The 144179-nt window shown below is 48.8% G+C and overlaps 1 long non-coding RNA gene across 1 annotated transcript; it reads right to left on the reverse strand.

The window, feature by feature from the left end:
- Positions 1-54558: 54558 nt before the first annotated feature.
- On the reverse strand, positions 54559-80385 carry LOC140391432 (uncharacterized). The gene is made up of 2 exons (XR_011935064.1): positions 80254-80385; positions 54559-55123 (listed from the first exon to the last, which is right to left on the reverse strand). It is a non-coding gene; the product is annotated as an uncharacterized lncRNA (long non-coding RNA).
- Between the last annotated feature and the right edge of the window lie 63794 nt (positions 80386-144179).

Consider the following 144179-nt stretch of genomic DNA (forward strand, 5'->3'; position numbering starts at 1 on the left):
TGCATTTAACTACATGCCAGAAGTTATTGCCAGATTCTGAGGAGCAATGAGGGGAATGCTGATAGTTTCAAATTATTTATTACCCAAAATCTGGCCCAAGATATTTTTGAAACCTTTTGATTTTGTAATGTAAAAGTTATTGGACATCTAAATATGGATATTGAAAATTTGCATGAATTGGATGACACCATAGGCGGGCACAGTATAATTTATCAAAATAGATCACAGCTCCATGACCTGAGCACTGTGGGTTAACACTCCAATCCGGTACTGATTGGATGTCATCATAATTGAAGTACACTGGCCCACACCAGATAGTAAATGGGTGTTCCATTTGGCCTTTCAGTGATTCAGGCTGTCGCTAACTATTTGTTTACATTATTCAAAAGAAAAACCCAGGGAGCTCTCCCAGTGCCTTATCCAACATCTTGCCCTAACCAAAATAGTTAAGGGCGACATGGTGGCGCAGTGTTAAGGACTGCTGCCTCACGGCGCCGAGGACCCATGCTCGATCCAGGCCCCGGGATCACTGTCCATGTAGAGTTTGCACATTCTCCCCGTAGAGTCTGCATTGGTCTCACCCCCACAGCCCTAAAAGATGTGCAGGATAGGTGAATTGGCCGCGCTAAATTTCCCCTGAATTGGAAAGAAAAAGAATTGGGTACTATAAATTTATTTTAAAATATAACCAATAATGAAAAACACATTAACTGGTCATTCATTTCATCATTGCATGATCTTGTTTTTGCAACATGATTGCTGCACTTTCCTATAGAATAGTGACTGTTCTGCAATAATTTATTTGATGTAAAGCATTGTGAGACATCTCTGGGAGAGCTGGTAAAATGTTTTTTACCCCTTTATGAATAATTTTAAACCAGCTCACAATGGATATGTAGTTTCACAAAATAACTGACGGTAATGAAGCAGAAATTTGCACTTTCACCAAGGTAATGTAGCCTTTAATGTATTGAAAAGTCTCAAGGTTCTTCACAGGAGCATTATAAACATCGAGCCACATAAGGAGATGTTAGGTCAGGTGGTGATAAGCTTGGTCAAAGAGGTAGGTCTTAAGGAATATCTTGAAGGTGGAAAGCAAGGTAGAGAGACAGAGAGGCGTAGGGAGCGAATTCAACAGCTTATGGTCCAGGCAGCTGAAGGCAAAGCTACCAATGGTGAAGCACAAGAGGTCAAAATTAGAGGAGCGCAAATATCTCAGAGGGTTGTGGGGCTGGAGAGAATTGAAAATGAAGATGTTGTTTGCCCAGAAGCTAAAGTGTGTAGCGAGCACAGGGGTGATGTGGGAACGGAACTTGCTGTGAGTTAAGACATGGTCAATAGAATATTGGGTGACCTCCAGTTTACAAAGGGTAGAATGTGGGAGGCCAGCCAGGAGTCGATTGGATTGGTGAGTATAAAAGTAACAAAGGCATGAATGAAAATTTCAGGAGCAGATGAGTTGAGACAAGGACAAAGCCAGGCAATGTTACAGAGGTGCAAATAGGCGGTCTTAGTGATGCACGGATATTAAGTTGGAAATTCATCTCAAGATCAAATGTGGCACCAAGATTGTGCACAGGCTAGCTTAATCATAGACTGTAGGATCAGAGATAGAGCTGGTAACTAGGGAAAACAGTATCTTAATTCTTCCCAATATCTTACTGGAGGAAATTTCTGCTCATCTGGCGCTGGATGTCAGATGCACAGTCTGATAACTAAGCAACAATAAGCATTTGAAAGGGATGGAGGTTCATTCTGCACCTCATCCACACTGTTCCTCATAAAGCATTGCATTGACAGTCACATCCAGTATTATTTTCCATTCCTTGGAACTGGCATTGCTCACTTGAAGACTAAAATCAACCATTCTCAGAAAAAAAAACCTTTAATAATAATAAATGAGCCCCGTCTATATATGGCAAATATTAACTTTCAGGAGAATATCAGAGAAAATAGCCATTGAAATATCTTAAGCAGTGAGAAATAAAGGTAAACAGTGAAATTCCAGCCTTTGTCTTTCAGACCAACCCAGGATTGTAGATATCTCTGCAATCTTACGGATGAACATTTTTTCTTCGATCTCATCGTGGCAAGAAACCAGAAAACTCTGTGAAACAAAGATGAAAACAAAATCATGACAAAGAATGAAGATAATAAGAACACTCTGAAAACCTTTACGTCTGTACTCAAATCAAAGGTAATGCTGAATGATGCTTTCTTTCGTTGTGACTTTGACCCTAAAGCGACAGCCAACCTCGTGAGTCGACATGCTTTGCAAAAGCTAAACCTGCAGCGGGACTTTGCTGATCGGCAAGGACTGATGATAGACTTCGGAACAAGAACTCTGGAGAGCTTTGATGTTTGCAAACTAGTGCTCTCAGTGGCAGGCATGAAGCACACAATACTCTTTCACATTGTAGACATGAATGTGGACTTAGTACTTGGGATAACATCATGTGAATCCCTGAATCTAGTCGAGCGACTAAATATCCTAGAAGACCTTAGCACAGTGAATGACTGCAAGACATTAGTGTGCATGGTGTATGAGGATTTAGAAGAAATCCGAGTGGAGAATGACAAACCTGACAAGGGGACAAACTGCCGATGAACATTCCACAAATCTGGTTAAGTCTTGAAGAACGTGCACAGGCTCAATGGCATGATAGGAGAACATGATGAACCCATATTAAAGCATTTGAGAGATGTGAGTGTTAAATGGACAGAGAATGGAAAGCCGTGGAACTTCACTCTGGAGTTTACATTCGGGCCTAATGTGTATTTCACGACTGAGGTAATCACTAAAGTGTATCAGTTGGACTCACGGCCGCTGAAATCGTTCTTTGCTGAACCACAAATCATCGGCTGCACAGGCTGCACAATCGACTTGAGGGAGGGTAAAAATGTTACAGAAAGAACAATTCGAATGAAACCAAAGTACAAGGGTCGGAACACTCCAAGAACAACAACAAGAACCATATCCAATGAATTGTTCTTCAACTTCTTCAGTCCCACTTAACTTCTACAGTGTGGACTTTTAAGCCAAGTTTTGGCGGCCAAACAAAAGGCTGATTTTGGCACTATATTTCGTAAACAAATATTTCCGTATGCAAAGTTATATTTTTCAGGTGAAAAGACTAATGATGATGCTAAATCCACGGCCGATGATCATGAATATCTGCTTGAAGTTAGCGATAATGATGCAGAAAGTGGTGACATGGAGGGTGAGACAGATGACGAACACTATGAGCTGCTTGCATATCTCTTCTCAGCACAGATGAGGCTCCAGTGGCACAGCTCCGGTGGTCTGCTAGAAATGACGAGGTGGTCACGGGGGCTACCCAGACCACGCTGGACTCTGTGCAGAGTGGAAGTTTGGAGATGGCGCATTGGCCGGCACGGTGGCGCAGTAGTTTGCACTGCTGCCTACGGCACTGAGGACCCGGGTTCAATCCCAGCCCCGGGTTACTGTCTGTGTGGAGTTTGCACATTCTCGCCGTGCCTGCGTGGGTTTCACCCCCACAACCCAAAGATGCGCAGGGTCGGTGAATTGGCCATGCTAAATTGCCACTTAATTGGAAAAAAAAATAATTGGGTACTCTAAATTTATAGAAAAAAAGAGATGGCGAATTAGAAATGGAAGCTGCTGATACAACCGAAGATCAGCTATTGATTGAATCAGAGAGGCAAGAAGTTGCCCCAATCTTGGAAAAACTGGCCTCGGAGGTATGTGGTGGCCCGTTACAAGTCCTTGAAAAGGCTCCGGTAATTTACTCACAAGCCGTCGACGACACTGATGATGAATGGGAGGACATTGATGAAGATGCTGATTACAGCGACGTGGAGATTGCAATAGAAGGCAACTCTGACACTGACTCTGAGGACGACCTAATGACTATCTCATTATGCAGCTCCAGAGACCACTCACACATTTGCGAGTTTGATCAAGAAGATCCAGTGCCTGGATCAGCTCGGTCATAAAGCATAGTCATCTCCAGTGATGAAGAGCAAGTCACCGATGCTGCAGCACGCCAAGAAGAGGGGAACCGCCAACCCCAGTTCCATTCTTCATACCAGCACTAGAAACTGAGGTGATCCAGCATGTCAATGAGGCTGCAGAGGTTGGCGTGGTCACGCCACCCAGAGGTGATGGGATACCTAAACCTCTGCAAACAAGTCAGCACACAACGACAACCAGCCAGGGGCTGCTACAAAGACAAAACCCAAAACCAAGAGACACACCAAATAGAACAAAGAACAAAGAAGAAGAACAAAGAACAAAGAAAATACAGCACAGGAACAGGCCCTTTGGCCCTCCAAGCCTGCGCCAACCATGCTGCCCGTCTAAACTAAAATCTTCTACACTTCCGGGGTAAAGAAAAGAAAAGAAATACATCACAGTGTCCAAAAAATTAAAATAAAAAAGAGGAGAAGACTGGGAGAACTATCTCATCCCACCAACTAACCAGTAACGAAAACAGTCGCAAGTGGCAAGCAACATCATGCAAGAAAGTGGAAGAGAAAGCGACTGGTAACACAATTGTGGCAGTCTTGGAAACAGGCCTTTCAAAGGCACAAGGCGAAGCACAAGAGAAACAAGATGCTGGCAAGTAAACCAGTTTCCGACAAGGTGGGCAACAATTCGAAAGAATGAGAGCTGTACAAAGGAAATGGATACTTGTCAGGCACAGCATGTAAATCGCCACTTTAATAAAACTTGCTCACATTACCAGCTACATGTAATGATTGTATAAAGTTAAATGTTACCTGTAAAAAAAATTATCTCAATGTTTTGTAAGGAAGGGGATGTGGTGATATGCCTATGGGCTATATCATAGTTGGATGGTGTGCGACCTTCAACAAGCAGGTGGCGGTACAGACACACCATGTGGTCTCTAGACCAAGATCATGTGACCTGTGACTCCAATATAAGGGGAGACACATCTGGCCATCTTCAGAAAAGATTGAGAGGGTAATAAGACATACATGTGCTAGGTGCAAGTTCCAGAGGAGTAGTTAGCAGACTCCATGATAATGTGCTTTGTATCAGATTGCTATCTTACCACACAAGACTCCATAAAAGATTCTGGTTTGGACAAGTCATGTATTTGGTGGATTCCTTCGTGAAGTACAAGGGCCCAAACACAACACATCCTCAACATTCAGTGTTCTTCGGATCTCTGTTCTCGCCACAGCCTGAGATCCACACTCAATACCATGTGCTGCCACATACATGCCCTTAACCTTCCACTTCAGAAGCACCAATTCTCTCTATCTAAAAGCTGCCCTGATCTTCAGTTTCATTTCATCGTTCATCGCATCCAGTGCTATATCTAAAACTTTATTTCCTCCTCCCAGGTGTGAAGGATGTTAAAAATGTAAAACAAAATAAGTGATTTCACAGAAACATTTTCACAAACACAACTGTTCTAAAACAGTAAATGTTTGTTCAACGAAAAAGTTAGGAATGTATCCATTAACTATTGAAATGACAGCGTCATTAATGCTTCAACTGCTCCTGAGAAGAGATCTTTCTTTCCCTTCCCTTCACTCAACTCCATTCTCCTTCTAATCTTACCACTTGTTGTGTATTCATAATATCCTTTCACTCTGATCCAGAGCAGTCTGTCCTTAGTAAAGACCTCATCTCCATCCCCTTACATTCCCACCTCAATGAATTTCAAGGCATGATCCTGAGCTATTCGTCTGTCGCATTCCATGCCCACCTCTTTGGCTAGGAGGTCTCCCCCGCAGAGTGGACCCTTTTACCCAGCTACAGTAATATCCATCTGCCAGGACCCCTCCCACTGATCTCTTAGCCACTTTTGATCAACATATATGTAATTGCGCTAGAAAGGGTGCAGAGGAGATTCACCAAGATGTTGCCTGGGCTGGAGTATTTCAGCTATGAAGAGAGGTTTGTTAGGCTGGGGCTGTTTTCTTTGAAGCAGAGAAGGCTGAGGGGGGACCTCATTGATGTGTACAAAACTATGAAGGACATAGGTAGGGTAGATAGGAAGAAACCTTTCTGCTTAGTGGAGGGATCAACAATCAAGGAGCATAGATTTGAGGTAATGATTAAGAGGGGATTTTAGGAAACTCTTTTCCACTCAGAGGGTGGTGGGGATCTGGAACTCACTGCCTGAAAGGGTGGTAGAGGCAGGAACCCTCACAACATTTAAGAAGCATTTAGATGAGCACTTGAAATACCACAGCAGACAAGGCCATGTACCAAGTACTGGAAAATGGGATTAGAATAGTGTTTGATGGTCGGTGCAGACACAATGAGTCAAAGGGCCTCTTTCTGTGCTGTAAAACTCGAAGTCTAAATTTAGAATACCCAATTCATTTTTTTTTCAATTAAGGAGCAATTTAGTGTGGCCAATCCACTTATCCTGCACATCTTTTTTTTGTGTTGTGGGGGCGAAACCCACGCAAACATGGGGAGTATGTGCAAACTCTACACAGACAGTGACCCAGAGCCGGATCGAACCTGGGACCTCGGCGCCGTGAGGCCACAGTGCTAACCAATGCTCCACCGTGATGCTCGTCTAAGTCTCTATTGAGAATAGCTGGCATGACATCCCTCTGAACCTGTTTCAGTCTGCTGTATCAGGTCCAACCTTCACATTGTCATCAAACTTGCTGATAAGAGGTTGGTGGCAGGCAAACCAAACTCCACTTTGCAGAGAGTAAACGTCAACTCACTGATACTTTCTCCTACCTCATCCACGACCCCACCCCTGAACACCAAACCATCATCTCCCTGTCTGTCATTGACCTCATCCACCCTGGAGATTTTCTCTCCATAGTTTTCCAACTTGCACAACCTGCTTCTACCACATTTCAAAGATTCACAAACTGGATGACCATGATTGACCTGATCGATTCAGGTTGTTGCTGCCTCACCAAACTGACTTCTTCCTATCTTGATTCTACTAATTTCTCCCCATGTCGTCTTTCCCACCTCCATCTGTGTCTGATCTGATGCTGTTCATCACTTTAAAATTTCCCAATTTCCATCTCCTTTTTGCCATGGGTGCCCAATATTTCTACATCTCCATCTCCCACCAAGATGGTGTGAGGGATCTCTGCTCCATCCTTGAATAGAGGCCCAATCACTCCCCATCTACCACCATCCTCCTCCGCATGACTGAAATTGTTCTCACATTGAACAATTTCTCCTTTAACTCACTTACTACCTCCAAATAACAGATATTACTACAGGCACCACATGGGTCCTAACAATGTTGGCATTTCTGTAGGATATATGCAACATTCCTCACTCCAGTCTTACCCAGGTTCCCTCTTTCCATTGATGACTGTATCAGTGCAGCTTTTTATTCTCATTATGAATGGGACCATTACATCCACTTTGCTTCTAATTTCCACCCTCTCTCCTTCATATAGTATATCTTCAACCCTCGCATTTCCTTTCTCAACTGCTTTGTCTTCATTTCTGGGATGGGCAACTAACTGATTTTCATTATAAGCTCTCTGTCTCCCATAGCTACCTTGACTATACTTCTTCACCTCAATTTTTCAATCTTTTTTTTATTGTCACAAGTAGGCTTACATTAACACTGCAATGAAGTTACTGTGAAAAGTCCCTAGTCGCCACATTCCAGCGCCTGTTCGGGTTCACAGAGAGATAATTCAGAATGTCCAAATTACCTAACAGCACGTCTTTCGGGACTAGTGGGAGGAAACCGGAGCACCCGGAGGAAATCCATGCAGACACGGGGCGAACGTGCAAACTCCGCACAGACAATGACACAGCCAGGATTTGAACCTGGGACCCTGGCACTGTGCTTCTTGCAAAGACTCTATTCCATTCTCTCAGTTTCTCTATGTGTCCATCATATCTGTTCTGATTATGTAACCTTCATTACCAGGTCTTCTGCTATGTCATCTTTTCCTCAACTGAGGATTTCCCCTCACCATGGTGGACAGGGTCCTCAACCCTGTCATTCTCATTTTCTGCTATTTGCTTTTGCCTTATTCTCCAAGAACCACAATAAGGTTCCTCTTGTCCTCACCTTCTACTCCACCAGCTTCCATATTCAATGGATCATGCTCCACCGTTCCTGCCACCTCCAGCATGATGCCACCTCCAAACACATCTTGCCCTTTCCTCCAAAGGGACCGTTCCATCTTTGAAAACCTGATTCACTCCTCAATCATCCCCAACATCCCTTTGCTTACCTCCTTCCCAGGCAGAGGCAAAAGGTAAACATCTGCTCTTTTACCTCCTCTTTCATCACCATCCAAGGTCCCAAATATTCCTCCCATGCAACACAGTGTAAAACCATATTCATCCGCCATTCACGGTATTGTATTCACTGCTCAAAATGAGATCAACTTTACCTTGGGAGAGCAAACACAGATTGAGTGAATGCTTTGCAGAACACCCCATTCAGCTCACAAATTTGATCCCATGTTTGCGGTCCCCAGTAATTTTGTCTCTCCAACTATCTCTTATGCTGGCCTCTCTGTCTTCAGTTTCCTGTAGAGTTCAAATGAAGCTTAATGTAAGCTGGAGTAACAGCACCTCATACTTTGATAGGGCACTTTTCAGTCTTCCAGACTCAAACTCAGTTCAATAATTTCAGATCATCATCTCTGCTTCCATTTTGTTTCCATTATCTTTACATGTTTCTGTTCTCTGTTTCTTTTTCTCTTGCTTTTGCTTTCGGACAGCAATTGTTCATCATTCTGCCATTCACACCTCCTCTAGACACATCCTTTGTTTCTTCACTTCTCTCTGGCCCTGTACCACTAACTACTTTGTTATTTAATCTCCCCTATCACCCTCCTATCACAGACCTTCCTTTTTGTTCTTTTGCCACCATCCCCATTTTCACTGGCTTAAAACCTATTACCTTTCTAACCTTTTGCAGTTTTGATGAAAGGTCATCAAGCTGAAAAGTTAACACTGTTTCTCTTTCCAGCGCTTTTGCCTGACCAGCATTTACTGTTTTGATTTCAGATTTCCTGCATCCACTGTATTTTTCTTTAATATACATATAAGTAAGATTGTTAGACAGCAACTTTTGCGTTCTGGACGTTCAATCATATGGTGAACTGTTTACCTTTTTTTACTGGGGTTAAGTGTGCATTCATGTGTTGCCCTATTATGGACTTGATTTCAGGGTCTTCAAGGAGTTAATAAACCTTTCTTCCAAAACATGGAAAATATTCCAACAAATTTGTTTTCAGTGAAATAACAATAGTGTCAAACATTCAGAACTGGACCCATTGGACTCAACCCTTCCTTTTCAACCTCTTGGTAAGCTCCTTATTTTCCTCAATTTAATAATAATAATAATCGCTTATTGTCACAAGTAGGCTTCAGTGAAGTTACTGTGAAAATCCCCTAGTCATCACATTCCGGCACCTGTTCGGAGAGGCTTGTACGGGAATTGAACCCATACTGCTGCCTTGTTCTGCATTACAAGCCAGCTGTTTAGTGATATTTCATTAATATTTCATTATTTTCTACTCATTGTTCATCAGGACATTTGATTTGATTTGATTTATTGTCACATTGAAGTACATTGAAAAGTATTTTTCTGCAGCCGAGGAACGTACACAGTATGTACATAGTAGACACAAGAATAATCAACAGGGAACATTGATAAATGGTACATCGACAAAACAGTGATTGGTTACAGTGTGGAACAAGGGGCCAAACAAAGCAAACAAATACATGAGCAAGAGCAGCACAGGTCATCGTGAATAGTGTTCTTACAGGGAACAGATCAGTCCGAAGGGGAGTCGATGAGGAGTCCTGTAGCTGTGGGGAAGAAGCTGTTCCTATGTTTGGATGTGCGAATCTTCAGGCTTCTGTACCTTCTGCCTGATGGAAGGGTCTGGAAGAAGTCAATGCCTGGGTGAGAGGGGTCTCTGGTAATGCTGTCTGCCTTCCTGAGGCAGCGAGAGACAGCGACATTTGTTGCCACCTCCCCTTATTTTATAAATCTCTACAGTACACTGTTGCTTTTAAGTATCCATGTTTATACTGTTCTTTTTTAAAATTATTGAGGAATTGGATACCAGAAGGTCACTTTTCCTAACGCATAGGAGATATATTCCATTCCATACTCACGGTGCCACCTATTGCAGTCGAGGGTTATTTCTTTTTACATCAGCAGTTATCCCGCCTTTCATTCGCCTTCTGAAGGTCATCTAGGGATGGGCAATAAATGGTGGCCTAACCAGCAATGCTCACATCCTGTAAGTGAACTTAAAAACATTATCAACTGCATATTCAGAAGTTGGAGCAGCAATTTGCATCTATTCTTTTTGTACATGGCTTTTTTTAGTTTCAGAGCTTACATATAATAGCAACTTCACTTTATGCTTGAAAGGGATGACCCAAAAAACAGTTGGAAGTTCAATCTTTTCAGACTAACACCATATTTTAAATATTTCTTGTTGCAGGAAGTGAATGCCCAAATCCCAGAAGTACAGGTTGCCCAATCCTCAGAAGCATTCAATATTGAGTCATCAACATGTTGGTTCAATCCGTGGCCTAAAATCTCTAAGGAGACCAAAACAAAGATCAAAATGTCTGTTTTATGCCATTCTTGTCTATATTCCCTTGTTGTCCACTTTTCAGTTTGGTTTGAGAGGTTTTTAGAGGATGTAGCCACAGAGGCAGCTTCATAATCCTCATGTAACTCTCCCAGTTCTGATTTTTCTGAAAAAAGCCTTCGGGATAAACACGGGGAGGCACTGGAACAGGAACAAAAACCTTGGGAGCACCGTCATTTTGATTGACTGCACCCTACCCGCCAGGGACAGCGGCAACGTGTCCCACCTCTTGAACTCCTCCTTCATTTGCTCCACCAGCCTTGTAAAGTTAAGCCTATGCTGGGCCCCCCAGCTCCTGGCCACTTGGACCCCCAAATATCTGAAGCTCCTCTCCGCCCTTTTTAGTGGGAGCTCGCCAGTCCCCCTCTCCTGGTCCCCTAGTTGAACTACGAACAGCTCGCTCTTCCCCATATTGAGCTTGTACCCCGAAAAGTCCCCTAATTCCCTAAGGAACCTCATTACCTCTGGCATTCCTCCCACCGGGTCCGCCAGATACAGCAGCAGGTCGTCCGCATAAAGCGACACCCTATGCTCCTCCCCACCCCGCACCAACCCCCTCCAGTTCCTCGACTCTCTCAGTGCCATAGCCAGGGGTTCAATCGCCAGTGCAAAGAGCAGGGGGGACAGGGGACACCCCGTCTCGTCCCTCGGTGCAACTGAAAGTACTCGGACCTCCTCCTATTTGTGGCCACACTCGCCATCGGGACCTCATACAACAGCCTAACCCACCTGACAAACCCCTCCCCAAGCCTGAACCTCTCCAGAACCTCCCACAGGTACCCCCACTCTACCCTATCGAAGGCTTTCTCAGCGTCCATCCCCACCACTATCTCCACCTCCCCCTCCCTCGCCGGCATCATGAGCCTCCGCACATTCGCGTTCAACTGTCTCCCCTTCACAAACCCCGTCTGGTCTTCATGGATGATCTGCGGCACACAATCCTCAATTCTCGTGGCTAAGACCTTCGCCAGCACCTTGGCATCTACATTTAGCAAGGAAATCGGTCTGTAAGACCCACATTGCAGGGGAGCCTTGTCCCGCTTCAGGATCAAGGAGATCAGTGCCCGGGACATCGTCGAGGGTAAAGCCCCCCCTCCCTTGCCTCATTGAAGGTCCTAACTAACAGCGGGCCCAACAGGTCCATATATTTTTTTATAGAATTCGACCGGGAAACCGTCTGGCCCCGGTGCCTTCCCCGCCTGCATGCTTCCTATCCCTTTGATCAGCTCCTCCAGCCCAATCGGGGCCCCCAGTCCCGCCACCAGTCCCTCTTCCACCTTTGGAAACCTCAATTGGTACAGGAAACGGCCCATCCCTCCCTCCACCCGTGGGGGCTCGGATCGGTACAATTCCTCGTAGAAGTCCCTGAAGACCCCATTGATGCCAACCCCACTCCGCACCACGCTCCCTCCCCTGTCCTTCACTCCCCCGATCTCCCTAGCTGCGTCCCGCTTCCGAAGCTGATGCGCCAGCATCCGGCTTGCCTTTTCCCCATACTCGAAGACCGCCCCCTGGGCCTTCCTCCACTGCACCTCCGCCTTCCTGGTGGTCACCAGGTCGAATTCGGCCTGGAGGCTGCGTCTCTTCCTCAACAATCCTTCCTCAGGTTCTTCCGCATACCTCCTGTCTACCCTCACCATCTCCCCCACCAGCCTCTCCCTCTCCCCCTGCTCCCTCCGCTCCTTGTGGGCCCTGATGGAGATCAGCTCTCGCCTCACCACCACCTTCAGTGCCTCCCATACCATCCCCACTCGGACCTCCCCGTTGTCGTTGGTCTCCAAGTACCTCTCTATACTTCCTCGGACCCGCTCGCTCACCTCCTCGTCCGCCAACAGCCCCACCTCCAAGCGTCACAGCGGGCGCTGGTCCCTCTCCTCCCCCATCTCCAAGTCCACCCAATGCGGGGCGTGGTCCGAAATGGCTATTGCCGAATACTCGGTATCCTCTACTCTCGCTATCAGCGCCCTACTCAAAATGAAAAAGTCGATTCGAGAATAAGCCTTTTGGACATGTGAGAAGAATGAAAATTCCTTAGCCCCCGGCCTTGCAAATCTCGAAGGGTCCACCCCTCCCATTTGGTCCATGAATCCCCTCAACACTCTAGCCGCCGCCGGCTTCCCACCCGTCCTAGACCTGGAGCGATCCAGTGCAGGATCCAACACCGTGTTAAAGTCTTCCCCCATTATCAGGCCCCCCACTTCCAAGTCTGGGATCCGACCCAACATACGCCGCATAAAACCCGCATCGTCCCAGTTCGGAGCATACACATTGACCAGTACCACCCTCTCTCCCTGCAACTTACCACTTACCATTATGTACCTACTGCCATTATCTGCCACAATGCTCGACGCCTCGAATAACACCTTCTTTCCCACCAAGATCGCCACCCCTCGTTTTTTGGCATCTAGCCCCGAGTGAAACACCTGACCTACCCACCCTTTCCTCAGTCTTACCTGGTCTGCCACCTTCAGGTGTGTCTCCTGGAGCCTAACCACATCCGCCTTGAGCCCCTTCAGGTGCGCGAACACGCGGGCCCGCTTAACCGGCCCATTAAGTCCCCTTACATTCCAGGTTATCAGCCGGATCAGGGGGCTACCCGCCCCCCTCCCCCGCCGACTAGCCATGACCCCTCCTCGGCCAGCCACGCGCCCGCACCCCACACCCGGCCCGTTCCCCACAGCGGCATACCCCCGTCTCGAGCCACCCCACTCGCTCCAGCTCCTCCTTGATCTTAGCAGCAGCAACTCGATTCCCCCCCACCCCCCACCCCCCGGCTAGGACCCATCCTAGTTGGTTTACTCCCCCCATTGCACTTCCGCAGGTCAGCTGACTCCTGCTGACCCCGGCCACTCCCGCCTCCCCTTCGACTCCTCCCATTGTGTGGCACACCCTCCTCTCCCGCTCCCCATTCACCAGCTCTCCCCCTCCGTTCTAAGCGCGGGAAACAATCCTCGCTTCCCCGCCCCGGTCCCACCCCCCCAGTCTTCGGCGCGGGAAAAAAATCCCATGCTCTCCACCTACCAGGCCCCGCCACCAACCGAAACAGTGCCCAACCCGCCCCATCCACCCTCCCCAACCCGAAAGAGAAAAACACAGAGAAAAAGAAACCCAAAACAATGCAGAGGCCCCCCCCCCCCGAGCCAAAAATAGGCATAACATATGCACCACAGTCCCCAATCGCCCATCCCGACCCTCAGTCTGTGTCCAGCTTCTCGGCCTGAACAAAGGCCCACGCCTCCTCCGGAGACTCAAAGTAATGGTGCCGGTCCTTGTAGGTAACCCACAGTCGCGCCGGCTGCAACATGCCAAACTTCACCCCCTTCCTGTGCAGCACCGCCTTCGCTTGATTGTACCCGGCCCTCCTCTTCGCCACCTCTGCACTCCAGTCCTGATATATCCGAACCTCCGCGTTCTCCCACCTGCTTCTCCTCTGCTTCTTGGCCCACCTGAGCACACACTCCCGATCGACGAACCAATGGAACCACACCAGCACCGCCCGCGGAGGCTCGTTAGCCTTGGGCCTCCTCGCCAACACTCTATGGGCCCCTTCCAGCTCCAGGGGCCCCTGGAAGGACCCCGCTCCCATCAGCGAGTTTAACATGGTGACCACATAGGCCCCCACGTCCGGCCCCTCCAGCCCATCGGGAGGCCCAGAATCCGCAGATTCTTCCGCCTCGACCGATTCTCCATCTCCTCGAACCGCTCCTGCCATTTCATGTGGAGCGCCTCGTACACCTCCACCTTTACCGCCAGGACTAAGATCTCGTCCTCATTGTCAGAGATCTTTTGTTGTGCCTCTCGGATCGCCACCCCCTGGGCCGTCTGTGTCTCCAGCAGCTTATCAATAGAAGCCTTTGGGGCAGCACGGCAGCATAGTGGTTAGCACAATTGCTTCACAGCTCCAGGGTCCCAGGTTCTATTCCCGGCTTGGGTCACTGTCTGTGCGGAGTCTGCATGTTCTCCCCGTGTTTGCGTGGGTTTCCTCCGGGTGCTCCGGTTTCCTCCCACAGTCCAAAGATGTGCAGGCTCGGTGGATTGGCCATGCTAAATTGCCCTTAGTGTCCAAAATTGCCCTTAGTGTTGGGTGGGGTTACTGTGTTATGGGGATAGGGTGGAGGTGTGGGCTTGGGTAGGGTGCTCTTTCAAAAGAGCTGGTGCAGACTCGATGGGCCGAATGGCCTCCTTCTGCACTGTAAATTCTATGATTCATCGTCTCTAGCAGGTCCGTTTTAATGTCTCTGATGCAGCGCTGGATTCCCTCCTGTTGCTCCTCCGCCCACTGCCTCCACGCTGCCTGGTCTCCACCCGCCGCCATTTTGTCCTTCTTCCCTCCCTTCTTCTGGTCCACCACCACCTTTCTTGTCACCCCGCTTCTAGTTAAAGTCATATACTGACGGGGAGCTATTATTAACTCCTTCCCACACAGGGAAATGTCGAAAAAGTGCCCTTGGGGGCCAGAAAAGAGCCCAAAAGTCCGTTTTTGCGGGAGCCGCCGAATGTGCGACTTAGCTCCGCATAGCCGCAACCGGAAGTCTCGAGAGGGAATCCTTTTGGCAGTGTTCGCTTCACCAATCTACCCCAAAATGTCTGTGGAAACTCCTGAAAAAGGTCTAAGTGTCCGTTCCAGACGGGAGCTGCCGAATGCGAGACCTACTCCTCCATGGCCGCCACCGGAAGCCTCGTCCCTGCTTCTTCAGTGGCTTTGGTGAGATTTTTTCACAGTTGTTCCCTCTGCTGTTAGAACTCAACTTTGATAAAGGCCCTCAGGTCAGTTTGCAGCTTTAAGCTTGCCCTTCCCCCGCCTGCATGCTGGAAGAGGCTCTGTTTATCCTGCACTTACAGCCAAATCGTTTACTGTTTCTGCCGGGTCTGGCAGCCAAAAGACATAAAATTCCTGGGGGACACTGTCAGGGGAATGTTGCAGTCTTCCTGCCACACCGGGAAATGCCAAACAAATGCCGTGGGGGCCCTGTAAAAGAGCCCAAAAGTCCATTCCAAGCGGGAGCTACCGAATATGCGACCTAGCTCTGCATAGCCGCACCCGGAAGTCTCGAGATATCCCCATTCTGATATACATCCAGAAAATCTTCTGAAAAATTAAGTCAGCCTTGTCTATAAATTCTGGAACTACAGATATTGATCTCCTTCTTTACCGTGGCTATTATTATTTTCTCCAAAATTAAGAAAATCCCCAGAGGAGATGAAAGCTTACTTGCAAGCCCACATGCACTAGGCATCCTAATAGGCAGACTGCAAATCACAGCATTATAGTTATTAGTTGCAGGTCAGTGTAATTGCAACTGCAACCCTATTTTAACTCTTTTTGATATACAGATTGTAGAAAGGGATATTGTTTTCTTTAAGCTATGAGAAACTGAAAAAGAAGTTTTGTTCAGTACAAAGACAAACACATGGGGCAGAATGTACCAGCTGTTCACGCTGGTGGGATATTCTGGTCCCCTAATGGCGCACCCCTGCCTCGCTATTCCAGGCAACAAAGGGTGCATTCAACAGGAAATCCTGCGAGACCAGAAAATCTCATTCGCGGGCTGCCTCCACCTTCAAAAACATGTGGCGAGTTGCTCAGTAAATTCAGCCCATGGTTAAGCTGCTAAATTTTGGACAAGTTTCATCCCGATGTTAAAGGAAATGTATTACACCGAACAGGCCCAACGATCACTTTGAATCTTCTTAAATCTTCTATGACAAAGTCGGCAGATCATTTTTATTAATGGCAACATTCTGGAAATGTTTTAATCTATAGGAATCAGACTCTTATCCCCAGCGCCATTGAAGATGAAGGATGGAATTTTCCCATAATTTGTCAAAGTTTCAGACTCTGACTGAAAACCGGGTGCATCTCCCCAGTTGCACAGCCACGTTTTCAGACCAAATCCACTGACAAAATAAATCGAGGGGAGTGGTTTACACCATCAATGTGACGGGACGACTGGGACCACAGAGATTGGGGTGCCGTGTTTAAAGGGCGGCCAGCGGTAACAATAAACTCCCCCCCCCCCCCCCCCAGCACCCAAAGACACGGAGGACCTCCACCCCGCCCCCCCAGAAGCATTGAGGCGATCCCCCTGGACCACAACTACAGTCTCAAGGGCACACTTCCCCCTCTCTCCCCCACCACCGCAGTCCCGGGGCACTCTCCCCCCCCTGTTTCCCATCACCTCAGTCTCAGGTGTACCTCTACCCCCACCCCCACCACTCCCCACCCACGACCACCAACCCAACCTTGGGCCATTCTCCCCCCTCACTAGCATCAGCCCTCCCCAACACACATAAGGGGAATGTCTACCAGTGACTCCCCAGAGGGCCCATCCCTGGCAATGCCCTGGCACAGGTTGGCACTGCCAAATTGGCACTGCTGACCTGTGCCAACCTAGCAGAGTCAACTTGTGCCAGTGCAGTGCCAGGACACATCCTGGGCATGTCCCCCCGGGCTATAATTACCATGGTTCCCCTATTGGGAACCCCTCGACTGTTTCCTGTCTTCACAAATCTGCTGTGAACCACGTTGGTGAAGTTATAATATTCTGTGAGGGGAATGTGGAGGGGAAATTACATCACTGCCAAAGGGCGGGCAAAATCGGGGAAAAATGTCTTGCCGGCAAGAATCCCGTTTCCCAACCCGCGCGAGATTTAGCACCTGTGTCACTGTTCTCGTTGAAGGTGAAGACGTGTGCCAAATCGCCTCCAAAGAAATATTTAATACAAAAAATGTTATCCTCAATCATTTTGCAGCAAAAATCCATTCTAGGCACTTATACAAAAAATGTTGGGAATCTGTTGGGAATTTAACCCGAGAGGGGTCGGGTATGAGCAGGGATTAAATCCCCTGGAATTGTGGTTGGATGTGGATCCCAACATCATGCCACCCTCTTTCGGGTTTCACTGGAGTGGGATTGAAGGTCCGGGAACCTCTGTGCAGGTATCAGGTAAGAAATTAAAATAATCAAATAGCTTATTAAGCACGAAATTTTGGATGTTACATCAAGGGCACCTGTTTCCGAAACTGTCAGCAATTCATCAGGGTCACCAAGTGCACAGTGGAGCTAGGTTCTTCCGTGAAACTGCCAAGCTGAAAATACTTTGATCAGTGAGTCTGAAGAAAGCCATGGCCATCGAAAGGCTACTGCTCGAAACACTCTCTCTCAGACAGTGCTATCGCTGCTTGAAAGATTATTACCAGTTTTTTGGAAGATACTTGACCTGTCTAGCACTTCACCCACCCTGCTGCTTACGCCATTGCCAGCCTTGAAAATAGTGTGGCAGCAGCTTATGCAGCTCCACCTGCCAACTCCACTGAGGGGCAAAAGCAGACCCCCCCCCCCCCCCCCCAAACAGGGCTCATCCAAATGCCCCTTCATGTCGCACAATGGATGGTCACTGAGATTCAGCTAGAAGCGACGATTGGCATTCACGCTGTGTCAGAACACCAGTACCTCAGAGGCTAAGGCTATCATGGCAGTTCACTGCTGACAACCCCGTGGAACAAGTCCTTCTTCCCAATGAAGCAGCAAGGCACACAATGACAATGGCCGTCAAGGTGCATGACACCGGAGCTTCTCCCGACCACGGTATTTCTTACCTTTTCCAAGTTGTATGCTCACTAGTCCTGCAAGGGGAGAAAGCAGAGAAATGTTTGTGTTTGTAATAGATTATGTGGAAAGGAGGGAAGGACACAATTTGTGGAGGGTGACTGTGAGGTATGGTTGGAAGAGGGCAATAGGATTAGGTTTACTCTGTGTATTGACTGTTGAGATGGGGGGGGGGGGGAGGTGCCTGGAGATAGAGGAAGGTCTGGAGCTGAAAGGTCTGTTGCCCTGAGTAGTGCCATGCAAGCGAATCCTGGGAAAATCAGAGTGCATGGATTATCATGGAATTTACAGTGCAGAAGGAGGCTATTCGGCCCATCGAGTCTGCACCGGCTCTTGGAAAGAGCACCCTACCCAAGATCCACACCTCCACCCTATCCCCATAGCCCAGTAACCCTAACCAACACTAAGGTCAATTTAGGACACTAAGGGCAATTTAGCATGGCCAATCCACCTAACCTGCACATCTTTGGACTGTGGGAGGAAACCGGAGCACCCGGAGGAAAGCCACACAGACACGGGGAGGATGTGCAGACTCCGCACAGACAGTGACCCAGCCGGGAATCGAAACTGGAACCCTGGAGCTGTGAAGCAATTGTGCTATCCACAATGCTACCGTGCTGCCCAGTGCAGAGCCTGGCACCTAAATATGCCACTCACCTGCATGCCTTCTGAGGTTTGGATCATCTTGTTTCACTGTTTCCAGGAGTTGGGGGGGGGGGGGGGGGATCACATTCCTACTGTTGACTTCCTCAGCCACTTCCATCCAAACCTGCGTGGTTGAAAAGGCTGTCTTTTTCTTCCTACTCTTGGCAGAGCTCATCTCATTGCAATCCCATAGATCCAGGTAAAAGTGACAGGCCCTGGAGATGGAGAGGTGGGGTGGCTGGGTTGGGGGAAGCCGAGGAGGTTGCAGAAGGGGTAGCCTCCCCTGGTCTCCTCTCCATTTCTGTGATTGCTGCAGCCTCAAAAATCCCAGTGCTTCTGTGCCTTTGCAATCCATGCCATGGTTCCTTTAATTATAAATATTTTCATTTGTGACAATGAACACATCACTTTGTTCAATAGCCTGCTCCTTCACCATTCTGGTTCCTAACCTGCAAATGGTTCAATTGTTCCAGTGGGAAATAAGTTGATTAAATTCCACCTATCAGGTCAAATGATGTTTTGTGCTTTTCTCAAACTTAATTGTCGCACAATTCAGATTTGTTATACAATTGTGGTATTCCCGAACAGCTCTTCACCAGTTGATCTGATTACACTAAGAAAAGAGTTTGCTGGTTGCATTAACCTTCATGACACATAGGTACAGTTACAAACCTTGGGCCATCACTTTATCTATGGTAGCATCAAAGTATATTATCAGCAGAACATAGATTTCCTTCAAAACATTACAAAAATAATCTTTTAACTGTCAGTGATTAATAAAATAAGAATTGGAAAACAGATTTAATTTTGATAGTTAAGAAATAATTGTGTCAATTGACTGACACATTTGCCTACATAACAGTGATTATTATTCAAATAAGAATTCCCTGCTGCAAAGTGCATTGAGATGTCCTGAGAACCTAATAATGTCCTTTCTTTCATTGGTAAGTGAATTAATCCACAAAGAAATTGCTTTATTAAATTTCAAAGTAAATTAGTTTGAAGAGCATGTTTGTTGTTCGCAAGGATTTTTACACAGCAAAATCCTCCAGACAACAATATGATGTTCCTAATTCAGCAGTGTAGGTTAAAGTAGTAATGTTGGTACATATATTGGCTCAGGACACCAGGAAAATTCCCTTTTATAAATAGTACCATGGTATCCTAATCATCCAACTTCATTAGTCGCAAATTAAACATCTCATGAATGGCACTATATATCTCTCTGGCAGTAGAGCATTTTTCAGTCCTTAACTGAGATTTCAACCTAGATCACAGGGTTCTGTATGGGAGTGTGACTTGAAACTTGATGCTTCTGACCCAGAGACAAAAATATACCAACTAAGCCAAGCTAATTCTAGAAAAATTAATTTGTTTCTACTTATTTCAAAAACCCATAGCCCAGACATTTCTGTTAGCAATATTAGCTTCTGTAGACCGACAGTTTTATTCTCAGGAGCTCATTATTTTATTTTACTATTTTGGTGAACAATTTATTATTTTATTATTCCTGTTTTTTGGAAGACTGGCAACCATATCATCACTAGGGTCAGTAGCCAAGGTTTATTGATGGAGTTCTACAACTGGTTAACATAAGAACATAAGAACTAGGAGCAGGAGTAGGCTACCTGGCCCCTCGAACCTCCTACGCCATTCAATAAGATCATGACAGATTCTTGAACGGGGGGTTGGCGGGATGGGCCGAAATCCCGCCCAGAAATTGCCTGTCCCGCCGGCGTAAATCAAACCTGGTATTTACCGGCGGGACCAGGCGGCGTGGGCGGGCTCCAGGGTCCTGGGGGGGGCGCGGGGCGATCTGACCCCGGGGGGTGCCCCCACGGTGGCCTGGCCCGCGATCGGGGCCCACCGATCCGCGGGCGGGCCTGTGCCGTGGGGGCACTCTTTCCCTTCCGCCTCCGCTACGGCCTCCACCATAGCGGAGGCGGAAGAGACTCTCCCCACTGCGCATGCGCGGGAAACTGTCAGCGGCCGCTGACGCTCCCGCGTACGCGCCGCCCCGACATGTCATTTCCGTGCCAGCTGGCGGGGAAACAAACGCCATTTCCCCCAGCTGGCGGGGCGGAAATCCCTCCCGCGTCGGCCTAGCCCCTCAATGTTGGGGCGAGGCCGCCAAAGATGCGGAGCATTCCACACCTTTGGGCCGGCGCGATGCCCGTCTGATTGGCGCCGTGTTTGGCGCCAGTCGGCGGACATCGCGCCGTTGGGGGAGAATTTCGCCCCATAACCCTAAATTCCTTTACTGTTCAAAATCTATCTATCTTTGCCTTAAAAACATGCAACAAGGTAGCCTCAACTGCTTCACTGGGCAGGAAATTCCACAGATTAACAACCCTTTGGGTGAAGAAGTTCCTCCTAAACTCAGTCCTAAATCTGCTCCCACTTATTTTGAGGCCATGCCTCTTATTTCTAGCTTCACCTGACTGTGGAAACATCCTCCCTTCGTCTGTCGTATCTAATCCCTTCATAATTTTATATGTTTCTACAACATTCCTCCTTCATTCTTCTAAATTCCAATGAATATAGTCCCGGTCTACTCAGTCTTTCCGCATAATCCAATCCTCAACTCCAGAATCAAACTAGTGAATCTCCTCTGCACTCCCTCCAGTGCAGTATATCTTTTCTCATGTAAGGAGACCAAAACTGTACACAGTACACCAGGGGTGGCCTCACCAGCACCCTATACAGCTGCAACATAACATCCTTTTCACCAGGGCGGGAATGGCTGTCACAAGAGGACATAATTTTAAGGTGATTGGAGGAAGGTATAGGGGAGATGTCAGATGTAGGTTCTTTACACAGAGAGTGGTGGGTGCATGGAATGCACTGCCAGAAGAGGTGGTGGAGTTAGAATCATTAGGGACTTTTAAACGACTCTTGGACAGGCACATGGACAGCAGTAAATTGAAGGGGTGTAGGTTAGGTTGCTCTTAGATTAGGATAAATGGTCGACACAACATCGTGGGCCGAAGGGCCTGTACTGTGCTGTACTGTTTTATGTTCTATGTTCTATCCGTGTTTTTAATTTCCATACCTCTAGCCATGAAGGAAAAATTACATTTGCCTTCTTAATTATCTGCTGCACCTACAAACCAACTTTTGACAATTCATGCACAAGGCCACCCAGGTCCCTCTACACAACAGGGTGCTGCAATGTTTTACCATTTAAATAATAGTCCATTTTGCTATTATTCCTACCAAAATGGATGAAAATGAAAAATGAAATGAAAATTGCTTATTGTCACAAGTAGGCTTCAAATGAAGTTACTGTGAAAAGCTCCTGGTCGCCACATTCCGGCGCCTGTTCGGGGAGGCTGGTACGGGAATTGAACCGTGCTACTGGCATGCCTTGGTCTGCTTTCAAAGCCAGCGATTTAGCCCTGTGCTAAACCAGATGACCTCACATTTATCAATATCTGCCAGACCCTTGCCCACTCACTTAAACTATCTCTATCCCTCTACAGACTTTCAGTGTCCTCTGCACATTTTGCTCTACCACTCATCTTAGTGCCTTCTGCGAACTTTGACACATTACAATTGGTCCTCAACTCCAAATCATCTATGTAAATTGGAAATAATTGTGGTCCCAACACTGATCCCTGAGGCACACCACTAGCCACTGATTGCCAACCAGAAAAACACCCATTTATCCCCACTCTTTGCTTTCTGTTAGGGTTCAACGACAAAGAAAATTAGGAGAAAAGTTAAGAGGAAATATAACTTAGGAGAGGATACTGATCGAGGTGTTAAGATTCAGAACAGAGGTAAAAAAAGCCAACATAAGTGTACTTTACCTGAATGCTCGTAGTATTCGGAATAAGGTAAATGAGTTGATGGCGCAAATCATCGTGAATGACTATGATTTAGTGGCCATTACTGAAACATGGTTAAAGGATGGTCATGACTGGGAGTTAAATATCAAGGGTATCAAACTATTCAGAAGGACAGAGTGGATTGTAAGGGAGGTGGTTTAGCTCTGTTATTTAAGGATGACATCTGGGCAATAGTAAGGGATGAGATCGGTGCTATGGAGGATAAGGTTGAATCCATTTGGGTGGAAATCAGGAATAGTAAGGCGCAAAAGTCACTGATAGGAGTAGTCTATAGGCCACCAAATAGTAACATTATGGTGGGGCAGGCAATAAACAAAGAAATAACTGATGCATGTAGAAATGGTACAGCAGTTATCATGGGGGATTTTAATCTACATGTCGATTGGTTTAACCAGGTTGGTCAAGGCAGCCTTGAGGAGCAGTTTATAGAATGTATCCGTGATAGTTTCCTAGAACAGTATGTAATGGAACCTACAAGGGAACAAGTGGTCCTAGATCTGGTCCTGTGTAATGAGACAGGATTGATTCAGGATCTCATAGTTGGGGATCCTCTCGGAAGGTGCGATCACAATATGGTGGAATTTAAAATACAGATGGAGGGTGAGAAGGTAAAATCAAACACTAGTGTTTTGTGCTTAAACAAAGGAGATTACAATGGGATGAGAGAAGAACTACTTAAGGTAGACTGGGAGCAAAGACTTTATGGTGAAACAGCTGAGGAACAATGGAGAACCTTCCAAGCGATTTTTCACAGTGCTCAGCAAAGGTTTATACCAACAAAAAGGAAGGACGGTAGAAAGAGGGAAAATCGACCGTGGATATCTAAGGAAATAAGGGAGTGTATCAAATTGAAGGAAAAAGCACACAAAGTAGCAAAGATTAGTGGGAGACTAGAGGACTGGAAAATCTTTAGGGGGCAACAGAAAGCTACTAAAAAAGCTATAAAGAAGAGTAAGATAGATTACGAGAGTAAACTTGCTCAGAATATAAAAACAGATAGTAAAAGTTTCTACAAATACATAAAACAAAAGAGTGGCTAAGGTAAATATTGGTCTGTTAGAGGATGAGAAGGGAGATTTAATAATGGGAGATGAGGAAATGGCTGAGGAACTGAACAGGTTTTTTGGATCGGTCTTCACAGTGGAAGACACAAATAAAATGCCAGTGACTGATGGAAATGAGGCTATGACAGGTGAGGACCTTGATAGGATTGTTATCACTAAGGAGGTAGTGATGGGCAAGCTAATGGGGCTAAAGGTAGACAAGTCTCCTGGCCCTGATGGAATGCATCCCAGAGTGCAAAACGAGATGGCTAGGGAAATTGCAAATGCACGAGTGATAATTTACCAAAATTCACTAGACTCTGGGGTGGTCCTGGCGGATTGGAAATTAGCAAACGTGACACCACTGTTTAAAAAAGGAGGTAGGCAGAAAGCGGGTAATTATAGGCCAGTGAGCTTAACTTCGATAGTAGGGAAGATGCTGGAACCTATCATCAAGGAAGAAATAGCGAGGCCTCTGGATGGAAATTGTCCCATTGGGCAGACGCAGCATGGGTTCATAAAGGGCAGGTCGTGCCTAACTAATTTAGTGTAATTTTTTGAGGACATTACCAGTGCGGTAGATAACGGGGAGCCAATGGATGTGGTATATCTGGATTTCCAGAAAGCCTTTGACAAGGTGCACTCAAAAGGTTGCTGCATAAGATAAAGATGCATGGCATTAAGGGAAAAGTAGTAACATGGATAGAGGATTGGAAAACTTTGAACTAAATGCACGCATATATGTTTTTGCAGAACTACTACGCGTGGTAGTCGGTATTAGAGGTATTACGGTACCCTGTAATGCTGTAAGACCATTGGTGTAGGAGGTACTGTTTTCATTAGTTAAGCCTGCCTGCTGGTTCCACCCAGTAAGGCGGAGTATAAGAGCCCGTGTTTCCCCAGCAGCTGCCTTCTGTACCTGCGCTGCTGGGGGAAACATCTCGTGTAATAAAGCCTTCAATTGTCTCCAATCTCGCTTCTGGAGTTATTGATCGAGCAGCACTACGTCCCTATTTATTTTGCACATTTTTGTATTCTACCTGCTCTATGGTATGTTACAATTAAATTGCAATGTAATGCATTTTGGTGAAAAAGAAGTTTAAATGCATCATATCAGTGCAGGTTTCACTGGAAGCAAGTGTAGCACACTTTGCTGCTATCTGAATGATGATATTTTGTGCAATTCAAGAAGAAAATTAAAATTTTTGCACACACCCTCCAGTGCACAAAGCAGTGAAAACATTAGTCTTTCAAATGTATAGATCATTTGTTGGCTGTTTAGCAGATGAATAAATTATAACTGCACTTGTCAAAATGTTTGAGTTATTTCATTTACTTTCGAGTGGGTGGAACACTGTTTAAAAGTGTTAAATATTTTTATAACACCAGCCTCGCCTATTAACTATCTGAAGTTTTGTAAACAAGGTGGTAACATCTGTCATAATATACACACAGGTATATGATGGTGCACAGACAGGCAGTGATTGACACACAGGATGACCAGTGAACACACAGAACACAGCAGCCAATCATCAGACAGGACACGAACACTATAAAGCCAGAGGGCACTAGTTTTCCCGCTCTCTTGGGATCCAGTCTCTGAGACAGTCAGAGCCCATGAGCAGCAACTAGAACATACACCATGTGGTAGTAAGATAGTCTGGTCAGGTTAGCCTCAGGTCTCCAGTCAAGTCAGCATAGTGTCAACCCACAGTTAAAGTATGTATGATAGTTAAGAGTTCAATAAAATTGAGTTGCAGTTCTTCAAGTGTTGGAAGCCTGTCTCGCTCACTGCTGCAGTAAATGCAGTCCTCGCAGACCCGGCATACCCAACACATCATGGTACCAGTGAGTTATGCTCGTGTTTGACGGACCTACCTTGAGATAGTCTGCCGTTGACCAGCGATCAGCCATCCGGTAACATGAACAGTGTCCGCCCTCCCCCGCAGTTCCGCATCGCCGGCAACCTCGGTGCTAACTGGAAGATTTTCAAGCAGAAGTTCCAGCTGTATCTTGACGCCACCGACCGCAAAACCGCATCAGATGCCAGGAAGATTGTTCTCTTCCTCTCTACAGCCGGGGACCACGCTATCCACATCTTCAACTCCCTCACCTTTGCTGAAGGCGAGGACAAGATAAAGTTTAAAACAGTCTTGCTGAAGTTCGACAGCCACTGTGACATCGAAACTTTGAACGAAATGTGTTCCAGCAGAGGCTGCAGGGTAAGGATGAACCTTTTCAGTCCTTCTTAACCCATCTCCGTATCCTCGCGTAGTCCTGCAACTACGGCTCCACTTCCGACTCCATGGTCCGCGACCAGATCGTTTTCGGGGTCCACTCCGATCCCCTTTGCCAGCAGCTCCTTAAAGCTAAGCAGCTCACCCTTACCATCGCCATCAAAACCTGCGTCCTCCACAAGCACGCTAACAACCGGTCCTCCCATATCAAGGCGGCAGAGATGGCGCGGCAGGCCCCCATGATGCGGAGCGGGTGCAGGCCGTAAAACAGGTCCAGGGCCTGAGTCTGGATCAGGGCGGCCATTTCGTGTGCTTTTCCCGGGAAAAGCACGCAAAATGGCCGCCCTGATCCAGACTCAGGCCCTGGACCTGTTTTACGGCCTGCACCCGCCACAACCAAGGGGACAGCGAGGCCGAAGACCGAACTACGCAGGTGCGCACATCGTTCGACCGCACCGCGCATGCGCGGTGGCGCATGAGCGTCTTGACGTCGGCGCCATGACGTGCAACAACTGTGGCTCCGCCCATTTAAAGCGGCAATGTCCTGCGAAATCTCGACGCTGTCTCCAGTGTGGCAAGCTTGGCCACTGCGCAGCCCTGTGCAGATCTGCTCAACTGCCCAATACACAACGTTCCCAGTAGCAGCGCAGGAACGTCTGGTCAGTACAGTAACCCGTTGCAGACTCTGACTCTGACATGGTTCCAGATTCCGACACCGAGGGCCTCACATCCCCATTCCGGGTGGGCATCATCACCAAGCAGACGATGCTTTCAGCGAAGAAGGTGAAACAACCCCCAGTGATGAGCATTGATCTGGACGACGAGTGGTGTGCCACCCTCACGGTCAACAAGGCTCGCATACGCTTCGGGCTGGACACCGGCGCTTCAGCGAACCTCATTTCAAAGTTTGACCTTGACATCATCCGCGTCAAGCCAAGCATTCTTCCACCAGCCTGCCAGCTCCTCGACTACAATGGCAATGCCATTGCTGCCAGTCGCTCATGCCAGCTTGCGGTATCCCATCGTTCTTCAGAAGCAACCCTGCGTTTTGAAAGTGTAGGAACGAACAGAGCTTCTCTGCTCGGTGCTCGGGCCTGCAAAATCCTTAATCTTGTGCAGTGGGTTCACACCATGTCGTCCGCAGAGGCAACGGCCTCGCCAGATGTCAACTTCCAAGCCTAATTAGATGACATCATAGCACAATACCACAGCGTCTTCGAAGGTACAGGTACACTACCTTACCGATACAAGATACTGCTGAAGCCGAATGCCACACCTGTGGTTCATGCACCGCGTCGGGTGCCAGCACCCCTTAAGGACCGCCTCAAGCAGCAGCTGCAAGACCTCCAGGACCAGGGCGTCATTTCTAAGGTCAGTGAACCCACGGACTGGGTTAGTTCCATGGTCTGTGTCAAAAAACCGTCAGAGGAACTTCGCATTTGCATTGACCCCAAAGATTTGAACCGTAACATCATGAGGGAACACTACCCTATACCTAAACGAAAAGAGCTCACCAGCGGAATGGCTCACGCCAAGCTTTTCACGAAGCTGGATGCCTCCAAGGGGTTTTGGCAAATACAGATGGACGCGTCCAGTCGAAAGTTGTGAACATTTAACACCCCGTTCGGTCGCTACTGTTACAACCGGATGCCCTTTGGCATCATCTCCGCCTCGGAGGTGTTCCACCGCATAATGGAGCAAACGATGGAGGGCATCGAGGGGGTGCGAGTGTCCGTCGATGATATTATTATCTGGTCCACAACTCCTCAGGAGCACATCGATCGCCTCAAGCGAGTGTTGCACAGGATCCATGAGCAAGGCCTCCGACTCAATAGAGCCAAATGCTCGTTCGGTCAAGCAGAAATAAAGTTCCTTGGCGACCATATTTCGCAGTTCGGTGTGCGGCCAGATGCAGACAAGGTGGCGGCGATCAATGCCATGAAGACCCCGGAGGACAAGAAGGCGGTCCTCCACTTCCTAGGGATGGTCAATTTCCTTGGGAAGTTTATCCCCAACCTTGCATCACACACCACAGCTCTCCGCAATCTTGTCAAAAAATCTACGGACTTCCAATGGCTCCCCGCACATGAGCAAGAGTGGCGTGAGCACAGGGCAAAACACACCAAGGCCCCGGTACTGGCATTTTTCGACTCCGGCAAGGAGACTAAGATCTCCACAGACGCGAGCCAGGCTGGCATTGGGGCAGTACTCCTCCAGCAGGACGAGTCCTCCTCCTGGGCCCCAGTCGCATACGCCTCTAGAGCCAAGACGCCTACTGAGCAACGATATGCTCAGATTGAAAAAGAATGCCTGGGCTTCTCACAGGATTGACAAATTCCATGATTACGTGTATGGACTCCCCAAATTCACGGTCGAGACAGACCACAGGCCATTGGTTCACATCATCCAAAAAGACTTCAATGATGTGACGCCACGGCTACAACGTATCCTCCTCAAACTCCGCCGCTACGATTTCGACCTGGTCTACACCGCAGGCAAAGGGCTCATTGTGGCTGACGCACTGTCTAGATCCATCACCGCGCCATGTGAGCAGTCGGACTTTGCCTGTCAGATAGACGCTCAGGTGAAGTTTTGTGCATCCAGCTTTCCGGCCACTGATGAAAGGGTCGTGCAAATTCGTCAGTAGACGGCCAGAGATCCTTTACTCCAGCGGGTAATGCGACATCTCACGGATGGTTGGCAAAAGGGGCAGTGCCCCTAATTTTATAATATAAAGGACGATCTAGCGGTAGTGGGCGGCATATTAATGAAGCTGGACAGGATAGTAATCCCACAGAGCATGCGAGAGCTGGTCCTCGGCCAAATCCACGAGGGTCACCTGGGGGTCGAAAAGTCGCCGTCGAGCCCGAGAGGCAATATATTGGCCAGGCATCAGTCAAGATATCGCCAACACGGTCCTCAATTGCCCAACGTGTCAAAGGTTCCAGCCGGCTCAGCCCAAAGAGACTCTACAGCCGCATGAACTGGTGTCCTCCTCATGGTCCAAAGTTGGTATTGACCTCTTTCATGCAAAGGGCGGAGACTATGTCCTCTTCGTGGACTACTTTTCCAACTACCCTGCTGTGGTCAGACTGACTGACCTCACATCAGCAACGGTCATCAAGGCATGCAAAGAGACTTTTGCCCGTCATGGCATTCCACTTGCAGTTATGACTGATAATGGCCCTTGTTTCTTCAGCCAGGAGTGGACGGATTTTGCCCGGCGGTACAATTTTACGCACGTCACTTCAAGCCCCCACTCCCCCCAGTCGAATGGGAAGGCTGAAATGGGGTCCACATTGTTAAAAGACTGTTGTGCAAAGCTGCTGACTCGGGTTCGGATTTTAACCTGGCGCTGTTCGCCTACAGGGCGACTCCTCTGTCCGCTGGCCTGTCCCCAGCACAGCTGCTAATGAACCGCACACTGCGGACGACGGTGCCGGCTATCCACATCCCGGACCTTGACAATTTTCCGGTCCTGTAGAGAATGAAACAGTCTCGGGCTCAATGCAAGTCGGCGTACGACGCCCACGCCACAGATCTTCCTGCTCTGGCTCCTGCTGACCGAGTTCGTGTTCAGCTACCTGACGGTGGCTGGTCTGCCACGGCTGTGGTGGTTAAGCAAGTGGCCCCGAGATCGTTTCACGTTCGCATGCATGATGGCTCCTTTCTTCGGCGTAATAGGCGGGCACTGCGGTTACTTCCACGCCCGCCACCTGAACGTGATGTCCCGCCTCGCAAGCTTGTTCCTCAGGATGCGCCTTTCCACGAGGCCACCGATCTGCCAGTTCTTTTACCAACCTCCACATTGGAGGCTGTTCCGCCCATTCAAGTGCAGGCAGCCCCTGACCCACCCTTGAGGCGGTCAACCAGAACTAGTCGCCCGCCATAGAGACTGAATTTTCGACTGAATGTTCCATTACCTTGTGATCCGTTTACACATCTGTACGTATTGTTTCTTCCTAATTTGTTATCTGCCCTCTATCTGCACTAGACACCTTCCCATGTGAATATGTTAACATACTTTGTATATAGTCAGGCTCCTGTACACACACACACTCACTATTTATTGACCTACACACATTTTTAATAAGTAAAAAAAAAAGGGGGGGGGAGATGTCATAATATACACACAGGTATATGATGGTGCACAGACAGGCAGTGATTGACACATAGGATGACCAGTGAACACACAGAACACAGCAGCCAATCACCAGACAGGACACGACCACTATAAAGCCAGAGGGCACTAGTTTTCCCGCTCTCTTGGGATCCAGCCTCTGAGACAGTCAGAGCCCATGAGCAGCAACAAGAACATACACCATGTGGTAGTAAGATAGTCTGGTCAGGTTAACCTCGGGTCTCCAGTCAAGTCAGCATAGTGTCAACCCACAGTTTTTAAAAAAATGTTTTTAAAAATGTTTTTATTCTCCATTTTCACATTCTCCTTCAAAATTTGTACCCCACCAACAGGCAACAAACGGTAACAAATACAGAGTCAATACCCTTAACATCAACAACGATCCCATCCTCCACCACCCCACCCAACTGTCAATATATGCCTCAAATAAAACAGGCTACATTTCTCAATTCTGCCACAGTCTTTCTGCCTTCGCAAACTCCTCCGCTGCTTCTGCCATCCCAAAATAAAAGTCCTTGAACTTGTAGGTCACCCTCCGCTTCGCTGGATATACAATGCCGCACTGCACCCTGCTAACGTACAGTGCCCTCTTCACCCGGTTGAAAGCAGCCCGCCTCCTCGCCAGCTCCTGGTATATGCATATACCAGTTCCAGCCCACTGCACCACCCGCTTCTGCTTAGCCCAGCACAGGACCTTCTCCTTTACACCGTACCTATGGAAGCACAGAGTCACTACATTTGACGGCTCACTCGCCTTTGGTACAGGCCTCCACGACCGATGTGCCCGATCCAGCTCATATCGGGAGGGATCCTCCCCCTCCCCCAATAGTTTCGCCAACATCGCGGCAAAATACTCAGTCGGCTTCGGTCCTTCAACCCCTTCAGGCAGCCCCACAATCCTCAAATTCTGTCGCCTGGATCTGTTTTCCAAGTCTTCCATTTTGCCTCACAGATCCTTGTTGATCTCCATCACCTTCCGCATCTCCTTCCCCATCGAGGTAAGTTGACCACTGTGCTGCCATACTGTCTCTTCCACTTCCTTCAGCACATTCCCTTGCTCCCACACCTCCGCCACCGCCGTCCTCACCGGGGTAATCGCCTCCTCCACCAGCACTTTCAAAATCACCCTCATTTCCTTCCTCATTGCCTCCATATGTTTCGTAAACTGCCTTTCAAATTCCACGGCCATCACCTTAGTTATTCAGCCGAAAGCAATGTGGCCTCCCCTAGCGCTCCAGCCTACATTTTCTTTACTGACCCCGCGGTAACCTTTTCACTCCCCGACGGACTTCCAGCTGCTTTTTTCACGGTCGTTTTTTTGCCGGTCTTCGACATTTCCCTTTTTTGTGCTGTTTCCCGACTTTCACTGCCTTCGCTGGCCCTAAGACTGGGCGTTAACCCCCGACAATGTCGTTCCCGAACGGAAGCCCTCCAACGCACAGCTGCCTCCCGCCCGCCGTCACCAGAAGTCCCACAAAGAGGGAATCCTTTTGGCAGTGTTCTCTTCACCAATCTGCCCCAAAAAGTCTGTGGAAACTCCTGAAAAAGGTCTGAGAGTCCGTTCTAGACGGGAGCTGCCGAATGCGCGACCTACTCCTCCATGGCCACCACCGGAAGCCTCGTCCCCGCTTGTTCAATGGCCTTGGTAGATCTTTTCACAGTTGTTCCCTCTGCTGCTAGAATTCACCTTAATAAAGGCCCTCAAGTCAGCTTGAAGCCTTTAAGCTTGCCCTTCCCCCGCCTGCATGCTGGAAGAGGCTTTTGTCTTTACTGCAGCTCCAGCCAAATATTTTACTGTTTCTGCCGGGTCGGGTAACCAAGAGACATACCATTCCTGGGGGAAAGTACCCCTCCAACATTCACCTATGTCTTTTCATCAAAATTCCACCCCGTATTGATTAAAAAAGAGCTCTTTTCTGTAACCTTGGGCAGGAGCTGCCTTGTGTGTGACCACGTACTCCATGGTCCACACCAGAAGTCTATGTGTCAACCCACAGTTAAAGTATGTATGATAGTTAAGAGTTCAATAAATCGAGTTGCATTTCTTCAAGTGTTGGAAGCCTGTCTCTTTCACTGCTGCAGTAAACGCAGTCCTCGCAGACCCGGCATACACAACACATCAACATCCACATTTCTAGCACCACATAAACCTGTCACAAATATATTGTGAAGTGCTGCAAAGTAACATTAAAGTGAAAAAATGGAACAGAAAAAAGTTCCATTAAATATGTTAAATATATTTGAAAATACACCCTTTTGGTTGAAATTGGTGCTTTAAATTTCTGGGCACAGTATCATTACAGTGAAATTAGGCAGTCGTTTTAATGGCCTGTGCCAGGACAATGAATGGTGTTATACTAGTGTTTGCCCATTTAATGCCAACAAATGTTGCTCTGCAAGTTGCTGGCAGTGCACGACTGAAATAGTATGGTGCCCACTACTGGGCCTCTGTGATTTGAGTAAACAGAATGAACATTGGTCCATCTCTATAACCAATCAGATTGAAGCATTCCTGAAAGATTATGAGAAAGAAAGCAATGGGACAAAAAGAAAAAGTTGCAAAAATAAATCTCTAATGATAATTTACACCTGAAGGAATGAAGTTTCACACTTGAAATAAATTTAGTGCCAGAGAGGTTGGCTGGCAATAATTAATACTTATTGGATTGTTAAATTTAGACTTGAGTGACTTGACTTAACTTTCTATGGGCATTTACTTCTTATATACCCACGTAAGTACAGGAACTTCCCGTTGCTCAATGCATTCGAATGGGGAGCCCGAGCGTGAGATGCTGTATCCATGAAGATCACAGCAGATCGTCAGATCTCAAACAGCAGCCTTTCAATTTCTGCATTTAATTGCACATCTACCCTTTCCTGAAGTTACCGTGGAATCTGCACATAAATAAATCCGAGCACTATTAGCCACACTGTTATTTTGACAGAAAAGTTTGGGTCAATAACTTGGTGAGGACAATGACCTTAAAACAATGTAGATTCCAATTACCACTCAATGTATTATATTTTGTTGCCTCAAGCATTTTTATACAGGCTGATCAAAATAATTGACTGCACATGTAAACACACGTGTGCATGTTCTCTCAAACTGCTTCCACAATAACATAATCTATATTGCTACAGCTGTAATTACAGTATATCGCTTTGATTTCCATTCTGTTTAAGAAAGTTGCCGTTGTATGCTTTTCCATTATTTTGTAACCTAATCACTTGGCAACAGTGATAATTACAGATTCTAACCAACTTAATATTTCTGACCATAACCATATTTTTGGGAATTAGCTTTGAAATTTGAGATCGAATACTAAGGAGTGACTAAGAAAGTAATGTTACACAATCATCAGGTAGCATAAGGCAGAATAGAACATTTTATGTCTTATTTTATCTGACCCCCTTCAGGTTTCTAGAATTGATATTAATGCATTTACTAACATTTCTTACCTTATGCGATATATACATAATGTGATGAAGAAATTCAAATATTAAAAATATAATTGCATGCATATTTACTTGAATGAAAGGAATTATCCTCAGGGTATTTATAAGCCATCCTTCGATTAATAAATGTAAGTTATAGGTGATGTGAAGTGTTTTCAGGTTGGTAAGTAAAAGTTATTGTGCTTGGCTGAAGGAATTCCAGCAGATCAGCAGGGTTACTCACTTTACTGCATATATATTACATAATATATGTAGAATTCAAATCAGCATGAGGACTACATAGTCTTACAGCACTATTAACTCAACAGAGGTTCTTTTGTCAGCCAGACATCAAAGTGGAGTTAAATCTACATCCTTATTAAAAGCCATGCCAACAGACAACTGGGAACAATCTAATGCAACACTTCTGAGGACTGTAATTGAATATCTACACCAAAAATAAAATAAAAGCTAAACAGGTCATTCACTATTTAACATTAATTAAACAACATGTTGCCGTTCCATGCATTTCTCTAATTTGACATAGTATTCCGCATTTAAAACTGGAAGAAAGTTATTGCAAAGAAAGTATGAATATTTTAAACTCACAAAGGTTATTCAGTACCCAAGGGTTGATATGGAGTAATGCATGCTTGCATATTTACAAAACAACTTTTAGAGTCAAAGCCTGTAATTACAGGCCAATCACTCAACACAGAGCTCTTGAACCCATTAAAGTTTGGGCATGGTTGGTCAAAGATTTGGGTCAGATGTCAAGGTCACATATTTCAGCAAATCTGGTTCGAGGCATTTTTCGAACTTTTCCAAAGCTAAACTTTGTTTCAAAAATTATAGATACCTGGAAATGATTATAAAGCAGTAATCTAATTGAGGGGTTCAGATGATATCATCAACCATGGAGACTGAAGCTCCAAGAATTTATAATCATCAGGTGAACCCCACGATTGCAACTGTAAAATATGTTGATGGTCTATTTTTATTGTGTTTCTAGTATGTAGGGTTTATTTTCACATGTATATGTGTGTGGTTAGGGGGGGTGGAATTGGCGAGGGGGGTTTGGGTTGCTGGTCGAAGGTAGCTGCTGGTTGGCGGGGGGGGTTGAAGTATCCTGTTTTTGTTCAGATTTTGTACCGCAGCAGCTGTCATTACAGACAGAAATGTTAGTGTGCTGTAGGTCATTGATGCATGATGGTATTCACATAAGAGGATTAGTAATTGTGACATAATTGTTACAGGATTATGTGAAATAATGTGCAAATGATTACTGGGAAACTTCATGCCCAGTGTCTATTGTTGTTATTTTTATTTAAAATGTCTTGGTCTTGAAATTAAACTTTGGTTATTTTACTGGTTAACATTTCTGCTAAAATAGTGAGAAGGGAAATATGTGTTATATATTTTCATACTAGTATTGGACAGCTTAATTTTAGGATCATTGTGTCTTTAATGTTATATATGCTTTGCCTATAGAAATATAGGAATAGACCATTCCACCCCCCAAGCCGGTTCCAGCATTTAATTAGATCTTCACCTCAACTCGATTTATGCCCCTTTGCTCCACATCCCTTGGTAATCCTTCCCTAACAAATATATATCAATCTCAATCTTGACAATTTTCATTGATCCCAGCATCTACACTCTCTTGGAGAGAATGTTCCAGATTTCTACTCTGCTTTCTATGAGAAACTGGTTCCTGATTTCACTGTTAAATTGCCTAGCTCTATTTTAAGATTATGCTGCATTATTTTGGAAATAATTTACTGGAGGAAATAGTTTCTCTGTGTCTGCCCTATCAAATCATTTTATCATTTTAATGATGTCAATTAAATCAGCGCTCCTCCCTCCCCAGCCCCAACAACCTTCTATACACAAGAAATACGAATCGTGTTTATTCAACCTGTCCTCACAATTTAACCCTTAAACCCTGGTATCATTCTAGTGAATCTATATTGTAACCCAATAAAGCTGAGGTACAAAATGAAAGTACATGAGGTCTGACCAAGTCTTTTTAAAACTGAAATATACTTTCTCACTTATTTATTTAATACTTTTGTGTAATAATTCACCAAGGTCAGGCTTCATACAAATTCTTTGTTTATTCGAACAACTAAAAGAAACATGGCTGCAGTGTACAGTGTTTGCATCCCAATTCGGGGACCAAAGAACAAAGAACAGTACAGCACAGGAAAAGGCCCTTCAGCCTTCCAAGCCTGTACCGGTCATGATGCCACCCTTGGCCAAAACCCTCAGCACTTTCTAGTGCCGTATCCCTCTATACACATCCTATCCATGTATTTGTCGAGATGCCTTTTGAACTCCATTGATGTATCTGCTTCCACAACCTCCTCTGGCAGCTCATTCTAGGCACTCATCACCCTCTGTACATCTCCTCTAAACTTTGCACCACGGACCTTAAAACCTATGCCCCCTGGTGACTGACCCCATCACCTTGGGAAAGAATGCCTGCCCATCCACTTTATCCATGCCCCTCATAATCTTGTAGACCTCTATCAGGTTGCCCCTCAACCTCTGTCGTTCTAATGAAAACAGTAGGAGCCTATTGAGCCTCTCCGTACACCCTCTAGACCAGGCAACATCCTGGTAAACCTCCTCTGCACCCTCTCCAAAGCCTCCACATCCTTCTGGTAGTGTGGTGACCAGAATTGTGTGCAATATTACAAATGCGGCCTTACCAAGGTTCTATGCAACTGTAGCATGACTTGCCAGTTTTTATACACAATGCCGTGTCCAATGAAGGCAAGCATTCCGTAAGCTTTCTTGACTACCTTGTCCACTTGTGTTGCCACTTTCAAAGATCTGTGGACCTGCATGCCAGATCTCTCTGACTTTCTATATTCCGAAGAGTTTTGCTATTTACAGAATATTTCTCCTCTATGTTAGATCATCAGGATTGCCTGTCTGGCTGCAGGTTTTAAACACTCATCGAATGGTTCTTATTGGGCGAGCCTCCACCCATTCAATAGGGGAACTCATGTTCCATGAACCACATGGGAAATCAATCGATGATGCCCTGTGTCCTTCATGGTCATCATAACATTTTGTGAGCTTTTAGCATTGCTGATTGTTTGATGTCAAAATATATTTAGCGTGGACCAGTCAGTTCCTAATATTGGTCCATATTAATCATGTAGTACCATGGGTAAACCAAATCCCACATGAATATATAAGGTGGCCATTTTGCACTTTAATTTGTAAGCTTCCTATTTTTAATTAAAATTGTACAGGGAGCTAACATTCTTTGGGTTAATTATCTCTTCGGGGTCTATTGCAGTGGAAAAAGCACTGGAAAAACATTGACAATTTCAAAATGAATACCAATAAACGTCATTCATATATTCATATAGTACCATTCTTCTTGAGTTCTCTTCCCAAAGGCAGGTCCAACCCACAGTGCTGCTACCATAGGTAGGGCAAGAAATAGATCTCAAAATGAGGATCGGACACCATGCAGTTGGTACCAATCTGATTCCCACCAGCCATCTAGACAATTGATCCCCGTAAAGAGCCTGAGGTTGCTGTGGGAACATGCATGGTGCAGCCTGGAGCTATGGATAGTGATGGTAAAGGTTCCAATTTATTTCCATCACACAGCTGACCAGGGATCTCTCCCACTCTTTCCCCTTGCCATTGATGTATGTTGGAAGGATTCACAAGTTGACACTCAACCTGTTTGGGGCCACATTATGAACACATCTTCCTTGGTCATCAAGTACTGGAGTGAGACCTCAACACGGACCTTCTGGTTCAGAGGCAGGGATGCTATCCACTGTGTCTCAAGACTCCCTTTAGCATTTTATTCTTTTATAACTTACCAAGTTACTGCTTTAATCAACAGGCGAGCTGGGCAGCATCTTCTGAACAATTTCAACAAAGTTTTTTATTGATGTTCCTCTAAGGGTATACATTGTGAATGCTTGACTGAGTTTCAAAAGTTACAATTATTTCAACTGGAGATTGTGAATTCACAGTTTGATTGACAACTTAAGGATGCTATGATAGGATTTGGGGCACAAACAGAAGTCTGTTCGTTTTTATTAGCAATTAACCACTTGAGAATTTAAAGATTGGATGTCTTTTAATACAAATTTTTCACTCTCAAGGCAGTATGATGGGATCTATTTTAGATATTTAATATTGTTTCATCTCCACATGGCCCCTGTAGCCTGCCTATGGTGGATACTGGATGAGTTGCATTGCATTGACAAAGGGTGTGTGTGAGGGGCCATGGGGGATGGTTGGTGAATGAAGCGGTGTGAAGGTGAGGACGAGAGAATCTAAAACCTTCTAAAACAACTGGGACCAAGTCCCAGAGAATTATGGCAAGCTTCGAACCAGCCCACCTCAGTTATTGGCCGCCCTATGTCCTCACAGCATCTGCTTCCAGGTTTGACAAGCCTGCCTTCATCCCGCACCAACATCCACTATAGCATTCTTAGAGCAAACTTTAGAACTTTTCTTTTTAGTAATTGCTATAATTAAGGCTCAGTATTGTTATAAATGGAAATTGTACAGGGAGCAAACATTCTTTGGGTTAATTATCTCTTCGGGGTCTATTGCAGTGGAAAAAGCACTGGAAAAATATTGACAATTTCAATATGAATACCAATAAACTTCATTCATATAACACTTTTGGAAACTTCACAGAAGCATTACCAAACTAAATTTGACAACAAGCCACCTAATGGAATATTGGGGAAGATGTGCAAAAGCTTGGTGAAAGAGGTAGATTTACAGAGCAGTTTAAAGGAGGCAAGGGAACGACAAAGGCAGCATTTGCGGGAGCTACTTAAGGGCCTCATTCTGTCTATGTTGCCATTTTACTTGATGCAAAAGAACGTGGAGGCTGGGCTTTCACTGCATGGGCTGATGTTGAAGAGGAGGGGGAGCTGAACCTCCTATGGGGGATCCACTGTGTGATCGGAGGAACATCCCACCCCCTCCCAAGAGCATACCCCTCTTTAACTCCCCCCCTCCCTCTGGCCTCTCAAACATGGTGTTCCTACCCCCCTCCCATATGTACATTCCTTGGTCCTTTGTTGGGGTCTGCCAGCCAGGCCTGTCCATAATCCCAGACTTACCTAGAAGTCCAGGCTTTAATACTTCCTCTTGAGGACTGCCTGTAGTTCCAGCAGTGGCCACTGCTTGAACCTGGTGTAGTTTGGACTGCAGAGCTGCCAGCCAATTGGATTGGCTAACAGCTCTCTAAGGTAGGACATCCTCCCAGATGGGACAGACGTCTCACCCTGAAACAATTAAGGCTTCTCCCAAAGTAAAATGGATGTGGGCAGCCGTTTTTTGGCTGGACATGCTGACGACCGAGTTCTCAGTCGGGGGGGTGAGGGGGGTGTTGGCACATGGAATATATTGCCCTGCAAAATCCAGCCCAGTGTCTGTTGAAATATCAGACAGAAAAAAGTTATTAATTGTCAAATGCCAATATTGCAAATAATTATTTCAGGCTTTTCATTTTAAAAGTTAGGGAAAGGTTTTACTTTTTAAAAAAAATTATTTTTCACACACCTTTCTGATAACTATATTCCCATTTTTCTCCAAAATCTTAAGAATTTATTTTAATCCTACCATCTTGCTGGAAACTGGATGGGCAATTAAAATAGGCAATGTAATTTACCCACACTGATTCACTAGAATATTAACATGCTCTTCTGAAAGCAAGAGGGAACACCCATTAGAGAAAGTGTTCTTCCTTTTAATCCGATTCAGATGACATCATCAGGACCCAGTCCAGCTGTAATATTAATGTTGGAAGCATGGGCCAGATAGAAGCTGCCCTGCTGGGCCATCCTGGTGGCAAAATGAACTTTGGGCAAGAGGCCTAGAAAACTAAGTGGATTCTTTTTAATGTTCTTGGCTCACAAGGAAAGCTTAGGCTTCCCTGCCCTGCCTTTTTCTTGTGATACCCTCTTAACCACTTACATAACCACCAGGGAATATTTATTCAGGTCCCCCAGTGGTGGCCTCCTGGGGCTTGACATCCTGCTTCTGTTTGCTGGTTAACTTCTGATTTCAATTGAGGATTGATTGGTAGAATGAAGCCATCAATGCAGATGATGACTGAGTTAAAATCTCCTGGGTTTAATGTTACAAAGGTCCAGGCACCTTGCTATCTGCCTCGGTCCTACCTACATGATTGCCCAGCACAGCCCCGAATGGTGGCTTATCCCAAGTTAAAATCGGGATTAGTATTTTTGAGGTTTAATCATGACATATTTCTCATTTTAAATTCTTTCAATAATTGCTTAAGGCAATTAATGGCTCTAATCCAACTGAACATATGGAAACAATATACACTTACTATGACAGATATTGGGGAAAGAACTTAATATCTCAAACATTCTAATTGAGTAAACATTTAGAATGTTTTTTAGCGCATATGTGCAGATGAGTATCAGATAATCAGCAATAATATTTTCCTCAGGAGGAATGCATTGGTTTTTGATAATCCATCATTTTCTACACGTAACATCTCTAGTTTCACTATTTTTCTCTGTTAGTGTGTTCATAATCACACTATAAGAGCAGTTACCAGTACAAATATCAGGGCAATAAACTTTCGTGCAAAGTGATCTCTAATTAACCTCAAATTAAATGCAATATGATAAGCTTTGAAACAGGGATTTTGTTGAGCTCTGATTTGAATTATTACTCTATGGTAAAGAACTAGACTTGCTGAATAAAAAATATTTTTAAAAATCTAGCTTTTGGGAAAAATATTTAATGTATCTTGCACTAAAGATAAAGGTATAATTGTGTCCCTTTTTTATGGGTACATCCGAAAATCACTAGCCTTCTAGAAACAAGGGTGTTTCCTAATTCTAAGGCTCTAACGCGTGTTTTAAAGAGTAGCACAGAATAGATCAGTTGTGTTCTGTGTAGAGCATTGTTCCTTGTTGTGGTGCCCCAGCTGAACCACACACCTCGTGTGATCAGCAAAAAGTTCAGATGATCTGATCTGAGGTTTCTCCGAACGCCAATCTTCAGCCTGATGCCAGGATCTGCACAACAGAACTTTGATAACAATTTTATTTTGCTACAGATGGCCAACAGTGGAGCAGGGAATCAAATTGCACTTTGACAGTGCAGTGCAAATATTACTACAAATCCCGATGCCTTTTGCAAAATGCCTCGACAGATTGTGTTTTAAATCAGCCAAAATCTTTGGAAACAATTTAGTGCCTTGAATCACATCACAAGAAAAAGTTTAGTCATCATAAAATACACATTCCTGTAGAAATTGGCCATGTCTTTGGCATTACCCAACAGCACATATCTTTGTAATAAGCCAGGTTCTGTTAAAAACTACTTTCTCTTTCCTCACTCGGTTTGTCTGCTCCTCTTTTGGATATGTTAATCCGGGGTGTGATTTTAATTTTTAAAAAAAAATATACTTTATTGAAATCTTTTTTCACTGAGCAACATTTTTCCCGCTTACAAAACAAGCGAAACGATAACAATAACAAAGCATAAATTTTTTAACTTTTTAACAATAATAATAATAATAATAATATACAAGTAACAAAACCTCATACTCTATTGTCCTATACTCAACTAACCCCCCCCCCTGGGTTGCTGCTGCTGGTCATCTGTCTTCCCTCTAACGTTCCCCTAGGTAGTCGAGAAATGGCTGCCACCGCCTGGTGAACCCTTGAGCCGATCCTCTCAGGGCAAACTTTATCTGCTCCAGTTTAATAAACCCCGCCATATCGTTTACCCAGGCCTCCAGTCCGGGGGGTTTCGCCTCCTTCCACATGAGTAGGATCCTGCGCCGGGCTACGAGGGACGCAAAGGCCACGACATCGGCCTCTTTCGCCTCCTGCACTCCCGGCTCTTCCGCAACTCCAAATAGAGCTAACCCCCAGCCTGGTTTGACCCGGGCCTTCACCACCTGCAAAATCACTCCCTTCCAATACCCTTCCAGTGCCGGGCACGCCCAAAACATATGTGCGTGGTTTGCCGGGCTCCCGCCACACCTCCCACATTTGTCCCCCACTCCAAAGAACCTGCTCAATCTTGCCCCCGTTATGTGTGCTCTATGTAGCACCTTAAATTGAATTAGGCTAAGCCTGGCGCATGAGGAAGAGGAATTTACCCTGCTTAGGGCATCAGCCCACATACCCTCCTCTATCTCCTCCCCTAATTCTTCTTCCCACTTTCTTTTTAGTTCGCCCACCGACTCCTCCCCCTCTTCCCTCATCTCTCTATAAATCTCTGACACCTTGCCCTCTCCGACCCACACCCCTGAAAGCACCCTGTCCTGTATCCCCTGTGTCGGGAGCCGCGGAAATTCCCTCACCTGTTGTCTAGTAAACGCCCTCACCTGCATATATCTCAAGAAATTCCCCCGGGGTAACTTATACTTTTCCTCCAGTGCTCCCAAGCTCGCAAAAGTCCCATCTATGAATAAATCTCCCACCTTCCTAATTCCCAACTGGTACCAGCTCTGAAATCCTCCATCCATTCTTCCTGGGGCGAACCTATGGTTGTTCCTGATAGGGTCCCCACCAGGGCTCCCCGCACCCCTCTCTGTCGCCCCCACTGTCCCTATATGTTCAGTGTTGCCGCCACCACCGGGTTCGTGGTGAGAACGGTAGCGGCACCGTCACCAGCGCCTCTAGACTCATCCCTTTACAGGACCTTCTCTCCAGCCTTTTCCACGCCGCTCCCTCACCCTCCATCATCCATCTACGTATCATTGCCACATTGGCGGCCCAATAATAATCTCCCAAGTTCGGTAGTGCCAGTCCTCCTCTGTCCCTACTGCGCTGAAGGAACCCCCTCCTTACTCTCGGAACTTTCCCTGCCCACACAAAGCTCGTAATGCTCCTATCTATTTTATTAAAAAAGGTCCTGGTGATTAAAATAGGGAGACATTGAAATACAAATAAGAACCTCGGGAGGACCATCATCTTAATTGCTTGCACCCTGCCCGCCAGCGATAAAGGCTGCATGTCCCACCTCTTAAAGTCCTCCTCCATTTGTTCTACCAGCTGTGTCAGATTAAGTCTGTGCAAGGTTCCCCAGCTCCTAGCGATCTGAATCCCCAAGTATCGGAAGTTTCTTTCCACTTTCCTTCGCGGTAAGCCTTCTATCTCTCTACTCTGGTCCCCTGGATGTATCACATATAATTCATTCTTCCCCATGTTTAACCTATACCCCGAAAATTCCCCGAACCTCCTCAAGATTCGCATAACCTCTATCATCCCCCCCGCTGGGTCCGACACGTATAGCAATAGGTCATCCGCGTATAACGAGACTCGGTGTTCTTCTCCCCCTCTAGTCACCCCTCTCCATTTCCTGGAGTCTCTCAGCGCCATGGCCAGAGGTTCAATTGCCAGCGCAAACAACAATGGAGACAGCGGGCATCCCTGTCTTGTTCCCCTATATAATCGGAAATACTCCGATCTATGTCGACCTGTAACTACGCTTGCCGTTGGTGCCCCATAAAGTAGTCTAACCCAGCGAATAAATCCGTTCCCAAACCCAAACCTCCTTAACACTTCCCATAAATACTCCCACTCCACCCTATCAAATGCCTTCTCTGCGTCCATTGCCGCCACTATCTCTGCCTCCCCCTCCACTGAGGGCATCATTATCACCCCTAATAGCCATCGCACGTTAACATTCAAGTGTCTCCCTTTTACGAACCCTGTCTGGTCTTCGTGCACCACCCCTGGGACACAGTCCTCTATCCTCGATGCCAGCTCCTTTGCTAGCAGTTTGGCGTCCACATTCAATAGTGAAATAGGCCTATAGGATCCACACTGCATCGGATCTTTGTCCCTCTTCAAAATTAGCGATACCGTCGCCTCCGACATTGTCGGGGGTAGTGTCCCCCCTTCCCTGGCCTCATTGAACGTCCTCACCACCAACGGGGCCAACAAGTCCACATATTTTCTGTAGAATTCCACCGGGAACCCGTCCGGCCCCGGGGCCTTCCCTGCTTGCATGCTTCCCAGTCCCTTAATAACCTCGTCCACCTCAATCGGCGCCCCCAGGCCTGCCACCGCCTGCTCCTCCACTTTCGGGAACCTCAACTGGTCCAGGAACTGCCGCATCCCCTCCTCTCCCTCTGGGGGCTGAGACCTATACAGTTCTTCATAAAAGGTCTTAAACACCTCATTTATCTTTCCTGCCCTTCGCACAGTGTCTCCCCTTTCATCCCTAATTCCTCCTATCTCCCTCGCTGCTGCCCTCTTTCGCAGTTGGTGCGCCAACAGGCGACCAGCCTTTTCCCCATATTCATACCTCCTCCCCTGTGCCTTCCTCCACAGTACCTCCGCCTTTCTGGTGGTCAGAAGGTCAAACTCAGTCTGGAGTCGTCTCCTCTCCCTGTACAGCTCCTCCTCCGGGGTCTCTGCAAATTCCCTGTCCACCCTTAAAATCTCCCCCAGTAATCTATCCCTTTCCTTAGCCTCTGTTTTCCTTTTGTGGGCCCCAATAGAAATCAGCTCTCCTCTGACCACCGCTTTTAGTGCTTCCCAGACCACTCCCACAGGGACCTCGCCGTCGTCATTGACCTCCAGGTATCTCTCGATACACCCCCTCACTCTTGCACACACTCCCTCATCCGCCATCAGTCCCACATCTAATCGCCAGAGTGTTCTCTGCTCCCTGTCCTCTCCTACTTCCAGGTCCACCCAATGTGGGGCATGATCCGAAACCGCTATGGCTGAGTATTCAACTTCTTCCACCCTAGAGATCAACGACCTTCCCAAAACGAAAAAATCTATCCGGGAGTACACTTTATGGACGTGGAAGAAGAAGGAATACTCCCTTGCCCTGGGTCTAAGAAATCGCCATGGATCCACTCCCCCATTTGGTCCATAAACCCCTTAAGTACCTTGGCCGCTGCTGGCCTTCTTCCAGTCCTTGAGCTGGATCTATCTAGCCCCGGGTCCAGCACCGTATTGAAGTCCGCTCCTAAAATGAAATTTCCTGCCTCCAGGTCCGGAATACGCCCCAGCATCCGTCTCATGAACCCCGCATCGTCCCAATTTGGGGCATACACATTAACCAACACGACCTCCATTCCCTCCAGCCTACCACTCACCATTACATATCTACCTCCACTATCTGCTACGATGTTCTTTGCTTCAAATGCTCCCCGGTTCCCCACCAAAATGGCCACCCCTCTGTTCTTTGCGTCCAGTCCTGAGTGGAACACCTGTCCCACCCATCCTTTCCTTAGCCTAACTTGGTCCGCCACCTTTAGGTGCGTCTCTTGGAGCATAACCACGTCTGCCCTTAGTCCTTTCAAATGCGCGAGCGCTCGGGCCCTTTTTATCGGTCCATTCAGGCCTCTCACGTTCCACGTGATCAGCCTCACGGCGGCCCCCCTCCCGTGTCGACTAGCCATTACCTTCTCTAGGCCAGTCCCATATCCCGCCTCCGCGCTCCCGCTCGCTCCCCCAGCGTCGCACACCGTCCCCGACCACCCACTCTTTAGCCATTTCCTTTTGGATTTCCGCAGCAGCAACCCAGTTGTCCCCCCCCCCACCCCCCCCGCTAGATCCCTATCTAGCTTGATTGCTCCCCCCATATCACTTCCGTAAGTCAGCTGACTTCAACTGACCCCGGCTACTCCTGCTCGCTCCTCGAACCCCCGGTGTGAGGGAACTCCCATCCGCCTTGCGCCTGTTTTCCCGCCTTATTCTTTCTGGCGCGGGAACATCCCTTTACCTGACCCGCCTCTTATGGCGCAGCTCCCTTTCCCCTCCCCCTCTCCTTCCCCATTCTCCGACTATGTCCCGCCTCCCCCCCCCTTCCCTGTTTACTGCTCGATTAACTTTCACCATCCCATTAACAAAAACAATAATAACAACAATAACAGTTCCCTGCAGCATCAGTCCCTCAGTTCCGGTCCAGTTTCTCTTCATTGATGAAGGACCATGCTTCCTCCGCCATCTCGAAATAATAGTGTCTCTCCTGATGCGTGACCCATAGTCTTGCCGGCTGCAGCATCCCAAACTTCACCTTCCTTTTGTGCAAAACCTCTTTGGCTCGGTTGAAGCTCACCCTCCTTCTCGCCACCTCCGCACTCCAATCCTGGTAGATCCTTAGCACCGCATTCTCCCATCTGCTACTCCGCACCTTTTTAGCCCATCTCAGGACCTCTTCTCTGTCCTTAAGGCGGTAGAATCGCACGATTATCGCCCTCGGTGGTTCTCCCGCTTTTGGTCTTCTCGCCGGGATCCGATTTGCCCACTCCACCTCCAGGGGGCCCGCAGGGGCCTCAGCACCCATCAGTGAGCTCAGCATCTTACTTGCGTACGCTCCACAGTCCACTCCTTCCACACCCTCCGGGAGACCTAGTATCCTAAGGTTCTTCCTTCGCGCTCCATTTTCAAGGGCCTCAATCCTGTCAGCACACTTTTTATGAAGTGCCTCGTGCGTCTGAGTCTTGACCGCCAGGCCCAGGACCTCGTCCTCAATACCTGACACCTTCTGCTCCACCACGCGAAGTTCCGTCTCCTGGGTCTTTAAAGTCTCCTTAAGCCCCTCAATTGCCTGTAACAACGGGGTCATTACCTCCTTCTTCAGCAGGTCCACGCACCGTCTCACCACCTCGTCCTGCTCAGGCCCCCATGTCACCTGTGGTTTCTCCGCCGCCATTTTGTTCCACTCCCTCTGACCTTCTGGTTGCCGATTCTTCGGGCTGCAGCCGCCGCCGCCGGTTTTTCCCTCCGTCTTTTGGGGGGGACTCCCTTCCCTCGCGCCTCGCACCGGGTTTTTCGGCCGTCAAAGTCTCCGTTGGGGCTCTTAAAAGAGCCCGAAGCTCCGTCGGAGCTGGAGCCGCCGAAACGTGCCGCTAGCTCATCCCTGCCGCAACCGGAAGTCCGGGGTGTGATTTTAATAATCATGGACATGCTTCCCTACCCTGCCGTGGCAACCATTACACATTTGTGAAGCTTTACAGTGAATTTTAGAAAGCTTCACAGAGAGACATCGTGGAGAATTTCCAAGGGCCGGTGCAGATGCGATGGGCCGACTGGCCTCCTTCTACACAGTTGATTCTATGAATTGCGATCCTGTATCAATTCTGCTCTAGTGTGCATGGCTCAGCTACTCATCTGCAGAGCTTGGTGAAGTTATTAATCTCTATGAACAAGCGTTCTTCAATAATATTACCCATTTCAATATAACAATGGTGTGTGACGTCTCTGCACACATGATGAACGGCAGTTTTATTGTCTGTTCGGCCAAACATTCAAAAACTGCAACTGGTGGAAGTTTGAAGTAAAAGCTGAAAATTCTGGAAATGTTCAGCAGATCAGGCAGCATCTCTGGAGCGAGAAACAGAGTTTGTTAACTGACATAGGGGAGGAAGATCTAGCTATGTATATTCCAAGTGGCCAGTCAGGTTACACTGACACTGTCATGCGTATAGAACTATTGACACAAATTTAAAATATTTAGCCAGTAAATTACTCAGGTCACAAGCATGATAGTTATGCTGGAGCTGTTGGCAATGGTACCATCCAGAACTGACCACAACAGAGTTAGCAGGATCACTGAGGCTGGGGGAATATCCTATTTTCTTGGGGCTAGTGGGAGCTAGGATCTATTACCCAGTGTATCATTGTTTCTGACCCGGTCCATGCCCAGGGGACGCACCCATTCACTTGCTCTTGAAAAAGATGGGAGAATTGCTGACACACACCATCACCCCCCCCCCCCCCCCCAACCCCCCTCCCCCCGCCCCACCCATTCCATGATTTCAAAGCAATCTGGAACAATCGGCAACATATTCAAAATAAATTCTGAGGTTTTTGTTGGCCCCGGGCCATGCTTGGTCTGTACCCTAAACAATGATTCTCAAATATGGGTGTCATCAATGAAGGATGGCAATGAAAATTCTTCACAGTGAAGTTGAATTATAGGATGCAGCAGTGAAATGGATCTTTGCTTATCAATGCTAGAAGGGCATTTAACTGAACACTCTTTAAGGAAAGCAAGCTTGCAGATCTCATGTTGAAATGAGACTCTACTTCGCAGCACTGATGTTGGCCATCATCAGTCATAGTGCTGACAGGACTGATGATAGCCATGAAGTTGCTTATTCAGTGTGATGGAACATCTCATTTCACTGTAATGTTGGGATGTTGTCTCTACCTTATCACTGATTATCTCCTCTTGTGTCCTGAAGTATCTCATATACAGATGAGACAAAATCACCAGATAAATTTACTTACTATAATAAATTGTTAAGTGTATTTGGACTGAAGCAATATCAGTTTTAGTACTTTTTACTTTGTCTTTCTGCAATTTGTCAATGTCCCAAAACACCGATCAATACAGTGAAATTTTAACAATATATCTTATTTTTTAAAAACAGAACTATGAAATGACAGTGGAGAAGGCTAAGATCAGTATTTTCTATTCACCCAATTAATGCATTGGGTGAATTAATGCATTTTGAGCATGTACATACAATACATACACATAGAACATATGGTGCAGAAGGAGGTCATTCGGTCCATTGAGTCTGCATCGACCCACTTTAAGCCCTCACTTCCACCCTATCCCCATAACCCAATGACCCCTCCTAACCTTTTTGGACACTAAGGGCAATTTAGCATGGCCAATCTACCTAATCTGCACGTCTTTGGACTGTGGAAGGAAACCGGAGCACCCGGAGGAAACCCACGCAGACACGGGGAGAATGTGCAGACTCCGCACAGACAGTGACCCAGTGGGGAATCGAACCTGGGACCCTGGCGCTGTGAAGCCACAGTGCACTTGTGCTACCATGCTGCCCCTAAACCACCGATAAACCACCATAATCTTAACAAGTTGCATATTTGTTGCTTACTCATTCTCTCATTGTTTTAGCATAGGGGTGAGTGGAGAGCTGTGTTTGTGTTTTAAGTAAGTGACATATGTTCCTATTAACATGCAGTTAAAGTCGGTGTACAAGGATTGCTGCAGAGGGTGTCACAGAATTACATGGCTTTTTTTGTATGAGAAATACTATACAGTAAGTTGTTATGCAGTTAGCAGCTTCTTTTAGCTATGAAAGTAAATGTTGGAAACAGCATGATAAAACAATCCTGGCAATTTCTGTAGAAACACATAAAGCCAATTGTACATCATTCTGAATGTAACATTTTATGTACCATAGTAATTAATAGCTTCCTTAATGGTCCATGAGTTGAACTTGGCTCAAGTTATCAGATAATTAATGAAATGTACATGTTTCTGATCACAGAAATCCTCTTTGAAGTAACAAAGGCAGATGCATCAATACTAGCAACAAATAACAGATGCTTCAAATATTGCCAAACAAGTATTCTTGGCTTCAATGAACTCTACCTTCATTTGGAGGAGCTTGGAAAAAGAAATTGTATATCGTGAATTTATTGTAAATTATACTGCACCAATAGGCTACGGTCTGGTGCACCATTCATCACGTATTTTATTACCGCAAATAATTAAATGCAATGCTCTTCATAGATACTTGCTTTTAAGTATCATAGTCAAATCAATCAGCAACTACTACTATATCCTAATTTAAGTAGCAACATCCCGTTTAAAAATTCACAGCTTTGGCCTTTGGTTCAAAGATTACGAAAGACTGCTCCTAGAGTTTTGTCAATGTCCAGGATACCTGGAAGGAACTATCAACTGCCATTTTCCAGAAGAAGACAGTACAATTGCTCTCTAGATTGTACCTCTAAGAAAAGGGAAAATATAGCTACAGGTTGTATTGCCATTATTTAATTATATTTCTAATGCAAAATATATGCTTTCAACTGTTCACTGACTCAGTTGGCAGTACTCTTGCCTGAGTCAGCATGTTGTTGGTTCACGCTCCTCACCAAATTTTTGAGCCCAAAATTCAAGATCAACATTCTATTGTGGTACAGAGGAAATGCTGCACCGTTGAGTGTGCTGTCTTTCAAATGAGGCTGAAAAAAAGATCTATGAAACTATTTTGCCGAAGAGTAAGGAAATTACCCTCAGTGTTCTGGTGAATATTTATGCCTCCCCAAAACAGATTATCTGGTTATTATCACATTATTGCTTGTGGGAGCTTGTTGTGTGCAAATGAGTTGCCATATTTCCTATACCACAATAGGGACAATACTTCAAAAATACTCCATTGCTTATAAAGCACTATGGGACATCCTATGGTCATGAAAGGTGCATTTTTTAAAGTAACTGAACTGTTGAGCTATCCAGATGGATTATATAAATTCTCAACTGAAGTTCTGCTGTGACACCGATATTCTGTAGAAAGACAAAACCTTGCAGTGCAAAAGAGCACAGGAATGACAGAAATAGTAGCAAAGTTGCCTGTGGACAGAAAAATGTAGACTGTTCCACCACTTTTAACATTGACCAAACTTTGCCAATTTTTGATGCTCTGCCAGTGTCTAGGAAGACCTTGAGCTAGATTCTCCACACCCCTGCGCCAAAATCACGGTCGGCACAGGGGTGGAGAATCCACTTTCACATCGTAATAGGGCCCGGCACCGGTCCGGCGATTCACCGGTCCCCGTAAATTGGCGTGAACGCGGAGTACACCACGCCACCGGAGGGCCATTGCCAGATGCCCGCCCAGCAATCCTTCGCTCCCGACCGACCGAGTTCCCGACAGCGTGGAACTAACCACCTATTGCCAGTCGGGATGCTGGCGTGGCGACTGCGGACTTAGTCCGTGGCCACCCTGGACGGGGGCGGGGGGATCGGAGGCCATGGGGGGCCTTATAGGCGGCCGGGGATTGAATCTGCGCGGTTTCAGGCTCGGGTGTGCAGCGAGCGGGGGGGGGGGGGGTCTTCTTTCTGTGTGTGGCTCTGCGGTCCGAGTCCGCCATGGAGCTCAGCTCAGCCGCTGGAGGCCGCCGCCGTGCGCATGCGCAGACTCCGAACTGGAGGTGCAGAGGCCCGTATCCACATCTAAAGCTGTGAGATTTACTCCGGGTCCCTGCTAGCCCCCTGCAGGGCATTGAATTGGGTCAACTTTTTAATAGGAATTTCAGGAGTAAAACTCCACCATTTTTACACCGGCGTGGGGATATAGTCTCATTGTGGGAGAATCCAGCCCCTCACCTTTCATCTCCAGTCTGAGGTCGCTGGTCCCATCTGGAATTAGGTGGGACAGTACAATTAGCTTCAGCACCTCGGAGTGAGAGGAGGGAAAAACATGTCCAGGTCCCTGATCCTGATCATTTTTGAGTGATTGCTGCAAACAAGCACCCACATGCATATGGCAGATGAAACCAGGACTGAGCCTGTCTTTGACACCTATCCCTGTGGTTAGGTATGTTAACACTCACTGGCAAGCTCAAATCTGAAGAAGAGGCAATTGAATAAGGTACCAATGAGCAGTTGGTGTTTTTGGATTGGTAACTATAGGTATTGGAGGTTAGAAAATTGGAAGAATAATCAGATTGTAGATACAATGTTCTGATGTTGAACTCCTGATAACAAGGAAAAAATGGCAATGACTTGGCAGTGGATATACCACTTCATCCTTGATATAAAGAACGCCAGTTTCATGTCTTTTGCCTTCTTGTTCCAGGTTGATGAAGAAAAAATCATTGATTATGATCCCATTCTAATTGACGTGGGAAACCTGTACAGCCTGTATTGAGAAAACGGGCAGCACGGTAGCATTGTGGATAGCACAATTGCTTCACAGCTCCAGGGTCCCAGGTTCGATTCCGGCTTGGGTCACTGTCTGTGCGGAGTCTGCACATCCTCCCCGTGTGTGCGTGGGTTTCCTCCGGGTGCTCTGGTTTCCTCCCACAGTCCAAAGATGTGCAGGTTAGGTGGATTGGCCATGGTAAATTGCCCTTAGTGTCCAAAATTGCCCTTAGTGTTGTGTGGGGTTACTGGGTTATGGGGATAGGGTGGCGGTGTGGACCTTGAGTAGGGTGCTCTTTCCAAGAGCCGGTGCAGACTCGATGGGCCGAATGGCCTCCTTCTGCACTGTAAATTCTATGAAATCTATGAAAATAAGCATGCAGGTAAAATGGCCGGGATTCTGCACTGTAAATTCTATGATATGATAGGCCAGGGTTTACCTCTATTTCTTCATCATTGCAACTCTGGAAATATTAAGGGCGGCACAGTAGCACAGTGGGTAGCACTGTTGCTTCACAGCACCAGGGACCCGGGTTTGATTCCCGGCTTGGGTCACTGTCTGTGCGGAGCCTGCAAGTACTCTCCGTGTCTGCGTGGGTTTCCTCCGGGAGCTCCGGTTTCCTCCCGCAAGTCCCGAAAGACGTGCTTGTTAGATGAATTAGACATTTTGAATTCTCCATCAGTGTACCCGACAGGCGCCGTGTGGCAACTCGGGAATTTTCACAGTAACTTCATTGCAGTGTTAATGTAAGCCTACTTGTGACAATAATAAAGATTATTATTAGATCAACTAAATCAAGACAGAAATGCAAGCAGAGTAAGAAAGATGGCTACTCAGCAATATACTCAGAAATGTCTTGATTTACCCACTTAAAGAGTCATGTTAAAGTATATTCCCTATGGATGGTTATGCTAATTAATAATAACCTTGGATTCTGAAACACATTGAAACCACATCTGGTAACTATCTCTATTAAGCTCAGTCAGTTCCCAAGTAAGGAATACCTGTACAGTTTGAGAAATATGCATGAACTTGTCATGTTAAACGTTAATATACCAAAAATCCAAGAGCCACAGTTGCCTCCGAAAAAAACAAATGGCATAAAATACTCATTTTTCATTGTTCACGAACAAAATTGGACCAATAAGTTGTTTTTAAAAAACCCAATTTCTGTAAAGATGAATTTTGTTGGCAAAAATAAACTACTGGGGCGTCATTCTCCGAACCCCCGCCGGGTCGGAGAATCGCCAGGGGCTGGCGTGAATCCCGCCCCTGCCGGTTGCCGAAGTCTCCGGCACCGGAGATTCGGCGGGGGCGGGAATCGCGCTGCGCCGGTTGGGGGGCCCCCCCGCTCGATTCTCCGGCCCGGATGGGCCAAAGTCCCGCCGATAAATTGCCTGTCTCGCCGGCGTGGATTAAACCACCTTTTGAACGGCGGGACAAGGCGGCGTGGGCGGGCTCCGGGGTCCTGGGGGAGGCGTGGGGCGATCTGGCCCCGGGGGGTGCCCCCACAGTGGCCTGGCCCGCGATCGGGGCCCACCGATTCGCGGGCGGGCCTGTGCCGTGGGGGCACTCTTTCCCTTCCGCCTCCGCCACGGTCTCCACCATGGCAGAGGCGGAAGAGACTCCCTCCACTGCGCATGCGTGGGAAACTGTCAGCGGCCGCTGACGCTCCCGCGCATGCGCCGCCCGGGGATGTCATTTCCGCGCCAGCTGGCGGGGCAACAAAGGCCGTTTCCGCCAGCTGGCGGAGCGGAAATTCCTCCAGCGCCGGCCTAGCCCCTCAATGTTGGGGCTCGGCCCCTAAAGATGCGGTGCATTCCGCACCTTTGGGGCGGCGCGATGCCCGTCTGATTGGCGCGTTTTGGGCGCCAGTCGGCGGACATCGTGCCGTTTCAGGAGAATTTCGCTCCTGTTGTGATTTACATGTACCAATGATATTTAATGTTTATGTACTAAAGTCACTTCATCAATACAAATGAAGAAAGATTTGCTATTTCATTTTGTTATGAGCAGGTGAGAAGGAGTGAACTGGCTCTCCTCCTATTCAACTGCCTTGGTTGGTCACAACGAAGGTTTAAATTTCTTTTTTCGCAAGGATATGTCTTTTCCAAATCAGAATGCATTTAATTATTTAAGCTGTGAATAATAAGGAGCCAATAAAACAAATTTTTCTTGAGTCAAAGAAAGAGCAAATTTATTCCTGAAATTTAAACCCAAGAAAAATAATGGCCTGTAACTTCCGACTAGCGGCGGAAAGTCACAGCCCACTGATTCTAAGATAGAAAAATGCCCACTTACCTGACCTGAGAAATCACTGCGCATGTTCCTCTCCCAGATGCATTCTCCAGCGTAACAGTGTGCACAGGCCCCAGCGCGGCGCAGGAGGACTGTAGCCCTGGCCCCTTTTGACGTTTTAATTTAGATTATGGTCACAAAATTTTAAAAGCGTTCAGGCTTTTTGCTGTCACTGTCCTTGTAACATCTGATATTTTTTCATTTATGTTTAGACAATCACAGAATTACTGCAGTTCAGAAGAATACTATTCGGTCCATTGAGTCTGCACTGAAGCTTTGAAAGAGCACCCTACCTAGGCCCACGTCCCCGCCCTATCCCCATAACCCCATCTAACCTTTAGAAACTAAGGGGCAATTTAGCAAGGCTAATTCACCTAACCTGCACATCTTTGGACTGTTGGAAAAAAACGAAGTACCCAGAGGAAATGGTGGTGGCACGGTGTCATAGTTGTTAGCTTCATGGCGCCAGGGGGGCGGGTTCAATTCCGGCCGTGGGTGACTGTCTGTTTGGAGCTTGTACATTCTTTCCGTGCCTGCGTTGATTTCCTCCGGATGCTCCAGTTTCCTCCCACAGTCCAACAATGTGCAGGTTAGGTGGATTGACCATGCCAAATTGCCCCTTAATGTCCAGGGATGTACAGGTTAGGTTCCAGTGGTAGGGCCGGGGAGTGAGCCTAGTAGGGTGCTCTTTCAGAGGGTCAACGAAGATTCGATGGGCCAAAATGCCTCCTTCTGCACTGCAGGAATTCTATGGTTCCAGGAAACCCATGCAGACACAGTGAGAATGTACAAACACCCACACAGTCACCCAAAGTCCAAATTGAACATGGGTCCCTGGTGTTCTGAAGCAGCAGTGCTAACTAATGTACCACTGTGTTACCCGTGTTATTATGTTTCTGCCTTGTTTACTTCAATGATCTTATTCATTTATAATGATCTCATAATTAAATATTGTGCTTTGATGTTTCAGTGAGACATTTGTAGAAGCTTGTAAAGTTTAATGGAAAACATTTATTAACAAAACTAATTTTGAAAATAATGAACTTTGAAACCAGTTAACATTTAATTTAACATTTAACTTTATAAGATAAACAATGACATTTTGTGTAATAGCCTCAACTTTTACAAATTTCTTGCAATAAAATATATTTTCTCTCTTAAACACAACGGTCAATGAAATATATTTTCCCACATAAACACAATGGTTCTGTCTATTTGCACAGGGGAGAGGAGGGAAGGGGAGGGAGGGGGAAGGAAGAGAGGGGAAGGGGGGAAGGGGAGAGAGGGAGCGAGTGAAATGAGGAGAGAGAGAGGGTTCAATTGTTAATATTACAAGCTCAAAGTCCGAAAGCAGCAGCTGCTGAAGTGCAGTATCCTGGCACACATCTCCCCCGGCATCATTGCAGGATGTCCTTTGCCTGTACACCGTTAGGGGTAGGTAATTGATTTGCTTCTTCACCAGGCAGAGATGTAGCATGACTTTTCTCTCAAGGTCCATGTATCTATATCGAAGCTTCAAAATAAGTTCAAGGATTCTAAGAAGCCAAGCTATTACTCTGATGACCCAGCAGAAGTGAAGCATGACTACAGATTTTGAATCTGCACTGGATTCTGCAATACCTGTCAGAAAGATAGTTCACATTAGCTTACAGATGGCTTACATACATCAACTAAGGCATTAAATGTTGTTAAAGCATTTGAAGTAAACACTGAGACTTGTAAGGATGAACATTACATCAGAGAGACTCATTAACTACACAGTTTAAAACACATTGCAAATCCAAATGTACTTTAGCTCTGAATCAACTGGGAGGACAGGCATACTAACATTAGTGCCCTGAAGGAGTCAATAACACAAGTATCGAGGCCATGAACACCCAAAACCAACTCTGCTGGGCTGCCCATATGCTTAGGAAGTCAGAGTGTCGACTGTCAAAGAAAATCCTCTTCACCTTGCTCAAGGAAAAATCCCGAACAAGAGGAGGACAAAGGAAGATCTTCAAAGACAGCTTGAAGGCTTATCTCAAGAAACAGAACATTGACGTCATTGCCTGGGAGATCCTTGCTCCCAAGAGACTTACTTGGAGGAACCTCTTGATTGAAGGGACACAATTCTTTGAGAACACCCGACAGCAAGAGAAGGCCTGGAAAAGAAGCCTGAGAATGGAATACCCACAACATAGTGACGAAGGACTGAGCCCACCTTTTGGAAACCCCTGCCAAGTGAGTGATTAAAGGTGCGGTTCTAGGATCGGGCTCATCAACCACACAAAGACTCACAGAACCCGTGACCAGTAACACGGAGTATCAGGTAGACAATCATACCCGTTACCGAGTGATCACTACATTCTATCCATTATAGTTCCTTTTAAAAAAATATATATTTATTAAAGTTTTTTAACACAATTTTTCTCCCTTACAAACAATACCCCCCCCCCCCCCCGTAACAAAAAAAAAAAACGAGAAATCGCGCAGAGCAAGATATATACATGGCAAAATGATATATTTACACAGCTTTGTACACTGGCCCTCACCCGTACGTGCCAGTTTCCCCAACCCTTCATGTTATCTCTTGCTCATCCACCCTCCCAGGACGTCCCCCCCCCCAAGGTTGCTGCTGCTGCTGACCGGCCTTCCTCCAACGCTCCGCGAGATAGTCTAGGAACAGTTGCCACCGCCTGTAAAACCCCTGCGCAGACCCTCTCAAGGCGAACTTAATCCTCTCCAACTTTATGAACCCAGCCATATCATTTATCCAGGCCTCCAGGCTGGGTGGCTTCGCCTCCTTCCACATTAGCAAGATCCTTCGCCGGGCTACTAGGGACGCAAATGCCAGAATGCCAGCCTCTTTCGCCTCCTGCACTCCTGGTTCGTCCACTACTCCAAATATTGCTAGCCCCCAGCTTGGCTTGACCTGGACTTTCACCACCTGAGATATTGCTCCTGCCACTCCTCTCCAGAACCCCTCCAGTGCCGGGCATGACCAAAACATATGGACATGGTTCGCCAGGCTCCCTGAGCATCTTCCACATCTGTCCTCTACCCCAAAGAACCTGCTCAACCTCGCCCCCGTCAAGTGCGCTCTGTGGACCACCTTAAATTGTATCAGGCTGAGCCTGGCACACAAGGAGGAGGAATTAACCCTACCTAGGGCATCAGCCCACAGACCTTCCTCGATCTCCTCCCCCAGCTCCTCCTCCCATTTACCCTTCAACTCTTCTACCAGCGCTTCCCCCTCTTCTTTCAACTCCTGGTGTATTTCCGACACCTTGCCCTCCCCGACCCATACACCCGAGATCACCCTATCTTGAACTTCTTGTGCCGGATGCAACGGGAATTCCCTCACCTGTCGCCTCACAAAAGCCCTCACCTGCATATATCTAAAGGCATTTCCCGGGGGTAACTCGAACTTCTCCTCCAGTGCCCCTAGGCTCGCAAACGTCCCATCGATGAACAGGTCCCCCATTCTTCCAATCCCCGCCCGATGGCAGCTCGGGAACCCCCCGTCCATCTTCCCCGGGACAAACCGGTGGTTACCCCTGATTGGGGACCACACCGATGCTCCCATTGCACCCCGGTGCCGTCTCCACTGGCCCCAGATCCTTAGCGTTGCCGCCACCACCGGGCTCGTGGTATACTTTGTCGGCGACAGCGGCAGCGGTGCCGTCACCAACGCCCCCAGGCTCGTTCCTTTACAGGACGCCATCTCCATCCTCTTCCATGCCGCCCCCTCTCCCTCCATAACCCACTTGCGGATCATCGCCACATTTGCTGCCCAGTAGTAGCTCCCCAGGTTTGGCAGCGCCAACCCTCCTCGGTCCCTACTGCGTTCCAGGAACCCTCTCCTTACTCTCGGGGTCTTATTCGCCCACACAAACCCCATATTACTCCTGCCTACTCTCTTAAAAAAGGCCTTAGTGATCACGATGGAAAGGCACTGAAACACAAACAGAAACCTCGGAAGGACCACCATTTTGACCGACTGCACTCTACCCGCCAGCGAGAGCGGTAACATGTCCCATCTTTTGAAATCCTCCTCCATTTGCTCCACCAACCTCGTCAGATTCAGTTTATGTAGGGTCCCCCAACTCCTGGCTATCTGGATCCCCAGATATCGAATGCTCCCCTCCGCCCTCCTCAGCGGTAGGTCCCCTATCCCTCTTTCTTGGTCCCCCACCTGTAATACAAAGAGCTCACTCTTCCCTACATTGAGCTTATAGCCCGAAAACTCCCCAAACTCCCTTAGAGTCTGCATGACCTCCACCATCCCCTCCATTGGATCCGCCACGTACAGCAACAGGTCATCCGCATATAGCGACACCCGATGCTCTTCCCCCCTCGGACCACCCCCTTCCATTTATTAGACTCCCTCAATGACATGGCCAATGGTTCGATCGCCAATGCGAACAACAGGGGGGACAGGGGGCACCCCTGCCTCATCCCTCGGTACAGTCGAAAGTACTCCGACCTCCGCCGGTTCATCACTACACTTGCCATCGGGGCTCTGTAAAGGAGCTTAACCCATTTGATAAACCCTACCCCGAACCCAAACCTGCGCAGCACCTCCCAGAGGTACACCCACTCTACTCGGTCAAAGGCCTTCTCCGCGTCCATAGCTGCCACTATCTCCGCCTCTCCCTCCTCCGATGGCATCATTATCACGTTTAAGAGCCGCCGCACATTGGTGTTTAGTTGCCTGCCCTTTACAAATCCCGTCTGGTCCTCGTGGATTACCCCCAGGACACAGTCCTCGATCCTCGTGGCCAGCACTTTTGCCAGCAACTTTGCATCCACATTGAGGAGCGAGATCGGCCTGTACGATCCACATTGCAGTGGGTCCTTGTCCCGCTTTAGGATCAAAGAAATTGTTGCTTCCGACATTGTCGGGGGCAGGGTCCCCTCCTCTCTTGCCTCATTAAAGGTCCTCACCAGTAGCGGGGCCAACAGGTCTGCGTACTTCCTGTAGAACTCCACCGGGAATCCGTCCGGTCCTGGGGCCTTCCCCGCCTGCATGCTCCCCAAACCCTTGCTCAGCTCCTCCAACCCAATTGGTGCCCCCAAACCAGCCACCTGTTGCTCCTCCACCCTCGGGAATCTCAGCTGATCTAGGAATCGTCTCATCCCCTCTTCCCCCGCTGGGGGCTGGGATCTGTACAGCTCTTCATAAAAGGCCTTGAATACCTTGTTTATTTTCGTCGCACTCCGAACCGTGGCTCCCCTTCCATCTTTGACTCCCCTATTTCCCTCGCTGCCATCCTCTTACGGAGCTGGTGTGCCAGCATCCGACTAGCCTTTTCCCCATACTCGTAGGTCGCCCCCTGCGCTTTCCTCCACTGTGCCTCCGCCTTCCCTGTGGTCAACAGGTCAAACTCCGTCTGGAGCCGTCGTCTTTCCCCAAGTAATTTTTCCTCCGGGGCCTCTGCGTATCTCCTGTCCACTCTCAAAATCTTCCCCACTAACCTCTCCCTTTCCATACCCTCTGTCTTCTCCCTATGAGCCCTAATGGAAATGAGCTCTCCCCTGATCACCGCCTTCAACGCCTCCCATACCACCCCCACCCGCACCTCCCCGTTGTCGTTGGCCTCCAAGTACCTTTCGATACACCCCCTCACCTTCCCACACACCACCTCGTCCGCCAGCAGTCCCACATCCAGCCGCCACAACGGGCGTTGGCCCCTCTCCTCTCCCAGCTCCAGTTCCACCCAGTGTGGGGCATGGTCCGAAAGGGCTATAGCCGAATACTCCATCCCCTCCACCCTCGGGATGAGCGCCCTACGCAGAACAAAGAAATCTATCCGGGAGTAGGCTTTGTGTACATGGGAGAAGAAAGAAAATTCCCTGGCCTGTGGCCGTGCAAACCGCCATGGGTCCACTCCCCCCATCTGATCCATAAACCCCCTAAGTACCTTGGCCGCCGCCGGCCTCTTTCCAGTCCTTGATTTGGAGCGGTCTAGTGCTGGATCCAACACTGTATTGAAGTCCCCTCCCATTATCAGGCCTCCTATCTCCAGGTCTGGAATGCGCCCCAACATGCGCTTCATGAATCCTGCATCATCCCAGTTCGGGGCATATACGTTTACCAACACCACCCACATCCCTTGCAGCCTACCGCTCACCATTACATATCGCCCTCCATTGTCCGCTACAATAGTCTTGGCCTCAAATGACACCTGCTTTCCCACCAATATTGCCACCCCTCTATTCTTTGCGTCCAGTCCCGAGTGGAATACCTGTCCTACCCATCCCTTTCTTAGCCTGACCTGGTCCGCCATTTTCAGGTGTGTCTCTTGGAGCATGGCCACGTCCGCCTTCAGTCCCTTTAAGTGCGCGAACACTCGATCCCTCTTCACTGGCCCATTCAGGCCCCTCACATTCCACGTTATCAGCCGGATTGGAGGGGCTCTCACCCCCCCCACGCCCCGCCGACTAGCCATCTCCTTTTCTGGGCCAGTCCCGTGTCCATGCCTCCCTCACCCTCTAGTCCCCCAGAAGGGAGATCCCCGTCCCGACCACCTCTTCTGTGTCCCATTCCCTTTCGGCCAGTGCAGCAGCAACCCTTTTCCCCCCCCTTCCCCCCCCCTCCCCTCCCCCCCGCTAGACCCCTGTCTAGCTTTTTTGCTCCCCCCATGTCACTCCCGTAAGTCAGCTGACGCCTGCTGACCCCGGCTTCCCCCGCTGTCCCATTGACCTCCCCGCGTGGGAGTCTCCCAATCCATATGCATTCCTTCGTTCCCCTTCCCGCCTTTCTTCCCGCGCACGGGAAAACACCCCGCGCTTTCCAAAGCCCGCTCCGCCCCCTCTGGCGCAGCTCCTGTCGCGGCCTTGTCTCTCTCTCCCAGCCCATGTAACATTTCCTGCGCGTGATTGACCCCCTATATACAACAACCATCACACATCAAACCTCAAACATCCCCCCTACCCTCACAAACCCTCAGTTAGAGTCCAACTTTTCGGCTTGTACAAAGGTCCACGCCTCTTCAGGCGTTTCGAAGTAAGAGTGTTGGCCCTTGTATGTGACCCACAGTCGCGCTGGCTGCAGCATTCCGAATTTCACTTCTTTCCGGTACAACGCCGCTTTGGCCCGGTTGAAACCCGCTCTCCGCTCTGCAACCTCCGTGCTCCAGTCCGGGTATATTCGGATCTCTGCATTGTCCCACTTACTGCTCCGCTCCTTCTTGGCCCATCTCAGGACCCACTCTCTGTCCGTGAACCGGTGGAACCTCACCACCATCGCCCTTGGTGGCTCATTTGCCTGGGGCTTCTTCGCCAGCACCCGATGTGCCCCGTCCAACTCCAGCGGCCTCGAAGGAGCCTTCGTGCCCATCATCGCCTCGAGCATCGTGCTCGCGTATGCCCCGGCATCAGCTCCCTCCACTCCCTCAGGGAGACCCAGGATTTGCAGATTCTTTCTCCTCGACCTGTTCTCCAGGTCTTCGAGTCTTCCCGCCCACCTCTTGTGTAGCGCCTCGTTCTGCTCCACTCTCACCGCCAGGCCCACGAGTTTGTCCTCGTTCTGACTGACTCTTTTCTGTACCTCCTGGATCTTAGCTTCGTGGACCTTCTGGGTGATCCCGAGTCCTTCAATTGCCGAAAGCATAGGTGCCAACATCTCCTCGCGCTGCTCCTCGAAGCAGCGCTTGATGAACTCCTGCAGCTCCCCTTTGTCCCTGGCCACCGCCATTTTGTTTTCTTTCCCTCGCTTCTCCCGTTGCTCCAGTGCCGCTCCTTTGCCGTTACACTTCTGGTCCGTTTAAAAAGTCTATGGAAACTCCTGAAAAAGGTCTGAGAGTCAGTTCCAGGCGGGAGCTGCCGAATGCACGACCTACTCCTCCATGGCCGCCACCGGAAGCCTTGTCCCTGCTTCTTCAATGGCCTTGGTAGATCTTTTCACAGTTGTTCCCTCTGCTGCTAGAATTCACCTTTGATAGAGTCAAGTCAGATTGCAGCTTTAAGCTTGCCCTTCCCCCACCTGCATGCTGGAAGAGGCCCTTGTCTAAACCTGCAGCCAAAGCCAAATCCTTTACTGTTTCTGCCGGGTCTGGCAGCCAAAAGACATAACATTCCTGGGGGACACTGTCAGGGGAATGCTGCAGTCTTCTTGCCACACCGGGAAATGTCAAACAAATGCCGTGGGGGCCCTGTAAAAGAGCCCAAAAGTCTGTTCCAAGCGGGAGCTACCGAATATGCGACCTAGCTCTGCATGCCGCACCCGGAAGTCCCATTATAGTTCCTTTAATGGCATTAACATCCTCATGACAAATCAAAGTTTAAAAAAATATTTATATCTTCCTTTCACTTTATTTGCATTTCAAACATAATAAATGCTATACACTAATAATATAAAACATTAACCTACCAAACAAATGGCTCCCAATGTCTCCTGCCTCTGCACAATAATCCTGGACCAAGAACAAAAGGTACAAACAAAAAGGTGCAAATACTTACCTAACATCAGGGCAATTTAGCACTGTCCCTGGATTTTTAATACAGTGGGTCCAGCGCAGCGCCTGAAGTCAAGCCAGTAAAAAAAAGTGGGCCAGGAGTTTAAACGCTGCGCACTTCCAGCGCGCATGCCATGGGTCTGCACTTCCGGGCCACTGTGCATGTACGGCAGACCAGCGACTTAAGTCGGAGATCCGAACGGAAGTTATGGGCCCTCATGAAATCATTCAGGCCCACCCACCTACACATACATACAAAAAAGTATCAGAAATCAAAGGAGTTTGAGTCCAGTGAAAATAAGGTAAAAAGATATATGGTTAATATATAATTTGATTGCTCTTGAGGTGTACATTGTAAACCTTGCAGCCAATTTAGGTTACCTGGTTTCCTGGATGCATTCAGATGTAGAAGATGTTGCAATTATTAGATCTGGCTTCGCCGGCATATTTTTGGCAGAGTTGGCTTTTCAAACCAGGTGGCATGTTTATTCCGAAACTGAGGGAGGGAGAGAGAGCAGCCCTCCGGTTGTTTCCTCTGCCTAAGACTTTCTTGTCACTGCCTGTGTGACTTGCAATCTCTCTCTAATAGTTGGCAGCCATGTCTTGAAGGACTTCAGTCATTGTGTATTTTGAAGAGGTTTTGGGTGTGTCTGTCTGTGGCAGCTTTCAATATCCTGTCCTTTGCGTTTTTAATGTGTCTTCCTCAGTCAGTTACGTGTTTCAATGGGTATCTGAATTATTGGAAATGTCTCTCTCTACACACTCTTCGGAAGGTGATTTGTTAGGTCCTCACCTTCATCTTGGAATATGGCTTTACGTTTTTAAGCAGTTTGTTCTGTCTCAACTCAAATTGCAAAATTTCTCGTTAGTTCAATGTTTAAAAAAAATCATATTTTAAAAAATAAAGCGGTACAGTCTCATAACCAACTTTAGTGTATACACATGTTCTGCTTTGTACAATGGCCAGATCAAGAAAGGTGGTTTATCAATTAGCTCTAGGTATTGAAGTCATTCTTGTTACGGAGAAAATATTTTTCACAGTTTTCTAGTCTGCAAATGGGAGCATATCACTCGAAAAGTGAACTTGAAGAGACTTCGATGAGCCAGCAAGGTGTCTGAAAGTCTGTGCAACTTACAAAAAAGTGCAAATGTTACTACTACACTGCAGTTTTTCCTGTCAAGAAAGTAGAGAGAAATGTGGTGAACATAATAAATTATCATACTTTATAGTTTGTATTTTTGAGATAATGTTATTAAAACCTAGGTTAGAATGCATATCGATAGTATGTCTGCTAGTAATTAAAAGTGAGATAATCAGTGCTTTTTACAGGGGAATTGTTTTGCTAATAGATATTAAAAGGCATTCTACATGGTTAGCAGATAGAGAGCTAATGTAATGTTGCAGCAGTTTGAGCCTGGCTAAACAAATCAAGGCACATATTGTAACAAGGGAAAAAGAATGCTGTGTGCTTTGAGTGCAGCTGTAGTAGCTAATTGGAGGGACTAGGTCTGTCTAGACAAAGGAATTGCGTCCAGGGCTCTGAGCTGAGCAGAAGGTTTCCAGTTTGGTCCGAAAAAAAGATCTCCCTCCAAGGACTCTACCCCAAGGCAAACAAGTAAAACCATTCTTTACTTTCTACGTAAGTGGTACTTGAAATATATGGGTTGCTTAATTGGAATGTAGAGGCAAGTTCCAGGAAGTAAGTTAAAATGTTGTACTGCCAAATGTAAAGCTACTCCTTTGCTGCTAATGTGCTTAATTCTGTGTTCAAGTCAAAGTTTGTTTTAATATAAAGGCTATATAATTTAAAGATAACTGGCCAGTGTTATCATTCCTGTGGTGCAGAAACATTTCCTCACAGTTTTACCAAATGCAAATAGTTGGGTTCTAATCAGGATCTTAACCAAAATTGGTGTTCTGGTCTGGACCCATAACAATTGGGGGCTCTTTGGCGGGATTTAAAGAGTATAATTCCTTGTTTGGTGTGGGGTTATTAAATTTAAAGACAGCGGGTTTGAGGAGTTGTTACTTTCAGGTGTTGGTACTCTATCAGTTTAATATGGAGTGACTTGTAAAATGTCTCTTTCCAAGGCTAACCGTTAACTGTGTGTTGAAGAAATAACTCAGGGTGCTTTACAAAAAGTGGTTCAACCAAAATGTTTGGAATTGTGGGCAAGTTGCAGTCAAATGTATCTGCAGGGGCAAGGACGTTAGAGATAATTGAGGCAATTTCTCAGCATTTAAATTAGGAAAGAATGCCAGAGACACTGCTAAACAGAGAGAGTTAGAATGGTATAGAGAATATTAACGTAAAAGTTTGGAGATAAAGGCAGAAGTTGAGGAAAGTCGAAAGGGAGGTGTAACCCTTCCCATGCAAAATCCTAGTGAGGATATGTTTAAATATGTTCAAGCACTGCCAAGGTTTGATGCGAATGATGCAGAAGCATTTTTATCCCTTTTCAGAAAGTAACTAAATGATTGCATTGGCCAAAAACAATGTGGGTACTGTTGGTTCAATCAAAGTTAATAGGTAGAGCTAGGGAAGTGTTTGTATCATTGTCAGAGTAAGTATCTAGGGATCATGATAAGGTGAGAAAAGCCATTTTAAGTACATATGAACTAGTGCCAGAAGTGACAAAAGTTTAGAAGTATAAAGAAAGACGTATGCAGAATTCAAAAGAATCAAACAAAATCATTTTAATAGGTGGATAAGAGCATTAAAATAGACCAAACTTGTAAATTCTAAGAGAAATGATTATTCTGGAGGAATTTGCTTCCTGTAGTAGTGAGAACTCATGTGTAAGAGCAAAGGGCTAAAACTGATAGACTGGCAGCAGCAATGGCAGATGATTTTGAATTAGTTCATAATTCAAGGTTTGGATTTCAACATAATTTTCAGTCTGTGATGGGTTGAAACTGGGGTAATGAAAAATCCAAGTGGTGAAGGTAATGGAGGTATATTTGGGGATATTAAAAAGATGTTGTGTCTGGTTAAAAAAGAAACTTATAAGAGTGAAAGAGAGATAAGAAAACTCAGATTTTTTCATTACAATAAAGTTGAATAGACAGTCACAATGTTGGTTACATTAAAAAAGTACTGAAAAGACAGGCTCTTTAAAACAGGATTAGCCAGTGGTGTTTATTAATGTGGCAAAATAAACCATGGTTGCAGCTGAAGAGGTGTAAAATTGTGCGGAGCCAGTTCAGAGGTTGGTTAAGAAACAGTTGCATTTTAAAATATTTATTTGTGAAGGTACGGTTTACTCATATAAACATATCCCCACTATGATTTGGACTGTGAAGGGTTACTTCACCCTCTTGACGTTCCTCAACCTCTGCCTTTAACTCTAAACTTTTAAGTTGATAATCTCCATAACTTTCCAACTCCTTCTCTTATACAAGGTGGAGTAAGTATGAGGTTAGAACCTTAAGAAATACAGGATCAAGTCAATCTTTAATGATGAGAGAGAAGAAGGTATACAGTTCAGAAGGAGTATTGTCGAAAAGGTGGTACCATATGTGAACCACGCCGGCGGAACACGGCTGGTCGATCAGGGATAATTGCCGCGGGGGCCTCTTTCAACGGCCCCTGACCGGCGCTGCGTCGACCGCATAAACGCGACTGGTACCGATTCTCTGGTCATCGGAGAATCGCTTCCCGGCATCCGAGCAGCGTGGCGGCAGGTTTTGGCATCAACGTCGATTCTCGGACCCGGCGCGGGCTCGGAGAATCTGACCAAGGTGTTGTGGGTTGGGCACAAGTTCAAATAGTGGGACATTTAGGAGTAAGGAAATCTCAGGCGAAAATACAAAAATATTTTTATTGGCCTGGACTGCGTAAGGATGTAATTCACTTTTGTTGTACATGTCACACGTGTCAGTTGATAGGAAAATGTCAAACAGTAATCAAACCAACACCCTTAAAGCATTCTGACATTTGAAGAATCTTTTACTCGTGTTCTAATTAATTGCACGGGACCCCTTCCTTAGATGAAAAGTGGAAATCCGTATTATTTTAAAAATGTATTATTAAGGGTTTTTCACATTACAGAGCAAAGATAAGCATAAACGTAGACTGAAAAAGTATACATACATTGTGTGCATCGGTTGTCTTTTGTTATTTGCACCTGTTACAGTATCTTGGGCTGGATTCTCCGCTCCGCGACGCCGTAATTGCATTATGCTACGTAGCGGAGAATCTGTTTTGACGCCAAAACCATGAGCGGTGCCGGTTTTTGAGTTCTCTGCCCCCTAAAAAACGGCATACTTTAAGTTTATCATCCGCCTCAGGCCATTGAATTCCCAACACATGGGTTACGTGTGCTCACACCGTCTGGGAAGCTCACGTGGCGGCTCAGTACTCTGTCTGGGCTCGCCACAATCAGGGGAGGGCCGATCAGCGGGCAGGGGAGGCTTCATTCAGAGCTGGGGGCACTGTTGAAGGGCGGTCTGGGGTGCGGGAGCGGCCGATGGGGGGACTACTTTGGGGGTCCAGGTCCGGGGGCTGACTTCACCATGGAGCACGGCGCTGCTGCTACAGGCCACCGCATGCGCATGCACAGCCTCTGAACCGTAAGTGCTGGGGGCCGGATAGGCAGCAAGAGCTGCGAGCTCTATGCCGGCTCCCTGATAGCCCTCAGCAAAACGGGGAATGGGTGACCTTTTGACGCCAGTTTTCCTGGCGTAAAAGACCACCGTTCGCACGCCAGCGTGGGGTCTTAGTCTCCAAAATGGGGAATCCAGATCCTTGTTTCTCATTTTCCAGTAGGCGTTTAGTTCCAGTTGGATCCCCTGCTTCCCTTTTCCTCTTTATTCCTGACCCTCCTCCCCCTTCTAGTCTTCCCTCACTGGTTCTTTTATCCTGTTCCTTTTGGGAAAGCGTGACGCCATGTATCTTGTACTGTGTTGGGCATGGTTGGGCTCCATGCCTCTTTATTCTCCCCCACTCTCCTCCTTCCCCCCTCTCTTTTTGTTTGTGTCCATTGTTTTACTGCAGCTTCCCCCTCCCTCCCTCTGACTTATTGGCTGTTGGCTACAAAGAGGTCTTGGAACAACTGGTGAATGGCTCCCACATTTTGCAGAACCCCTCTTCCAACCCCGAATGGTAAATTCAATTTTCTCTATCCGGAGAAATTCTGATAGGTTGTACAGCCAGTCTGCAGCTTTAGGTGGTGCTGCTGATCGCCAGCCGAGCATTCAGGGAGGCAAAGGCATGGGCGCGCCCCCCCCCCCCCCCTCCCCATGAAAAGATCTGACTGTTCTGATACCCCGAAGACTGCCACTGTCGGGCATGGCTCCATCCTCACCCCCACCACTTTGGACATTGCCTCGAAGAAGGTTGTCCAGGACCCAACTAGTCTGGGGCAAGACCAGAACATGTGGACGTGGTTGGCCTTGGCACTGTTCGCATTTGTCCTCCACCTCTGGGAAGAACCTGCTCATTCGGGTTCTAGTTAAGTGAGCGCTGTGTACCACTTTCAGCTGCATTAGGCATATCATTGCACATGTGGAGGTGGGGTTGACCCTGTGCAGTGCTTCGCTCTAATATCCCCACCCTATTTCAAACCCTAGGTCTACCTCCCACTTTTCCCTTGTCTCTTCCAGTGGTGTGTGTTCCCTTCCCAGTAGTCACCCATACAGGTCGCCGCAGTTCCCCCTCCCTAAGATGTCTGCAACCAGTAGGTTCTCTAACAGCGATTGGTCGTGGATATGTTTCCGTACGTAAGAGATTTTTGACCTGCATGTATCTTAACTCATTCCACCCTGTCAGCTAGAACTTCACTGTTAGGTCCTCCAATGTTGTCAATCTGCTGGCTGTGCAGAAGTCCCTAACTGTTAAAGTCCCCCCGTTCTGTCTCCACCTTTTGAAGGTGGCATCCATTATGGCTGGCGCGAGCATGTGGTTGTTGCAGATGGGGGCGTTAACGGATATTTTGGTTAATCAGAAGTGCTATCGTAGTTGGTTCCATAAATGGAATGTGGCTATCACCACTGGGCTCGTTGAGCATTTGGTCGGTGTGGATGGCAGCGCTGCTATGGCCATGGCCTGGAGAGAGGCCCCCATGCAGGAGCCCTCCTCCATTCTCACCCATTCGGCTTCCGGTTCCTTTATCCACCCCTTTACCCTTTCCACTGTTGCTGCCCAGTGGTAATATTGCGAGTTTGGAAGGGCTTGGCTCACCATGTATCTCATTCTCTGCAGGGCTTTTTGGGGGTTCCGGGTGTCCCGTCCCCCCCCCCCCCCCCCCCCTCCCCAACCACACACACCCCACCCCACCCCCACACAAATGCCATGATCTGTTTTTCTACTGAGTTGAAGAAGGCCTTCGGGATGTAGATTGGGAAATCAGTATTTCTTGACTGTGGTGGATATGTCTCCTAGATTTCCGGAGGCCATTCCATTATGAAGTATTACATCTAAGAAGGTTGTCAAGGATTTATTTTTGTTTTGTTTTATAAATTTAGAGTACCCAATTCATTTTTTCCAATTAAGAGGCAATTTCGCATGGCCAATCCACCTACCCTGCACATCTTTGGGTTGTGGGAGCAAAACCCACGCAAACACGGGGAGAATGTGCAAACTCCACACGGACAGTGACCCAATGCCGGGATCGAACCTGGGACCTCGGCGCTGTGAGGCAGCAGGGCTAACCCACTGCGCCAACGTGTTTCCCCTTGGGTTGTAGAGGAATTAATCAATTTTTTTTACCAGATACGGACTCCCAAGAGAAATCCAACCATATCAAATTTTATGACAAAGTTATTCAGGGAAGTAATGGATGCTTAGGATAAAACAATTTAAATCAACCTCATATCATTCAGAATCGAAAGGAACATTGGAAAGGTGCACCAAACGCTAAAGACCAAAGACCATGGGTGAGATTCTCTGTTTCACTAGCCCCTTTTCCCAGAGCGGAGCATCCCCGCAGGCAGCGGGATTCTCCGTTCCTGCAGCCAGCCAATGGGGTTTTCCATTGTGGCCACCCCACGCCGTAGGTGCGCTGCCGACGAAGCGGAGGAACCCACCGATGGAGAATCCCGCCCCATGTTTAGGCCAACAGTCAAGATTATCCAGGGGAATGGGATAAAAAAATTACATTGGTGCTATTTGAAATTAGGGATGCACCTAATTAATTAACTAAATTCAGTCTGTTCAAATTAATTTTCAGTTATGAGGTAAAAGGACCACTTAACTTAATTGAGGAAAAATTGGTGAGTCAGAATTCTGAGACTACATTTTTGGAGTATTTGTCAGTCTTTAGGGAGAGATTAAATAGGGCTGGTGAGTTGGCGAGAAAGTGTTTAAAAGTGTCACAGCATGTAATGAGAAAGAGAGGGACAAGAAATCAAAAACCTATAGTTTTGTTAGTGGGGAGAAAGTATTAGTTTTATTACTAGTGGTAGCCTTAAAAGCAAGATTTAGTGGGCCTTATCAAATTGAAAGGAAATTGAGTTAGGTGAATATGTGGTTCGAATGTCAGATAGAAGGAAAACTCAGAGGGCTGGATTCTCCGATTCTGAGACTAAGTGCAGATGCAGGCGTGTGAACGGTGGCGTTTTACGACCGGAAAAACGGCCACAGATCCCCCATCTGATGGGGGGCTAGCAGGCACGCAGTGTAGAGCACCCAGCTCTAGCTGCGGATATGGCCGGAGAATTGCCGGGTCCGTGACTGTGCATGCACACGGCGGTGGCCTGCAACTGCCGCTCCATGCAATATGGCATCGGCCGCGCGTGGACCTGGCCTGCCAACTCGTGACCCCCTTTGGCTAGGCTCGCCACCCCCGGACCACCTCCCACCAGTGCTCCAAGCCCCCGCCAAAGCCCCCCCTGTGGCAGCGCTGGACTTAGTCCGCAGCTGCCACATGAAGTTCCCGAAAATAAATACCACACGCGACCAACGCCGTTTGGGAACTCGGCCCGTCGGAGGTGGAGCATCGCGGGGAGAGCCTCAGGTAATGTTCTGAGGCCGTCCATATGGTGTGCGGCGTACTGCTAGAGTACGCCATTTTGGAAGAGGTGGAGCATCACAAAAGCGACGCCGTCCCCGATTTCAGCGCCAACAGGGATTCTCCGGCCGATCGCCGAACCAGGGGCGAAATTCTCCGTTATCGGCGGAAACTCCGCCGATCGGCGCAAAACACGGCCCAAATCCCACTTGCGTCACGTCATAAAAATGGGCCGATAGTCTGCGGCCCGAAATGGGCTAGCAGCGACGTAACGGGATCCGCGCTTGCGCAGTGGTTCACGCCGTGCAGCGTCATACGCGCTGCACGGCGTGACGGCTCATAAGGCCGCGCAGCTCCCCCCCACCCGACCGGAACAGCCGACCGCAACACCCGACTTGATGGCTGGCCGTCGCTCAGCCCCGAGGTTCGAGTCACGCGATGTGGAGGCGCTCCTGGATGCGGTGGAGCAGAGGAGGGACGCCCTGTATCCCGGGCACGGCCGCAGAGTTGCCCCACGCCACAGCCGGCGTCTGTGGAGGGAGGTGGCAGAGGCCGTCACCGCTGTGGCCCTGACACCACGGACAGGCACCCAGTGCCACAAGAAGGTGAACGACCTCGTCAGAGCAGGCAGGGTGAGCGTCCCCCATATCCCCCATATCCCCTCTCCCCCAAATCCCCCCCTCCCCCATATCCCCCCTCCCCCATATCCCCCCCTCCCCCATATCCCCCATATCCCCCCTCCCCCATATCCCCCCCTCCCCCATATCCCCCCTCCCCCATATCCCCCCTCCCCCATATTCCCCCCTCCCCCATATCCCCCATATCCCCCCTCCCCCATATCCCCCCCTCCCCATATCCCCCCTCCCACATATCCCCCCTCCCCCATATCCCCCATATCCCCCCTCCCCCATATCCCCCCTCCCCCATATCCCCCCCTCCCCCATATCCCCCATATCCCCCCTCCCCCATATCCCCCATATTCCCCCCTCCCCCATATCCCCCATATCCCCCCTCCCCCATATCCCCCCTCCCCCATATCCCCCCCTCCCACATATCCCCCCTCCCCCATATCCCCCATATCCCCCCTCCCCCATATCCCCCCCTCCCCCATATCCCCCATATCCCCCCTCCCCCATATCCCCCCTCCCCCATATCCCCCATATCCCCCCTCCCCCATATTCCCCATATCCCCCCTCCCCCATATCCCCCCTCCCCATATCCCCCCTCCCCCATATCCCCCATATCCCCCCTCCCCCATATCCCCCCTCCCACATATCCCCCATATTCCCCCCTCCCCCATATCCCCCATATCCCCCCTCCCCCATATCCCCCATATCCCCCCTCCCCATATCCCCCATATCCCCCTCCCCCATATCCCCCATATCCCCCCTCCCCCATATCCCCCCTCCCCCATATCCCCCCTCCCCCATATCCCCAAGTGAATCCAGCCCTAACCTTAACCTCTGCAATGCACGCGCAACCGATGGCGTGCATTCATATACCTGCCTAACACTGTTGCCTTTTACCCCTGCCACCACCCCCCCCCCCCCCCCCAGGAGAAGCGCGCACACAACAATAGGGAGCATGTGAGGACTGGAGGAGGGCCCGCTGATGAGAGGCCACTGACCGTACACGAGGAAAGGGCCCTGGAACTGGCTGGCGGACCTGACGACCGGGAGGTTGCTGATGCAGAGGTCGGGGCCCCACGAGCAAGTGAGCCACCAACAGCCCGTCCCCATATCCCCCCTCCCCTATATCCCCCTCTCCCGTATCACCTGATCACTGCCTGATGTCTAACCATGCATGCTTCATTGTGTATCGCAGGACCAAACGTCCAGGCACCCATCCCCGCAGATGCAGACCGCCCGCAGGATGCCCCTCCGAGACCACGGGAGACGGAGAGACCCGCACCCTCCAGCATGCGACGCCCGCAGGATGCCCCTCGGAGACCACGGGAGACGGAGAGACCCGCACCCTCCAGCATGCGACGCCCGCAGGATGCCCCTCGGAGACCACGGGAGACGGAGAGACCCGAACCCTCCAGCATGCGACGCCCGCAGGATGCCCCTCGGAGACCACGGGAGACGGAGAGACCCGAACCCTCCAGCATGCGACGCCCGCAGGATGCCCCTCGGAGACCACGGGAGACGGAGAGACCCGAACCCTCCAGCATGCGACGCCCGCAGGATGCCCCTCGGAGACCACGGGAGACGGAGAGACCCGAACCCTCCAGCATGCGACGCCCGCAGGATGCCCCTCGGAGACCACGGGAGACGGAGAGACCCGAACCCTCCAGCATGCGACGCCCGCAGGATGCCCCTCGGAGACCACGGGAGACGGAGAGACCCGAACCCTCCAGCATGCGACGCCCGCAGGATGCCCCTCGGAGACCACGGGAGACGGAGAGACCTGGAGCAACAGGGAGACGACACCCCCGTCACGTGCGGGAGCGACCACCCAGCGATGAGGGGGGCAGCCACAGGCCCCCGTCACATCCGAGCCAGGACACCACTACCCAGGACACCACTATCCAGGACACCCCTACCCGGGACACCACTACCCAGGACACCCCTACCCGGGACAGCACTACCCGGGACAGCACTACCCAGGACACCCCTACCCGGGAAGACGAAATACCGGACAGTGACTCAGAGTGGATGGGTGGAGACGAACCCCCACCCCAAAGTGCCATGGACTCAGAGTGGGACGAAGAGCACGACACAACGCCACTGCTGTCACCAACACCCTCCACCATCGCAGAAACACTCACCACGGTTGGGCACTTTAGTGATGAGGCGTCTGGTACACTCACTGGTGCGCACAACACAGCCGTCCCGGTACAGCAGGTGGAGGTAGGAGCAGCAGAGGGACCGGGCGGTCGGAGGGCAGCCCAGGCCAAGCGAACATCTGCCGCCCAGATGGATCCCGGGTTCCTGCAGTTACCACACCCACACATAGATCCGATGCAACCACCGACACGGAGACGAGCGAATAGGGTGACGGGTGGCTTGCGGCGGCTGCGGTCGCAGGTGGAGGAGTCCACCCGCGTCCAGGAGCTGGGAGTGGTCCCGGTCATGCGTGCCATCCAGGCTGACACCGCACGGGTGGCGTCCGCGGTGGAGGCAATGGGTGCGACGGTGTCAGACATGGGGAACGGTTTGCGAGGCCTGGGGCCTTCCGTGCAGGCGGCGTCTGTGGCCCAGGAAATGGCTGCCCTCTCACAGGAGGCCATGAGCCAGTGCCAGCGCCAGATGGCAGAGGCGCTCAACGCCATAGCCCAGTCTCAGCAGGCCATGGCCCAGTCTCAGCAGGCCATAGCCCAGTCTCTGCAGGCCATGGCCCAGTCTCTGCAGGCCATGGCCCAGTCTCAGCAGGCCATCGCTGAGGGCACCGGCGCCAGTGGCCATGTGCGAGCTGGCGTCGCACTGTCGCAGACAGGGTTCGACAACCCCCTGGGCTCCATGGCTGCAAACCTGCAGACCCCTGTCGATACCAGCACGGGCCTCCAGGACTGGCAGCGCCAGATGTCGGGGGCGCGTCGGATGGCCAGTCCGTTCGCATCCCCCACCCATGTAGAGGCCTGGGGGCCATCGGGCACCCCGAGGGAGGAGGAGGTGGTGTGGTCCGTCCCGGCTCCCTCTGTAGGGGAGGTCCCGGTACACCGCGACACCTCGGACTCCCCCCCTTCCGTCCCAGGTGCATCGGGTGGGCAACGGGCAGGACAGGCTGGCAGCTCGCCATCCCAGTCGCCCGGGCCGCAGCCTGGCCCATCTAGGCCAGGACGCCCCAGGAAACGGCCGCCAAAGGGATCCAGTGTCAGAGGGCAGGAATCACAGGAGTCCACCTCCAGTTCTGCTGTACCGTCTGGGGAACCACGTAGACGTAGTCAAAGGGCCCGTAAGGCCAAACAATTAGACACTGAGTAAGTTGGCACGGGTGCAGGGCACAGATGAGTTTTAGGCGCTAGGGCACGTGCATGAACTCCTTTGGTTATTAAAGTCAATGTTACACCTACCGAAGCTGCCTTTGTGCTCTGTCCAAAGTGTGCGGGGGTGTCATGTACGTTGAGCGCAAGTGTGTGTGTGAGGGGTGGTCTTACCTCAGCCCCAGGTGAGTCTGCCCCCTTCCCCCTGGGCCGCCATCAACATCCCCCGGGCAGAGGACGGGACCGTGCGCTGCAGTGTCACAGCCGCATGCAGGGATGGTCCGGGTGGATGGTGGTACTGTGGCCATGGGTCAGACATAGTCCAACGATGTAGAGCCAGGAGCTCATCGGAGGCGGGCTGTCATCATTCTCCATGGCCTGCGATAGACACGCGTCCACCCGCAACTGGGTGAGCCCGGCCCGTTGTGCCGCCGGTGGATCGGCAATTGGGAGTGGGGGGGTGGTGTGCATGCGGGTGGGGTGTGTGGGGTTGGGGAGGGGGGTGATGGTGCTGGGTGGATGGATGGGTGGGGGGTGTGGGTGGTCGGCTGTTGTCATGGTGTGCGGTCTGTGGCCATACTACCCGATTCCCACGCCCATCTAGTCAGTGAAGCGGGCGTCTATCAGTCTGTCCCGTGCCCGCTGGGCCAGCCGGTAACGGTGGACAGCCACCCGTCTGTGTCTACCCCGTCTGCCCTGACCATTGCCCCCATCCCCCTCATCTGGGGAGGACTGGGCCTCTTCCTGCTGCTCCTCCACTCCGCCCTCCTCTGCCTGCGGCACATCGCCCCTCTGCTGGGCTATGTTGTGCAGGACGCAGCACACCACAATGATGCGGCCGACCCTATCTGACCGATACTGGAGGGCGCCCCCAGAGAGGTCCAGGCACCTGAAACGCATCTTCAGCACGCCAAAGCACCTCTCGATCACTCCCCTTGTCGCTACATGGGCATCATTGTAGCGGTTCTCCGCCTCATTGCGTGGCCTCCGTATAGGCGTCATCAGCCACGATCGCAATGGGTAGCCCCTGTCGCCCAGCAACCAGCCCCTCAGCCGGGGATGGCGTCCCTCGTACATGCCGGGGATGGATGACCGCGACAACACGAATGAGTCGTGTACACTGCCTGGGTAACGGGCGCAGACGTGCAGGATCATCATGCGGTGGTCGCAGACCACCTGTACGTTCATCGAATAGGTCCCCTTCCTATTAGTGAACACGGCCCTGTTATCTGCAGGTGGCCGCACGGCGATGTGCATCCCATCGATCGCGCCCTGGACCATGGGGAACCCGGCAATGGCAGAGAAGCCCACGGCCCGGGCATCTTGGCTGGCCCGGTTCACGGGGAAGCGGATGTAGCGGTGCGCCATGGCATAAAGGGCATCTGTCACTGCCCGGATGCACCGATGTCTGCGATATGCCGGACAGGTCCCCACTCGGTGCCTGGAATGACCCCGTTGCATAAAAGTTCAGGGCCACCGTAACCTTGACGGACACGGGGAGAGGGTGTCCCCCGCCAGTGCCACGCGGTGACAGGTGTGCCAGCAGGTGGCAGATGTGTGCCACGGTTTCCCGGCTCATCCGGAGTCTCCTCCTGCATTCCCGGTCCGTGAGGTCCTGGTATGACTGCCGGGGCCGGTACACACGGGGCGCCCTCGGGTGCCTCCGTTGCCGTGGGGCCGCGACGTCCTCCTCCCCCTCCTCGTCCTGTCGGTCAGGTGTCCCTCCAGCCTGGGCGGCTGCCGCCTGCCCCTCTGCGGCAGCCTGCGCCGCCTCTCTGGCACGCTCCTCCTCCTCCTCCTCCTCCTCATCCAGGGCAACATAGACATGAGCGGCTGCCACCACGGCGGCCAACATCGCTGGATGATCTGAAAACATGACGACCTGGTGGGGGGGAGGGGAACGACGACATGTCATCATTGCCCATATCCCCTCCTCCCCCCAGCCAGGTGGCATGGACCGCATGGGTCCAACTGTTGGAGGCTGGCACCTGGCCAGGTGGACCAACTCATTTGCCCTCCCATCACCCACCCCGGCACGGACCCCCCCCGCCCCAACCTCCACCCCAGCACGGACCCCCCCCCCCAACCTCCACCCCGGCACGGACCCCCTCCACAACCCCCAACCTCCACCCCGGCACGGACCCCCTCCCCAACCCCCAACCTCCACCCCAGCACGGACCCCCCCCAACCTCCACCCCGGCACGGAACCCCTCCCCAACCCCCAACCTCCACCCCAGCACGGACCCCCCCCCCCCCAACCTCCACCCCGGCACGGACCCCCTCCACAACCCCCAACCTCCACCCCGGCACGGACCCCCTCCCCAACCCCCAACCTCCACCCCGGCACGGACCCCCTCCCCAACCCCCAACCTCCACCCCGGCACGGACCCCCTCCCCAACCCCCAACCTCCACCCCGGCACGGACCCCCTCCACAACCCCCAACCTCCACCCCGGCACGGACCCCCTCCCGGCACTCCCCCGGAGCCCAGCCTACTCTAACCACCCCCCCCCGCCGCACACACACACAAGCCGAGACACACCTCTCCTCAGGCAATCAGTCTGCGGCCACGCCATTTCCTGCCCAGAGCCAACCCCCCAGGCCGTCACTCACCTCCTCGGTGGTCGGCGTGAGCCTGGAGCACCGGGACACGCCGATGAAAAGGAGGTTTGATTGACGTCGACGTGAACGGTCATCACGTCGACGGGACTTCGGCCCATCCGGAAGGGAGAATATCGGCAGGCCGAAAATCGGCTGCCTTGCGCAGGCCCGTGACATTCTCCGCGGCAGCGGCGCCATTAACGCCCCGCCGACTTTTCTCCCTTCGGAGACTTCGGCGGGGGCGGGGGCGGGATTCACGGTGGCCAACGGCCATTCTCCGACCCGGCGGGGGGTCGGAGAATGACGCCCGTGATTTCGGCATCAGAGACCGGAGAATCCCGCCCAGAGTGTTCCATGTAAATATGCTCAGAATGTATTTTGATAGGAAAGGAAAGAGGAGGATGTGTTAGTAGTCATAACTCAGGGAGAAAAGATAAATCTAGAGGATCCTGAATTGGACATTCCTCAAATTAGATTGGACAATGAGGAAGTAGTAGGAAATTGGGATAAAGTATCGAGTTACCTTCTGGAGAAAAATCAGAGTGACCTGAAATAACTAATTAAATCACATAGAGCTATATGTGGGAACAGACTAGGAAGTACAAGGACGATTATACATGATGTAGATGTAAGAAGTTCTGTTCCAATTAAGCAACATCCATATAGACTGAATCCACTCAAGTTGGCACAGGTTCAAAGGAGATTGAATGCATGCTTAAGAATGATATAATTGAAGTAAGTTGCAGTGGTTGGAGCTCACCTATTGTGATGGTTCCAAAACCAGATGGAACACAATCATTCTGTGTAGATTATCGAAAAGTCAATGCAGTAACAAAGTCAGATTCATATCCAATTCCTCGTTTGGAAGACTGTATTGAAAAGGTGAGAAAGCAAATTTCATTACTAAAATTGATCTACTAAAAGAATATTGGCAAGTATCTTTATTGGAAAGGATGAAAGAAGTTTCAATTTTTGTAATGCCAAATGGCCTGCACCAGTTTAAACTCATGCTGTTTTGGATGAAATAGGCACCAGCAAAATTCCAATGGCTAACCAATAAGGTAATTTCTGGACTAAAGAATTGTGCCATGTACATAGATGATCTGATCGTGTTCAGTCAAACATGTAAGGAGCATTTGGAACATTTCAAGGAATTATTCGATCTCAAGAAACTGGTTTGGAGGTAAATTTGACCAAAAGTGAGTTTGCGAAAGCCCAAGTTGCATTCAAAGGATCATAGATTCATAGAATCTTTACAGTGTAGAAGGAGGCCATTCGGCCCACTGAGTTTACACTGACTCTCAGAAAAACCACCCTACCTAGGCCAATTCCCCTGTCCTTTCCCTGAAACCCGAGAACCCCACCTAACCTTTGGGCAATTTAGTCAAACTTTGGACACTATGGGGCAATTTAGCATGGCCAATCCACCTAACCTGCACATCTTTGGATTGTGGGAGGAAACTGGAGCACCCGGAGGAAACCCACGCAGACACGTGGAGAACGTGCAGACTCCGCACAGACAGTAACACGAGGTTGGAATGGAACCCAGGTCCCTGGCGCTGTGAGGCAGCAGTGCCATCTGCCATGCCACCGTGTCGTCCGCTAATTCTTAGGCTACACTGTTGGATATGGTCAGATGGCCCCAGGGAACATGAAAACCAAAGCTATAAGAAAAGAGGTTTTGAGGTTTTGGGGCATGAGTGGCTCCTATAGAAATGTTTGTGCCAAATTTTAGCAGACTGGTCGCTCCACTGACTGAATTATCCCTCGCCAAAAGAAAGAACCAGATTCCAGTCCAGAGAATATTCCCTCAGGAATAGAGATTAGCCTCGAATTTACTTCTGCATGTGTCTATTTCTCCAAAGAGAAAGGTCAGTTTAAACAGCAGCTTCTTCTTATGGCCTAAACATGCTCCAAACTATCCATAAAAAGTGCCACAGGACCCAGCTAGTGTATACGCACTGCAATGTATGTAAGAACAATACAGTTCTCAAAATCAATAAGTATGCTCATGTAGTTATATTCTTCTATTTTTATGGAGCACAAGGAGCACTATTTTCTACAATGCTACCCGAAGAGCATATCTCCCACTTTAAACAACTATAACTTCTGTTTTCTACCTGTCTGTTCACTGATGCTCAGTTTGGGTTCCACCACGACTCTTCAGCTCCTGACCCCATTAAAGCTTTGGTCCAAATATGGACAAAACATGGGTGGCTTGGTAGCACAGTGGTTTGCACTGTTGCTTCACAGCACCAGGGTCCCATGTTCGATTCCCATCTTGGGTCACTGTCTGTGTAGAGTCTGCATGTTCTCCCGTGTCTGCATGGGTTTTCTCCGGGTGCTCTGGTTTCCTCCCACAGTCCAAAGATGTGCAGGTTAGATGGATTGGCCATTCTAAATTGCCCTTAATGTCCAAAATGGTTATGTGGGGTTACTGGGTTACGGGGATAGGGTGGTGTGAGTTTGGGTAGGGTGTTCTTTCCAAGGGCTGGTGTAGACTCAATGGGCCGAATGGCCTCCTTCTGCACTGTAAATTCTATGTAAATAACTCCAGAGGTGAGGTGAGTGTGACTGCCCTTGACATTAAGGCAGCATTTGAGCGAGTGTGGAAGCACGGAGCCCTGGCAAAACTGGAGTCAATGGGAATAAGGGGAGAAACTCTCCGTTGGTTGGAGGCACACCTAGCATAAAGGAAAATGATTGTTGGAAGCCACGCTTCTCAAATCCAGGATATCACTGCAGGAGTTCCTCAGGGGTGTGTCCGAGGCCCAAGCAACTTCAAATGGTTAATTAATGACCTTCCCATCATCATAAGGTCAGAAGTGGTGTGTTTGGTGATGATTGTAGTGTTCAGCAACACTCTTAACTTTTCAGATACTGAAGCATTCCATGCCCATATGCAGCAAGACCTGGACAATAGTTAGGCTTGGGCTGATAAGTGGCAAGTAACATTTTCATCATACAAGAGCCAGGTACTGTTCATCTACACCCTTGACATTCAATAGCATTACCATTCCTGAATCCCCCATAGTCAACATCCTGGGGTTATCATTGATCAGATACTGAACTGGCCCAGCCATATAAATAATACTGTTACAAGAGCAGGCCAGAGGCTGGGAATTCTGTGCTGAGTAACTCACCTCCTGACTTCCCAAAGTCTGACCATCATCTACAAAGCATGAGTGGGATACTCTGCACTTGCCTTGAAGAGTGCATCTCCAACAACACTCCAGAAGCTTGACACCATTCAGAGGAAGTCAGCCTGCTGATTGGCTCCCCCAGTCACCACCTTCACCATTCATTCCTTCCATTACCGAAGCACAGTGACAGCAGTGTGTACCATTGACAAAATGCACGTTGACAGCACCTTCCAAACTCACAACCTCTGCCACCTAAAGGACAAGGGCATCAGGTGCATGGGAACACCACCACCTTCAAGTTTCCCTCCAAACCTCTGACAAACCCGAGTTGGTACTTGCTATTCCTTCACTGTCATGGGTCTAAAACCTGCACCTCCCATTGCAACAGCACGGTGGTTGTACCTACACCACATGGACTGCAGCGGTTCAAGCAAGCAGCTTCCCGCCACCTTCTCAAGGGCAATTAGGGATGAAACTCACTGCCCATGAGGGTAACAGAAGCAGAGATAATCAATAATTTGGTGAGGTGAATAAAGCCATAAGATTCCATGGATTTAAACTAACAGAATGACCTTTACTATACAAAGTCAGAAAAGTAAAACAATTTACAATATCTAACTTACACTCTAACATTCAGACTTAACATGAGATAAATATGAATTAACAAGCAAACTGTGGCCAAATATACTACCTTGTACATTAAATGGAAGATTTGACCAAGGCATATCCCAAGGATCTCTCAGCAACCCTCCCAGATGTCAGTGACCACTGTGAGCTATAAAATATTGTTAAAACGCTGGCTCCCTCACGAGGAGATTCACATTTTCACTTTCAAAGATCTTGGGCTGGGTTCTCCACTGACGGGATTCTCAGTTGCGCCGACAGCGCACCCATACCTGGGGATTTCCCGACCACGTGGGGCTACCCACAATGAGAAACTCCATTAGCTGGCTGGTGGGATGGAGAATCCCGCCCCGTGCCTCTGAATTCCATCTAAAGCCACTCTGATTCAGACTACCTCAACAAATGCTCACTTCCCGATGATTCAATTTCTTCTCCTAAGTCTGTGTTCCACAGGATTCAAAAAGCTGTAATGCTGCCTCCAATTACTGGCACAATTCCAACTCTTTTGCGAGCACTGCCTCCTGGGTTTCTTCAAACTCCGATCTCCCAACTGCACTGAGCTATAAATGGCTCCCAGGACCTTTCTGATCCCAAGGCACACAGAACATCCACCACCTTCTCAGCTCCTCAGGAATTCTGAGCCCTAACTGCCTGGAGCTAGCTAATCACTCCCAGAGTTGATCCGTGAGCTGCAAAAAACATGAGGTCTAAACGGCAACGAACACCTGCATAGAACAGCTCCCAGGCTTCTCTGAGTGCTAACTGTGTGGAGCCTGCTAGCAGCAATATCCTTTCAGTATATTCTCTTCCCTTACTGCAGAACACTCATGTAAATTAAAACCAGAGAACCTTAAGCTCCACCCATTTTTATGATGATGTCACCTGCTCTAGTTTATTCTCAAACTAACCTCCAAGCCAATTATCCCTCATTTACAATTTCTCCAGCGAAGTAACCCCACCTGCTGTTTTATGGCTCCATCTCTTATATTCGGACTCTATTAAACCAACACAGGTAACCTTCTGAACTGTCATTTTCTTTTAGGTATTGTGGGAATCTCTAAAGCCCAGCATTTTAGTTATCTTACCTTCACAACAACAATCTTCCAAGAACTAAATATGACCTCTAAAATATTAACCTGAACCATGAACTAAATATTCATCATCACATATTTGGCTGAAGAGCCTACACTACTGATACTTCCATTCTCATGACAATTTAAGTCAATTTTGTTTCCATGCCCTTGGCTAAAAGATGGCACAATTTATCCAGTCTGGATTTTTTAATCAAGAATGATAATGCTGACTTCTGATAGTTTCTCTAGTCTTTTAATATCAGCAGGTATAATTTGTAGATTGAGAAGAAATGATCTGTCACAATGCTTTTTTACACTCGGGTTATATATTTCCTTGGCTTCTTTAAAACCAAATTTTGCTTTGCCATCAGGGTGTTGACTTTTTCACGCAGTATTTGGTTCATCCTGTTCAGATTTTACCTTCTGATCTCGATTCTCTTTCAAAAGTACAGGCTCTCTAATATCCAAAACTTTTTTTTTTTAATTCTCAGCTAGCTAACTATCTAAATGCAGGATTCGGACTCTCCTTCAATGCTTTAAAATTCTTGTTGAAATTATGTTCAATGTTCTGATCAAAATTACTGATACTCCTTTCTAATTAGCCCTTGTAGGTTTCTACACTCTTTCTGTTTAATGTCTTCCCATTCATTATGAGCTTTGTCCAATTCCTTCTACACAAGACCCATAGCCTCTTCATTTTGAAGTTTTATTTTCCACTCGAAACCTATAATATGACCCAGTAATTCCACTGCATCGACATTAGCTACAAACTAGTCATTTTGCACCAAGGAACTGCCTTTCACTGTTTGTCCACTATCCCAGAGCACAGTTGGTTTATTCTGTTTGACACCAGTGGCTAAGAATCTTCAAGCAAGTTTAACTAAGGCCGATCTAATTCATTTTCAGTTAACATAGAACATACCGTGCAAAGGAGGCCATTCGGCCCATTGAGTCTGCACCAACCCACTTAAGCCCTCACTTCCACCCTATCCCTGTAACCCAATAACCCCTCCTAACCTTTTTGGACACTAAGGGCAATTTATCATGGCCAATCCACCTAAGCTGCTCGTCTTTGGACTGTGGGAGGAAACCGGAGCATCCGGAGGAAACCCACTCAGACACGGGGAGAACATGCAGACTCCGCACAGACAGTGACCCAGCGGGGAATTGAACATGAGACCCTGGCGCTGTGAAGCCACAGTGCTAGCCACTTGTGCTAGTGTGCTGCCTTAACTTGAACTTTTTCTTGTCAATCTGAAGTTTTAGTGTCTCTACTCTCAGAGGTCTGAGCTTTTGACTCCTTGGGCACATCTTCAGTTGAAACAGTAGTTTCTACAGCAGGGATACAAATAGTCCCTGGTTTCTCTGGCCTATTGCCAATTTCAATGAACTTGCCTACCATCCCTGCGGATGGCAACACTGCAAGGTCATTTCCTAGTATGGAATTAACATTATTAATAAGAAATTTAGTGCCTTTTGGCTCAGATCTGGTATGTCTCTCATGTGGGGACCATGAATTGGATTCAATTTGAATTTGAATTGGTTTTTGGAGCAGGCGGGGAGCTGGATTAGGGGTTCACCCCTGTCCACACTCTGAGCCCTGGCTTTGTAACTCTGAAAAAGTAATTTAAAAAAAAAGTACTCCAACAATAACAGACCCATTAACTAAAGAACAGTTTAAATTCATTCTACACAGTGGAACAGGTAATTTCCACCAATGCCCTATGTCAATATACTTTTATTTAGCAAATTATTGGAGAGAAAGTCACGCATATTGTGAACATGAAGCTTTGAGCTGGCACCATATTCTGAAGGATAACAATCTTTATCAGACAAAGCAGGGGTTACTTCACCTTCAAATGTAAGACTCCCTGAATCTGTTATAGATGAGGAGGGATGTAGGTTGATTTCCCCCCTTTCTCCTGTCTTGGCTAACTGCAAAAAAGATGTAAACTGCAATCGGATGGCCGTGTTACGTTTAAGTGAGAGCGTGACGAGACCGTTAAATCGCAGGGGAGGCCAAAATCGAGAACTGCGTCAGACACCGATCTGTTTGCGATCTTACAGGCCTGCTCCCATTGGCAAAATCAGGATCCCGCCGTACCGTGGCGAGAAACCAATTATCACCACTTAAGTCCAATCTCCATACTATTAATGGAAGCAGTCCCCTATCTAACGGCCTCCCATGTCTAACGGCCATCCCAGCAAGTGGTCACACGAGTGCCAATTAATATTCCTTTTTAAAAACGTGAAGCTGGCGGAAAGGGTGGAGAGATGGGTGTCTCAGAACCTGCGGGTCCACCGTGCCAACCCCTGGACCATGTGGTCCTTTTCCGGGGACAATCCCAGCCCCAGCCCACCTGCCCCACCGCCCACCCATAACTCCCACTGACCGCAGATGCCTCTGGCTACACGGCTGAAGCCTATAACTAATTGAGAATTGGAAATCTTAGTTAAGTGAACACCACCAAGTGGATCCCCATGGGTAGGTGTGCCATGTAGCATGTGGGAGGTATTGGTTAGCATCACAGTCAGACTGTGATGCCTGGACACCGTGCCTGAACATTGTGGGAGGCAACACCTAGGACGCAGTGGCCAACATCCAAACACCCAAGAGCTGGGCTCAAGCACCGGGGCATTTTTGTGACCAAAGAACAAAGAACAAGGAAAAGTACAGCACAGAAACAGGCACTTCTGCCTTCGAAGCCTGTGCCGATCATGATGCCCTAACTAAAAAATAAAACTTCTGCCCTTACTTGGTCTATATCCCTCTATTTCCTCCCTATTCATGTACCCATCCAACTGCCCCTTAAATGTTACTAATGTGCCTGCTTCCACCACATGCTCTGGCAGTGCATTCCAGGCACCCACCACTCTTTGCGTGAAAAACTTAACCCGCACATCTCCCTTAAACATTCTACCTCTCACCTTGAAACTGTGCCCACTTGTAATTGATATTTTCATCCTTGGAAAAAGCCTCTGACTATTGTTGCTCTCTTTGGTTGGCTCTTAATTTGGCTCTGTTTAATTACGTTTGCTCAAGAGTCGCCAGGTATCTTTCGACACCGCCACAAGGTTCAGAACCGAATACTGATCAATGACTCGATACACCAGTTAGTAAGTTCAAAAGCAATGCTCATTTATTTACACACAGCCAAATCTACTCATGCATAAACTCTACAAACTAAACTACCACTATTACTAAAGCTTATATTTAGCTTCGGGTGCCCACTCAGTCAGATGAACAATGGCCGTTGCTCGGTTCTGAGGCTGCTGGGTTGAGCTGTTTACAGGGTAGCAACTAGGAGCGTCTATCTCGTAGCGTGCATTGACTTGGAACTTACTTGGTCTGCTGTGGCTGCTCGGCTGGTCTCTCTCGTCGCTGAGAGCCAAAGCCAAAGGAGGAAGATTCTCCCTTGGGTGATAACTCTTATACTGAAAAGGGCTTTGCGCACTTTTGGGTGGGCCTTGAACTTGACCTCAACTAATTGGGTCTTTCCCAATTAGTCGTATCGATCTTCCTCCAATAGAGGGGTGGTTCCCTGATCGCTGGGCGTGTCCTAGGTGACTGTTGGTCTGCTTTGTATTAGCTTCTTCTGGCGCCGGGGAGTCTGTCCTAACATTGTGTATCTAAATGTTTCCCTTTTGTCCCCGGAGATGGCTCATTAGTATGTAGATTGCTTGGCAGTTTCTGTCCTGTCTGAGAGTTTAAGGTTCTAATCAAAAGAAAGAGCTTGCACCTGCTTGTTTCTTCGTATTGTCCCATTTTCCCTGCATTCTTTGCAAGTGTCCATTTTGTAATCAGGACGTGGCCATCCCAGATGGCTAAAGCCCCTCCTTGTGATCCTCCACGCGAAGCGTGAAGGATCACATTACTATGTCATCTACATCCTCTGACCAACCGGGGCACCCATACTTAGGCTCTACACTGTCCAATCCTTTGCAACACAATTTTACCTAAACCATTTTAAATACATTCATTATCATAAAAACCCTATGGGGTGCTATGACATTAATACATGCATTACAGAAAAATAAAAAAACTGAACCTCTAACTATTCACAATAAGCAATCCTCATTCAAACAATCCAAAAATACAAACAATCCAAAAATAATCTATACGTCTTAAATTGTACAAAATAGCAGCACACAAATTTCTCTGGCCTGGCAGTCAGACACAGAGGTTTAAACCTCTTTATTCCACAGAATACATGAAGAAAATGGATGCTCTTTAATCCGTCCCAATGGGTTCAAGGGTCTGGTGAAATCCGAAAATGGGGAACCTAAACCTGTATACCGGGGTGCGAGAGCGATATGCTCTCTTTTGCCATTTCCTAACTCTAAACGTTTGCACGACACTGCAAAGTATCGCCAGCACTAAGAGTGCTTTGACTACATATGAGAGTGAGTACCAGGTGATAAACCTATCACACCAGGTCGGGGTATTGCTAGCTGTCGCTGGGCTAGTTATCTCGGGGTTCCATGTATTGCAGGGGTGGGAATCATTTATGGTTTGTGTGGTAGGGGTCAGGGGGGTAGCGTCCATGTGCAACGGAAAGGATCCCGCTAAGATCCATGTGAACACGAAGGCAGTCTTCATCTTTGTCGGACTTGTTCTTTGTCTTCCTCTGGGGTTATTATCTTGCTTAAGATCTCGTATGTCTGTCTGTCTGTCCTTTATTGACAATTTCCCTTTATAATTGGTCACCATCTGTGACTCCCTCATTTTTTTTTTAAACCGAATATTGGGACAAGACATCTAAGAAAAATACTGCCATACTGCGAGCCGTCTCGCAGCCTGTGTGATTTACCATCCCAGTGTTTGAGGATGTAAATAGCATAGGGATGCAACCTAAGGGTTGCCAAAACCAAACAAAAGAATTTTGAACGTAACGAGCCAAAATGGGTGCGTATGGGCCGCGGCGGGTAAGAAATGGGTGGAATCCCCGGGTAGGATGGTGATCAATGCCATTTGTGCTCTACCCGAGCGTAGCTGATCAGAGGGGGCTCCTCAGGCAGGGTGGGGACCAATGCCGTTTCTCCACTGCCTGAGCAACCGGCAAGAACGGGTAAGAATGTGGTCGTCGTGGGGGGCTGCCTCTCGAATTAGGAGAGCAACTATGAGTCATGTTCTGTCGACAAACTAGTTCCTCTGACCTATTGTCTGGGGGCAAACTTGTTCCATTAACAAGTTTCTGGGGACAAACTAGTTCCTCTAACAGCCAGGGGGCATCAAAGGAGTGGTGACGTGGGGCCGTGAAAACTCTTGAGTTTACAAACAACACTTAACGTTAACATTAACGAACAAACATGGTGCAGGTTCCATCAGAAAGGACACCGTATCTCTCCATCGGTTCCTTTTTCCTCCATCATCTGGACACCTCACTGCTCAATAGCGAACAGGGTCGCAAAGGGATTCGTTTGGTGGGAGTCAGACTCTAAGTCATCATCTTCTCCCGGCTGCCAAACTCTTGTCTGTAGTAACCGTGCTGAAGCTGTTTGGGGTGAATTGGGGTCCATCTCATCATTCCGGATGAGCCTGAACGAATTGTCTCAGTGCCAGAATCGTGTGTCGAGGTTGGAGCTACTATGCTTCAATCTGTAATCGGCGGGCGGTGGGTCTGGGTCAGGGGCTTTGATATAAGTGATCTCAAATGGGTCAGTAGAATCATGCTCAGATTCGCTGGGAGTGGGGCCTGGTGCAGGGGCATAGTCGTAACGTGGTGTGCTGTGGCTACCGTCATCGTGATCGCTATCACTGTCGCTGTCGCTGCTAGTTGAGGGAAGGGAGAGGCGGAGTCGTGACTCTGGGGGCGGAGTTGAAGTCGTGTTTGAGGGCGGGCTGGACTGGGTGGGGGAGGGTAGGAATACGTCATCTGTGGGTGGGGTGTGCTCATCTGCTGCGGCGAGCAGGATGTGGTGTGTGTGGTTATTCTGCGAGCCGTAAGTCTTGAGCTGGTTTATATGAAACCACGCAGACTTACCATTTGGATAGGTTATTTTGTGTCCTGAGCGGCTGACTTTGTCCGAAATGGAGTACGGTCCGGAAAATTTTGTGGAGAGGAATGAACTGGGGTTGTAAAGGAAAAGCATAATTTGTTGCCCTACTGTAAACTCAGTGGCGTGTACTGTTTTGTCGAAACAAGCCTTGCTCTGTTTCTTCCTGGTTCCAAGTCTCACTGCTGCGGTGAGTTGGGCTGCCTTTATGTTTTGTATCAGTTGTTTAACCGCATTTTCATGCATGAGGCCTGTAACTGCGGGGCTGGCCAAATCCAGTCCTAATAAATACTCAGTGCCTTTCATGGGGCGTACGGTCATGAGGGTGTGGGGGATGTATCCTGTGGACGTGGATACCGTGTTTCTTAAAAACATTAACGCAAATGGGAGAACTGAATCCCAGGTGCTGTTATTCTGCTGTACCATCTTCCTGAGGGTGGCTTTCAATGTCCTATTCATTCGTTCTACAATACCACTTGACTGGGGGTGGTATGCAATATGGAACTTTTGTCTAATGCTGAAAATCGTGAGGACATTTTTCATTACACGTCCTGTGAAGTGGGAGCCTCGATTGACTCTATACTGCGCGGGAGGCCCCATCTTGTAAAGATGTGGGGTGTTAATATTTTAGCCATTTGTCTTGGCCGTCTTAGTTCGTGATGGAAATGCTTCCACCCATTTTGTGAAGGTGTCTATGACCACCAACACATACTTGTAACCATTTCTGCACGGGGGTCGGGGACCTATATAATCTATCTGGAGATTTGTCCAGGGTCCATTAATGGGGCAGGTATGACTAAGTTGAGCCTTTTTAGCATATCTGTCCGGATTGTTCTGGGCACAGATTAAGCAATTCTCAATGTAGTGGGTTACATCAGTTTTTAAATCAGGCAACCAGCAGAGCGGTCTGAGGTGCGCTAGGGTGGGTTCAATTCCTTGGTGTCCATGATTGTCATGGAACTGACAAATGATCTGGTTCCTGTCCTGGCTGGGAACTATATAAATGCCATCCTTTAAAATCACACCGTTGTGTGTGGTGATTGCATTTCTGTATTTATCATACGGGACTGAGAAGGTTCCCTTTACAACTTCCCTGAGTTTCTCGTCCTCTTTCTGTGCCTTCGCTAGATCCTGAATATTGGTCTGTGAGACCTGAACTGCGAATACTGGGGTGCTTTCGGGGGGGTTCCAAAAATAACCATGCCTGGAGCCTGCCTTCGCTAGGGCATCTGCTTTAACATTACCAGGGGGAGAAGAATGGTGATGACTGCAAACCTTGATTATTCCGTATTTCCTATCCTTCGCTGTCTCTAAGATATGGCGGAGTAATGGGGCTGAGGGTAGGGGTTTACCGTCCGTGGAAACAAATCCTCTTGTTTCCCAGAGTGGTAGGAACTCTGACAAACTATTACAGACATACAAGCTGTCCGAATAGATGTCTGCTGGGGCTGGGAACGAGTCTGGGTGGTCTACAATATGTGCAATCGCTGCTAGCTCTGCTGCCTGCAAGCCTAAGTGTCCTGGCAACTTTAATGAAATTTCATCTAGGGCGCGTCCCTGCGCGTCCTCTACATATATACCGCAATCGGTAATTCTCTTTCCATGTAACACTGTGGAGGAGCCATCCACATAAATCTTCAGGGGTGCGCACATGTCTGTGGGCTGGGGTGTGCTACCTGTTTTCCTGGGAGGTGTCTTGGGAATAAATGGGCCTGTGTTCTGTTTCGTGGTGATGATCTCACATTCATGACGGGTGCCTGCATACTGCAAATTATCGGCAAGGAAGGTGTGGGTTTTGGTTCTCTTTACTGTGATGTCCCGTCCCTGTAAAAGAAGGGTCCAACGGGCTGCGCGGATTTGGCTGACTGTGCCATCTTTAAGTCGGCCGTCTAACAATAGCTGTATCGGGGTGTCCTGTGAGGATGGTGATGGGGTTGAGTGATGTAATGTAGGCAAAGTATTGTACTGCCCAAAAACCTGCGAGCAGGTGCCTTTCACAGGCAGAAAATCCTTGCTCTACGGGGTCTAACACACGTGAGGCGTGTGCAACGGGGAGTAATTGGCCGTGGCGTTCCTGGAGGAGCATGGTGAAAAGGGTTCGGTCGGTGCTTGCAACTTCGATTGCGTATGGGGAAAGTGGATCTGGGACCTGTAGTGCTGAGTGCTGTGCTGAGTGCTCTTTTTAAAAAGCCTATGGCATCTGTATGCTGTGGAAGCCATTCCCAAGGTGCCTGCTTCTTGAGAAGGGGCGCTGCTTTAGTGGTGAAACCATCGATGTGGTTTCGGCAGTAGCCAACCAGTCCTAAAAATGACCGGAGGGCTGAGATGTTGTGGGGAAGGGGCAATTTGACGATCGAGTCAATACTCTTGTGCTCGATCTCACATTTACCATGAGTGATCACTGTTCCCAAGTAAATCACTTTCTCTTTCAAAATCTGGGACTTCTTGGGGTTGATTTTACAACCAATTTCTTTTAGGAGTGCTAGGAGTTCGGCGAGAAGCGAAATGTGCTCTCCCTTTGTGTCTGTCTGTAGTCACAAGTCGTCTACGTACTAGACCAGACAATCGGGGCGGGAATATTTTGCTAAACCATTTGCCAGCTGTCGGTGGAAAATGGAAGGGGAGTTGTGGCAGCCTTGTGGAAGGCATGTCCATGAGTATTGTTGCCCTTGGAATGTAAAGGCGAACCTGTACTGGCACGCTTTAGCCAATGGAATGGACCAAAAGCCATTACATATGTCCAAAACCGAAAAACAATTTGACTGGAGTCCCTGTTTGAGCATGGTCACGGGACTCGTGGCTACGGTGGGGGCTGCTGCTGGGGTTACTTTGTTCAGTTCCCGGTAATCAATGGTCAGTCGCCATGATGCATCTGGTTTCCTGACAGGCCAAATCGGTGCGTTGTTTGTGGAGGCTACTGATCTGAGTACGCCTTGATCCAACAAACTCTCTATTACTTTGGAGATTTCTCCCTCTGGTTCCTGGGGAAATCCGGACTGCTTCTGGGGATTAGGGTCGGGACCTGTAATGTTCACAAAGCCAGCCAAATTGCCACAGTGCTTGTGCTGTGCAAATGCTGCTTTATGTTTCTGCAGGACTGCCCTAACCTGTTTGTCTGCACTAATGGCTCGAGGGTCGAACCAGAAGTCTCCTACTGAGCTAATCCTGTTTGCGTACTCTCCTACTGTGAGCGTGGTGGGGGCTCGGCTGCCTTTGCCATTTTCCAAACACACTTGTTCACTGAGTCGAAAGAAAGGTTATGGGAGCTCATGAAATCGATTCCAAGGATATGTTCTGCTGTCTGGGGCAGATCAACTAAAACTATGGGGTGCTTAGTCGTGATGTTCCCTATCTGTATTGCTACAGGGGCTGTGATGTGTCACTGTTGTAAACGGCCTGTAAAACCGCTGAGTGTGATAGTGTCTGTCGTGGGCCACGTGTCTCGCTGGAACATCGTGGAGGAATTGAGTGTGTTGCGGGACCCTCCTGTGTCCCAAAGAAATTCTACGGGTTGTCCCCGGACTTTGCCTGCTACTACCGGTCTACCGGACTTGTCCCAAAGGGAGTCACAGACCCAAGTTAGGGAGCCCGAACACCGTCAGTCCGTGCCGTCTGCAGTCTCTGAACAGGTGCTAACGCTATGGATCAGCTTTGCCCTATTCCTGTCTAGGGTGCCTGTCTGTTGGCTTCTCTGCTACTTCTGGGGCGCGTTGCACACTCGTGCAAAGTGTCCTAGCTGTCCACAGTTGTAACATTCCTGGGCTTTGGGCTGGGGTTGGCTGTTCCTGCCCTCATTTACCCATGCGGGGTTCTGGTGTGCTTTAACTGGGTTCATCTCTGCCTGCTGTTCATCGGGTGTTGAAAATGCGGTTTTGCCTGCAATTGATCGTTCCCAAGCGCGGGACAATCTCTTCAAAACCCATTTTTCATTGTGGGCCTCATCTGAGGGGTCATAAGTTGCACAAGCTTTTCGTCCTGCTTCTGTGGCGTGGGAGACTAAAATTCGGGTCCATTTGGCCATATAATCTGGGGACAAATGGGCACGGGCTAACTCTTCAAAAACTGTGCTGAAGTGAATCCACAAACGTCCAGCAAATACTGTGGGGTCCTCTGTCTTCTTTTGCCTACACTTATTTAGGCCTTCTATGGGGTCTCCTCTGTTAAAGGCGATCGCATCAAGGATCGCTGTGTGCATCTCTTGGAGTGTGCCTCCTCCTACATTCTGTGGGTCGGGAAGGGCTCCTACGACTGAAGAGTCGAAGCTTAAAACTGTGAGCTTCACTTGCTCCTTTTCGTTCAGGCCGTACATGGTCGCCTGTTGTTTGACTTTCGCGAAAAATTGGTGGGGGTCGGATGTGGGAAGGAACGGTGTAATTTGTCCACACGCGTCCCGTAATTGGGTCACGGTTAACGGGGTTGTGTAAAGGAAATCTACTTCTTCTTCTCCTGCGGCCCTGCGGTGTGTGGTTACAGAATTCATGCGGGTGTGCTCTGCCTGTTCGGTTGGGGGTTGGGGCGCTTTCCTTTTCTGGGGTAATTCCTGCATACATGTCCCATGTACGTATCTATGGGCAGTCTCGTTCAATTCCTGCCAATCGGGGCTGTTTTCTTGATCTAATTGGAGTCCGAATGTACTTTGAAATCCATTTTGAACGGAAAGCAGAGATTGCTTCCGGCACTTTGCGTGGTCTACGGAGCTCTGCCTTTGTTCCATTGTGGAAGTATGGAGTGCTCGTAGGGCTGCTTTTAAATCATTGCATTGTTTCTGCAATTTCTCAACTTGCTATTCTGTTTCTTGTCTTACCAAGACCGCACGTTGCGTGTCCTGGTAGGCCTTATCGTATTGCGTCTGAAAACTGTTCAAATGCGCGAGCCAAGACTGATGTGCCCTCTTGGCATCATCCACCTCTCTGTCCCTTGCTGCAAACTGCTCTTTTAAATCTCGATTCTCCTTCTCTACCTCACTCACGTCTACCTCACTACTTCTGTCTCCCTCCTCTATCTCTTTACGGAGCGTCCTAACGACCTCCTCTGTGCCTCACAATTGTGCCAAACAGGAAACGATTGCCATCGGTTTGCGAGCTTTCCCTAAGCTCTTCTTGTGGATCTCTGACAGGTTCTCCCACCAAGTATGTCCTATACTCCCGGGACCTGTTTCCTCATTATCGCAGAATTCACTCCAAAGGGGCCATCTTTTCTCTTTGAGATATTTCCTGATCTCATCTTCCCAAACGGGACACTGTCCTACTCTACTGGTCGCTGCGACCTTGAATTCCTGGGGGTTCATAAAGCGTTCCATTGCCTTCATTGCCATTTTCTCTATCTAGGACCTCTACTGAATTTGGAACAGGGGGTGATAAAGTGGTGATGTAAACACGGGTACGGCTTACGCTAATTTCCGGCCTACAAAACTCCCGACAGTTTTACGCAACAAAATCTCTCAGGTTTACCTTATATCCCTGTTAGTACGCATGCATTAACACACTTCCGAATCTCAGAGGCTTGATCAGTACTGCTCCTACGCTTGTGGTTTTTCTTTCTGTTCCCAATTGGTTTCTCAATTCAAATTTTGGGTTCTCTCGGAGTGGTTAGGCCACTTCTAAGTCGGGTCCCGTCAGATGTCGCCAGTAAATGTTGCTCTCTTTGGTTGGCTCTTAATTTGGCTCTGTTTAATTACGTTTGCTCAAGAGTCGCCAGGTATCTTTCGACACCGCCACAAGGTTCAGAAGCGAATACTGATCAATGACTCGCTACACCAGTTAGTAAGTTCAAACTCAATGCTCATTTATTTACACACAGTCAAATCTACTCATGCATAAACTCTACAAACTAAACTACCACTATTACTAAAGCTTATATTTAGCTTCGGGTGCCCACTCAGTCAGATGAACAATGGCCGTTGCTCGGTTCTGAGGCTGCTGGGTTGAGCTGTTTACAGTGTAGCAAATAGCAGCGTCTATCTCGTAGCGTGCATTGACTTGGGACTTACTTGGTCTGATGCAGCTGCTCGGCTGGTCTCTCTCTTCGCTGAGAGCCAAAGCCAAAGGAGGAAGATTCTCCCTTGGGGAATATCTTTTATACTAAAAAGGGCTTTGCGCACTTTTGGGCGGGCCTTGAACTTGACCTCAACTAATTGGGTCTTTCCCAATCAGTTGTATCGATCTTCCTGCAATAGAGGGGTGGTTCCCTGATCGCTGGGTGTGTCCTAGGTGACTGTTGGTCTGCTTTGTCTTAGTCTCTTCTGGCGCCGGAGAGTCTGCCTTAACATTTTGTATCTAAATGTTTCCCTTTTGTCCCCAGAGATGGCTCATTAGTATGTAGATTGCTTGGCAGTTTCTGTCCTGTCTGAGAGTTTAAGGTTCTAATCAACAGACAGAGCTTGCACCTGCTTGTTTCTTAGTATTGTCCAATTTTCCCTGCATTCTTTGCAAGTGTTTATTTTGTAATCGGGACGTGGCCATCCCAGATGGCTACACTATCCACCCTGTCCATGCCTCTCATAGTTTTGTAGACCTCTATCAGGTCTCCCCTCAGCCTCTATCTTTCCAGTGAAAACAATTTTAGGTTATTCAACCTCTCCTCACAGCCAACACCCCCTTGAGACTATGCAACATCCTGGCGAACCTTCTTTGCACTCTCTCCAAAGCTTCCAAATCCTTCCAATAATGTGGTACCAGAACTGCAAATGCGGCCTAACCAAGGTTTTATATTGCTGCAACGCGATTTCCCAACTCTTGTACTCAATGCCCCGGCTGATGAATGCAAGCATGCCACATGCCTTCTTAACCACTTTGGCCACCTGTGTTGCCACTTCTAGGGAACTGTGTACCTGCACACCCAGGTCCCTCTGTATGTTAATGTTCTGAAGGGTTCTGCCATTTACAGTATAACCTAGATTTGATCCTCCAAAATGTATCACCACGCATTTGTCCGCATTAAACTCCATCTATCTGCGCCCAAGTCTCCAATCTATCTATATCCTGTTGTATCCTCTGACAATCTTCGGCACTATAGCAACTCTGCCAATCTTTGTGTCATCCGCAAACTTACTAATCAGACCACCCACATTTTCCTCCAGATCATTTATATATACTACAAACAAAAGAGGTCCCAGCACTAATCCTTCTCCCATTAGATACCGATATCCATTCAGAAAAACACCCTTCCACCGCTACTCTCTGTCTTCTATAACCAAGCCAGTTCTGTACCCTCTAGCCAGCCCATCCCAAATTCCATGTGATCTTAGATTTTTTTTACCAGTCTGCCATGTGGGACCTTGTCAAACACCTTATTAAAGTCCATATAAATTACATCCACAGTCCTTCCCTCATCAACTTTCTTTGTCACCTCTTCAAAATACTCAATTAAGTTGGTGAAACATGATCTTCCCAATACAAAACCATGCTGCTTGTCACGAATTAGTCCATTTTCCTCCAAATGTGCATATATCCTGTCCTTCAGTATCTTTCCCAAAAGCTTCCCCACCATTGTTGTCAGGCTCACCGGCCAAAGATTTGCTGGATAGTCCCTGCTTTCTTTCTTAAACAAGGGAATAACATTGGCTATTCTCCAGTCCTCTGGAACCTCACCTGTGGTCAGAGAGGATATGAAGATATATGTTAAGGCCTCAGCTATTTCTCCCTTTGCCTCCTGCAGTAGCCTGGGATAGATCCCATCCAGCCCCGGAGACTTGTCTATCTTAATACAATTTAGGATACTCAACATTTCCTCCTTTGATATATTGGCAGAGGATGGGTGTGTGCACTGGGAATGGAACCAGCGTCCGTCCAGATTTCAGCAAGATGGCATCAGAGCTCTCTCACACAGATCCTCTTCTTACATCTCTTATAATCATACAAATCTCCTAAAACTTAATGCTAACACTGACACTATCATTAACCTTTCTCTTTTATGTTCTTTTTGTGATGGCCACAAAGAATCGAACGAGTTTCAAGGATACAAAGAAATAACATTTATTTACAATAACATATATATACACAACAGCAGCAACCTCGCTTACTGCTCACTCCTTCCTGCTGGTTCCAAACTGGCCAGCTTTATTTATACAGGGAGTCTGCTAATGATTTCTCCGCCCCCCCCTCATTGGGGAAGCTCATACTCCCACAGGATTGTGGGATTGTCATTAGTCCCCAGCCAATGGTAAGCAGGCAGGTTATAACATCCCTCCCCCCCAAAGTCCAAGGAATCCACCGAAGACCCTGGCGAAGAAGGGCGTCGGACTCGTTTTGCCGCAGGCCGGACATCATTTGCACGAGGAGCTGGATTGGGCGGCGTGTAACGAGACGCAGACCGGCGCTTCCGTGATGAACGGCGTAACGGTTGTACATCCACGGCCCGTGGGCCCGAGGATTCCCCCTCTGATGCGTCCTGTGACTCCATCTCGGAGTCAGAGTCTGCTGCCTCTGTCATCTCGGCGTCTCTATCTCCGCTCGGTTCTGTGACAACCTGCGCAGGCTTTGAGTGAGGCACCAGAGGAAGATTGTGAGGACTGCTTTCCATTGTCTCTGGTCTCTGTGGTTGTAGAAATTAGCTCCGGGGGTGGGGAATCTTTGGAAGTGATAGTCTTCTGGACCGAACGTACATCTTTGCGCTGGAGACGACCCTGGGCTGGCACCTGTTAAGAGATAGGGCCCGTTTGGTGAAAGATTACTCCAGGGACCCACTGGGCGCCACCAGCAAAATTGCGAACGAACACCGGGCGCAAACTGCCGAATCGGCCGATGCCGAGAAAAACTCTGTCCCTGCCGTTCTTGTGTGCGGCGTACTTTTGCGCCAATGTCCGGGAAAACCATACTAAGGCGGGTGCGAAGTCTCCGGCCCATTAGGAGTTCTGTGGGAGCTACCCAGTCACCGCATGGGTGGTGGTCCTATACAAAAACAAAAAGCGAGCCAGTCTCGTGTCCAATGACCCGGAAGACTGCTTCTTTAGGCCAAGTTTCAATGTCCGCACTGCGCGCTCCGCCAACCCATTTGAAGCTGGGTGGTAAGGGACAGTGCGGATATGGCGTATGCCGTTCATCTTCATGAACCTCGCAAACTCCTCACTGGTGAATGGAGTGCCGTTATCCGTGACCAGCACCTCGGGGAGGCCATGTGTACTAAAAGACAAACGCATCTTCTCAATTGTTGCGCAGGACGTTGTGCCTAGCATCTTATGCACCTCTAGCCATTTAGACTGGGCATCGATTAATAAAAGGAACATGAATCCTGGAAAAGGGCCGGCGAAATCTGCATGCAAGCGCGCCCAAGGCCACCCTGGCCATTCCCAGTGATGTAGGGGCGCGGCCGGCGGAAGCGTCTGATGCTCCTGACAAATGGAGCAGTTTTGGGCCACCTTCTCAATGTCGGCGTCGAGGCCTGGCCACCAAACATAACTCCGGGCCAACATTTTCATTTTGGTCACACCTGGATGCCCATTGTGCAAGTCTCTTAGTATCAGCTCCTGTCCTTTTTCCGAAACAATCACACACGTCCCCCACCGGTCATGGGGGTCGACATGGGGCCGGTCGATAAAGGCAATCGGCTCAGTGCGTCAGCATTCACTATCTGCATTCCTGGTTTGTGCTCCAGAGAATACTCGTATGCAGCGAGCAACAAAGCCCAGTGCTGGATCCGTGCGAAAGCAATGGGCGGTATTGGCTTATCCTCTCTGAAAAGTACCAGCAGAGGCTTATGATCAGTCACGATAGTGAGGTGGCGGCCATACACGTACTGGTGGAAACGTTTCACCGCAAAGACCACTGCCAGGCCCTCCTTCTCGATCTGCGCGTACTTTATTTCCGCTGCAGTCAATGGGCGGGAGGCGAAAGCTATTGGCCCATCTTGTGGGACAGGACGGCCCTAATCCCATACGGGGATGCATCACATGCGACGAACAAAGGCTTTCCAGGATCACAGTGGGTTAGTAACCCAGACGATGACAATTGTTGTTTTACCCGCCGGAAAGCGGTTTCTTGCGGCTGACCCCAAACCCAGGTGTGATTTTTCTTTAGCAGAAGATGCAACGAGGCCAGCGTAGTTGCCAGATTGGGGAGGAACTTCCCGTAATAGTTTACGAGGCCGAGAAAAGAACGAAGATGCAAAGTGTCAGTGGGGGCGGGGGCCTGTTGAATCGCACGCACCTTCTCTGCGACGGGGTGCAAACCTTCGCGGTCCACCCGATAACCCAGGTAGACTACTTCCTTTGCCTGAAAGACGCACTTTGTGCGACGTAAACGGACTCCAGCCTCCGAAAAGCGTCTAAGGACCGCCTCCAGATTTTCCAAATGTTCCTGCTCCGACGTCCCTGTGATCAAAACGTCATCTAAGTAGACAGCGACACGCGGTAAACCTCTCAAAATGCCCTCCATAACGCGTTGAAAAATAACGCAGGCAGAGGATACTCCAAAGGGCAAACGTGTATATTCATACAGGCCCCGGTGTGTATTAATCGTTACATATGGTCGGGAGGCAGGGTCCAGCTCCAACTGTAGGTAGACGTGACTCATATCTAATTTTGTGAATGAGAGTCCACCTGCAAGCTTTGCGTAGAGATCCTCTATGCGAGGCATTGGATATCGGTCGAGTCGGGAAGCCGTATTCACTGTAAGTTTATAGTCGTCGCACAAGCGAACTGTGGCATCTGGCTTCATTACAGGTACAATTGGTGCTGCCCAGTCAGCGAAACGGACAGGCCTGATAATACCCAAAGTTTCCAAACGAGTGAGCACCCTTCTACCTTCTCGAGCAAGGCGTAAGGCACCGTGCGCGCCCGGAAATAGCGCGGCGTGGCTCCTTGTTTGACTTGGATACGGGCTACGGCCCCTTTTATTTTCCCCAAACCGGCTGCAATACATCTGGGTATCATCCTAGCACCTCAGTCAACCCTCCAGAAACTGTTTGGAGGATGTGCTGCCACTGCAAGCGTAAATGGCGCAACCAGTCCCGACCCAACAGGCTGGGCCCATGGCCGCACACCACGATAAGTGGGAAACGCCCCTCCTGGCATCCATAAACAACAGGGGTCAGGGTGGACAGTGAGAGCCTTCTTCCTCAGATGGTGATGTCTAGCACGAGGGGACATAACTTTAAATTGAGGGGAGATAGATATAAGACAGATGTCAGAGGTAGGTTCTTTACTCAGAGAATAGTAAGGGCGTGGAATGCCCTGCCTGCAACAGTAGTGGACTCGCCAACACTAAGGGCATTCAAATGGTCATTGGATAGACATATGGACAATAATGAAATAGTGTAGATGGGCTTTAGAGTGGTTTCACAGGTCGGCGCAACATCGAGGGCCGAATGGCCTGTACAGTGCTGTAATGTTCTATGTTCTATGTAATGTCCAATGGTTCCCCCATGTAGGTGGCCAACCTGGCCTGTGTGTCGGTTAATGTAAGGGTCTGTATACCCTGCTTGATGCGGTCGAATGTCCTCTGGGCCATCACGGAGACCGCTGCGCCAGTGTCCAACGCCATCTCAAGCGGGTGACCATTGACCCGTACTGTCACCTTAATGGGGGCCACATGGGGAGCTGCCACACAATGCAGCTGCAGGCAGTTGTCCTCCGTCTCCACATCCTCAGGAGTAGTCGCTGCAGGTTCATCCACATGGAAGGTACGGCCCCTGGGCTGGTCCCAGTTTCGGTCGGAACGACGGCACCTCTGGCGCCCCCAGGACCGGCGCCCGCGACGGGGTCGGCGCCTACAAGTCTGACACGGACATGGCTCCTCATCTATTGGTTCTGGAGAAGGCTCCCTTCGGGGAGGAATGTCCGACGGCCACTGGCATTGATCCGGACATCGTCTCGCCCAAGGTACCGCAGGAGTGTGGGGGTACGTTTTCGGACGGAAGGGGTTGCGCCCCAAGGCATGCACTTCCATTGCCTGTATCTCCTGCACTCCTCGTTCTGCGCTCAGGACAATACTATTTGAATGGCCTGTTGAAAAGTCAATGTTGGCTGAGCTAACAACTTTCTCTGGGTGACCGCATTGTTAATACCGCAAACCAAATGGTTGCGTAACATTTCTGACAAGGTCTCACCATAGTCACAGTACTCCGCAATCCTGCGTAGCCTGGATAGAAAGTCGGCAAGGGATTCTCCTGGGGTCCTCTCAGCGGTATTAAACCGGTAACGTTGAACTATCATGGACGGTGTTGGGTTAAAATGCTGCCCCACTAAATTCACAAGTTCATCAAACGTTTTGGTGTCCGGCGCAGCTGGGTACGTAAGGCTCCTAATCACCCCAAACGTATGCAGACCGCAGGCGGTGAGCAATATGACCACCTGACACTCGTTTTCGGTGATATTGTTTGCCCGGAAATAGTAACGCATCCGTTGTGCGTACTGGTTCCAGCTTTCCAGCGCAGCATCAAAAACATCCAAACGTCCGTACAGAGGCATGGTGTAATAGAAAACAACTTCCAACCTGTATCCAACAAAAATCCAGGGAGGTGGCTTCAGCAGTGTAGACAGCTATTCACTTTAACCCTCATCGCCAGTTTTGTGAGGGCCACAAAGAATCCAGCACAAGTTTCAAGGATACAAAGAAATAATATTTATTTACAATAACATATATATACACAACAACAGCAACTTCGCTTGCTGCTTACTCCTTCCTGCTGGTTCCAAACTGGCCAGCTTTATTTATACAGGGAGTCTACTAATGATTTCTCCGACCCCCGCCCCCCCCCCCCCCCTCATTGGGGAAGCTCATACTCCCACAGGATTGTGGGATTGTCATTAGTCCCCAGCCAATGATAAGCAGGCAGGTTATAACAGTTCTCTTGCAGGTTTGAAGATCCTCAGAGGCCCATGGAATGGACCTGATGACCCAACCCGCGAATGGACCTGAGGACCTGACCCGACCCGACCCTGCAGGACCCCTACAATTACCCAATCTGGAAGTTGAAGAGGCCCAAACTGGAAGTCCGGCCCTGACCTCGATTTGGGTCTGACCCAGACCTTGGAGTGCCGGACCCAGCTTAGGAAACGACCGACACCAGCCCCCAGACCGCCCGGTCCAGTTGCCAGTGGACCCAACCCGGCCCCCAAACATGAGACACGGCCCGACCAGACCCGGAGAGGCCTGCCCTGTACGCAGATTTACCAGAGGATAGAAAGAAGAATCCACTTGGAGGCCCGCCCAGGCCTACTTCAAGGCCCGATTACAGGAGCGCCTGACCAGACCACCAACGCTGGAGCAGAACACGGGACCCGACCCACCCTGACCCAGGAAGCCCGTGCCTGCGACCCAAACCAGGATTAAAGACTCCCGAAACGGCGTAGGCCCCGCATGAGGACCCGAACACGGTGAAAAGTAGGCCTGTCCTCGCAGAATACCGAGGCCCGACTGGAACGCAAACATGCCCTTCCCGGCAACCCCAAAATCACAACAAGCACCCGAGAACCTGCCAGACACGACCCTGAAAACGAAACCAGCGCCCCGGCCCCCATCAGACGCAACCACCTACATTCCACAAGGTCATACTTCTCTCATCAGATTCCGGGACCATCCAGACAGAGCCACTGATCGAGGAAGTGAGGGAAACGCAGGTGAGACTAAAGCAACTCAATTTCAAGACTCCTCTCTCCAGCATAGTCCTGGCAGACGTCCAAACGATCGAAAACAAGTTGGACGAACTTAACATTCGACTTACCTCTCAGAGCGAAGTAAGGGACTGCTGTGTGCTCTGTTTCACAGAGACGTGGCTCACCCCTACCTCACCAGACTGTGCCATACAACCTGAAGGCTTCTTAATATGGCGGCATGGTGGCATAGTGGTTAGCACTGCTGCCTCACAGCTCCAGGGTCCCAGGGTCCCAGGTTCTGTGTTGAGTTTACATTTTCTCCCCGTGTCTGCGTGGGTTTCCTCCGGATGCTCCGGTTTCCTCCCACAGTCCAAAGATGTGCAGGTTAGGTGATTGTCCATGCTAAATTGCCCCTTAGTGTCCAAAAGATTAGGTTGTGTTACTAGGTTACGGGGATAGGGTGGAGGCATGGGCTTAAACAGCGTGCTCTTTCCAAAGGCTGGTGCAGATTTGATGGGCCGAATGGCCTCCTTCTGCGTTGTAAATTCTATGACTAATACACTGGATGGATCGCGCAATGTCATCAGTCAAAGTAAAGGGTGGAGAGATTTGCCACCTCACCAAAGCCTCATGGTGCTCGAATGTGGCGACCTTGGTGATCTACTGCTCCCCGGACCTGGAATACCTGACCATGAGGTGCCGCTTGTACTATCTTCCATGTGAGTTCACTTCAGCCATTATCACAGCGGTCTACATCCCACCCCAAGCAGAAGTGAAGAAGGCGCTGAGCGAATTATATTGTTATAAATAACAATGAAACAGAACACTCAGAGTACTTGTTCATCGTGCCCGGGGACTTCAACAAGGCCAACTTCAAAAGTGTACTGCCAAAATTCCACCAGCACATCTCCTGTCCCACCAGGGGCGACAACAGTCTTGACCACTGCTGCACAAAAATCAAGGGTGCCTACCAATCCATCCCCCGACTGCACTTCGGAAAATTGGACCATAAGATGGTGCTCCTTCTCCCAGCATACAAGCAGAAACGTAAGCGGGAGTATCCGGTTAAGAAAGTCATGAAGTGCTGGTCTGAGGCAACAGAAGAGCTCCTACATGACTGCTTGGAGTCAGTGGACTGGTCCATATTTCAGAACTCAGCGACCAACCTAAAAGAGTATGCCACCACCGTCACAGACTTCATCAGCAAATGTGTGGACGACTGTGTGCCAAAGAAAGCAGTACGTACGATCCCCAACCGGAACCATGGCTCAATCGCGAGATTGACTCCCTACTGAAGGCCAGGTCTGATGCATTCAAGTCAGGCGACCCTGACCTGTACAAGAAATCCAGGTACGACCTCCGCAAAGTCATCAGGGATGTCAAGAGACAATATCAGACCAACTAGAGTCACATGAATTTACATTTTGTGTACTGTTCAAAACTTTGAATTCTTTAAGTAAAATGACTAACTGTCTTTCTGCCAAGCTTCGTCCAAGCTAGAGTCACAGACTAGAGTCACGGACTCTCATCGATTGTGGAAAGACCTAAACAACATAACGGGCTACAAAGAGAAGCCAAGCAGATTCTCAGCAGTAGCACACCCCTCCCGATGAACTGAATGCATTCTAGGCTTGGTTCGAGCAGGAAACCATCAAGCTGCTGTCAACTGTCCCAGCAGCCTCGGACACACCCATACCCACTGTCACAGCTTCCGAAGTCAGATCGGCCTTCTTGAAAGTGAACCCTTGGAAGCCGACGGGTCTGGACGGAGTCTCTAGCCATGCACTCAGATCCTGTGCGGACCAGCTGATAGATGTGTTCGCGGACATCTTCAACCTGTCCATACTCCGTTCCGAGGTTCCCACCTGCTTCAAGAAGACCACCATCATACCAATGCCAAAGAAGAACCAGGCAACGTGCCTCAATGACTACCGTCCGGTGGTCCTGACTTCAGTCGTAATGAAGTGCTTCAAGAGGTTGGTCATGAGGGTCATCAACTCCATACTCCCAGAATGCTTAGATCCACTGCAATTTGCATACCGCTGCAACCAGTCTACAGCAGATGCCATCTCCCTGGGCTTACACTCATCCCTGGAACATCTCGACAACAAGTCCTATATCAGACTCCTATTTATTGACTGCAACTCCGTCTTCAATACCATAAGCCCCGCCAAGCTCATATCAAAGCTCCAAAACCAAGGACTGGGCTCCTCACTCTGCAACTTGATCCTCAACTTTCTGACCCATAGACCATAATCAGTAAGGATATACAACAACACTTCCTCCATGATAGCCCTCAATACCAGGGCCCTGCAAGGCTGTGTACTTAGCCCCCTAATAGACGCCCTATACACACACGACTGCGTGGCAAAATTTGGTGCCAATTCCAACTACATGTTTGCTGATGACACAATCGTAGTGGGTCGGATCTCAAGCAACGATGAGTCCGAATACAGGAGGGAGATAGAGAACCTGGTGGAGTGGTGTAACGACAACAATCTCTCCCTCAATATCAGCAAATCTAAAGAGCTGGTCATTGACTTCAGGAAGCAAAGTATTGTACACACCCCTGTCTGCTTCAACGGGGCCGAGGTGGAGGTGGTTGACAGCTTCAAATTCCTAGGTGTGCACGTCACCAGCAATCTGTCCTGGTCCACCCACGTCGATGCTACGACCAAGAAAGCACAACAGCGTCTATACTTCCTCAGGAAGCTAAGGAAATTCAGCATGTCCACAGTAACTCTTACCAACTTTTACAGATGCACCATAGAAAGCATCCTATCGGGCTGCATCACAGCCTGGTATGGCAACTGCTCGGCCCAAGACCGCAAGAAACTTTAGAGAGTCGTGAACACCGCCCAGTCCATCACACAAACCTGTCTCCTATCCATTGACTCTGTCTACACCTCCCGCTGCCTGGGGAAAGCAGGCAGCATAATCAAAGCCCCTCCCACCCGGCTTACTCACTCTTCCAATCTCTTCCATCGGGCAGGAAATACAAAGTCTGAGAACACGCACTAACAGATTCAAAACATCATCTTCCCCACTGTTACTAGACTCCTAAATGACCCTCTTATGGACTGATTTGATCTCTTCACACATCTTCTCTACTCAGTAGTACTACAGTCCTGTATGCTTCACCTGATGCCTGTGTCTATGTATTTACATTGGGTATTTTATGTTTGCTCTATTATGTATTTTCTGAGCTGTACGCAGAACAACACTTTTCACTGCACCACGGTATGCGTGACAATAAACAAATCCAAATCCAAATAACGTTACGCGTGGGTGTCTGGGTACAGGGTCTCGGGTCCGGTGAGCAGGGGCCCCGTTGCAGCCAGATGCATGAGCAGGGTGTGTTGGATGGTGTGGGGAAGACCAATGGGGGAACTGGAGGGTTCCGGCGTGAAAGACGCCACTGGTTGTCAGTCTCACACCCTCACAGATATTGCACGGGATAGATGATATCTTGGACCCCACGGAACTTGCCTTTGTGGTGCTGCTGGCTGGCCAGGCGGCCAGACGGCAGAGGAGGCAGTAGCAGCAGCATTGACAGAGGCTCAGGATGATGGCCCATGTGCAGGACCCCGCCTCACATCCTGAGAACCAAGCCGCCCATCAGGTCAGGGAGGGACCCAGCGGGGGAGGCACACGATGGCCCTAGGTGGACAAGCGTCGCTGGTCTTTCGAACAGATGACAGGCAGCGTGTGTCGCAGGAGGCTCTGTCTCAACAAGGGGACGGTGCGGCACCTGTGCCATGCCTTTGCTCACTTGGCACCACGTGGAGGCAAAGGATACCCACCCCTGGTTGCCGTCAAGGTCACCGCAGCCCTGACCTTCTAGGTTTCAGGATCATTCCAGGGCTCGAGCGGCAACTTGTGTGGCTTTTCAGAAGCTACAGCCCACAAGTGCATCCATGAAGTCACGGATGTCCTGTTTGCTAGAAAACTAGAAACTTTAACATGGATCAAGCCCAATAAGATCCCAGGGCCACAGGATTCTCCACCATCGATGGGATGCCCAGATCCAGGGGATAACAGATGACATGCATTATCGCCTTGCACACCCAGGGCCCTCTGGGAGGGCCCTAAGTCAACAGGATGGGGTTCCACTCCCTAAACATACAGCTCGTGTGTGACCACCACATGAAGATCATGCACGTGTGTGCACGCTTCCCAGGGAGTGTGCACCAGAGCTACATCCTGGCGCAGTCAGACATTCCGGGTCTCGTCAAGGACCACCCCAGGATGTCTGGTTGGCTCTTGGGGGCTTAAGGGGTACTAGATGAGGAACCAGCTAATTCCACCAGTGCAGAGACCTGTGACCAATGTGGAGACCCGATCCAAAGAGGCCCACGCTGCCACCCGTGGTTCCCATGCCTCACTTTGTGGTTGCCCGCTTTGTGGTGGTCTGCGGTGTCTTTCACAACCCGGAACAGCAGCGGTACAACGTGATGGAGATGGAGGGTGAGAAATAGGTGGCTGTGTCCAAGGATGAGGATGAGGAGGCGCTGGACCAGGCGGGTCTGTAGGATGGGCCCGGGGAGCACACGCAGGACCAGCTGGAGGATGGTCCGGCAAGTCCAGTGGGCCAGGGAGGCCCTGATCCGCGTCCGCTTCACCTAGGACATGGCCTCGTCTGTCATTGCCCTCTCCTCAAAACCCACCTCCATCTTCCCGCCCTCATCCCCCCATCCCTCTGTCTTCCCCCTCTCCCCTTCACCATCCTCCCTCCCTGCTGCTTTCTGTGACCCTGACTGGGGCATGCTGTTGAGGTTCTCAGCCGTTACGGACTGAGCAACTCACTGACACCTCTACTCATGCTGTCGACATCGTGCACCAGGCTCTCCACTGCTGTCGCCAGCGTAGCAGTAATGGCCTTGCTGCCACGCATTACCAGTGCCATCTCCTGCGCCCATGGCCTCTAGGGCTCCTCCAATCAGCTATGGACACGTTGGACTGTCACTGACATCCCCCTCTGAATCTCACAGCCACACCCGTATTATCTGCATCAACTCCAGGTAAACCTGTCCCAGAGGCTCAGCTTAGATTGGGACCCAGCTGGGTCCTGGTATCTCTGACTGCTGTCTCACCTGGGCTTTCCTGCCTCCACCTTAAGTGTATCAGCAGCTGTGTGGTGCTCACCAGAATGTGCCCCAGAAGCCTGACCACTACTGTCGCCCACTGCAGTACTGGTGGAGGGTGGGGATGACAGCTGTGCTGCAATAACGGTGGCATCCTCTGGGCTCTCCTTTGAGGTGTTCTCTTGGGAGGTGGGGCACCCCGGATGGGCTGGCTCGTTCGCTGCAGGTCCTGTGGGAAAACGGACATGTGGTCAGTTTGAGGGATGGGTCAGTCTTTATGGCATTAACAGCTCACATTTGACAGGGCATCTGGATCGGGACAGGTGGATCCTCACCTCTGTGCCATGCCCCGGCCTCTGTCTTTGGCCATCCACGTGATCTCCAGCGTCCGTTCTTCATAGGGGTGAGGACCCTGATATCTGGCACCCTGCCGCCCGTCTGGGCCCTCTCCCATCGGTTGTGGGCCAACTTCTCCTGCGGGGACACAGAAGGAGGCATCGTTAGCTGCAAGCATGGTTCATCGTGGGTGAGGGGAGGGTGCTCTGGGGTTGGGGGAGGGTGCTTGGGGAGATGGGCCGTTTGGGTGGGGGAATGGGGAGTATGTGGTGGTGATGAGGAATATGGGGGATGGGAAATATGGGGGTGTGGTGGGTGTATGAGGGGGGAGTATAGTGGGGGTGGGGGTGGGGGTGGATTGCTGGATATGGATGGGCCGGGGCACAGAGTGGTGCTGTGCAGGGGCGGTGCCAGCTGCATTCTCTTGGGGGGGGGGGATGCCAGTGCAAACTCACCCGTGTGGCCCGGTGGAGGCCGTTGACCTTCTTGCGTCACTGGATGCAGGTCCTCCTTGTCACACTCCCCAAGCGGGCTGCTGCTGCCACTTCCTCCCAGGGGGCATTGGTTGCCCTGTGGCTGACCCTCCGAGACCCTCAGGGGAAGAGGGCATCCTGTCTAGCCTCTACCCTTCCAGTAGCCTGCCCAGGTTGGCATCCCCTAATCGTGGGACTGGTGGTCTCGACGCCATGGCTGTGAGGTGAGTGGGGTTGGCAGTGCAGGTTCGGTTTAAGTGCTGCTCTCCCTTAGTAACGAGGAGCTGGCGAACGCGGTCCTGATGAATTGGCTGGCAAGCCTTCATTTGCGGCGAGAAGTTCATGGGGCCTCGTTAAGTGGACCAATTAACGTTTTATCGCAGTGACGGCCTCGTAGGGCCGAGCGCCGGGAAGCTCGCGGCAGTTCCCGCTCGCTACCACACTGAGAAACCTTTTGGTTAAATCATGCCCACATTTTGAGAAGGGATGTTTTAACCTCTCGAATGCTGTGACTTTTTAAAAAATACACTAAAACTGGCTTGTTTGTAAGCTTAAATCAAACGAAAGAATTAATTTTTATTTTTCACAACACCCAAAATGTAATTCCAACCAGCACCTTCTCCTCACACATACAAGAAAAGATGGATTCTGAAAATGTAGCATGCACTAATCCGTCCTCAAGATGTTCGTAGAAACCTTGCAAGCTTGAAGCATTCGCTCTTGATTGAGTGGTGAAAAATTAAGGTTGGAGGTTTCTGGTGATCGAGTTCACACTGGTTCACCCCAAACACTAACAAAATTATAGCTACTCAGTTTAAGTTGTTTGAGCCCCTGTAGTGAAGAATATACTCTTGCAAGTAAAATGAATAAGCCCCACTTCTATCCCAAAGGGTGATTTTTGAGACAGGATTCAGAGCCTCTCCAGCATGGTGAAAATCCTGGCCCATATTTTTTCTCTGAAAAATTCCACAACGGTCTGTTTCTGTCTCTTCATCAGATTTCCAATCTTTTATTTATGACTAACTCACATGCATTAAGCTCAGCAATCTTAATTGTACCATAATCTGCTGACTGCTCATCAGAAAGAGTTGAACAAACCACCTCTGCTTTTCTTCCCAAAACAATTTTAAATAAAATTGTCTGAATTTCTTATGGCCATTGTAACTCCATAGCAATGTTCTCAAACTAGACAAAATACCTTTCAACTTTTCCTCCTGAATTTAGGAACTAGGTGAAATTTCCTTGCCATATCAAAACCAGGAGTTAAATCTGACCCATCATCAAGCCTGCCTGCTACTCCTTGTTCATGCAAGCAAAGCCTTTCTCTAACTAGTTCAAATGTCCAGGCGTTCCTCTCTCTTGGCACTTCAAGGTTTCCTTTTCCTTTTCTCTTGAACATTCTAATTGAAGTTTTCACATTTTCTGCTCTTTTTCCTCTCTCTCCAGTTCAAGGTATTTTTCACTGCTCTTTCTCAAACTCAGTTTTTTGTTTTTCTGTTTCCAATTTGAGTTGCTTCATTTGTAATTAAATTCTAGCCAACTGTCATGTGAGAGTATCTTTAAGAAATGAGTGTTTATAAATGGGTGTGTATATAAATATCTGTGGTTTGAGTACCTTTAAGAAATAGTTGTTTATTACTGCAGTGATGTCAGAGAGTGGGTGGAGCTGGGTTGTCTGTCAGCTTTTTACTTTCGTTTTAGGCTGTTTGCTGCAGGGTGTGTTTTAGTTTTGTTTTCAGCGTTGGAGCTGAAGCCAGACAGAGCAGGTGTACTGTTGATCTCTCTGCCATGAAAAGACTATCTCTTGATCATTTGGTGAATTCAGAATTATAAATGTTTTCAGTAGTGAATGTAAACCTAATGTGCTTCTGTTAAAAGGTGTTTCTTTTGTCTTCTGGATGTTGTTTGGGAAGTTATTAAGGATTACTTAGTGTTGTATTCTTTGGGGGTTGTATTTGAATTGATGGTTGCTAAGATGTTCACTGTATGTTTTAAAAAGGTTAACTTGAGTTCATAGAATAAACATTGTTTTGCTTTAAAAAATACTTTTCCATTTCTGCTGTACCACGCCTGTAGAGTGGGCCGTGTGCTCCCCATACCACTATCTATTAAAGGTTGTGGGTCAGGTGAACTCCATGATACACTTTGGGGTTCTCTAAACCCTGGCCCATAACACAATTTAAATCTGCGTTTTGTCTGGATTACCTTTTATTCTTCAAAGTTCAAATGGTTGAACCAATGTTTCAACATTTCTGACTTTGTAGTGCTTACTTTTAACTGTTTTGTTTTGCTATTGCCTTGAAATTAACCTTTGGAAAATGTTGCAAAGCACTTCATCAATAGACATAGAGCGGGATTCTCTGTAGCCCGACACACAAATCAGGATCGTCGATCAGGCAGAGAATGGCTTCCGACGCCGGATTTGGGGCAGGCGCCTGTTTGACACCGGGTCGTGATGCTCCGCCCCCTCCAAATTGGTGTCATCAGGATGCACGTACAGTCGCAAGGCCGTTGGCGCGTCATAAGCAGGCCCATCCACGATGCTCCGCCCCCGATGGCTGAGTTCTCTTCGGCGCGGGCCAAGTGTGATCCCAGCGGTCTGTAACCTAGCGTGCCGGCTGCGGACAGTGTCGACGCCGCCACACTCATCCGGGATCCATGCCGCTGGCCGACGGACTGCTGCTAGGACTGGGGGGAGTGGTGGGGGTGGCAAGGGGGTGGGTTGTGGGGTCGGGATGGGTGATTTCGGGTTCCAGCATGGCCGGCTCCATGTTTTGCGGCGCGACCGGTGCAGCTCATCAGGCCTTTGCATGCACGGCCCAGGACCTGGCATATCCAGCCATTTTCCGCACGATACGCGGATGCTCCACACAGCGCCTGTGCTAGGCCCTCACCGACACGGGAATTGGAGAGGGGTTTGTACTGATTTTCCCTTCGTGAATCATCCACGGATTCTCCGTTGGCGCCGGCACTTAGCCTCAGGAATGGAGAATTCTGCCCATAGCCACTTTTAACTTCTCAATAAATACAGCAAAAATCACAGTCAAATCATGGCCATTTGATCTCTGGCCAAACCCAGTGTACTTGTCTCAGACTGTGCATTCAAAATCCCATAAAGGGTCCCCATTTGTTACCATTCCTGTAGAGTGATAACTTTATTAAACATAAATTCAACCTTCCAGTTATTAGTTGAAAGAAGGAGACATCATAAAATGTGAAACCGTGACATCTACTGTAAGAAATTACTAAAAACACTATATTTTTTTAAAAATATATTTTATTAAAGTTTCTCGATCAAAACAAATTTTCCATTTTTACAACTTTGTAACAAAATGTACGTTGACCGTTATTTAAACAATATATTAACTAACAACAAGTACAGAAAAAGAAATAGTAACATTGAAAAAATAAATATAATTATAAACAACTAGCATAGAAAAGAACAAAAAAAAACCAAGGACCCACATGTACCCTCCCCTCCACCCCCCCCCCCCTTCCCCCCTGGGTTGCTGCTGCTGTCTTTCCTGTTTTCCCTTATCGCTCTGCGAGATAGTCAAGGAACGGTTGCCACCACCTGGTGAGCCCCTGAGCCGAACCTCTTAGTGCGTACTTTACTCGCTCCAATTTTATAAACCCTGCCATGTCGTTTATCCAGGCCTCCACGCCCGGGGGTTTAGCTTCTTTCCACATTAGTAGAATCCTTCGCCAGGCTACTAGGGACGCAAAGGCCAAAACATCGGCTTCTCTCGCCTCCTGCACTCCCGGCTCTTCTGCAACCCCAAATATAGCCAACCCCCAGCTTGGTTCGACCCGGACATCCACCACCTTTGAGATCACTCTTGCCACACCCACCCAGAACCCATGCAATACCGGACATGACCAAAACATGTGGGTGTGGTTCGCCGGGCTTCCCGCGCACCTCCCGCACCTATCCTCCACTCCAAAAAATCTACTCAGCCTTGCTCCCGTCATATGCGCCCTGTGTAGAACCTTGAATTGGATCAGGCTGAGCCTGGCACACGAGGACGAGGAATTTACCCTACTTAGGGCATCTGCCCACAGCCCCTCCTCAATCTCTTCCCCCAGCTCCTCCTCCCATTTACCCTTTAGCTCCTCTACCATCGTCTCCCCCTCGACTCTCATTTCCCTGTATATATCGGACACTTTACCATCACCGACCCATGCCCCCGAGATCACTCTGTCCTGGATCCCCTGCGCCGGGAGCTGCGGAAATTCTCTCACCTGTTGCCTTGCAAATGCCCTCACTTGCATATATATTAAAGGCATTCCCAGGTGGCAACTCGTATTTTTCTACCAGTGCTCCCAGACTCGCGAACGTCCCGTCCAGGAACAAGTCCTTCAATTTCACAATTCCTGCTCGTTGCCAAGATTGGAATCCCCCATCTATCCTTCCCGGGACGAACCTGTGGTTGTTCCTTATCGGGGACCACACCGAGGCACCCGTCACCCCCCTATGTCGTCTCCACTGCCCCCAAATCTTCAAAGTCGCCACCACCACTGGGTTTGTGGTGTATTTTTTCGGGGAAAACGGTAACGGTGCCGTCGCCAGTGCTTTTAAACTTGTTCCCCTACAGGACGCCATCTCCAGCCTTTTCCACGCCGCTCCTTCTTCTTCCCTCATCCACTTACATATCATAGACACGTTGGCGGCCCAATAGTAATCACTCAGGCTCGGCAGTGCCAGTCCCCCTCTGTCTCTCCTACGCTGCAGGAACCCCCTCTTTACCCTTGGGGTCTTTCCTGCACACACAAAGCTCATAATACTCCTATCCACTTTCTTGAAGAAGGCCTTTGTAATCAGTATGGGGAGGCACTGAAACACGAACAGAAACCTCGGGAGGACCACCATTTTGCCTGCCTGTACCCTACCCGCCAATGACAGGGGCACCATGTCCCACCTTTTAAAGTCCTCCTCCATCTGCTCTACCTGTCGTGTCAAGTTAAGTTTATGCAAGGTTCCCCAGTTCCTAGCCACCTGGATCCCTAGATATCGAAAGTCCCTTGCTACTCTCCTCAGAATGTAACAGACTTAAAAGAAAATTGGATGGGCAATAGAAAGTAAACTTGCAGAACTACAGAGATAGAATGACTAGTTTGCTTTACAGGGTGCTGGCATGGACTTGATATGCTGAATGACCTCCTCCTGTGCCTTAAATGACTCCATAACTGGCTACTCCATGGCCACTGTGCTCCAATATGCTAATATACATGCTGAGTGGTGGAAGTATGTGATGGCGAAACAGATCACCAGGGTGTCTTTGCACCCAGTGAATCTGGCAGCAAATATGAAAGATGTTTTATTACATTCACAGTAGGAGCCAGGTAAGTGAACTCTGCAGGGAATATAGAATGTGGTGCTTCCTTTATGAAAACAGCAGGAAGTAGGCGATCCTTTTCATTTCAGCGAGTGAAAACCTTCTCTAAATTCAGATAGCAGGATCTCTGTCTGGATTCAGCACTGATTTATCCTAACAATACAGGGAAAATGGAAGGAGGTTATTGCTATGACTCTGGAGCATGCAAATGGAATGCACCCCACGACGGTGTGGATTAAAATCCATAGAATTCCTACAGTGCCGAATGAGGCTATTTAACCCATCGGCTCTGCACCGACCCTCCAAAATAGCACTCTACCCAGGCCTACTCCCCCACCCTATCTCCACAACCCTGTAACCCCACCTAACTTACACATCTTTGGACTGTGTGAGGAAACCGGAGCACTTGGAGAAAACCCACGCAGACACGGGGAGAATGTGCAAACTCCACACAGTCACCCAAGGCCAGAATCAAACCCGGGTCCCTGCCGCTGTGAGGCGGCAGTGCTAATCACTGTGCAGCACGGTAGCATTGTGGATAGCACAATTGCTTCACAGCTGCAGGGTCCCAGGTTCGATTCCCGGCTTGGGTCACTGTCCGTGCGGAGTCTGCACATCCTCCCCATGTGTGCGTGGGTTTCCTCCGGTTGCTCCGGTTTCCTCCCACAGTCCAAAGATGTGCAGGTTAGGTGAATTGGCCACGCTAAATTGCCCATACTGTCCAAAATTGCCCTTAGTGTTGGGTGGGGTTACTGGGTTATGGGGATAGGGTGAGAGTGTGGGCTTGGGTGGGGTGCTCTTTCCAAGAGCCGGTGCAGACTCGATGGGCCGAATGGCCTCCTTCTGCACTGTAAATTCTATGATAAAACAATGCCAGGATTATTCAAAGACTGGGAATTTACAGGGTTTCTGGAAACCCGAAAGAAACAAAATGGCAAATAGAATCTAAAATCTCCCCACTCCACTACCCTATCCCCACCCTTCCCAAGGATGATCTATGGATCCAATGCTAGGGCAAAGCAACAGACTAATCCTCACCTCTCAACTTTGACCCTTTGACGCTACCAATTCCAATGAGAAGCCTTGACAAGAGGAAAGCACAGAACAAAGTGTACCTAGGCAGTGCAGATGAGTTGGGCCAGGAAGATAAAGCACACTCCTCCCATCACAGGCCTGTTCAGTCCATTGTGCCGATCATATATCCAGAGAGAAAGTTTTGTCTCTGGACACCATAAATGTGAAATACAAGTTGTAGGGTACTTTTAGTGGAGCAACGTAACACCTTTCACTTAGTGCATGCAAGTGTTACTTTTACTCATTAGTGTCACGACAAAAACTACAGCATCCACTTTGCTGGCCCCAGGAAGAATGCTCTGTGATAACAGGACTGTTATTTGGACATTGTATAAATCTCACTGGTGTTCTCTGTTGTGTTCTGCTTGCTGACGAATTAAGGCTGTGCCAGTCGAAGAAAACTACAGCAAGGCCCTGCATACTGGAAGCAGTTTTCGTCACAGAAGGAGATAGCTGTCACTGTATGGCTCAAATAGTTTTTTTTTTAAACGATCAAAAAATATCAATAACAAAATGAAAACGAAACCCAACAGGGTTAAGTACAAAACATAGTCCAGAAAAACAACCCTCCATACCCCCCTCCCCCCCGTACATAAATAATAAATTAACATTAACACCCCGACTTAATAACACAAGTATATACACCCCCTCAGACCCTCCAGTGTAAATAACAAAATCAAAAAAAAATAAAGTGACCCCCCTCCCCCACGCCGAGTTGCTGCTGCCATTGACCAATGTCTACCGTTCTGCCAGGAAGTCTAAGAACGGTTCCCACCGCCTAAAGAACCCTTGTACCGACCCTCTCAAGGCGAATTTCACCCTCTCCAACTTGATAAACCCTGCCATATCGCTGATCCAGGATTCAACGCGTGGGGGCCACGCATCCTTCCACTGAAGGAGAATCCTTCGCCGGGCTGCCAGGGATGCAAAGGCCAGAATACCGGCCTCTTTCGCCTCCTGCACTCCCGGCTCGTCCGACACCCCAAATATTGCGAGCCCCCAGCCCGGCTTGACCCTGGATCCTACCACCCTCGACACTGTCCTCACTACGCCCTTCCAAAATTCCTCCAGCGCTGGGCATGCCCAGAACATATGGGTGTGATTTGCTGGGCTCCCTGAGCACCTAACACACCTGTCCTCACCCCCAAAAAACCAACTCATCCTTGTCCCGGTCATGTGTGCCCTGTGCAGCACCTTAAACTGTATGAGGCTGAGCCTTGCGCACGATGAGGAAGAGTTCACCCTTCCCAGGGCATCTGCACACGTCCCTTCCTCAATTTCCTCTCCCAACTCCTCCTCCCACTTACCTTTTACCTCCACCACCGAGGCCTCCTCCTCCTCCTGCATCACCTGGTAAGTTTCCGAGATCTTCCCCACTCCTAACCACCCCCCCGAGAGCACCCTGTCCTGTACTGTGTGTGGCCGTAACCACGGGAATTCCACCACCTGCCGTCTGGCAAACGCCCTTATCTGTAAGTACCTGAAGGTGTTCCCCGGGGGGAGCCCGTACTTCTCCTCCAGCTCACCCAGGCTCGCGAACTTCCCGTCCACAAACAGGTCCCCCAACTTTTGTATCCCTGCCCTGTGCCACCCCGCAAACCCTCCACCTGTTCTTCCTGGGTTGAACCGGTGGTTCTCCCGTAATGGGGTCCCCGCCGAGGCCCCCACTTCCCCCCTGTGCCGCCTCCACTGCCCCCAAATTTTGAGGGCAGCCACCACCACCGGGCTCGTGGTATACCTCCTTGGAGGGAGCGGCAGTGGCGCCGTTGCCAGCGCCCCCAGACCCGTGCCCACACAAGACGCCGTCTCCAGCCTCTTCCATGCAGCCCCCTCCCCCTCCATCACCCACTTGGGCACCATCGTCGCATTGGCGGCCCAGTAGTATCCACAAAGGTTGGGCAGCGCCAGTCCCCCCCATCTCTACTCCGCTCCAGGAACACCCTTCTCACCCTCGGAGTCCCTCGCGGCCACACAAACCCCATTATACTCCCGTTAACCCGCCTGAAAAAAGCCTTCGGGATAAACAGGGGGAGGCACTGGAACAGGAACAAAAACCTTGGGAGCACCGTCATTGTAATTGACTGCACCCTACCCGCCAGGGACAGCGGCAGCGCGTCCCACCTTTTGAACTCCTCCTCCATTTGCTCCACCAGCCTTGTAAAGTTAAGCCGATGCAGGGCCCCCCCAGCTCCTGGCCACCTGGACTCCCAGATACCTGAAGCTCCTCTCCGCCTTTTTAGTGGGGGCTCGCCAATCCCCCTCTCCTGGTCCCCTGGATGAATGACAAACAGCTCGCTCTTCCCCATGTTGAGCTTGTACCCTGAAAAGTCCCCGAATTCCCTAAGTATCCTCATTATCTCCGGCATTCCTCCCACCGGGTCCGCCACATACAGCAGCAGGTCGTCCGCATAAAGTGACACGCTATGCTCCTCCCCACCATGCACCAACCCCCTCCAGTTCCTTGACTCCCTCAGTGCCATAGCCAGGGGTTCAATCGCCAGTGCGAAGAGCAGGGGGGACAGGGGACACCCCTGTCTCTCCCTCGGTGCAACCGAAAGTACTCGGACCTCCTCCTGTTTGTGGCCACACTTGCCATCGGGAGCTCATACAACAGCCTAACCCATCTGACAAACCCCTCCCCAAAGCCAAGCCTCTTCAGCACCTCCCACAGGTACCCCCACTCTACCCTATCGAAGGCTTTCTCAGCGTCCATCGCCACCACTATTTTCGCCTCCCCCTCCCTCGCCGGCATCATGATAACGTTCAAAAGCCTCCGCACATTCGTGTTCAACTGCCTCCCCTTCACAAACCCCATCTGGTCTTCATGGATGATCTGCGGCACACAATCCTCAATCCTCGTGACTAAGATCTTCGCCAGCACCTTGGCATCTACATTTAGCAAGGAAATCGGTCTGTAAGACCCACACTGCAGGGAATCATTGTCCCGCTTCAGGATCAAGGCGATCAGTGCCCGGGACATCGTCGGGGGCAAAGCCCCCCCTCCCTTGCCTCATTGAAGGTCCTCACTAACAGCGGGCCCAACAGGTCCATATATTTTTTATAGAATTTGACCGGGAAACCGTCCGGCCCCGGTGCCTTCCCCGCCTGCATGCTTCCTATCCCTTTGATCAGCTCCTCCAGCCCAATCGGGGCCCCCAATCCCGCCACCAGTCCCTCTTCCACCTTTGGAAACCTCAATTGGTCCAGGAAGCGGCCCATCCCTCCCTCCTCCCGTGGGGGCTCGGATCGGTACAACTCCTCGTAGAAGTTCCTGAAGACCCCATTGATGCCAGCTCCACTCCACTCCGCACCACACTCCCTCCCCTGTCCTTAACTCCCCCGATCTCCCTAGCTGCGTCCCACTTCCGAAGCTGATGCGCCAGCATCCAGCTTGCCTTTTCCCCATACTCGTAGACCGCCCCCTGGGCCTTCCTCCACTGCACCTCCGCCTTCCTGGTGGTCACCAGGTCGAATTCGGCCTGGAGGCTATGCCTCTTCCTCAACAATCCTTCCTCGGGCTCCTCTGCATACCTCCTGTCGACCCTCACCATCTCCCCCACCAGCTTCTCCCTCTCCCCCCGCTCCCTCCGCTCCTTGTGGGCCCTAATGGAGATCAGCTCTCCCCTCACCACCGCCTTCAGTGCCTCCCATACCATCCCCACTCGGACCTCCCCGTTGTCGTTGGTCTCCAAGTACCTCTCTATACCTCCTCGGACCCGCTTGCTCACCTCCTCGTCCGCCAACAGCCCCACCTCCAAGCGCCACATCGGGCGCTGGTCCCTCTCCTCCCCATCTCCAAGTCCACCCAATGCGGGGCGTGGTCCGAAATGGCTATTGCCGAATACTCGGTATCCTCTACTCTCGCTATCAATGCCCTACTCAAGGTGAAAAAGTCGATTCGAGAATAAGCCTTATGGGCATGTGTGAAGAATGAAAATTCCCTAGCCCCCGGCCTTGCAAATCTCCAAGGGTCCACCCCTCCCATCTGGTCCATAAACCCCCTCAGCACTCTAGCCGCCGCCGGCTTCCTACCCGTCCTAGACCAGGAGCGATCCAGTGCCGGATCCAACACCGTGTTAAAGTCTCCCCCCATTATCAGGCCCCCCACTTCCAAGTCTGGGATCCGACCGAACATACGCCACATAAAACCAGCATCATCCCAGTTTGGGGCATACACATTGACCAGTACCACCCTCTCTCCCTGCAACTTACCACTTACCATTATGTACCTGCCGCCATTATCTGCCACAATGCTCGACGCCTCAAACGACACCTTCTTTCCCACCAAGATCGCCACCCCTTGATTTTTGGCATCCAGCCCCGAGTGAAACACCTGACCTACCCACCTTTTCCTCAATCTTAGCTGGTCTGCCACCTTCAGGTGTGTCTCCTGAAGCATAACCACATCCGACTTGAGCCCCTTCGGGTACGCGAACACACGGGCCCGCTTAACCGGCCCATTCAGTCCCCTTACATTCCAGGTTATCAGCCGAATCAGGGGGCTACCCGCCCCCCTCCCCCGCCGACTAGCCATGACCCCTCCTTGGCCAGCCACGCGCCCGCACCACACACCCGACCTGTTCCCCACAGCGGCATACCCCTGTCTCGACCACCCCCCCCCACTCGCTCCAGCTCCTCCTTGACCATAGCAGCAGCAACTCGATTCCCCCCCCACCCAACCCCCCACCCCTCAGCTAGGACCCACCCTGGCTGATTTACTCCCCCCATTACACTTCCGCAAGTCAGCTGACTCCTGCTGACCCCGGCCACTCCCGCCTCTCCTTCGACTCCTCCCATTGTGTGGCACACCCTCCTCTCCCGCCCCCATCCATAGGCTCTCCCCCTCCCCCTTCTGTTCTAAGCGCGGGAAACAATCATAGAACATAGAACAATACAGCGCAGTACAGGCCCTTCGGCCCACGATGTTGCACCGAAACAAAAGCCATCTAACCTACACTATGCCATTATCATCCATATGTTTATCCAATAAACTTTTAAATGCCCTCAATGTTGGCGAGTTCACTACTGTAGCAGGTAGGGCATTCCACGGCCTCACTACTCTTTGCGTAAATCCTCGCTTCTCCGCCCCGGCCCCGCCCCCTCCAGTCTTCAGCGCGGGAAAAAGCCCGCGCTTTCCACCTACCAGGCCCCGCCACCTCTGACGCAGCTCCTTTTACAGGCCCAGTCCCCTCACCCCTGACTCGGGCCTCCCAATGCCCCGCGGGGCCCCATCTCACCTCCAAGAGCCCCCCTGACCAACAACCAAAACAGTGCCCAACCCGCCCCAGTCACCCTCACCGACCCAAAAGAGAAAAAACACAAAGAAAAAGAAACCTGGAGCAATACAAAGGCCCCCCCCCCCTCGAAACAAAAATAAACATAACATATCAACCGCAGTCCCCAATCGCCCGTCCCGACCCTCAGTCTGTGTCCAGCTTCTCAGCCTGAACAAAGGCCCACGCCTCCTCCGGAGACTCAAAATAATGGTGCCGATCCTTGTAGGTAACCCACAGTTGCGCCGGCTGCAACATGCCAAACTCCTGTGCAGCACCGCCTTCGCTCGATTGTACCCGGCCCTCCTCTTCGCCACCTCCGCACTCCAGTCCTGATATATCCGAACCTCCGCGTTCTCCCACTTGCTGCTCCTCTCCTTCTTGGCCCACCTGAGCACACACTCCCGATCGACGAACCGATGGAACCTCACCAGCACCGCCCGCGGAGGCTCGTTAGCCTTGGGCCTCCTCGCCAACACTCTATGGGCCCCTTCCAGCTCCAGGGGCCCCTGGAACGACCCCTCTCCCATCAGCGAGTTCAACATGGTGACCACATAGGCCCCCACGTCCGGCCCCTCTAGCCCCTCCGGGAGTCCCAGAATCCGCAGATTGTTCTGCCTCGACCGATTCTCCATCTCCTCGAACCGCTCCTGCCATTTCTTGTGGAGCGCCTCGTGCGCCTCCACCTTTAGCGCCAGGCCTAAGATCCCGTCCTCATTATCAGAGATCTTTTGCCGAGCCTCGCGGATTGCCACTCCCTGGGCCATCTGTGTCTCCAGCAGCTTATCAATAGACGCCTTCATCGGCTCTAGCAGGTCTGTTTTAATCTCTCTGAAGCAGCGCTGGATACCCTCCTGCTGCTCTTCCGCCCACTGCATCCATGCTGCCTGGTCTCCGCCCGCCGCCATTTTGTCCTTCTTCCCTCGTACCTTCTTCAGGTCCACCACCACCTTTTATGTCGCCCCGTTCCTAGTTGAAGCCATATACTGACAGGGAGCTGTTGTAGACTCCTTCCCACACCGAGAAACGTTGAAAAAGTCCTGTTGGGGGCCCTGAAAAGAGCCCAAAAGTCCGTTTTTGCGGGAGCCGCCGTATGTGCGACTGAGCTCCACATAGCTGCAACCGGAAGTCATGGCTAAAATAGTTGAAGGCTGAGTTTAGATGCCACCACTCAACAAGTGTTGAGATGCCATGTGGCAAAGCCTCTGCCCCCTTTTGCGTAGAGTCTCCACATAATGTGACAAAGGGCTCAGTCATAGTATTGATCACTTACTTTATGCAGGGGTTAACTAGCTGTAAACTGCTTTATCTGGCAAATGTCTCATGCAGATTTCTGGAAGGATCCTTGATGACTTTGATGTGTAGATGACAAAAGCAGGTCTCCTCTCATATGCCATCTGTGATCGAGTGTGATTGGGGGCTAGCTTAGCTCACATGGCTAGACACCCTCAAAGGGGAAAGCAGCCTATGATCATCTGGGACTATGGTGATTTTACCTTAATAATGGTGATCTATAAATATTGGGCTGGATTCTCCAGTCGCCAAAGCCGAAATCGCGTTCGATGAACGGCTGGAGAATCCAGGTTTACGACTGAATCAGGGCAACGCCGCTTTCATGATGCTCCGCCCCCTCCAAGGCGTACTCGCAGAGTATGTCGCACGGCGTATCGACGGCCTCAGGACATTGCCTGAGGCCCACCCCCCGATGCTCCGCCCCTGACCGGCCGAGCTCCCGACCATGTGGGTTTCTCATGGTCTCATCCGTCGGGAACTCAGCGTGACGGGTGCGGACTCAGTCCAGCACCGTCACAGTCGGTGGAGGACTGATCCGCGGGCAGGGCGGGGACATTATTTGGGGCTGGGGGCACTGTGGGGGGGGGGGGGGGTCGAGGTTGCGCAAGCCAGCCGAAGTGTGGGGGACTATTTCACTGGCCGGGTCCGCCAGTGGCCTCCGCCATGAAGCATGGCGCGGCCACTGTAGGCCGCCCCCGTGCGCATGAGCGGCCACGGACCTGGCAAGTCTCCGGGGCGTATCGGCAGCTAGAGCCGGGTGCTCTACGCTGCCGTCCTGCTGGCCCCCAGCAAAGCGGGGATGTCCGTTTTGCACCAGTTTTCCAGGCGTTCCAACGCCAGCATGGTTACATAGCCCCAGAATCAGAGAATCCAGCCCATTGTTCCTGTATGTACATAGAGTGGGTTGAATTTTACCAGCCCTGTTAGGACAGGCTGGGAGGCAGGGAGGTTCATAACAGGCATTCCACTCCTTGCCTTCCCATTGATATGGCATTTCTGGAAATTTGGGAATGGTCCTCCTGCCCTAAAACCAGTTGAGCCACTAAAGTAGCTGACATTTTATCTACAGCCTGTGGGACCTTTTTCACGAGAGAAGACCACCTGGTTGAAGCCTTGTGGCCTTCCTGTGGACTCAGGGGAGGGGGGGTTGGGAACAGAGGGCCCCACCGCGGCCAGCTTCACAGCAAGCACACATCCCCCACACCCGCTACCCTCACTAACTACTCTCCCCACTTTGCTGGGCCTGCTTGATTGGCTCTGTAATCCCCCCATGACCCCAGATACCTGGTTGGGAGAGTGGCCTGCCCCCATAGCATTCTCATCTTCCAGGTTCAATCGTCCCATCTTCTAGGTTCAATCGTATCAATGGCACTGCTAAGACTTCTGAAGTGCTGGCTCATTGACTGGCCGGCAGCTCTTTCGGGGGTGGGGGTCACCCAACTTTTATAATGCTGCTGGGGTTACCAAGATTGGTTGAGGGGGTTTACCCAGGCTCTCAGGCCTGTTGCTGGGGCCCCTGTCATCCCAGTAGGTGAATTTTTGCAGGGTTTTCTTCCTCGCTTGCATTGGCAGGCAAGACATAGAATCCCTGTTTATTGTCAAAGTTACAGCAGGCAAATTGAGGAACCCAACCTACACTTAAATTTTACGCCATAGTATGTTTGGACTTACAAATGCTTCCCTCACAAAAAGGTCAACTTAAAGTACACTCTGAAACACCACCATCCCCTTTTATGGAGCAGTGTAAAGCAGGTCTCATTTACTCATCTGTCATGCATTGCTTAAACCAGTGAAATTAAGTGTGGGATCATTTTTTCATATTTTATTAATTTAATTTAGTTTCCTCACCCTCTCCAAAAGTAATTCATTGGAAAATTGAGCAAGGTCAAACACCCTATTTGTCAGGCCTCACACAATCAGAGTCAATGCTGTTACCTTTAAATACAGCATGTAATAATGTAGGAGCAATTTTTAATATACGGATCAAATATTTTCTGCTTTCTTGCAATTAATAAAGTAGCAAAAGAAAATTGGTGCATTTCTTTGTGTCTCTGATAGTTCAAACTTTCAATACTGATTAGAATTCAAAGTACAGTTGCTAAATGGCCACAATAATTAATTCCACATTATTGTCCTTTCTCTGCCTTTTGTGCAAAATAACAACTTGCATTTATATCGAGCCTTTAATGTAGTAAAACACCCCAGGTGCTTCATTGAAGCGTTATCAATAAAATTTGATACCAAGCCATATCAGTTGACGTTAGGATAGATAACCACAAAATGGAACTAAAGAACACCTTAAAGGGCGAGGGAAAGGTAGGGTGACACAAAAGATAGTCCATATTTCTTTTTTAACGTTTCTCAAAATTTCTCTGAAAATTCATTCTGTTTAGCATGGGAAAAAGCCCACTGGTCCAAAACTGAGCTGCCAATTAGTGGCAGTAGGTGTATGGAAAAGACCAAAATATAAAGAGGAATAGTCTGTGGTTCCATATTTTCATTTTGCATTTTTTTCAACACAAAAGAAATCTATGAACTTCAGTGTTACTTGACTTTAAAGTTTAAGGTGAGCTTTGCTCTGTTGGTAGCCATTTTTACTTAATTAAATCCATTTCAAAGAATGACTTTGAGCTTACATTCTGAAGGTCATATATATCCTGTGCTGTAAGCAGAATTCTGAACCGAATTCTTTCAAACTCTGTCTCAGAATATAGTGACTACTAATTACCTGCACAGTTATGACATACATTTATAAGTGATGTTCGAGATGAAACTCTGAATCAAACATCAATTCTTCCTCAGTGTTTATCTTTCATAAAATAAGACAGTAAAAGCAATAGTTTCCCAGGTATTCAATCATTCTCTCTGTGTCACAGGAGAGGCAGTTTAGGAATGAGTCTGCCCACAGTTCACAGCTGACAGCGTTGAGATGGAATCATAAAAGTCAATTAATCATTAAAAGCTGTTACAAGCGCACATCGAACAGCTCTGGCATGAAATGTTAATCAGTCCAGTATCAATATAATAAATTCCTGCAAATTGGGGAGATCAATAACTTTGAAGCTGAAGAGATCAATTGCAGGGCACCAGGCCTCTCCTTTGGGCCCTGGTGACATGGTTGCCACGCGAATAAAACACCTCCAGGCATGTTGCCAACAGAGGTCATCTTCCCAACAGGCTGTTCACTTCAGCAATTGTTACCACGGTGACAGCATGTCACAGTTGCCCTAGTGTCCTGCTGGGGTAGGTGGAAGCCAATGCATCACTGGCTTTGATGGATTTGTCAATAATACTTAGCAGGGGAGGAGAACTGTTCACATAACACTTGCAGGTCTGCTGTCCCAGAGTGGGTCAGGGTGATTTAATTGTTTGCAAGGAGGTGTGAGCCTGCATATATACAAGGATTAAATAACGTGCACAAAAAGCACAAGGTTTTCATCTGAAATTGCTGTAGGTTAAAACCCCCAGTGAAAAAGAACAATAAGCAACACACACCATTTAACTATTCCGTTCAACAACAAAATATGAAACTATTGTAAGCACGCTTATACCAATATAGTATATCAGGGTTTTAAAGGGTAAAAATTAATAAGTTACTCACATCAGTTTTACATTTAAATAGGTGTCAGTTGATCATTAATTTTCTGGTGGTTGTTGTTGAATGAATTTATTAGAGCCAAAGGATTCCAGAAGCAATTTTTGTCTTGCTTTCCCTGCCAACAGTAGAAATAGCTTTAGAAAAAGCTGAAATTATACAGTAACTCTGGAAGAAAATGCTATTAAAAACCTTAATTAACTACCACATCTTCATTTTGTTTCTGTGCTTTATTGAAGTTTGTACATTCAGATTAGTCAACGGATGCAGTCGATCAGCATGTTGCTTTTTGATCCCGAGGTCCTGAAGATAAATTCCAATCCACTCTGAATCTGAATAAAAATCCAATGCAAGCAAAAGACAAAACTTGTAACTGGAACCAGCGTACTAGAGTGGCAGAGTGGTCCTCTGAGTCAGAGACCCTGCAAGGCCCAGTTGAGGCATTATGACATATACTTGCTCTATGCTATACCTGAACTGGGCAAACTTAATAGTGTCACGAGGAATTGTCCTTTTAATTCCCACAAATACAATCACCTCACTTAGAAAAGGCACATCAATTATAAATACTTCATGTCATGCAAATTTGAACCACATTATCTGGCTTTTATATATAAAATGATCCCATAAGCAAAGATATCTTAACTGGGAGAGAAAGGTTAGAAAATTAGAAGATGCAAGTGATCATTTTCTGCCTTCATTCTACTGGCACGAAGCCGCACCAACCAACCACATATAACAGCACGGTAGCACAGTGGTTAGCACAGTTGTTTCACAGCTCCAGGGTCTCAGGTGCGATTCCTGGCTTGGGTCACTGTCTGTGCGGAGTCTGCACGTTCTCCCCGTGTCTGCGTGGGTTTCCTCCGAGTGCTCCGGTTTCCTCCCACAGTCCAAAGATTTGCAGGTTAGGTGGATTGCCCATGATAAATTGCCTTTAGTGTCCAAAAAGGTTAGGAGGGGTTACTGGGTTACGGATATCGAGTGGAGGGTGGAGGCTTGCGGTGCTCTTGCCAAGGGCCGGTGCAGGCTCGATTGGCAGAATGGCCTCCTTCTGCACCATAAATTCTATGATTCTATGAACAGAAATTTACAATGCACACTCAGCACAATTTTCTTCCCATGTATTTAAATGATTGGAAAATGAGGCATAGCGCACAATCAAATTTCTGAAATTTGGTCCAGTAGAGTGAGGTTCCCTGTCAGAAGATAGAAATAAAAACATTACCCTGAGTAACGTGAGCCAATAGCACCAGATCAGCTCATTTGTGCTGCAAGAGCCTGAAAAGGCCTGCATGATTCTTCATTCAAGATCCTTGTCCTGTAAGTGATGGGTAAAAGGATAATGCAGAGTCAAAGATAAAGGTGCTGGGCTGGAAAAGGCACAGTTCAGTGAGATTAGAAAGGATCTGGTCGGAATTAGAAGGGCAAAAAAAATATAGCAGACAATAGATCAGCCGTGTGAACAATCTTAAAAAATGAGATGGATAGAGTAAAAAAATCAATTCCTGGGAGGCAAAAAAGAGGGTGTAGCAGAGAATAGTCTGCTCTTGATAAGTAGTGATTAAAACTAAACTGAAGGTTAAACCGGAGAGCAGGAACTAGCAAAGGAGCTGCAGCTATGGTGATGAATGTAAATAAATATTTCGTAGCCATTAATAAATGGAGGCAAAAGTAAGAATATAGATTCATTAGAGCAGAATGTTGAAAAATCATTAGAAATAACTGTTGTAAGGGCCCTTCCTATTGATTCTCTAATTTCCCATTTCTTTTATTTTGCCGTTATAATTTTTGATCCATGGATGTTTAATGGACATATACCTTTAAATCAAGCAGAGGAAGTGAGGAACTCAAAAGTTGGAATATAGTACACTGTGATAGCTTTGAACAGCAGAACTCAGACTTTTTCACCACCTGAGAGAGATTGGAGGGATTCAGTTCGATTGGTTGGCTGGTGGCCAATGAATTGACAAAAGGTAAGATCCTGCCCAGCGATAGATGGTGATTGGGTCCTACCCGAGTGGGATGGCTTTCAGAGAACCAAGGAAAGGACAGTCAGATCTTGGACGCTCAGAGTAGAAGCTGTGAGTATCTCTCTCTCTCTTTCTCCAGCAAAGCTTCATGGCTGCTGTCTAAAGAGCTCAATTCTTTTTTTTCCAATTAAGGAGTAATTTAGCATGGTCAATCCACTTACCCTGCACATCTTTGGGTTGGGGGTGAGACACACACAGACATGGGAAGGATATGCAAACTCACACAGAAAGTGATCCGGGGCCAGGATTGAACCCGGGTCCTCAGCGCCGTGAGGCAACAGTGCTAACCACTGCACCACTGTGCCACCCCAAGGTACTGTATTTCTGAACCCACATAAAACCTGAGTGAATCTACAGTGAAAACTATTACAGACTGAAAACAGAAACCTCGAGCGGAAAGCCTAGACTGAAGGAAGGTGTGCTAGAAGACAACCATTGAACCAAAGAATCTTATCCTTTTACTTTCATCATTATTTTTAGACCACTCTTTTCTCCTCTGTGTTTGCTTGTCTGTTTTCTGTGTGTGTGGGTGTGTGTATATAGAGGGTGGACCGAGTTAAAGGGGGAGATTACAAATTAGATAATAGTTAACGAGTTGTATTTGCTGCATATTTCATTATAGTTATTAATAAAAATGAATTGTGTTTAATTTACAAACCTGGTGACTGTAGTTATTGGGCAATCAAGGCGCAAAACTTTGGGTGTTTTTCTCAGAATTATTTGTTAATTTTAATTGTGTTGAATGGAGCTGGAATTGACCGTGCACTAGCTCAGGGGGTCGTAACACTTTATTACGGATTTGGTTCTGAAACAATTAGTAAAATGAATGAGGTCAAATTGTTCTTGAGCAGCAGCGCAGATCAGGCAAGAGCAAATTGGTATTGTTGTACAGACTGCTCAATCTGTTTTTCCATTAACTTTCATGGAAAACGATAGTAAAAGATACAACCAATACGTTATCACATGTTGCACCTGTCATATTATACACCAGTATATCATGGTGCAGACACACACACTGATGGACACACAGCAAGACCAATCAACACACACAACACCGCAGCCAATCACCAGTTAGAGCACACTCACTATATAGACAGAGGGCATCAGAGTTCCCGCTCATTCGGGATGCAGCTTCTCAGAAGGACAGAGCTTACAGCTTACAGCACAGATCTTCACCATGTGCTGAGTGCATAGACTGGTTAGGACAGGCATAGGTCTTTAGTTTAGTCTAACATTGTGTTAACCCACAGTGAAAGTATTTCAACAGTTTCGAACTTAATAAAATAGTGCTCTATTTTAAGTGTTGGTGGCCTGTATGTGTTCCACGGATCCAGAGCACCCAACACAACAGCACCTTACTACCATAGTTCACACTGATGGGCTGTCAGAGAGGAAATGGCCACATTTTTTCAATCCTCCTTAAATCTGCAAATTAAGCCTGGGGATTTGCAGACATGTTAGTCTAACATCAATTAAGGACAAACTGATATCTCAAGATCAATTTAATAAAACATTTAGAGATGCATGGATTAAGCAGGGGCAGGCAGGAACACTTTGATATGGCCAAGTTATGTTCGACAAAACTAAAAGAAGTGATCAAAGGGAACACTGCTGGTGTGATATATATGGAACTTCAGAAGCCACTCAAGAATCGCAACTTGCATTTGAACAGTGTTTTTAATGTAGTGAACAATGTCCCAAGATTCACACCGTAATGTTATTCAGACAAAATTTGCCATAAATTTCACTAAGGCATCTCATAAGATTTTTTTCAGCAAAATGCAGCTGAGACAAAGTGTAGCAACATGTATAGAACGTTGGGTGGCAATTGACAACAAAGTATCAATAAGTGCTGTATGGATTGTAGAAGGATTGAAAGTAACTGAGTGATGAGTCCATCTTTATTCTTAATATGTGTAAACTGTTTAGACTTAACTGTACTGTAAACTTCTGTGGTTCTGTTACATGCCCCTTTTGACCTTCATATACTTCCACAACATAGTTGTACAACATTTCATTAATTGGTAAACAATCACAGGGAAGATGGATTGATGCACATTAGTTTTACAGTGAATTATACAGATTACCAGTAGCTACTATCCTGTAGCGATGAAGACAGAAATTAGATTTATTCTGGGCAGCTTTTGAAATTTCTAATTGGAAAGCAGATAACATTTACACATAGTCCAGTGATTTAAAAATGTTCCACACATCTGAAATCAAAATTGTGGTTGCAGACATTATCACTGCCAGTCATGTGAATTCATCAAAGATTTTGTTTCTTTGTAAGTAAACTGATAAAATTAAGTTTGGTGTGCCAGTATGAGTGAGAATGCCCTCGGACATTTGGTGGAAAAATGCCCAAAACATTGATCCTTATTTCTGTGGATAAGTTCTTTCTCTTCAATGAGAAAACACTTGGAAAGGCTATTGAATAATTAAAGTTCATCCAGATATGAGACTTGGCTCAGTCAGAAAGTAATGAGTTCAAGCCTCACTCCAGTGACCTGAACATGACAGTGCAGTACAGGAAATGCTACATTTTTGGGGATGCTGGGCAGCATCTTCCACACTGGCGTACGTAAGTAGGGGTGGCAGGAGCGGAAATGAGTGGGACTTCCACTCAGGGGTAGGATAGCTAGCCACTGACGATCTTGCACTGGTCAGCTCATTACAAATGCATCCGCGAGGTGCTTGCCGAATCTTGTGGTGGGAGGGGCAGTAAGTTCCTATCCCTACCCTTACTTCAAGGGGTTGAAGGTCTCAGCATCATATGTAAAGGGCACCTGGACAGACATTCACTCACCGTAAACCAGGAACTCTAGATTATTCATCCAGAATATCCTAGAACAGATAACATGTGGTCCCACAGTTCTCCTCCAGGCTGTCCAGGAAAGGTGGGTCATCCTGGTTCCCAGAGATGTTGGCAGCAGGCCCTCCCATCTGACCACAATGGCCTGGATGGAGGTTGCAGGAGCGGTTAGCACCTGAAAAGGTCACAAAAGAACCGCACAGCCGTGCAGGAAAAAGATGAATGATCTGATGCACTTCTCCAGGGTAAGTGGCACCATTTACTCACTGAAAAGTGACACTCGTGGCGACATCAGGCACTGTAAAAGCATGTGTGCAGAGAGTTTGGGTTGCAGGACTCAGCAGCAGATGGAAAGTGTGCACTGAATGGGTGGCAGCTGTTTCATGCTCTCAATGCTCTATCAATTGCAAGATATCCGACTTGTTAATCACTTGCTGGGGAGGGTTCAGGAGCTGACTTAGGCATGCATGTTACGAAACTGCTCATGCACCGATTGGGATGGGACTCAAACCTTCTGCCTGTTTGCCGGACTAAAACTCACAATAAAAGGAAATGGGCCACGACTGGCGTTGACCTCAGGGCCCTCATCACCTTTGAAGAGGAAGCCGGCAGACTAGCTGGGAGGTACCAGGATCATGCATGTGCCAAAGGTGAGATAGGACTTCCCCAACAAGCCAATGAGGATGCCTCCAGTCTGCAATTGTCAGATGTGCCAACAGAGTGTGACATTGTGTTAATAAGGGGGCCTGCATGGGCATTCATTAGATCTTTCTCTTCTCCATTCCAGTACCAGCAAGAAAAAGGGAAACAGAAAAACACAAATGATCCACATTTCCAACTCCAGCCCAGAGGAAGGTGCCTCAGAATCCTCAGAGGATGGGCTGTCATGTGTTCACCTGCAACCTCCACCAGTGCAAAGATGTTCTCCTTGGTGGGTGCACATTCCAGAGTCGGTTCAGGGCGCACTGGCAGGTGTCCATAGCTGGTGGAGGATGTGACAGCGGGTGTTTCTGACACTCGGAGAACTTCTGGAGACCAGGCCCTTGCTCAGCCCCCTGCTGATGATGAACCCTGGACTTGGCTATAAGAGACAAGTTGGAGGTGCAGAGACAGGCAGGGGAACATCTGACAGGGATGCCAGAGGCCATGCGAAGGCTGGAGGAGACAATTCACGTTCTGTCTGCTGCAGTGGCTCCCCATACAAGTGTCTGGCTATCTCCATGTAAAGTATGAGGGCCACCTTGAAGACATAGGTCAAGCAAGATGCAAAGGAGTGGCTGGATGTGCACTTGGACCTGCACTTCATAGCTCTTTCCATGGGTGCAGTGTAGCAGTGGTTAGACAATAGGGGAACATCCCTCTTGGTCTCCCAACATCTCAAGGAGTCTTGGAGGTGCAATTATGTACCGACAGGGAGGAGTGCCAACAAGGCATCCCAGGGGCTTCATCCCAAGGTACTCCAATTGTATGTTGCCGCTCAACCTCCCCTCTGCCAGTAATCCCATTGTCCCCAGCAGGTCAGGCTGAGGGGGGGGGGGGGGGGGGCACCTGCACCTCTGCAGGAGACCCTTAACAAGCCAGGGCCCTATTGGCATCGGGCCACCAGAAGCCTCCTGAAAAAGTCATCACAGTCAACAAGCTGTCTCCTCCTCAGCTGCAGATGCTGGAGTGGCACCGAGGTGCTGTATTCGGAAAAGATAGATAAAGTGAGGAATTTTATGCTCTAGAAATGAAGTGCAGTGGTGGCCGAGATTAGTGGTAAGTTTTGTGCTGATCAGCAGGTCGGGTTTTCTCACCCAACCTTCTGCTTACAACCTCATTAATTGTGCATTGGCTTGCTGCTCGCTGAATCACGTGTGTTTGGGCACTGATTCGTCTGCCAGCCATCAGTTCATGGGATCAAAGTTCCTGGCGCCATATTTAAACATCAGCTGAACTCACACATTTCACTCTGCAGCCAGTTGTAATGTCAAAAGTCCTGGAGGTAGCCCCAAGAAACAAAAGGAGTGCCCTCAGGTTAAGCTATGGCTCCCTGGAGGTTTTAATTAGAGGCGTCCATCAGCACAGGGAGGTTCATTTTCCCAGGGATGGATCCAGGGGATCCACCGACCATATCTCACCAACCTGGGAGTTGGTCACGAAAGAAGTCAACTCCACAGGCAACCCCCCCGAGAAATGCCATCCAGTGCAGGAAGATGAATGATTTCATCCACTCCGCCAGGTGAAGTCAATCATCATCTCACTTCAAACTCACATTCTTATGATGGCAGTCTGCACTCAAAGTATCAAACAGCTCAGGGATCTCACGCATTATTCAGGAAGAAGATAATCGATCAACTGATTAATGGATGGTCAGAAATTGCTGGCATCGGAACCAGTAAGGTTTTGGGGCAAAAATCCAAGGAAGGGCCCGTACCAATTTTAAACATGCAATCCGAGGACTCAGGCTGTGGGGCTCATCATGTGCAGTACAGTAAGACACGGAGAAAGAGTGGAGCAGTGAACAAAGATTATCACAACTCAAATACAAGTTCAAGCTGAGGCAAGTAAAAGATGATTACAGTTAAAGCTGTTAGACTTCCGGTGGCGGCCATGGAGGGGTAGGTCGCACATTTGATAGCTCCCGCCTGTAACGGACTTTTGGACCTTTTTCCCCTGTATTTTGGGGGATTTTATGGGATAAAGCAGTGAAGAGTGAGACAGTAAGGAGAAATCCCCCTCCGGTGTACGGAGAATTGGCCGTGTGAGACGACAAAGTCCTATAAGGGAGACGCAAGCAGAGCTGGTAACACGGGACAGCATGGCAGAGGGCAAGGGCCACAGGGAGACGGCTCAGTGGTCAACGGAGCAGCTGGTGAAGTTTTTCGAGGATTGCTTCGCCAAGCTGAAGAAGGACACGCTGGACCCGATTAAGGCTTCAATTGATCAAGTGGTTCAAACCCACGGGAGAGTGATCCAGGAGGTCGAACAAAAGTTGTCCGAGCACGAGGAGTATATAACCGTGCTGGAAAGCAAGCTGGGGATGATGAATGACCGCCAGAAAAGAATGCTGGAGAAGCTGGAGGACCTGGAGAATATGTCCAGGAGGCAAAATCTCAGAATTGTTGGCCTTCCTGAAGGCAGTGAGGGATCGGATGCGAGGGCCTATGTGACAGACATGTTGGAGAACTTGATGGGGGCTGGGGCGTTCCCTCGGCCCCTGGAATTGAACAGAACGCACAGAGCCCTCGCGAGGAAGCCCAGAGCGAACGAACCGCCAAGGGCCATGGTGGTACGTTTTCACCGTTTCATGGACAAGGAACACGTTTTGCGGTGGGCCAAGAAAGAACGGAGCAGCAAGTGGGAGAACTGTGAGTTGCGCATTTATCAGGACCTGAGAGCGGATTTGGCCAAGAGGCGAGCTGGGTTCAATTGGGCAAAAACAACCCTCTTTAAGAAGGGGGTGAAGTTCGGGATGCTGTACCTAGCCCCCCTGTGGGTCACATATGAGGAACGGGACTTCTACTTTGAACCGCCAGACAAAGTATGGACCTTTATTAAAGAAATGAAGCTGGGGGCGAATTAAAAGACACTTACACCTTGGAGAAGTACTGTGGCAGCGATTTGTGGTGCTGGATTGTAAACATTTCAGTAGCTCTATGTGAAATAATGGGCTGTGTGGATGGTTAAAGGTTGATCTGTCTTGCAGGGAACTTATTAGAGGGGGGTATGGGCTTTGAATTTAGTTCTGCTTTTTGAGTGACTATTTTCCTAAAGTGATTGTTTGTTCACTGGTTTTCTTTCTGTTGTTTGTTTGCTGGGGAATGTGATGCTTTTAAAATGTTTATTCATGTGGGGGGGGGGTGAGAGGAGAGTACAATAGGGAGACAGACTGCTTGGTGCCAGGGGCGGGAGCTATCGAGTCAGCACGGGTCAGCTGACTCTCGGAAGCGCAGTGGGGGGTGGACAGGTGTTAAGCTGGAGCTTGACTTTGGGGATTGGGTTTTTAGTGTTGTTTCTACGGGGAGAGGGGGGGGGAAGCTGCTTTGCTGACAGGGGAGGAACTGTTACTCGGGGACAAATGGGAAGTCGGGAATGGCGACAGCCTGATTGGGGACTCGAGGAATGTGGAGGGCGCGGGCTCAGGGCTGGCCTAAAAAGGGTGATGGCTATTCGGCGGGGGGGGGGGGGGGGGGGGGGGTGATTGGAAGCCCCTCGTCCAGGCTGATCGCATGGAACATGAGAGGATTGAATGGGCCGGTCAAGAGGGCTCGCGTGTTCGCGCATTTGAGGGAACTGAAGGCGGACGTGGCAATGCTACAAGAGACACACCTAAAGGTTACAGACCAGACGAGATTGAGGAAGGGGTGGGTTAGCCAAGTATTCCACTCAGGGATGGACTCAAAGACCAGGGGGGGGTAGCGATCTTGATCAGCAAACGAGTGGCATTCGAGGCAGGTAGAATCGTGTCAGACATGGGGGGTAGGTACATAATGGTGAGTGGGAAGCTGGAGGGGGTGGGAGTGGTACTTGTGAACATATATCTCCGAATTAGGACGATGTGGAATTTATGAGGCGGGTTTAATGGTAAGATCCCAGACTTAGAGTCACATAACCTGGTCATGGGTGGAGACTTTAACACAGTCATTGATCCGGCCAGGGAGGAGGCCGGCTGCGGCAAAGGAATTGAAAGGTTTTATGGAACAGATGGGGGGAGTAGACCCATGGAGGTTTGCACGGCCGAGGGCGAAGGAGTTTTCCTTTTTTTCACATGTCCACAAGGTATAGTCGCGCATCGACTTTTTTGTTCTGAGCAGGTCGCTAATACTGAAGGTGGTGGATACTGAGTACTCGGCAATTGCAGTGTCGGATCATGCCCCGCACTGGGTGGATCTATGGGTTAGTGTGGAGAGAGAGCAACGCCCGCTGTGGAGACGGGATGTGGGGTTGCTAGCGGACGAGGCGGTCTGTGGGCGAGTTAACAAGTCCATCCAGAACTACCTGGAAACAAATGATACGGGGGAGGTCTCTGCAGCGACGGACTGGGAAGCTTTGAAGGCAGTAGTCAGAGGGGAATTAATCTCGATACGGGCCCACAGAGAACAGGTGGAACGGGCTGAGAGGGATAGATTAGTGGAGGAGATACTCCAGGTGGACAGGAGATACTTGGAGGCCCCGGACGCGGGGCTACTGAGGGAGCGGCGGAAGTTACAGGTGGAGTTTGGGCTGTTGACCACAGGGATAGCAGTGGAACAGTTGAGGAAGGCAAGGGGGGGCGATCTATGAGTACGGGGAAAAGGCAAGCAGAATGTTGGCGCACCAGCTCAGGAAAAGAGAGGCGGCCAAGGATGTAGGTAAAGTAAAGAATAGAGACGGGAATACTGTCCTGAACCCAGTGGGGTGAACAAAGTGTTTAAGGACTTTTATAATAAATTATATGAGTCGGAACCCCCGGCTGGGGTGGAGGGGATGAGGCAGTTTTTCGATCAGTTGAGGTTTCCGAGGGTGGATGAGGATATGGTGGAAGCGTTGGGAGCCCCAATTGTGATTGAAGAAATAATCAAGGGGCTGGAGGGCATGCAGTCGGGCAAGGCCCCGGGGCCTGACGGCTACCCGGTGGAATTCTATCAGAAGTTTTCAGAGATATTGGGCCCACTGTTGGTGAGGACATTTAACAAAGCAAGAGAGAAGGGAGTCCTCCCCCCAACAATGTCACAGGCCTCGATTTCATTGATCTTGAAACGGGAGAAGGATCCGGAGCAATGCGGGTCATACAGGCCGATTTTTCTGCTGAATGTGGATGCCAAACTGCTGGCTAAGATACTGGCCACAAGGATAGAGGACTGTGTCCCGGGGGTGATAGGGGAAAACCAGACGAGATTTGTTAAGGGCAGGCAACTCAAGGCCAATGTTCGAAGGCTTCTAAATGTTATTTTGATGCCCTCAGAAGGAGAGGAGGTGGAGGTGGTGGTCGCGATGGATATGGAGAAGGCTTTTGATTGGGTGGAGTGGAATTACCTGTGGGAGGCGCTGGGAAGGTTTGGGTTTGGTGAGGGCTTTATTGACTGGGTGCAGTTGCTCTATCAGGCACCAGTAGCGAGTGTGCGTACGAACTGGCTGAGGTCGGGGTATTTTGAACTACGCCGAGGGACGAGGCAAGGGTGCCCCCTCTCCCCATGACTGTTTGCTCTGGCCAGAGAGCTATTTTCCATGGCGTTAAGAGCCTCTAGGAACTGGAAAGGGCTGGTTCGAGGACGGGCGTGGAGCACCGGGTCTCGCTCTACGCAGATGACCTGCTCTTGCACATTTCGGACCCGTTGGAGTGGATGGGGTAATAATGCAAATCTTGGGGGAATTTGGCAATTTTGGGGGGTATACATTGAACATGGGGAAAAACGAGATGTTTGCGATCCAGGCAAGAGGGCAGGAGAAGAGACTGGGAGAGCTGCCGCTTAGAATGGTAGGGAAGAGCTTTCGATATCTGGGAATCCAGGTGGCCCAGAAATGGGAGGCACTGCACAAGTTAAACCTATCCCAGTTGGTAGAACAAATGGACGGGGACTTTACAAGATAGGACATGCTCCCGCTATCACTGGCGTGGAGGGTACAGACCGTGAAAATGACAGTCCTCCCCAGATTTCTGTTTGTCTTTCAGTGCCTCCCCATCTTCATCCCTAAGGCCTTTTTCAAGCGGGTGAATAAGATTATTTTGGGCTTTGTGTGGGCGAGTAAAACCCCGTGAGTGAAGAAAGTGTTGCAGGAGCGCAGTCGGGGGAGGGTGGGTTGGCGCTGCCGAACTTCTGCAAATACTACTGGGCGGCTAATATACCCATAATTCAGAAGTGGGCAGTGGGGGAGGGATCGGCATGGGAGCGGATGGAGGCGGCATCATGTAAAGACACCAATCTGGGAGCATTGGTAACGGCACCTCTGCCATTCTCGCCGGCCCGATACTCCACAATTCCGGTGGTAGTGGCAGCTCTGAGGATCTGGGCGCAATGGAGGAGATATAAGAGAGTGGAGGGAGCATCGATTTGGACCCCGATTTATGACAACCACTGGTTTGTACCGGGTAGGCTAGATAGCGGGTTCTGGAGTTGGCAGAGGGCAGGAATTAGAAGGATAGGGGATCTATTTGTAAATGGGAGCTTTCCCAGCCTGAAAGCTTTGGAGGATAAATTTGAATTGCCAGCAGGGAATGGTTTTAGGTATTTGCAGGTGCGCGACTTCCTGAGAAAACAGGTGCCGGCCTTTCCGCTGCTGCCGCCACGGGGATACAGGATAGAGTAGTTTCCAGTACCTGGGTGGGAGAGGGAAAGGTATCGGATATTTACCAGGAGCTTTCGGAGGCGGAGGAAACTCCAGTGGAGGAGCTTAAGGGCAAGTGGGAGGACGAGCTAGGAGGAGACATAGAGGTGGGTCTATAGGCCGATGCCCTAAGCAGGGTTAATACCTCCTCATCCTGCGCAAGGCTTGGCCTGAAACAATTTAAGGTAGTCCACCGGGCACACATGACAGTGGCTAGGATGAGCACATTTTTCGGGGTGGAGGATAGGTGTGCGAGGTGCGCGGAAAGCCCAGCAAATCATGTCCACATGTTTTGGGCATGTCCTTGGAGGGATTTGGCAGGGTTTTGCTAAGGCAATGTCCACGGTGCTAAAAATACGGGTGGTGGTAGCCTGGAGACGGATCTTATTAATGAGGAGGGGACTCAAAGCCCCCGAGTATGGAGACCTGGGTTAGTGGCATGGCTGGGTTTCTCAGTCTTGAGAAAATAAAGTTTGCCTGAAGAGGGTTAATGTTAGGGTTCTCCCGGAGGTGGCAGTCGTTCGTCGACTTTCTCGGGGAAAATTAAAAATGTCAGAGATGCAGTATTCAGAGGGGGGGGGTTGTTGTTATATGGTTGAGATGTGTGAAGATTGGGCAGGGGGGGGGAAATGTACATATTACCATGTTGAGGTCATTGTTTTTGTTTCTGTTATAAACATTTTCAAATACCTTAATAAAAATTTTTTTTTTTTTTAAATTAAAGCTGTTACAAATTGGTAATCCAGCTTAAATGAATTAAACCACTGAATTAAGTAAAGGGAGAGAGCATTCCAATACCGTGAAAAATGGTGGGAAATTTCAGCATGATGGGCTGTTTTGTGGACTCAGAACCTCGGGATTATATTCAGAAAGATTGCATTATTTTATTCAGGCCATCAAAATTTAGGAAGCAATTAATGTCCCTGTATTCTTAAGTACAATCTGGAAGCAAAACTTTTAATTTGCAAAGAAGCTTAGTTCAGCCAGAGATCCTGGAGATAAGACATATCAAGAGCTGGTGAAAATATTAGAAGATCATTATTCACCAAAGTCCTTGATTATTGTGGAGAGGTTTTGTTTTCATCAAAGGAATCAGTTAAAAAGTAAAAATATTGCACAGTTGTTTAGCACAGTGGGCTAAACAGCTAGCTTGTAATGCAGAGCATGCCAGCAGCACGGGTTCAATTCCCGTACCGGCCTCCCTGAAAAGGTGCCAGAATGTGGCAACTAGGGGCTTTTCACAGTAACTTCATTGAAGCCTACTTGTGACAATAAGTGATTATTATCCTTGCAAGCCTCAAGCGACTTGTAGAGATTTGCAAATTTGGCAATTCATTAAATGACACAATCAGAGATTGTTTAGTGTGTAGTTTGAAAAATGAGGCTATTCAAAGAAGGTTATTAATGGAATGAAATCTAAGTCTGAAGACTGCATTAGATATTGCTGTTTAATGAAGCTTGCAGCTAAGGAGTCTTCTCAGTTTGGATTAAGCTGGAGGACCCATAAACTGGCTGCTGGTCAGAAGAGATTTACCCAGCAACAGATGTGTCATCGCTGTGCAAAAATGGGCCATTCACAGGCTGATTGCTAGAGCAAGGATAGCCAATGCAAAAACTGGCAGAATTGGCCACACAGCAAAAGCTTGCTGGAATAAAATAACTTACCAGAGAAGAGCCCTCAAAGGAAGACACGGGACTCATTCAAAGGAAGAAAGAAACCAAACTCAACGAAGAAAATTTATATGTGGAAGTTAGGAATAACAATCACACTGAAACTAAAACAATTAATTGCAATGAAAAATTAAAGTTATCAGTCCAGGGTGAGTCACACCATTTTTTTAGGTAGTGCTAAAGTTGAATGGATGTCGCGACGGAGACCACCCTCCCTAACTCTTGAGTCCTCCTATCAATGGAAATTTTACCACCTGCCTTTAAAACCATCAGATGTGTCTTTTTAAAATAAATTTAGAGTACCCAATCATTTTTTTCCAATTTAAGGTGCAATTTAGCATGGCCACTCCACCTACCCTACACATCTTTGGGTTGTGGGGATGAAACCCATGCAGACACGAGGAGACTGTGCAATCTCCACACGGACAGTGACCTGGAGCCGGGATCGAACCTAGGTCCACAGCGCCATAAGCAGCAGTGATAACCACTGCACCACCGTGCCACCCCAGCAGGTGTGATCTTGAGGACGTATGCGGAAGAGATAGTACCACTGAGAGGTTACATCACAGTCAATGGTGAGCTCAGTGGATAAACTGCAGAGTTACCACTCCCTGTGATGCGAGGAAACGTTCCAGCTCTCTTTGGATGCTCTTGGCTGAAAAGGATTAAATTGAATTGGAACACTGTCAACAACTTAGTTGATTCAAAGTTAGACTTACAAACCAAAACAGAAAATATAGCTGTGAGGTCCACGAAAGGTGTACAAGTATCCCTGGAGTTTAAGGAAAATAGCTAGCCAAAATGTCTCATGGCTAAAACTATACCCTTGCAAAGATCTACACAGAACTACTAATATTTGTGAAAGCAGGAGTCTTAGAATCCATCACTGCTAGTGACTGGGCAACCCCTATTGTACTTGCCATGAAACAGGATGGTGCAATTTGTATCTGCGGAGATTTTATGACAATAACCAATCTGGTACTACGTACAGATCAATACCCACTACCACTGATTGAAGATTTATTCACAGGCTTAGTGGACAGAAGTTCAGCAAGATTGACCTATCGCAGGGTTACCTGCAAATGAATGTGGCAACTGAATTTCAACAACTGCTCACCACCATCACTCACAAAGGCCTATTCCGCTACAAGAAATTGCCTTTTAGAATAACATCAGTACCATTGTTATTTTAATGCTCAATGGAACAGATCCTTAGTGGCTTACAGGAGGTGTAGTGTTACCTTGATGATATATTGATTACAAGCACAAATAAGCAAGAACATTTACAATACTTAGAAGTTACACTGAAATTACTTTGAATGCATGGGCTTCAAGCCAGGAAATAGAAATGTGATTTCTTACCATAAGACCATAAGATATAGGTGCTGAATAGGCCATTCGGCCCATCGGGTCTGCTCCACCATTCAATCATGGCTGATATGTTTCTCACCCCATTGTCCTGCTTTCTATATATAGAATGCACAGTGCAGAAGGAGGCCATTCCGCCCATTAAGTCTGCATCAGCCCTTGGAAAGAGCACCCTACTTAAGCCCACACCTCCATCCTATCCTTGTAACCCAGGAACCCCACTTCACTTTTTTTTTAGTTGGACACTAAGGCCAATTTAGCATGGCCAATCCAACAAATCTGCACATCTTTGAACTGTGGGAGGAAACCGGAACACCCGGAGGAAACCCACACAGACACGGGGAGAACGTGCAGACTCCATACAGATAGTGACCCAAGCCAGGAATCAAACCTGGAACCCTGTAGCTGTGAAGCAACAATGCTAACCACTGTGCTACCGTGCCACCCATAACCCTTGATCCCCTTATTAATCAAGAACCTAACTATCTCTGTCTTAAAGACCTTCAGTGACTTGGCCTCCACAGCCTTCTGCGACAATGCGTTCCACAGATTCACCATCTTCTGGCTGAAGAAATTCCTCCTCGTCTCAGTTTTAAATTAACGTCCCTTCAGTCTGAGGCTGTTCCCTCGGGTTCTAGTTACTCAGACCAGGGAAAATACCTTCTCCACAGTCACTTTATCTAGGTCTCTCAGTATTCTTTAAGTTTCATGAGATTCCCACCACATCCTTCTAAACTCCATCAAGTACAGACCCAGAGTCCTCAACCGTCCCTCGTATGACACACCCTTCATTCCGGGGATCATTCTTTTGAATGTCCACTAGACCCCCTCCAAGGTCAGCACTTAGATACAGGGACCAAAACTACTCACATTATTCCAAATGGGGTCTGACCAGAGCCATAGACTGCCGCAACATTAGATACCAGCTCTTGTATTCTAGCCATCTCAAAATGAATGCCAACATTTAATTTACCTTCCTAACTGCTGACTGAACCTGCACATTAACCTTAAGAGAATCTTGAACTAGGACTTCTGCTTCTGATTTGCTAAGCATTTCCCCATTTAGAAAATACTCTATGCCTCCATTCTGCCTTCCAAAGTAAAGTGCATAACCTCACACTTTTCCACATTGTATTCCATCTGCCACTTCTTTGCCCACTCTCCTAGCCTGTCCAAGTCCGTCTGCAGGCCCACTTCTTCCTCAATACTACCTGTCCCTCTACAGATATTTGTATCATCTGCAAACCTGGCAACAATGACCTCAGTTCCTTTTTCCAGGTCATGATGGGCAGCACGGTAGCACAGTGGTTAGCACTGTTGCTTCACAGCTTAAGGGTCCCAGGTTCAATTCCCGGCTTGGGTCACTGTCTGTGTGGGGTCTGCACGTTCTCCCTGTGTCTGCGTGGATTTCCTCCGGGTGTTGCGGTTTCCTCCCACGAGTCCCGAAAGACGTGCTTGTTAAGTGAATTCTCCCTCTGTATACCCGAACAGGCGCCGGAGTGTGGTGACTAGGGGCTTTTCACAGTAACTTCAGTGCAGTGTTAATGTAAGCCTACTTGTGACAATAAAGATTATTATGTTTTATTATTAAAGTATATCGTGAATAGCTGTGGTCCGAATACTGACCCCTGTGGAACATCACTAGTCACTGGCTGCCATCCTGAAAACCTCCTCTTTATCCCACTCTCTGCCTTCTGCCAGTCAGCCAACCCACTATCCATGCCAGTACCTTGCCCCTATTTAGCAGCCTCCTGTACGGCACCTTGCCAAAGGCCTTCTGGGAATCTAAATAGATCACGTCTTCTGGCTCACCTTTGTCTAACTTCCTTGTTCCGTCCTCAAAGAATTCTAACAGATTTGTAAGGCATGACTTCCCTTTGATGAAGCCGTGCTGACTCAGCCCTATTTTACATTGCACCTCCAAATACTCCAGAATCTAATCCTTAATAATAGATTCTAAAACTTACCAATGACCAAAGTCAGGCTAACTAGCCTATAATATCCCATCTTCTGCCTCCCTCCCTTTTTAAACATGGATGTTACATTAGCCATTTTCCAAACCTATGGGACTCCCCTGACTCCAGTGATTCCTGAAAGACCACCACCAATGTGTCCACAGTTTCCTCAACTATCTCCTTCAGAACCCTGGGGCGGGATTCTCCGACACCCCGCTGGGTGGGAGAATCGCCGGGGGGCGGCGTGAATCCCGCTGTTCCGACGCCAGCTGCCGAATTCTCCGGTGCCAGTTTCCGAATATTCCGCACCTTCAGGGGCTAGGCCGGCGCCGGCGGGGTTGGCGCAGCGTCAACCGGCGCAGAAGGGGCTTGGCGCTGCGCCAACCGTCGCCGAAGGGCCTCCACCGATCGGCGCGAGTTGGCGCATGCGCGGGAGCACCAGCGTGTGACGGCGTCATCCCAGCGCACACGAAGGGGGTTTGTCTCCGCACCGGCCATGGCGGAGGTCCACAGCAGCCGGTGCGGAGGGAAGAGTGCCCCCACGGCACAGGCCCGCCCACGGATCGGTGGGCCCCAATCGCGAGCCAGGCAACCGTGGGGGCACCCCCCGGGGCCATATCCCCCCCGCACCCCCCCCCCGAGGGCCCCAGAGGTCGCCCGCAGGGCCAGGTCCCGCCGGTAAGTACCAGGTCTAATTTATACCGGCGGGACCGGACTAAAACGGGTGGCCGCTCGGCCCATCGCGGGCCGGAGAATCGCCGGGGGGGGGCAATGCCAGCAGCCGCCGACCGCGCAACGCAATTCCCGCTCCCGCCAAAACCCCTGCGCCGGAGAATTCGGCAGCCGGCGGGGGCGGGGTTCACGCCGCCCCCCGGCGATTCTCCGGCCTGGCAGGGGGTCGGAGAATCCCGCCCCAGGTCTGCCTCACTCCACATCACCAAATCCAGGATTTCCTGTTCCATGTTGGGCTCTACCACAAACGGCTCCAAAAAAACATCCTGGAGACATACCATAAATTCCTTTTCTTTGGATCTGGTACCAACCTGATTTTCCCAGTCCATCTGCATATTGAAGTTCCCCATGATTATTGTAATATTGACTTTCTTATATGCCTTTTCTAACTCCTGATTTATATTCTGCTCCACATCCTGACTACTGCTAGGGCGCCTGTATTTAACTCCCATCAGGGTCTTTTTTCCTTTGCGATTCCTCAACTCTACCCACAAGAATTCTCCGCCTTCCTACCTTGTATCACTTTTTGCTATTGATTTAATTTAATTTCTTACTAACCCCACCCCTTCTGCCCATCTGCCTGTCCTTTCGATTGGACACAAATGCTTGGATATTTAGATCCCAGCCCTGATCCCCTTGCAGCCATGTCTCTGTGATGCCCCAACATCATACCCGCCAATTTCAACTTGCCAGAATTCTGGTCCCAATATGATTCAGGTGAAGACCATCCCATCGGAAAAGCTCCCTCCTTCCCCACTCACTTAAACTATCTCTATCCCTCTGCAGACTTGGCTCTACCACTCATCTTAGTGTCATCTGCGAACTTTGACACATTACACTTGGTCCCCAACTTCAGATCATCTATGTACATTGTAAACAATTGCGGACCCTTTATTTTATGCAGCAGCCTTTTGTCCGGCACCTTGTCGAATGCATACTGGAAATCCAGATACACCACAAACACCGGTTCCTCATTGTCCACCACGCTCATAATGTCCTCAAAGAATTTCATTAAATTAGTCAAACATGACCTGCCTTTCATGAACCTATGCTGCGTCTGCCCAATGGGACAATTTCCATCCAGAAGTCGCGCTATTTCTTCCTTAACGATAGATTCAAGCATTCTTCCCACTACAGAAGTTAAGCTAACCAGCTTATAGTTACCTGCCTTTTGTCTATCACCATTTTTAAACAGTGGGGTCACATTTGCTGTTTTCCAATCTGCTGGCATCGCCCCCGATCGCGATCGGCGCTGGGGCGGAGAATGGGCGTCAAAGCCAAAATCTGGTCCGACGCCGCTCCTGCGATTCTCCGGTCCCTGGTCCCCGGAGAGTCACGGCGAATCGCGCCTGTGCGGTCTACACGGCACGGGTCGCTGGCCATTGACAGAGGCCCCCGTGGCGATTCTCCGACGTAAACTGGCCGAGTTCTAACCACGTTTTGCCTGTCGGGAATGGCCAGTGGCGTCTGCGGAGTCAGTCCATGGCTGCCCTGGTGGAGGTCTGGGGGATCCTTACCGGGGGGCGGGGGGGGGGCCTCACAGACAGCCAGGCTATCTATTTGGGGCCACCGATCTGCGGGCACGCGCGATCTCGGGGGAGGCCTAACATTTTGGTGCCGGTCTGCGGTGTGGGTCCGCCATGTCACGTGGGGTGGCTGACGCAGGCCGCCACCGTGCGTATGCACGGACCCCCCGACCGGAAGTACAGGACCCCGTATCGCAGCCGGAGCTGTGAGGACTACTCCAGGGCCCTGCCAGCCCCCTCCAGGTAGGAGAATCATTCTGGACTTTCTTCTGGCGTGGGGACATAGCCCCATTAATGGAGAATCCTGCCCCCCCCCCTCGAGTCCAGCAAACTTTGGTAAATTGCCACGGCGCATTTACTATTTCCGCCACCAGCTCTTTTAGTACCCTGGGTTGCATTCCATTACGGCCAGGAGACTTGTCTGTCTTTAGCCCCATTAGCTTGCCCAGCGCTACCTCCTCAACGACAATAATTGTTTATAGGTCCTCACCTGCCAGGGCCTGCTTGCCTGCTTCTGGCATGTTATTTGTGTCTTCCACTGTGAAGACCGACACAAAATATCTGTTCAATACCTCAGCCATTTCCTCATTTCCCATTATTAGTCCCGTTTCTCATCCTCTAAAGGGCCAATGTTTACCTTAGCTAATCTTTTTCATTTTATATATTTGTAGAAACCTTTGCTAACTGTTTTTATTTTGGGCTATTTTACTCTCATGATCTATCTTACTTTTCTTTATAGCTTTTCCGTGGCTTCCTGTTGACCTTTAAAGATTTCCCAATCCTCTAGTTTCCCACTAATCGTTGCCATTTTGTATGCCTTTTCTTTCAATTTGATACTCCTTTATTTCCTCAGATATCTATGGCTGATTATCCTTCTTCCTACAGACCTTCCTTTTTGCTGGTATATACTCTTTCTGAGCACGGTGAAAAATCTCTTTGAAAGTCCTCCACTGTTCCTCAGTTGTCCCAGCACAAAGCCTTTTCTCTCAATCTATCCTAGCCAACTCCTCCCTCATCCCGTTGTAGTCTCCTTTGTTTAAGCACAAGACACAGGTATTGGATTTTACCTTCTCACACTCCATCTGTATTTTAAATCCAACCATATTGTGATCACTCCTTCCGAGAGGATCCCTAACTATGAGATCATTAATTATTTCTGTCTCATTACACAGGACCAGATCTAGGAAAGCTTGTTCCCTTGTAGGTTCCATTGCATACTGTTCGAGAAAACTATCACGTATACATTCTATGAACTCCTCCTCAAGGCTACCCTGACCTACCTGGTTTGACCAATCGATATGAAGATTAAAATACCCCATGATAATTGCTGTACCATTTTTCACATGCATCAGTTATTTCTTTGTTTATTGGCCGTCCCACCATGATGTAATTGTTTGGTGGCCTATAGACTACGCCTATCAGTGACCTTTTCTCCTTACTATTTCTAATTTCCACCAAAATGGATTCAACCTTTTTCTCTCTGGAACCTATATTACACTTACCTTTACCAGCTGGTCAAATACCACCAAGTCATGATAATATTTTTT

This window comes from Scyliorhinus torazame, chromosome 15 (genome assembly GCF_047496885.1).
Source record: "Scyliorhinus torazame isolate Kashiwa2021f chromosome 15, sScyTor2.1, whole genome shotgun sequence".
In the NCBI taxonomy this organism is placed as follows: Eukaryota; Metazoa; Chordata; class Chondrichthyes; order Carcharhiniformes; family Scyliorhinidae; genus Scyliorhinus; species Scyliorhinus torazame.